This window comes from Tyto alba, unplaced genomic scaffold (genome assembly GCF_018691265.1).
Source record: "Tyto alba isolate M040663 unplaced genomic scaffold, T.alba_DEE_v4.0 Super-Scaffold_42, whole genome shotgun sequence".
Lineage (NCBI taxonomy): Eukaryota > Metazoa > Chordata > Aves > Strigiformes > Tytonidae > Tyto > Tyto alba.
In genome coordinates, this window is record NW_024881318.1 from 18,782,115 (window position 1) to 18,926,293 (window position 144,179).

General features: G+C 40.0%; 3 protein-coding genes across 4 annotated transcripts; 1 reads left to right on the top strand and 2 right to left on the bottom strand.

Moving 5' to 3' along the window:
- Positions 1-22,304: 22,304 nt before the first annotated feature.
- Positions 22,305-33,599, top strand: PTGER4 (prostaglandin E receptor 4). The gene is made up of 2 exons (XM_032992311.2): positions 22,305-23,248; positions 31,445-33,599. Exons 1-2 carry the CDS (start codon positions 22,418-22,420, stop codon positions 32,036-32,038), a joined length of 1,425 nt encoding a protein of 474 aa, XP_032848202.1. The 5' UTR covers positions 22,305-22,417; the 3' UTR covers positions 32,039-33,599.
- Positions 33,600-37,130: 3,531 nt separating this feature from the next.
- On the bottom strand, positions 37,131-87,432 carry TTC33 (tetratricopeptide repeat domain 33). 2 transcript variants are annotated; one of them, XM_042804737.1, is made up of 5 exons: positions 87,361-87,432; positions 86,644-86,872; positions 60,190-60,271; positions 48,658-48,789; positions 37,131-39,904 (listed from the first exon to the last, which is right to left on the bottom strand). In XM_042804737.1, the coding sequence occupies exons 2-5, from the start codon at positions 86,862-86,864 to the stop codon at positions 39,554-39,556; spliced, it is 786 nt and encodes a 261-aa protein (XP_042660671.1). In that variant the 5' UTR covers positions 86,865-86,872; positions 87,361-87,432; the 3' UTR covers positions 37,131-39,553. The 2 variants fall into 2 exon arrangements, with proteins under 2 accessions (XP_042660671.1, XP_042660670.1); XM_042804736.1 differs by having other exon boundaries at positions 87,365-87,419.
- Positions 87,433-88,215: 783 nt separating this feature from the next.
- PRKAA1 (protein kinase AMP-activated catalytic subunit alpha 1) lies at positions 88,216-112,966 on the bottom strand. Its single transcript, XM_042804676.1, has 9 exons — positions 112,815-112,966; positions 106,051-106,192; positions 102,919-103,012; positions 101,079-101,223; positions 99,240-99,327; positions 98,130-98,354; positions 94,293-94,779; positions 93,768-93,894; positions 88,216-91,414 (listed from the first exon to the last, which is right to left on the bottom strand). Exons 1-9 carry the CDS (start codon positions 112,942-112,944, stop codon positions 91,170-91,172), a joined length of 1,683 nt encoding a protein of 560 aa, XP_042660610.1. The 5' UTR covers positions 112,945-112,966; the 3' UTR covers positions 88,216-91,169.
- Between the last annotated feature and the right edge of the window lie 31,213 nt (positions 112,967-144,179).

The following is a 144,179-nucleotide window of genomic DNA, read 5'->3' on the forward strand; positions in this document are numbered from 1 at the left end:
GTATGAACTTTAATTTCATACACAGAAAATAAAAGTGTTTATTTATGGCAGTTAGTATGTAAAAGGCCTCAGGAAATCTGCCCACTCCAATATGACTCTACCTATGTTCATATTGTAAGAGATATTTTTAATTAATTTCCCATGTGTGATTCTGCTATTTTGAGAACAGTAAGTTAAGTGGTGATATTCAAAAGCAATCTACCTTTTGGGTGAAAAATCTTTCTTTAACAACACATAGGTCTTAGGTATGTTCTCTAAGCAGGAGGGAATTTTCTTCTTACATCATAATATAGATTTGTACAGACATAAAGAATTCTTAGTCCACCTTTCTGACAGTGATTAATTAAAAAACAAATCCAAAATTCCTTCTGATGTTATTTTGTTCTTTCCAACCTCTGAGGATGAAAAAAATCTTATTCTATGAATTAATTAGTCTGGTTCCTCTATACATTGTTTTCCATTCCCACGATCACATTTCCCTAAGTGCATAAAAAAATTCAACTACATCTGCAGGAAGACTAAGGCAAAGACTTCTTCCTGTGGGTGAGGGGACCAGAGGGAAGATTCAAGGCTAAAGTGCACTTCCTAAAATGTAGAATTACAGAAATTGTGTGATCTGATGTTCCAGTATATAAATGAAGGTGGGGAAGGGATGGAGAGGAAAGTCAGACTTATTTCTAGGGCTTCAACCTAGCAAAATCTATATGTACTGACTTCAAGTGATGCAACTCAAGTGATGCAAACACCAGCTGTGTTTGTTGAATCAAAGCCTACAAATGCAGACTGTCTTTTGTTTTGTTCAAAAGAAACATTTGCTATAAAAGGAAAATGGAACAAACAGCAAACTGGTCTGAGTCAAGCATAAGCTCTGTATACCTGATGCTTGTACAGGCTTTGTTTGGCAATCTTCTTTTCATAGTAGTTCTCCAAAATGAAACACCAATGGAACAATGCTAATTAGAAGTAGTTATCCAAATAAGTGAGACCATCAAAATACATTCACATTATTTAAGTTAAGCTAAATCATTCTTTATTGCATTTGTCTAACTCTTTTAGTATCGGGACACTTATGCTCAGTCCAAGCCATTAAAAGAGAAAAATTAAATCAACACAGCTGTCAAGTGGAAAAGTAATCTAGTAATACCACTTCATCTCAAAATAGCACTTTAAAAATGTAAAAAAAAAAAAAAAATAAAAATTAAAAAAAAAATCAGCCCTGCTGCATGTTCGATGATTTGTACACTTTTGTACCTCTGAGGCCCTAATAATGTTACGAGACACTAAAGGCATTTACCCACTATAGGAGATCAATGACCAACACCCTAATCATGACTGAGCCTATCAAAGGCAATCAAGGAAATTAATCATATAGTTTAAGCTAGAGGTGAATGTCAATAATATATTTCTAAAAAAAAACAAAAATTGTTTATTCTGTTCAGCATTTTCCATATTTATCATGTGCTAGAATAGTTTACAAACAGGAGAAGTACATATCAAGGATGTTGCCATACAGTTTAAAGAGGATGAAATATGTCTCTGGAATGTTCAGCTCCAGAGTCAGACTAAACTGTTATCTTCATGTTCCACTTAAGCCTTTGTGCTGATCCCTAGTAAAATTCATTCTGAAGAAGAATTTTAAGATGGTTTTGTTCTAAGTGGGAATCCTCTTCCAAGAGGATGTTAATGTCAAAAACTTGTTCTCACTACAGTTGACAACTGTAAAACCAGGTTTTCAAACAATTTTTTGTAAAGGTATTTCTACCTTTCATCAGAAATAGAAAGATAACACAGACAATGGCTGCTAACACATCATGGATAAAGAATAAGATAAAAGTTTCAAAATTAAGACTTTGAAAATGTAGTTGTAGCTTCATAGATGTACTGCAGCCAGAAAACATCCCCTTAACTATAAATGGGTTTGCATCTTGAGAGGAAAATACCAGTTGCTGGAATGACTATGTTACTTTTCAGTGACCACACAAACAAATGTCATAAGGCACAAAACACTAATACTCTCTGGGAATTAATGAATTTATCTTCTTGAAAGGCATAGAATAAAGCAGACAGATTTTCTGCTATCAAAGAAACAGCTAAGAAAATTCCTTTTCTTTCACAGAACATTCACACATATTTTAGTCCCATCTGAGTCAATGCCACTTCACATACATGAAGCAATTCAGCCTAAGTGGCAATAATAAATTGGCTCAAATAATTTATTTCAGCTGATATTGAACAAGATGAACAAGAGTTCAGCTCTTGTAGATAAGTTGCTGAACACATGATTTTTACAGGGCCAGTATAAGTTTGTGAAGAGTTTAGAAAAGAAAGATTTGAATCAACATTACCACATGCAGGACAGACATTAAGAATGTTGTCTTCTGATATTGAGATAATGTTTTGGTGAGATGTGTTTAATAACAGAGGACACTGGAAACAAAAACTAAGAACAAATCATCCCTTTGTGCCTTGGCATAGTCCTCACAGTATTGTATCACTACAACTATCTTAACCTCACAGACTCATTTTCCATTATTTCATTTTATTATCAGTGCTTCAATTAAGTCTCTTTGTTCTTTAGTACAGTAAAAATTGGAAGCTCTATAGTAGCTGTCTTCAGGTCAAAAGCATGTTTCTTTAAGCCTATTTTTTTCTTTATTTTGTTTCTCCAGAATAAGCAGTTGAAAACAAGAGACAAAGCACACAGAGAGTTTACTTCCATGGTAAAAAAACATCTGGCCAGAAGACATATCCATATGAAAAGTTGCCCAGTCTATTCCCTTTCCGTTCCTTCAGATAGGATTGCAAGCTACAGCTGAAACTCAGTCCCAGCCACTGATTAATGAGTAATATCTTTATAGTGCTTACAGTATAAAAAAGCCTGGTTTACTTGTAAAAGAAAACTGTGTAATGACGTTTTTTTTTCACAGTGCCTGAGGCACTGTCACCTTCCTACAGTGACCAAGAAAGTATTTTTTCTATCGAAAAAAAAAGATGAAGGTTCAACAACTCTTCTTGGAAAAACACACTGCAGAAAAACCCACAACTTCTCCTTCTATTTTCATTACATAACTTACAGATTTCCGAAAGCTGCGACGGAAAAGTTCAAAGAAATAACACCCAGCTGAGAAATTAAACCAAATTCAGTGGAGAAACAACAATAGAAACACAAAGAGGCTAAAGGAAAAACACGAGCTACAGGTATCTAAGCTAACTTAGTGTTTTCCCCATTAAACTCAAAGACAGTAATAATGAAGGCACTGGATTCAATATTAATAATTCAAAGACACAGACTATGGGCTCACTATGAAGTCTGACACAAATTTTCTAGCTGTTCATTTCACGATGTTATTCCTGTGGGTAGCAGTTTGCAGAATCAAAACCATTCTCCAGTTTCATTGGAAGACAAATTAAATTACAATAAAATCATAACTTCGTGCAACATAATTTTTAAAAGCTAAATCAAATTATATAAATTAAACAGTTAAATTAATTAAACATATTCCTACAAATATAGTACTTTCATTTGATTCAATTGAGTTTGTTGTTGCGATTAAGCGAAATCAGTAGCATTAGTTTATAGAACAAAGTTGCAAGCAACAAGTGATACTCATTAGTAGATAGGTCAGTAAAAGCAGATTCTTATTTCTCTCAAGTCCAACTACATTCCTTATCACTTCTTTGTATTGTGAATATTTTTCAGCCAAAAGAGACTGGCAGAATTTCTGTAGAACTGACTATAAAACAGAAACATTGCAACTACCCTTCACAAAAAACTCCAAATACAAAAAAATAACACTCCCCCCAAACCAGAGAATAAAAACATTTTCTTCTATACAGTTTATTCTAATGTCTTGTGATTCATGTAAAAACATCAAGTTTTGAAAATATCATGGAAATTGATTTTTAAATTAATGCTGTTCTCTTACAGATATCTGCCCATATCCTACCATAAGTCCTCTCTTACATAATACCATACATTAAAACACAGAATTTGGGAGCAGGATTGATCTCACTTTGTTTTACCATTTAAGAATAAAGCATACTGTTTCAGTAAGTTATCAAGATTACCCCTCTGGTCAGAGGAGACAGACAGGCACTCTCAGAGGACAATTCTATATGCTCTCAGTGTAGGTCTCTATGGCTGCACATTCCTACAGGCCTTTGTATGCTTACATTCAGCGATACCAGGAAACATATTAAGGTGAAAATTAACCTCCAAATTCAGATGAAAGCACTCCAGGCAACAGTTTTTTAGAAACACAAAACCCAGTATGAGTCAACAAACACCTACAGAAAAATATCTGTATGTGGAGAAAAGCAGCCTGCACCCAGTTTCATTTAAAATGGTGATAAAACTGTAGCTTTAAAATAGGACGCAGTTCCAGACTGCCCTTTCATTACAGAAGAAACCTAGACAACACTGTAAGACTAGTGAAATCATATGAAACCTACTTAAATATCTCTAATTTCCCTCCAGTATACAGAGCATAGTTGTGAGATTTTTCCCACAGTGCTTGTGGAGCAAGCTTGTTTCTTACATACTATTCAGTTGTTTGTGCAGAACTTCTTTCCAGTGAAGATGCAAACAAAGCAAGCCTTTCAAATGTAAGATGCTTTTGACTTTGCCTTTATGGCATTAGTGCAGCCAGATAGAGCCATCTTTAAAGTTTCAGAAACTAAAATCATAAACTCCTTCATGTGCAACTGAGTTCCAACTTAGAAAGTTTCTGGGTAATAATTTAAGAAGACTTTAGATTGCTTCTGCAGAACTGATAGTTATGGAACCTGAGAGCTGCAGAAAAAAGCACTTAATGACTACGGTATAGAATTTCTAAATCCCTGCTGAGTTGTTCCATGATTTTTTTTTTTATTAGAACTTTAATTATTTGTATTATTATTAGTTTATAAATTTGAAAACCCTGACAGCTGATTCTGCAGAGTTTCTAAGCACAATGAGGCAATCTCCATGGATTATTTTTAGCAATAACTCCATACCTTTGGAACAAACAAAAATATTATACATCAGAAAGTACTGAAATAATTTGGTACATATATTTTTGCAATTCCTATGCCACATCTTTTGAGATTTGATATTCCAGTTAATGTAAGACTTCTTAAAAGTTAAACTCTTCCCTTTAAAAAAAAAAAAAAAATGAAGTATGGATTTTTCTTCTACTTAGTACTACTTAATAATATAACTTCCCCAGGGGAAAAGAAAAAAAAAAATCTTCTTTTTAAACAGACTAAATTTGTTGTATTTCAGGTGAAAGCGTAGACTTTGTTTTTTTAAGACAGAGGATGCATAAATGTATATAGAATAAAACTTTATTTTAGAATGTTCCATTTCCATAATTTCTGTATCACCTGTGATTTTTGTAAGACTTCTCAGGCTGTTTATAAAGCTTGGGAAGACAGCATCAGACTTTCCAGATTTCCCACAAATGGTCAGTGTGCCTTGGTGCAAACCAAGTTATACACAGGATGCAGTTCCTCATGTGAATGTACCAGATAAACTGGTATGTGGCTCACTGCTGCAAGACCCATTGTTCACGTGGTTATAGCACTATTCTGAGCTATTTTCATGCCTCTCCAGCACCTACCTCACATTTTGTAGCCTATTCCTACCAGCCAGTGTAGCAACACAAACAAATTACTTCTGTGTCCTAGAGTCTTCCTGGGCTTACGCCATGCTGGTGCAATGATAGCAGACTCACAATATGCTCCCTGATCTCCTCACTCTTTGAAGAGAGACAAAGATCAAGAAATCCCCAAGAACTATAGACCAGTCTATTTGAGTAAATCAGCATGAAGGTGTCTGATAAAATACAGAAAACATGCTATATAAGGCCTTGTTAATATACATTATATAATATAAGGACAAACAGGTAGCCTTCCCAGAGGACAAAGTAAAAAACTTAGGCCTTCAAGCATACTAGATAACTATGAGATCACAGTCCATCAAGTCTGATGCTGGTACAAGGTTCTTTAAAGTCTTTATACGCAGATTTCAGCCCCTGCCCTCTACCCTCACTGCCCATTCTCCAGACCAAGAACTCCATAGCTGCCATAAAACAAATAAGGTATTGGTACTATCTCTTAAAACATGTATCTGAAACCTGTCTTTATTCTTGGGTCTCAATATTGCTGGTTTAGATAGCTGTGCTCTTTCCCAGTTGAATTAGCCCCAATTCACATGCTCAAAACAATATAGCCTCTGAAATAGCCTCTGATGTCCCTCTTCTTTTTCTCTCCTACTGACATATGTTCAATGTTATGCAATTAAAATAACAACCCCACCCTAGTCAATTTGTTTGCTTTCACTTCTGTTCCAGGATGTTGTCAATTGCCTTGATTACAGTGGCATGTCTAATCTGCTAACTATACTAGATTTTATAAGAAATACTTTATCCAAGAAATACGATTACTGAATGTTCTCCAGTTCTGTGGAAGTACCTGTCTCATTATTTTAATGCCAGAAATTAACTCATGACAAAAAAAAAAAAAAATCTTAGCAATCAATCTTTTTCATCTGCTCAAGTCCCATTTGGGAAGGTTTAACTTTGTAAAAAAACACAGCAGTACTGTTTTTCAGACAAAAGCTACTATAAGCAATGTTTACATAGAAACTGTTTACATTACCAAGTAGTATGGCAATAGGAACAGACCCGTATTTACAAACCTGGAAATGGAAAAACAAGCAAAAAGCACTAGGTATTTTTCCTGGTTTACAGTGTCCAGAAGAATGAAGAACCAGACCATCATGGATACCACAGACATGAGTCAAACCCAAGAGGAGCCAGTGTTCACAGAAGCCTCTGACAAATGAAGATATGTTGACACACAAAAAAAAAAAAAAAAAAAAAAAGAAAAAAAAAGGGAAGAAAAAGAGTGAGAGAGAAGGCTGTACTCAGAAGCAAAAGGACAGAGAAACTCATGGGAGAACCTTAATATTACCAAGGAAATGGTGACATGGGTAGTCCTCTGACTCAAAGAGGGAAATGCTGGACTTACCAGGGAAATATTCTTGGAAAGCAAAACTGAAGCTACCTAACAGAGGAGATAGTTCAAAGTGTGTCTCTTTCATTACATCATTGAAAGGCCATACGAAAAAGAAGCAATGAATTTCCTGTCAGACATTTCAGTCTGTCATGCTGAGCTAAGTATCATACAAAGTAGATTATCATTGCTATCGATCCCTACAGTATGTATCAACAAGTATAGATCCATAAAGATCTGCACAGAGTCATTATTTGGGTGGAAATCTCCATATTTTTGTGATCTAATCTCTATGAAGACCAAGGTCTGTCTTTCAACAATCTAAAGCTGAAAGGCTTAAATTGTTAGTCTAAATCAACTAGACAAAAGTTTCTGAAATGCAGATTTCAGCAGGACATCAAGTAAATTATTTGTTAAACTCTTCTTAAACTTCAAGTTATTTTTAGCAGAAAGAAAGCACTCAGACATCATGGCAAAGGATCAGGAACAAGTTGAGATCAAATAGCAAGTTGAAAAGCAAAGAGGAAAGGTAAGAGTATATACTGCTACTGAGAAGACAAATTCTCCTAAAGTTTGAGCTCCCTTCTTAAAACCTAGCATCATCACCTTTCAATATGCTTTTTAAACGCAGTTCATTAAGGCTTAAAACTGGCAAAAAATTACACACCTTAGTAGCCCTCCAATCCTGAAGATAAAATCTTTACAAGTAACCTGCTGAGTCTATTATGTCTACTGGAAACAGAGCTGCTCAGTTGTTCATTTCCCTAAACCATTCATCTGCTGTCAGTCTATAAATCTCTTGTGCAATATTTGAGCCTTCCAGATACTGTAACAGCAATTTCAGCTTTCAGAAGGCTTCCCCTTCCTCTTAAAGACTGAAATTTGTTTTGCAATTCAGTTCATTTTATTTATAAATATTTAATTTTCCTTTGCCTGCTTAAAATTTGTTTTGAGTGGATAGTAGCATGAATTTATTATGAAGTGTATTTATCTATCTGTACCTCATTATTGCTCAAGAGTTCTGTTGCCTCTACTAAGAATTCTGCTAAACAAACTTCTGGAGGCCAAATTCAAGTGCATGGAGGAAATGAAGCACAAATTTAGCATGCAGTTCTTCTTTAATGCCCCTCTGCAGTCTTCCTCAAAACCACATGCCCCACCATTCAGAAATGGCATTAAGGCTAGTGATCTGAAGACAAAAGACATGATCCAGATTAGTTTTAATTCCCCTGTTCCCTATACAAATTGCATGAACATTATTTCCAGGAATAGCCCAAAACGGTAGTTTCAGGGGTTATAAACACACACTCAACATCAAAAAAAAACGGTGGAAAAAGAGTCAATCTTTAAAATGAAACAAGAAACACTAAGTCAGGGCTTGTAGTTGTTATCCAATATTACTTTATACTAGTTCTTACCCAATATTACTTTATATTAGTTTTACTCACTGTTCATGTCTCTCTAAGACATGAATACAACTGAACAAATCAGATAGCTCAAACTGAATTTGAGGCTGCTTGAAAAAAACAGAAGTGAAGAATAAAATGAAGAACACACAAAACATTTTAAGATTTAAAAATAAAATAAAAAAAAAATCCCTAAAATGCAGCTTGACAGTGAAGGAATAACTAACAAAGAAATAAGGGAATTTTTAGCCCATCTGTGCATCTCATCATGATAATGGCTGATGACATTTTCAACATACCTTCAATTCAACTACAGTTAGCAAGTATTCTGATAACATAAATGTCCTTAAAACACCAGCCAGGAACAGCACAGCATGATTTCAATCTCTTTTGACTTAGGTGCATCTCTGCAGTTTCACAGAAACAGGTCACAACTAATGACATTTTATTTGTCATTTCAAAACATTTATGATGTAACTTTCTTGGCTGGTTATCAAAAACTCTGACCTCTTCCCTGTTAGGAGGAAATTAGAGAGAAGTTAGCAATTGGCAATTCCAAGCATATCTGCATAATTTTTCCCCTAAAACCAGCATCAAAACTGCTGTATGTTGTAATGATAAATTCACAAAGGGAATCAGATTTTCTCATTAAAATTAAATAATTTGGGAGCTGGAGAGTAAAAAACGTAAAAGCAGTTAATTCAGTTTTGAATTGTGATATCTGAAGTTATTGCAATGAGTACAGTAACTGAGTACATCAGTCTGAATGAAAACCATACATTATACTTACTATTGTGGGCTTAACGCAGCACAGAGGAAACAATAAAATAAAATAACGCTGCAAACATTTAACAGAAGTACTAAAAGAATTAAGTGCTTCTTACTCTGTCTCTGCACAGATAAAAGGGCTAGATAATGTATGTTGGGGCTGAATGGAAATGCACTATGCTTTTAAATCAGTGGAGAAGCATATAGTCAAACATATCTCTACTGGCACTCTTGAATGTCATGGTGATGCATTTTCTTTAAAATGGACTGATATTAAAATCTGTGTGTACTTCCAATAAAACAATGGTATTTTGAAAAGTTCATGCTGGTCTACTAAAATAGATACTACACGTCACCGTATCACCAAAATACTCATTAATCTGCCACACTGTGATATTTCAGACATATAAACAGGTTTCTGGTTACTATTATAATGGATTTTTGACTGTGTTTTATAGTTTACAAATTATTAGGTATTTCTCTAACACATTCTCTTCTTATTCCCAGACAAAACACAATGCTTAGAACGGCCAGTAAGGTCCTAAAACAACAGACACATTTTTTCAAAATACTGTTCACTGCAGATGCCTCTCGCATTTGAGTTTCCTGAATAGGAACTACTCCAAAAATTGATGTCTACAACATCATATTTTGTATTAACAGTTTCTAGGTATTAGACATTTACAGAAGTCACATATTTTATTTCCTTAACTACTGGGAGAGTCTCACCAAGCACACTATTTATTAGCAAAGCCTTGTGACAGTGAAAGCAAACTACCATAACCAGTTTAGCCTCACTGACTATTTCTGGATTCTGCTAAAAAATGTGGTCTGCAGTAAAGTGATAACTTTAACAGCCACCACAATTTTTAACATTGAAGTCACTACTGTATACTTAGTACATTACAACTAAAATCGTATCAGATTACAGCCTGAAAATGCAATTCAGTTATCATCACAGTTCCTTCTGAACCAGTAGTAAAACTGAAAAAACAGTGTATTATTTTCTTGATAGTCATAATCATTATTAAAGAAATAAAGTCCTATAATCTGCATGGTTCCCAAACATCAGAAGAGTTCAGATCACTGATAAAAATGTGACTGGTACAGATTATTTCTACTATTTAAATCTTTATACATTTCCATAAAATACTGGATGATCCATTAATCTCTCAAACGGTGACTAGTGATAATCAACAAATAATCAACAAAAATTAGGATAATAATTCAGATAAAATAGATTGATCTGTTCCTATTGTAAACAAAAAGTGAGCAGAAAGAACGTTGTTACTATCATTGTCATACATTAGTCAAGTTGGTTAATATGGTATCAGAAAGCATTCCAATCAGGAAGTGATGAAAGCTAAAAACAACCTACAGAAACTATTGGTAAGATAATCAGCTCTGAACAGATACTTGACATAGCATATTTGAAGGAGCAATTTTAGACACGGAATCTAGCAAAAAGGAACTAAGAGATTCTTGCTGGAATAAGTGGCAACATGTATAGAAATGGGAAGCCATGAAAATGGAAGACACAGAGAGGCGGTTTGATACACACACAACACAAAAAGGATCAAAGCAGTGATAGCAGCACAAGAGATTACACAGGACTTTAAAAACACCTTACATTTTCAGCATTGACATGCATGGTTTGATCAGTATAAGCATACTATATGTAGGATTTAGATGCTTGATTCGGTGCTTGAGTTCCAAAATTAGATTCTCAATATCATCACTGCTACTTAACCCTGAATATCAGCACACTCAGCTGCTATTGCTCAAGATAGCTGACATCTCTAGTACCATCTTAATTTTCATCAGTTTCACTTCTGTTCGTATCTATGGATAGTTCCACATTCCTCTGCTTCCCTCAGCTGTGACACCCTCATCAAGGACATCCTCAGAAAACCAGGCTGAAGACAGACAGCATGACAAATGACAAGCATTCCCTGGAGCTAGGGCTTAAAACCCATGTCTCTCTACTCCCAGATGTGTGAGTTAATCCATAAACTGATCTTCTTTTGCACTCTCAATTAATATTTAATTTTTCTACGCAAAGAAAAACACCTTCAAAAGGAGACACTGCAACCATCCCACCTCAGAGTATTTTATAGCCAGGATACTTTCCTGGAAGATAGGAGACACTGATTAGACCTCCCTCAGGCAGAGGAAGGAACCAAATGCAAGCCTGCTGCCTTTTAACTGCTGAGCTAGTGCATAGCATGTGTTGGGAGTGGCAGGCAAGGAACAGAACAGTAAGAGGTTTTGAACAAAAAAGGCTATATGGCTAATTCCAGGAAAGTGATCCTGTGCTGAAGGAAACTATGGTATCCCAGTCCCAGACGATGACACTGTTTAAGACACTCCCCTCACCTGAAGTTCTTTTCAAGATCCCTCCCAAGCCACTCTCCATTCACCTTGTTGGGATTTGCCACATAATTTTCCTTTTTGTAGAGGCTGCCTAAGCAGCTAACCTTAATGATGCTAATCCAGTAACACCAAGCACCTAGGTACTGCAAAACTCAACGCTGAAGAAACCTGTGCTTTTCTTTGTGAGTATGGCGTTCAGCGAGTAGAGGAGAGATCAAGAAGCAAGGTGTCACTGCCAGAGTGGGGAAATACACTTAGGCAGCAGTACAATTCTGGGTGGACACTAGGCAATAGTTTAAAAGTGAGCAGCCCAGACTGAGAGCTCTTATTGTAATTCAACAGCAAATCACGTGGAAATGGAGTGATGAAAATCTTTTGGATATGTAGACAATGAAGTTCAGAGAAAAAGAAGCGTACCTACAAAACAAGTCTTCTCCAACTCTACTTCTCCACATGCTCCACTTGTGTTCCTTTCTTCCATCATTTCCAGTCTTATCACCAAGCCTCCCATAATTTATACACCATACCAGCTGTCTTCTTGAAAGCTATCATCCCTTCACAGCCTTACAGATAATATCCCTTCTCTCATCACAATAATAAAATTAACATGATTTACTATTAATCATTAAAATAAAACATTCTATGTGTATCTCCCTCCCTGAACATATATAAAATTATCTTAAATTATTTGTAACACAGATTGTAATTTCCCCTAATTAGGGATACTAGGTTAGATTCTCAGTTGTGATATGAATCAGTATATTTCCAAGAAACTACCTGATTTACATCACACGGGTATCTCACTTGTCTAATTAATATGCATCAGGGCATTATGCAGGAATGCCTTCCACATGGCATACATGTCCATGAACTGAGTGATACATCACACACATTCCTTCTAGATCTGAGATGTCAGAGAGTGTGTTCCACAACACTGCTACACTTGCACCTGTTCAGGGAGGTGTGGCTGAAGCATTACTGCAATAAGCATATTACAGATATATGTGCAGGAAGAAATTACAAATGAGATGGCATAAACGTTTTAAATTTCCATGGGCCATCATCATCCAACAAGAAACACTGCTCCTTTGAGTTATCTTCCTTTTTCTTTCTCGTCAGCATGTCTCAAGGAGTCTCCCACAGCACAAAAATACTTGGTATAAAACTTAGTATGTCCTGAGTTATCATTTTTCTGAGAACTGCCCAATCATTTCCAGGATTAGACAACACATGTCATGCATGTGAAAGTTAATTTATCTAAGAAATGATGGGAAGCACACAAACACTTCATTTACCGTACTAAAACAAACAGTCCTAAAGTGCAGTCCTTCACATGACATACTGGCATCTTCAATCCTCTTTCTTTCTTCCTCCTCAGATTAGATAAGGACTGCATCCACTCCACTTCCTAAATCCAGCCTCAATTTCTTAAAATTTAATTTTTCCAACTGAAACCAGATAAGAACCCACAACAACAAAAAACACCTGTGAAGCACTGTAGAGCACTTGGATTTTTTTCATGCTAAATAACTAGGAAAGAATCATGTAGAGTTCCTTGAAATTGTTCAGATCTCAGCAACCAACAACCTTTCCAAAATTAATACAAGGCTCAGCAGCACTGCACGAGATATCACAGGCCTGTATGATCACAGGTAATTACTCATACTTAGTGTGATTTGAGCTTTCATCACAACACCAAAACTGTTACAGCTGCATACAGTAGCTGTAGCAACTGAATGTTTAGTCAGGAATACTTACATTATCTCAATGTCTCATCTGAAACCTGCACATGTGTAAAACTCAGCTACAATTTAGCGATATATGTACTAAAATTATATAGAAAATAGTAACAACAATGCCAAGGTACATAAACCAAGGTTTGTGCTGTGAAAAGTTACGATTCTTGTTGACATGTGGAAATTCAGGCTGTTGCAATCAAAAGGCGTGTTTGAAAGTCTAACATTTATAATTACACAAACATTCCCCCACCCTTAATGTCAAATACACTGAATGCCTTTCTGACAGTGAGAGGCTTTCCAGCTGGTGAAGAAAACAGCACCAGGAATTCAGTTTGTATATTACTTAAAACTATTCTCTATCTACATTTCTAAAGAGAATGGAGTTCATTTTTATCCCAGTCTGCTACTCTACCATGGCCAGATGCTGTAATAATGGATAGGATATACAAATACCAGATGTATATATGAAGATTCACTTATAAACTGCTCAAAAATATTATTAAGCTAATACATACCTGTAATAAACGGTGAACTGTGAACTATTTATTATAGAATTAAGTGGTTCAAAGCTTACATATGCGTATTTAAAGTATATTAATTGCTAACACATACATTCTCCATCTGTGGCAAGCTTACAGTCTCAATTAACCAGACATTAGCCCTTTGCAAACTGCTTACCAGTGAAACTGTATAAAGTTCAAACTAAATATATTAAATCAACTATAAATGGGTCTGGCTCCTCCAGACAAAGCTATATTCACTTTCAAAGGCAAGAGAGTCAACTGAAATTGCAAGGGACGGGCAAGTAACAATTCTGGCAGTAACCCTCTGCGTGACTTTGGAAAAGGTGTCCCAGGTCCCTCACCTTCCTTTGTCTGGCCGGTGTTTAGACAACAGCAACGTTGGATCGGTGCTCAGGCCTGGAATCATCCCACATTAGTAAGATAACTAACTAAATTGCCTGCCTTAAGAGATTAATTGCCTAGGCTTCTTCTATCATCAGTGAAGAGCAGGACATAGATCTGCTGATCCATTTAAAAGCTTTTCTGTATTCCTTTTATCATGTAGAATATGGGGTTTAAAATAGAATCAAGGTAATTGCTCCAAAATAAAGAATTTAGATACAGTATTCATCCCTGATATAGTCTGTTGGGGTTTTTTTTTCCAGTAAACAGAAAACAATAATGTGTCATTTCTGAAAGCAAATTCAAAACTAGAAGAGGGGTAAAAATGGTATAACATAGAGGGATACATCTGGATTTGACTTACAGGCCTACCTGACTCAGATATATATTTAAAAAAAAGAAATCACACATACCCCAGAGAAAACTCCAAGTATTACCAAGATCAAACTAGCCATGAAAGTATTTCCATGGACATGACTGACCCTAACCATATTCACAATACTGCCTTTTTTTTTTTCCAGAGCAAATTATACAGATGTTCAAAACTAAAATATGCAGCAGAATACAGATTATATTAGACTTCTAACTAAGATGAATGAAATGATAATTAGTTGCTGTTATTTTCTATTCAGTTAGGTGCTTTATCAGTAGCTGTGTGGAAAACTTCATGTGCCAGCTGCAAGATCCAGAGAGGCCCAAATCAGACTGAAGTACTGACCCATACTTAGTTTTCCTTGTGGGGCTCTCAGAGTACACCCTACCTTTTCTTTCCACAGTCAGTGGACCAAACTACTCTTTCTAGAATCAGGTAAAAAGGCTAACATCCATGAAGACCTGAAACACTGCTTTGAATAGAAACAGATTCTGAGTAATAGGGCTTCATTGAGCCATGGCAACAGTGTAACTGGATCCACACCTTACTTCTGTTATCCTTTCAAAGGTTCTGCAGTCACTGCCCTCCCTCGTGCTCTCACATCTAAAGAGCTTCTGCTGCACTTGAGGACTGACAGCCATGCAAGCTGATTGGCCGGACTACTCCCTGACAACTGATTTAAAATAAAATATCAAAGAGGGGAACTCAGAAGGAGTATTGCCCTAGTCACCACGCACTGTCTGCATGGTGTACCGGTGGGTACAGTGGCAGAAGGAAGGGTGGTAGATACCACCACTAGCAGAACCACTCCCAACTCTGTACCAGGCTTTAAGTGATGTGTGTCTCACTACCACAGCTAAGACACCCCTGCCCTAAAGAGCTAAAACCAGGCACAAGTGCATCAGTCCAGACCTCAAAGAGCTTTTAAGCAACTATAAACAAGGCGAATACTCTTCAACTAGAGTGATTCTATGCATTCAGCTTAAAAAAATGTTTCAAGTTGTATCTACTTTATAAGATAACAAATGAAAGTCAAGTAGCTCTTAAGCATCAGGCCGGTAATACAAATATTCTCAGCATAAGCAATCTGCAGTAATTCTTGAATGCCAAATGAAGGGCTTCGTAGCAGGACAGAAATGGACTACTGTTGAATTTGGCTGCCTTTTGCAGTTCCAGCCTAAGAACATACCGTAGCCTAACAGTATGTTTCTGCATTTGTTAATCTGATGAGGTCAGCCTGTTGAAGTTAATTTTTATTGCCCTATCTCAAATAAAAGGAAATTGGAATCATCAAGTTACCTTTCCTGATTGTTCCTTCAACACACCTAGCTTCCTAGAGGATAAACTACCCTCTGCTGGAATAACAGAGAATTTACAGGCAAGAGAACATTTCTTTAAAAACTTATTGCAGACCTTCTTAAAAGCATTCAGCTGCAAATACAGTTTATCATTTGATGCAGGCTTACTAAAGCTGGGGTTATTCCAACGATTTTGCAGCCACTGTTCTCTTAGCAAAAGATAACTGACTCACCTAATACATGAATCATTCCCACAGAATTAGCCCTTTTTCAGTGAGCTTAAGTAGATTTTTCTAAGAACCAAGCTGCTGATTTACAGAGTATTCAGCAGCTTATCAGTTTGTATTATTTTTCTTGGTCTTGGAATCTTTCAGAATTCAAAGCTGAATGTAATATAATTCACCCCATGCAAGATTTGATTACGTATAGTAATACATTGTGTACAAAAACTTTCCAAATAATTGCAATAGCAAGCATTTATAAAAGGAAAAAGTCTTTCCCAAGGAGCCCAGCCTCAGCATTTACTAGAATTCTTCCACCAGGTAATGAAAGAGCCATTGCATGGCACTGCTAATTGTTAATCCATCCTGACAGCTGGAAATGCTTTCAAGCCCAGCCCCACAGTGGGCAGGATGGTACAAGAAGAAACTTCTATTAAACTTTCAGCTGATTGTAAGTCACATCTAGCCTCAAATCACATGCTCAAGAGCAACCTTCGTGCTGCAGAGATAGCATTCAGCCTCAGCATATACTATAAAGGATTGTGCCCTCCTTCCAAAGATGGATCAGATACCTTCACAGAAGAAAACAAATTTCACCTCAAAATTACTGACAATCTTCTAGGAGTGCTTCACCAGGACAGAAACAGAAAACACAATTTGTACAGAGGTAGTGTATTTTCCGGAAAAACTTCAGTTTATTTCACAAGGAGGTGTTGAAAAAAAACACAGCCAATTATGACAACAGAGAAAGGAATGCTACAAAACCATATCATGAGTTAAACCACTTCCATGACTGTTAAACAGCCTGCAAAAATCACAGGTCCACCAATTTAATCACAGGTGCCTTTGGTACAGTTTTTAACACTTGATAACAAGTTTCAATTTTCAAACAGCAATGCACAACTCTAGGTCCTTCATCAAAGCTACAGAATACGGCCATTTAACACACTCCCATGTCCCGTTATCACAGCTCAAGAAAAAAAAGAAACAGAAGAAAGGCTGTCACTTTGTTGAAATTTCTGGCATACAGATACCATCACAGAATTAATATCAGGATCCTTGGAAAGAGTCGTCAGTCTTCAGATCTCTCATGGAAAATCTGCAGAATATCCAGGCTCAATTAAGACCTGCCAGATAACTCCCTCCTATGCAATGCTGGGTTGTTTCTTCTTCCACTTCAGCAATCAATTACCATACCTTGTCACATCGAAATGAACCACCACACATAGCCAACTGCAGAAAGCTAAAACAACACAAAATTTAGCTGTCTACTTGTAATTCATCAGGTAAGACTTGAAATATCCAAAATTACTGTAAGTGCTCTAAAATAATAAAATATGTTGACAGCTAAGTGTTAGTGCACTTCTATGAACTTCCCTTTAATGCTGTGGGCCTCTGAAAGGCAATTATGAACTGCCAAACTTTTAAAAGAAATCAGAAAAAAAAATACAAGTAACAGTTGAGGAAGAAGCTAATTTAATCTATACTGCTCCGAATAAATGGATTGAAAAAAGCAACTTAAAAGTATTTTAACTGCTAAGGCAGGCTTCATAACTGCTAAAATAGAACTAAGTACTGCTGCAGTGACAAATGTTATTACAGAGGAAAAAGTCATTCACTGTACTATAAAGATTAACAACGTCGTCTAAACAGGAAAAAAACCCCAAACTTCAGAAGCATGACTGACTAATACAGAACACATAACTGTGGAGTAAAATATAGAGCTGTGTTTTTTGGCACAATAGTGTCCTGATGAAGTGCAAAGGTGCCTTGCAAGCCTGTGCCCCATCTGATCCCCTGGCAGTGGCAGTTTGCAGCTCTCCTAGACAGTCATCCAGCAAGAAGAGCAGGGGAGGACGGGACTGACTGCTCTAACTCCCCAGAGAATTTCCCCACCCCAGGAAATCCCCCATTCATCAAGATGTTTTATCAGGTACAACGGAAATGTGCCAGAAGTGCTAGTCATACTAGTAATAACCAGAACTCCTCAAATAAATTTAATACTGTTACTATCTGTGATGATTGTATATGAAAATATGTGGGCAAGAAAATGTTACCTGCTTTAAAATATATTTTTTTTATCTACTTACAAGGCTATTTCTATTCAAACTACATCACAGAATTCGCCACTTCCTTTTAGACATTTTTTCAACTTATTCCTTGTATATTTTTTTCTTTTCTAATGATTAATTAAAGAATATTATGTAACATTTGGTTCAGTCTACCTCTATTGTCCATTAATAATGATTTTATTTTGGCATACAGAGTTTAATTTAATGGTTGTTTTTTTCCTGAAAAACTTTATCTGTCAAAAGCATGACAGCCAAACAAAAATTAAGCAAAAAAGCAAAGTGAAAGTTTTCCCGCTGCCAAATTTCACACCAAAGGAGAAAGGTTGACAAATGTTGAGTAAGTCCAGAATGTTACTGAACTTCAGATACTCCACAGGAGTTTAACATGCAGAATATTTTTTCAGACCTGCAGCATGTCAAGAGCAGTCTGAAGTTTTCAAAATTGGCCGTATATCCACTTTTACTGCCCGCTGAACGCATAGCTCCCTCCAGAAGCTGTTCTCATAGAATGATGTCCAGAAAATACCCATCAATTGGCATGTCTACATGGGCATTTTGGTATTAAAATCACAGTTACATATAGTAGGGGTACCTTTGTATTGTTTGTATTTCAGCTGTCCCTGAGCAACACAGGTAACCATCAGGTGGCTAAAGGAGCTTTATAAGGGATATCACTTGGCAGCTGAGACATGCTGAATAAGTATGAACCTCTTATCATACCATGAAGAAGAAAAAAAAAAAAAAAAAGTCAAGTAATCTAATTTAAATCTTTCACCAAGCTGAAAATATAACCACAGTTAGTTATACAGCTCAACTAATCAAGCTATAGTAGTTGATTCATGTATTTCAGAATTAATCTTCTAAAAATTGTAATGGAATTAAAATCAGAAGTTTACTCTGAGGCCAGTAAAAGCTTACCCTAATCATTTTCAGTGTCCATGTCTTCTAATCTACTATTTTTTAAATTAACTGTTTTGGGTTTTTTCTGTACATGATTATCATTCCAAATTTTTCATTTTTTCTTTGTGATATTTTGACTTCTCACCTAAGTGGTTTCCACACAAACAGAAGTTCTTTGCTGGTTACTCAATACTACAACGTGTGACACGGCTGCTATGACAGCATGACTACTCATGTTGCAAGTGGAATTTCTTCAGTTTTTCAGTTCCACTTTAAGCCTCTTCTTTGCTCTGAAGACTAAGGCTTTTGCGCGATTAAGCTTTTCATCTTGACTAGGAGTTCTGGATATCAGAACCATTAGTTCAAAAGGAAACTCCCAGATGTTACTGAATTCTTCTAGTAACTCTGAAAGTTTTACATAACGGGTAGATACAGTAAGCTCACATGCAAACTGTCCCACAATTCTGTGACTGATTTCTATCATATTCTCTAATTAAAGACCTAACCCTATTTCACAAAACTGATCTCACTATCCTTGCAGGCAAAACTATACTTTTGTTGTTTCTTCATCGATTTTCCTGGCTTCCCTGCATTTTTAATTAGTTCTTTAGGTGCATCCCTTATAAGGCAGACTTTATAGAATGAAAAATAGCATTCACTCTTTCACACACACAGTGAATACATACCTACAGAAGGATGTGAGCACCCTCTACTACGGACTGAGGCTTCTGAAGACACACAATCTGTTATGAGACAGTCAAAATGTCTCATAAGACTGGATCTGCAGGTAGGAAAAAAAGTGAAAAAAAGGCAGCAACACAGAAATACAAATAATTTCCTATGCCCTTAGTTATGAAAAACCTTTGCACCACTTCAGGGCAGCAAGGTAATTCTTTTCCCATACTAGTAATGACTGCTGCACCTGTGTTAACTTAATCCCACATTGTGGCCTCTAATAGCAGAGCACCAAAGTCTCAGTGTAGGACAGGACTATTGAGAAAGCACGTACAATTACACCAATTGAATTCAGAGTCTGCTCCTGTACTGGAGTCAGCTTTCTTGAAACAGCCGGAAAACTGTTTAAAAGATAAGCAAAAAACACCTTTGTGCTGTTTTCTTTTGAAAGTATTTTGAAGACCTTGTAATTTGCTTCTGCCAATTAGGTAAACCTAATTGAGCAACCTCTACTCCCACACATAGCTTTGTGCTATGTGTGACTGTCCAATTTTGTAAAAGATAAAGAGTTGTCAATACTAGCAAAAAATATTTTTAAAAGTTCTATTTTCTCTGAGCAGACCAGACTACCAACACTACTAACATTTATCTCTGTATATTATTTCAAAATCAACTATTTTTTCTAAAACTGGATTTTTGTTTTCGAGGCAGTTAGATAACACTAAAAAGCTGATCAAATAAAAAAAACTCATTTTTCTTCATGTTTGCTCATAGACCACTGAAAACTGAAACTTTGTCCTCGTTCTCACAGTACCCACTTGTTCTCTCTCATATATTTTGTTCTGCCAGTACTTTTGCTGTCCGTATGTTGTATTATTGTGACTTCACCGAATGCTAGTAAGTCCACAGGCATCACTTTCACAGGCTTAACAAAAGGTGTGTGGAGTGGGGAGAATAGTAAGACTAAAAAAAGATCGCTTTGATAACAGACATATTTTGCCTTTATGTCAAAGAAGAGGCTCATGTAAGGATATAAATGTGATGCTTCGGGGCACAGCTTTTGTGTCCTTTGTGGCAACTGATGTCACCTAACATACAAGAAAGGGCGTCAGATCAGCTGGATCTGGGTGTCCAATGCAGCATGACTGTGTGAAGCTGCAACCCTGTCCTGACAGCATCAGCACAGGTCACTGGTACTTTCCCCTCCAGCAGCAACACCCACGTGTGTCCCTGTTGCGGTGGCAAGTTTTGGTGGATATTTCTGGACGAGGGACTCCACCACCACCACTCTGGTGAAAGCCACCACATGGGCATCGTGTAAGTGACTGCTGTCCGGCCAGCAGCCCTGTTGGAGACTGAACCACAGCCGTGCAGCTCTGCTGGTCGGTGTAACCCGATTTCCAATTTGTATGTGATCGCCCCACAGTCAAGAAAAAAACCAAGCTCTTGAAACAACACACTGAAACACTTCCCTCGAACTTACACACACCCTTCCTGTGTTCAGTCACCTCGCAAGCCGAGAGGCCGGATACAGGCGGCACATCCGATCTTCCCGCCGGTAGCGGGAAACACCGGCCGCGCTCGCCCGATGGAGGAGCGCCCGCTGCCCGCCGCCGCGCTCCGCGGTACCGCCCGGCCGCACCTGAGCTCCTGCCTTCGTGACACAGGGCCCACCCGCAGCCCGGGCTGGGCGCTGGAAGATGGCGGACGGCTCCCTCAGGGCGCCCGTCCGACAGCAATGCCCTTCGGGGGGGAAGGTGAGGAGCCCCCCCCCGCTCCCACCCCCGACAGCCGAGGGGGCACACGGGGCCTCAAAGCTGCGGGCGAGGAGAGAGGGCGCGGCGCGGGCAGGTGCCCCCTCACACACCACGCGTCCCGCCGCCTCCGCCATGAACGGCCGCCTCGCCCCGCCTTGCCCCGCAGGCAACCCCGGGCGGAGGTGCCCGCGCCCGGCCCCGCTCAACCTGCCCTCCCCGCCGCGGCCAATGGGGCGAGAGGGCGGGGAGGAGCGGCGGGAGCTGCCCTCGCCGCCTCCGCCCTCCGCGGCGAAACTCGGCGGGAGAGCCGCGGGGAGTGAGACGGCGCCCGCACCCCGGCACCGCACTGCGCCGCGCCGCGCAGCCCCCCGCACCGCACCGCACCGCACCGCGCAGCCCCGCCGCGCCGGCCGGCGGGAGGGGATGAGTGGCGGCCACCGCGCTCCTGCACCGCACCGCGCCGCCCCCGGGGACACCTGGAGCCGCCGCCCCAGCGCCGCGCTCAGCCCTGCCCGCCGTCCGTGCGAGAGACGGTGAGGCGGCCCCGCTCCGCTCGGCCCGGCCCGGCTCCGCGCTCGGGCCGCCTCGGTCCCCTCCGGGCTGGGCGGCGGAGCGCTGCGGTCTGCGCGGGGCGCGCAGCGGCAGGAAGCGGCCGCCTCGGCTCCCCCGCCTGCTGCCGGACGGCACCGCGCTTCGGCTCCTTTTTAGGACTTTTTTTTCTTTCTTTTTTTTTTTTTTTTTTTTTCTAAAAAATTAATACGCACCACGCTTTTTTTTTTTTTCTTTTTTTTTTTTTCTTTACTCTTTTTTTTTAATTTTTATTTTAAGCTTCTCCCTCATTTGAATTTTTATTTTCACGGTAGAATATCCCCTCCCTTTCCTTTTTGGACCCGCTTTTGCCTTCGCTTGACTCCCCAGTGGCAGCGTGGGCATCATGTCCTTCGACCCCACCATCATGCCACCCGCAAACGGCTCTGCCAACGGGACTGCCAGTGGAGCTGAGGGCGGGAAGCCCCCCACCATCCCCACCATCATGTTCATCTTCGGCGTGGTGGGCAACCTCATAGCCATCGTGGTCCTCTGCAAGTCCAGGAAAGAGCAGAAGGAGACCACTTTCTACACACTGGTCTGCGGGCTGGCAGTCACCGATCTCTTGGGGACCTGCCTGGTGAGTCCAGTCACCATTGCCACTTACCTGCAGAACCGCTGGCCAGGAGGACCGGCACTGTGTGAGTACAGCTCCTTCATCCTCCTCTTCTTTGGACTCTCTGGCCTCAGCATTATCTGTGCCATGTCTATAGAAAGGTACCTGGCCATCAACCATGCCTATTTCTACAACCATTATGTGGACAAGAAGCTGGCAGGGCTCACGCTCTTCGCCATCTATGCTTCCAACGTGCTGTTCTGTGCCCTCCCCAGCATGGGGCTCGGTAAATCCACCTTGCAGTACCCTTACACTTGGTGTTTCATAGACTGGCGAGCAAAGGAGGCCACCCATGCAGCATATTCCTACATGTACGCCGGTTTCAGCTCCTTCCTAATCATGGTCACCGTGATCTGCAACATCCTGGTGTGCGTGGCCCTCATTCGCATGCACCGCCAGTTCATGCGACGCACGTCCTTGGGGACAGACACCACCTCCAGCCGTTTATCTGACTTTCGCAGACGCCGGAGTTTCCGTCGGATGGCTGGAGCAGAGATCCAGATGGTTATTCTGCTCATTGCCACTTCCCTGGTGGTGGTCATCTGCTCCATTCCGCTGGTGGTGAGTAACATTGTGCAACCCTTCTTTTCCATGACCTGCACCACTGGGTCTTCTCTCCTAGTCTGTGCTTGGAGGACAGACTCTTATTTAGCTGGTGCTGCAAACTGTTATAATAACTTAAAGGCTGTTAGCATGGTGAGAGACAGTTGGGTTGATTTATGTTTACAAGAAAAGAAACATGCTTATCCCAAGTCCTGGGCTCCTTTGATTGGTTAAAATACAGCGCCAAAAATTCTCAGTAATTTTTCCACTGTTCAACTGGAATCCACACAAGTCTTACTGAGAGCTAAAGGCACTTTAAAGTTCAGTTCCCAAATTAATTTGTGATGAGTGAGGTTTGGGTCTGGCCTGCATTTTTGCATGTTTATTGTGTTTTAAAAATGTGTACACTGTTGCCGAAGGGTACAGCAGTCCTTGATGTGCGTAAGGAGGACAGAGCTCTGTTCACTTGGCACCAGCAACACGCAGAGTGCTTTGCACCCAAAACCTGAGCCAAGCTTCCCCTCCTGAAGGATTCACTCACCATCTCTGGGGTAGATCCCAGAGAGACATCCCTCCAGCAGCTCCCCGCTGTGGGAGAGGTAAACTCAGTGGAACCAACCGTCAGCGCAATGCTCAGTTAAATGGGAGTTGGAGGAATCTGGCCCACATAAACCCGGAGATCATACCAAAATGTCAAACAACATTACCACTAACTGTTTGCTAATTTTCTGAAATGGCTGATACAATTAGCATCATTAAATTGAACATGCAGGATCCACGTATTTCTGTTCCTTCACCTTACCTCCAAGGAAGACGAAAAAAAAAGCTCAGTTCTTGCATGCCACCCACCATAATAAAGCTTGGCAAACTTCTCTTCTGGCTCAAAGACATTAAACAAATAGCTGGCTTGCCTTATTTGCCACCCTCCGAGTGGAAGCCAAGCAGTGGCTGTCAGACAGAAGTTGGGTTTAGGACTTTTTTAAGGGGGGTTACTGCCTGTGGGGTGATCCCTCTGCCGTAGAGAGGCTACAATGTGTGTGAAATACAGCTGGCCCGCTGGGGATGCGAAACAGATAACGCATACCACGGTAAGGAAGTTTAGAGAAATGCACGTGAAAAGGACTTGAGAGGTCAGCAAGTCCGTCCCCCCTGCTCCAGAGTAGCTGTAATCGCAAGGGTCGGGCCAGTTTTGCCACATTACTGACATAAACGGGAGCCGGTGAAGTGTGGCTGCGCTGGAGCACCAGCGCTCCGGCTGTCGCCGAAGGACGGGAGGTGGCCTCCGGCGTGGTCGCCTCGCCTTGCACGGCGGCACGGCTGAGCACTGTGCTGTGTGTTCCTTGCTTGACATCTGGAGGAAGTCGAGAGGTGCTGCCCGAGCAGCACTCAGGTTGTCTCTGGGACGTGCACGTGAGTTAGATGGAGGAACCGGGCACAACCTGCCGTGCAGTCCAGCTCCAGAAACTGCAGGGGTAAGCCAGCTTGCTGCACTGGGAGGCATCAGATCATGGAGTGGCCAAAACCCCAAGAGTACCGTGGGTTGACAGTACTTAATTTGATTAATCTAGTATTATAACAGCTACTTTGCAGAAGAACAATATTGCTTTCTCAAAAGAGATGCTGGTAAATGCAGAGAATGGGTTCTGGGAATTAAATATAGTGCCGTAACATGATACAGGGTATCAGCTGATGGACTTCAGCAGCTTCAGGAAAAAGCCAAACTTTATCCCATGGAGGAGTAGCCAGAGGAGAGCTGAGAAGCCTGAACGTAAAATGCAAAATTGAAATGTTCATATCCATTTGGAGCTAGGCAGTCTTTTACACAATATTTGAAAAAAAAAGGCAGGGGGGAAATCAAGAGGGAGGTGTTATCAGAAAGGGAACTGGATTGTTGGCAGTTAAAATTAATGAAACTGGGTGGGGAAAAAGGTTTATTATTTAAACAGTAGCTACTGAAAAACCTTTATATAGCAAAAGGTATGTGAAGGTGAAGGTGATGAAGATATGTAGCTCTCTCAGGCCTTGATTTCACTACTTAGAAAGGCACGGTGTTACCTCGGGAGCATTCACATAAGTTAGCTTTCCCCTGCTAAAGTAGCACATCTTTTCTACATCTAATACGAGGTGAGAGTCTGTCATTTCACTTAGATGGATGACTAAGAAAAAAAGGAAACTTTTGTTTTAAAAAAAAATAACAACCACACATATACACATCATCACAGTGTCCAGTGTGGTTAAATTTATTCCTTGTTAAGTTGCTTTCGTAAGTCATTTTCCTGCCCCTGCGGGAATCAGATATAGCTATATGTGCTTCTTTGTGCTATCATCTAGTGCAGCGTATGCTGCTGTATTAAGCCCTCTGGTTGCATACAGGCTGAGGTTAAGAATTCAGATGCAAACTCAGAGAAACAACACTTTAAGCTATAAATCCCTAGAAAGAGCCACTAGCAGAGATAGGTAAATCACAAATACAGATGCGTATTTTCATGACTCAGAGGAGTTTTAGGGAGCCCTCACCGAGCAAGAGGCTCATCTATAAGAGGACAGCCTGGCAGTCATCAAGGACATGCAAGTGGTAAGGTGGTGGTGGCAGCATGATTCAGATACACAAAGCAGGCTCAGAGGGTGCTTTGTGACTGAAGTTTTCTGATGAGCTGACCTCCTGCTGTTGATTTCAGCTGAGTAAACCATCACTTAAATCAAAGCAACTTCTGAAAGAGAGACATAAACCTCTAACAGTTTAGGATGAACACTTTCACAACACAATAAAATATCAGAGACAGGCAATCCAGCAGGCTACATTTATTAGGGTTTGACAAAAAATTTTCAAGTCTTAAAATATTAAATAGCATTGAAATAATAAGCAAAGGCTTGCCTTGATTTAAAAAGTGGTTAAAGAACAGCAAGCTGAGTCACAGAGAACAGCAGTTTTTGATAATGAGATGCTCCAGCACTCAGTTTACAAGTAGGGTTGTTTAGTGTCTTAATGATTTATTCATAAAATCGGCAGAATTTTACAGTGACAAGTGCTATAACAAAATTGTGGGGGATTGTGTAAAATGCTGAATGAACTTGACAGAACTGAAGATTGATCAACTTTATCAAGGAAAGAAAAGTTGAATGAAAAACTTAAGTGAAAAGAAACTTTTGGTATAACCTCATGTGCTCTCAACATGCAGAAAGCGATGTGAAAGACATGAAGAAGAATCTGACAATAGTTTAAAAATTAAATAAGGAAAGTACATAACTTTTGTGTTGATTCTTGTCTGCACTCCACACTGGTTATCCAATCTTTTAAAATATTGTGAGGTTTTGGAAAAAACAATTGGATAGAGCTAAAAGTAGGGAACAATTTGAATTAGGACAGATTTTGTCAGGAATAGAGTAGAAATTATTATCCAACCTTAAAAAAAAAAAAAAAAAAAAAAAAAAACCAACAAAAATCTAGAGTAACTGGGCACACTCTACTCAATATCTGTAATTCACTCCAGCAGTTTGTCAGATAGTCTTTAAGATATTTAAGTGCGTGATCTTTTTCTAATCCTGACCACTGAATATTGTTGTTAAATTACAGTGAGGTACAAAATAAAATAGAGTGGTTTAGGGTATACATCTGGTTAATTGCATGAAATAATCAGGAGTTTTTAACTTAATGTTTAATTAATTTAAAAGTTTGGATTTTCTTTTGGCTTGTTTGGTTTCAACTTTTCTCTTTAAATATCAGGGACTGTCTGCAGCCAACAGCAAGGTGGCAGACGTGATTTTTGAGCAATGGAGTAGACACCAAGCCCTTTAAGGGCAAAGGTTATTGGCTTGTAGAGCTGAAAAACTTGTTCCTGCTTAGTACTGTACGGTTTTTAAATTTATCCTATCAGTGTGTGGGGAGATTTTGAGGGCAGGTGGAAGCTGTGAAGACAATTACCAGTGTGACTGTAACTATACAAGTCACTTTATAGTACTTCATAGGATTATAAATCATGATTGGCATCTGTAGTTAGTAAAAAGGAAAAGCAGCAAGCAGCGCACAGGACTCTGATCCTACAAGTACCTATCACTTGAGCATAAGCTCAACATACCTTGGAGCTATGTGCTTTTTAACACAGTGGCAAACAAACTGCTAGTGCTTTAAGATGCGTTGCCTGAATTCTATAGCTACAAAGCTAACATACAAAATTCATTCTTTTGAGATTTGAATTGTTCCAGTTTGCTTCTTTCTTTAATTAGGATTTCAAACCGCACAAATTCAAGCATCAGATTAGCTAATTTATCTGAGAATTCCACTTACTCGTCACTTACTTAGAAGATGCAAGGCAATGTCCTTTATTATGCTACCTCCTGCAGCAGACGACTTGTAGCCAAAACAGGATACATCTCTTTCTGTTCTTGTAGATGATACATTAGCTACTGCTGTCTCACCAGTATGTAAAGAAAAGATAAAACTAACAGTATATTGATTAATTTTTACGTTATTGTGATTAAGATGTAATCCTAGCAATAGGTCTGAATTGATAAATCCATCTGACATTCAGCGGGCCTTCTAATAACAGACATGGAATCTTTCTGGGAAGTAGAAACAGTTTTGTACAGTCCAAAGTTTTAACTAAATAGGTCCATGTTATGAAACTTTCACCTATGTGTGTCGCATATCTGTCAAAACAAAAAAAAGCATACAGAGATAACGTAAAGCAAGCTGTGCTGTGCAATTAGTGATTGTCATTTTCAGCCACAGGGCCAGCACTTAAAGATGTTTTTGTCTTTACATAAAATCTGCCAGGTAGAGAGGAAGGTGAAATAGGTACTTCAATTTCATCTGTGGCTTATCAAAAGAACAATCCCACTATGAAATCACTGATGTGTAACAGCAGCTCCAAGTAGTTTTGTTTTGTTTTGTTTTGTTTTTTTTTAAGAAAGAGTCAGGTCTTCAAAGTTGGACTATGTGCTTCTTCAGCTGTCTTTGAAGTGTGTCTTCTGGTTCTGTGATCTGGATGAATACATCAGCAAATACCCCTCCCTGTCACACCTCTAATCTTCCCAGTAATGACTGTATTTAGTTATATGATGTGCTAGGAGGCCTCCACTCCCACACCACTGTCCTTTGGACTTCTAGCTCTCTGGGCAGGCACCTGTCCAACGATCAACAGGACAAATACATAAGCCGGCATTTACACACTTTCAGGGTGTATTCCCCCACATAAGGAAGTCTCAGTAGAGAAAAAGAACATTTGGAAAGAAACGTTGTTATGGCACAGGTTAAATCCCCTGGGGAAATGCGACCTTTGTATATTTATACATTTGACTTCCAATCATCTTGGAGAGGAAAAAAAATCTCACACAAATGGTCAAGTAGGTACGTCAAGAACTGGTGTTGGCCAATGCCAGACAAGGTCATGTCAACTTAATTTTAAGCCTTCCAGGTTCAGGAATCCCAACTGCTGCGTTTCGGGTTCGGCGCTGGCTTCTCCAATAACAGCTTGACTTGCGCAAGCTGATAGACGGGGTCCCACAACTTCTCCCCACCTGCAGAGTCAAACAGCGGTTGCCCATTTCCAGCCACCAGCCTCCTGCGGGGCGCGGCAGCCGCCCCTCGGCGCAGGGCTGTGGGGCGCCCGTGGGACACAGGTGGGATGCCCGTGGGACACACGTGGGACACACGCGAGACACCCGTGGGACACACGCATGAGACACCCATGGAACACATGCGGGATTCCCATGGGACGTGAGGGACACCTGTGGGACACATGCGGGATGCCCATGGGGTACACGCGGGATGCCTGTGGGACACATGTGAGACACCTCTGGGACATAAGCGGGACACCCGAGGGACACACATGAGACACCCGTGGGACACATGCCAGGCACCCGTGGGACACACGCAGGATGCCCATGGGGCACACATGAGGCACCCATGGGGGTACATGCGGGATGCCTGTGGGGCACATGTGAGACACCTCTGGGACACATGCAGGACACCCGTCGGACACACACGGGACACACGTGGGACGCCCGTGGGACACACGCGAGGCACCCGTGGGACACACGCGGGACACATGCGCCACCTAGCGGCGCGCTCGGGAACGGTGTCGCCAATTCGGGTGAGGGCCCGGCCTCCCTGCGGCACCCCCCCCGCCCCCCGCAAATGGCAAGAAATTTTAATTAAGGGCACTTTTAAGGAATCATCAATGAATAATACCAGCCAAACTGTCGGTATTTAAAAGTTTTGGCCTCTGGAGGGGCTGGTCTTCTCTCAGATGGTGATACACGGAATCATGGAGTATCAGATAAAAGACACAAATAAAAAATAAATAATGAAAAAATGTAAAGCAAGTAAAGCTTAATAAAAGAAAAAAAAAACATAAAAATAAGTTTAATATGCATAGGAATACTCTTTGAAGTACTTGAATGTTTGGCGTAACAGAAAAACAAGGTCAATAAATTAGTTGTCAGAAAGACATCTGCAGTGTTACAAATTAGGAAAGTAACTGAGAATAAAACTCAGATCATTATATTGCTGTATAAATTCAAGATTTTCCCATATTTTTAATTCAGCGGGCAGGTTTCGTTGCCCATAAACGCAGAGAAAAGTACTAAGAAATAAAATGTAGGCAGTCATCAATTTTGACAGTTGGTTTGAGAAAGACTGTGTGCATAGGACTTCCAAAGAAGGACTCCACATGATTTTAAACATACTTCATTGACAGCTTTGGAGCACACTCAATCTCTGAATTCTGACAAGCCAAATGCCACCACGTTGCCCTGCTGCAGGAAAATTTCTCCAAACAGAATTGTGAAACTTTTTACCAGACTTGGGACAGCTTCACATGCAGAATTTCTAATAAAAATTACTTAAGGGCTGTTCTAATTTGGCTCATTTATTGAAAAGCTTGTCTGCTTCCTTGTCTGTAACCTTCTAACTGGGCAAGACTTGACTGATTTCAGGAGTCAAGGGTGAGACTTTAAAAACCTCATAATTCTGCTACTAGATTATTACTGTATCAGATAAAAAGATAATTATGGGATTTAATTTTACTTACGTTAAGGAATCTGAAGCATCTTCCATTATCAGTTCTTTTCAGTGGCATTCCTAGGCCTTTCTGTAACTGGACACTGTGTAGGTCTTGCTAAAATGGAGAACAGCTATTTGAGACTGATCAACACAAAAACCTCATATGATGCCATCCTCCTCAGTGACACTGGACAGGTAGCAACTGATATCAAAGAATTGCACTGTGCCTTACTCACATTAGCATAAACAAAAGTGGCTTTTAAGCCAGGAGAGGGACCAGGTTACTGTGTTTTTTCCTTGGATTCAATGGAATAAGCAGAAGAAGACATTTCTGGGTAGAAGACAGGATCGTTTGGTCTTAAATTTTGTGCATGATAAAATAAAATTGCTGATTAAATAACCACTTCATGCAGCAGCTTCAACACCATAAATTCTTAATCACTTCATCACTGTTTTTGTGCTTGTGTAAGTAGAACCAAAATACTGGCTCCTGTAGGAGAGCAGAGCACTCCAGTCCAGTGTTGCAATCATCTCATCATCTTGTCCTATTAAAAATCTCCTACCTGGGGGACCTTTCCTTTTTTATTTTTTTTTTTTTTAATGTCTTTTTTCTAAACCCTGCTGCAACAAGCAAACAGTTGAGGGTACAAAAATAAGTCCAGTAAGGACAAGTGCCAGCAAAATGCATTTCTAAACTAGTTTCCAGAGTCTAGGGTACTAGGATTATAATCTGTGTTCCAGTTTGTTTCTAAACAAACAATTATTAGACCTTTGCTAGAGGAACTGATTGTCCAAGTCTCTTTAGTTAGGTACTTCTCTTCAGGTAGTGTAGGACTTGAGGTATACCAAAGAAGCAGGATACAGGTCTACATCTTTGCATCTCAGTTCTATGAGGAAAAACGGATTTTTAAAAGCCTGAGCCAGAAGTTGGAGGTTCAAGGATTAATTATGAGGGGAAGGAGAGAGAAAGAACCATTCCTTTCCTACCTGCCACAAAGAAAGCCAATTTACAGCATGATCATCTCCCTAATTTTTCTGTTATTTCCAAAAATAAACTCATGGCTGCCAATCTGAGATGCCTGGCTTTGCCAGTCTCTGCTATTGTCGTAGTTTGAAGTAGAAAATCTAGATCTCTGCTTTGAAATGTGAACACTGATTTCCCGGTGTAATGGTATAACCGTGTCTTTCTCTTCCCCCACCTCCTTGGGTAGGTCCGTGTCTTCGTGAACCAGTTGTACCAGCCGGAATCAGTGAAAGATGTGAGGCAAAACCCTGACCTGCAAGCCATCCGCATTGCCTCGGTGAACCCCATTTTGGACCCCTGGGTCTACATCCTCCTCCGCAAGACTGTGCTCAGCAAAGCCATCGAGAAGATCAAATGCCTCTTCTGCCGCATTGGAGGGGCTCGGAGGCAGCACTCCAGGGGAAATTTCAACTGTGTGGACGGCCGCCGGACCTCCTCTGCTATATCAAGCCAGTCACCCTCCTTCATCTCGCGTGAGCTGAGGGAGATCAGCAGCACCTCACAGACGCTGCTGTACCCTCCGGAGTTAAGCGAAAGCGGCGCTGGGGGTCGCGTGCTGCTGCCAGGCCCCAGTGCCAGCTTGGCTCAGTCTGACACCACGTCAGTAAGGACACTGCGTAGCTCGGAGACCTCGGACTCTTCACAGGGACAGGACTCTGAGAGCGTCTTCCTGGTGAATGAAATCAGGTCTGGTGGCAGGGCCAGCTCTACCTCCAAGGGCAGCCCTCTCCAGGTCACCTTCCCCACAGAGACATTGAATTTATCAGAAAAGTGTATATAGATAGCCATGAAAGGCATCGACCCTGGGGATACTTCCTGGTACATTGGAAAAACTGGTGCAATAGATAGGCATTCTGCCTGTTTGAGGGGAGAGGGGTTCAGCTGTGCTCCAAAGGGCTATTTTTCTCTTGCCACGATGGGTACATTTCTTTTAGACTACTGAGGACTGTGTGGAACAGACACTGCACTTGGCCCTGCCATCAGAAATGGTACAAGGCAGGTCCAATGGGACTGGAAACATGAACTGCCTTGTCGCGTTCTGGGACACAGGAAAGCTGCTGGGCCTCTGGAAATAGAAAGACCCATCACTTTCTTTTTTCTTTCTTTCCCTTTCCAAGTCTGGTAGAACTGTGTTTTCTCTCCCCATGGTTGCTCAGCAATCAAGAGTTTAAGCTTCTGGTACTAGAGCTGAATGTGAGGCAGCTGCTAGGAACTGGACACAGCTACTCTGAGAGCTGCCTGGGGCAGGATTTTAAAGTGTCTCACTAAAGCATGAAAATGTGAATTTTTACCGTTGCGTATGTATCAGGATTGAAAATATTTAAAAGTCTATTCTTCTCTATGAGAAGGTTTTTTATTAATACGAGGTATATAGAAACGATTGCCAGCCTTCTCTTCCCCCAGTATTTCCTGCTGATAAGTCATTCTTGATTTAGATTTGTTGTCCATGCTAGATTCACAGCTGATGAGGTAATTCTCTAGCTGAGAATACATAAGCACTTTCTGAGTGAAATGGGAATATATACGCTATTAAGAGAGAAAAACACATCCTTTCAGGTAAGAATATTATTTTCAGTATATGTACATACTAAAAAGCCAGATTTTATTTATGTGCTGAGAATGTTTCTCTGTGTAACACATCCGCACCTCTCCGAGTATTTTGGCCCACAGTCTGCACACACTTAAGACACACACTTAACATCACCCATCAGAGTAGTCCCTCTGCTGCCAGGGAGACTCCTTACATGTAAAGTTAAGGATGTATAGAAGTGCTTTCAGTATCAGGGCCTAAAACTTTCAACCTCCTGGTTAATAGTCTTAATATTCACTTTAGTTAAAGCATCACTGATGTAATAAAGGTATTTTTACATAACATTTATCATTTTACTTTAAATAGTAAATAGAATTTTATGACAGTGTAATCTGATACTCCATCAAATAAATGTACAAAACCATGGAAGCAGAATCTTCATTTAAAAGTATAGGTTATATAGAACCATATCCTGGTCTTGAACCCCTTGAAAATCGTTTGTTCCTAGAGTTTTAATGGCAAACACAGCACCAAAATCAGCTGTTAACCACTGACAAAGAGGAGTTTTGTGTTTTATGTTATAAGGGTTAGACCTTGTTTCAGAAACACTGTTTATCAGAACAATTCTGTACAGATATTTGGAGGATGTTTTGTCAAATACCAAGCATGTTATGCTGCTTAAAGTGTTTTTATGTGAATGCTTTATTGTAATGAAAATCTTGAGCCTTATGTTGATATGTTTAAGCAGTTGTACTGACCAAAGTAATTTTGGAGATCACAATTAAATGGAAATGTTCTGCTTGACCTCAAATGTTTATATGAGTCTGCCATTCCATGCCAACTCCTAACCTTCACAAGCCTCCCATCTTGGAACGCTTTGTGCCCAGCTACTGTCAAAACATACTTTGTCCTGTAAGTTTCCAAAACACCACAGCATGATCACCATCAGCAAGAGGCAGCCATCTTGAAAAAGGTCCCCAAGAGCACTGTCATAGAGCCACAAAAATTCTTTATGCAAACAAACAAAAATCAAAGACATTTGCCTTTAACAGGGGAGGAGTTGAGCTTACTTGCCTTGATACATGTGGAAAGTGAAGTTAAATCTCTATACAAATATTTGCAGCAGAAGCCACTCTTCCTCCAGTTTAGCTGGGGAACAGTATTAGTCAAGTTCCTACTGCAGCTACAGATAAAGATCTGCCTGAATTCTTTGCAATAAACCACATAACTATGGTCTGTTGCTTACTAGTGACCAACAAACAGAATACACTCATCGTACTTCCCAAGGCAGGAAGTAGTACTGGGCAGAGCGGGAAGGTGGGACTGCCACCTGCAGACACACCAGCCGCACCAATACTGGACCACACCTTTGCAGCTGGCCCAGAGCAGCACACCAGTGTTACTGGGACTGTATGTATGCAACGACAGAATTAAACCTCAGCAGTGTGTAACAAGTGTTCAAATCAGCAAGGGCTTATTAATTGTTTTTTGTTTTTTTTTTTACTTTATTGTTTTAATATTATTACTCATCATTACTGATGAGAAATACATGTGGTCTGGAAAGAGCTTTAAGCAAGAATAGATCATCTTAAGTAGCTGACCTTCTAGCTTCCCTTAGCAAACACATACGGTAAGCCTGAGGTGTTTCTCTTGCCCACAGCATTGCTGGTGTGTCAGTAGTGGGACTGGGCTCACAGCACACATCATCAACGCTAATTCCCTCAGTAATGAACTCAGGGATTCCCAACCAGCCCACAGATTACAAAGTCTCCTGAGCAATGCTGGAATTGCTTGGCACAACTCAGTGGCAGTGCACAATGACAAAACGGGAGCACTTCTGCTGCCCACCTGCAAACACAGATGGGTGTTCAGAAGCAGACTGGCTGAAAGGACTGGGCAAGTGTGCCTTTTTTAAAGGTGACAGACTATTACGTCTCCCTCACTTACCTGGCAGACCTGCTCAGCTTTGGCACTCTCCTCCATGCTGACCACAAACACCTTACTGAAGTATCTTCCTCAGCCTGCCTGAGCGTAACAAGTCTTGTAAAATAAAGCTATAGGTTCGTAGAGCTTAATTTGCCACATGGAAGTTAAAAAGTTTTTTTCCTGCTAGGCGTTAAAAGTAGTCTCCATAAGTTGAAAAGGGCTTCCATTCTCACACGTAATAGCTCCCTTCCACTCTCGTCCCCAGAGATCCAAATACCTCCAGAACAGCCTGTCTCTGCATCTGCCTTCCCCAGTCCTCTGTATTCACAGAAAATGCAGTAATTTGCCATTCAAAAATTTCTCGTACCAAAACTGTATCCTCCTGACTCCATGCTACTAGTCCTGCGACTGGCAGTCCTGCTCACTCACTTCCAGAATCTGTCCTGCCTACACGTCCCAGACCACTGTCTCACAGAACCCTTTCCATCCAGAGGTCCTGCAGGACCTCCCACCCCCATACCATGCCTCAAAGCCCACTGCTAACTCAATTTATGCCCTTGTCCCGTGGCACAGCTTGGAGGATCTACCCACCACAGACAGGATGACAGCCAGTATCTGCACAAGACAGTGGTTCCTAGGAAAATCTGTAATTAAATTACTGATCGGAGATTCAAATTAAATTATCATTACAATTGGAGCCAGGTTTAGGGTGTAGGATATACTGTCAGAGGGCTTGGACTATAAGGGTGGGCTGTAGGATCCTGTTTTAAATGAAGCTTGTATATCTCTGCTGTCTGCAACACTAGTGCTGCCTAACCAAAATTGGTGCTACAGGCACAATGCCAAGGCACTAACAAAATCAGTGTAATCCATCACCAGCCATCATCATAACCAAGAAGCTTTCTACAGTTTTCACTTCTGCTCCTAGACAACTGCAAGTCTATTCTACTTAAGGCATCTTTACTATTAGAGCTACTAAGTACCAGCAGACCTTTCTACTTCTAGGTCTTGTCCTAGGCCTGCTAGCTTTACTGGATCTGGAAACCAACTGAAGTCTAAATCAACTGCTTTTTGAACTCCAATAGTCAACTCATTCCCTACCTCTTATCTTTCCCCTTGATCATCTACCCTCTACAACCCTTAGAGCTCTTAGAAAATCAGCCCTCAAAACCAGGCCAGCACATTTGATAGGATGCAGCAATCATCCATGCTTCTAAGCTCCTCCGGCTTCTTAACTAGCCCTCTCTGGCGATACCACAGGCCAAGGACTCCAGTCCATTTAAGAACATGGTGTTAGCATGATACCAACCGATGATAAGCACACGGTGTCTGTAACCTGCCAATAAACCAAGCCCACGTGCTTCTGCTTTCCTGTGCCCCACTCCTAACTACACTTATTATGTTTTTATAGCTATCCTGACCGGAAAATAAATTAAGAGAGCATCTGCCCTGAACACAAGTTTTTACCTGCTTCCCCTTGGTTTTAGGATCTGGGGGGCACTTACCTTGTATGGCCAGTTAATTTGCCAATGCTACCTCTCTAATCTTGATCCCTAACACCAACAGGTGTTCAGGCAACTTTCAGGTACTGGAAGAGTAGAGGAAACTGTTACATTTGCTTTTTTCCCCTCCATAACTACTTTTAAAATCCAATCTCTTATGTTGCTATCAAATCAGTCACTGCTGTGTTATCTGATCCATACTTCTTGTACTCTCTAGTATTGGCAGAAAGGATTTACTCTGTCAGTATAATCTGTTTAAGTTTTTTAAAGATACTTATCTCTTATCTGTAAGAGTGTAATTCATCTGCCCTGTTTCAGCATTTGACATTAACCGCCAGTCACCTTCAGCTTCCTTTCTAGTCAATAAAAATAGGCATGTTGGAAGGCTGATACAACTAATTCTAAGATACTTATCTAACACAAGGCACGTGAATGGTCCTCTGGGGCTGTGCTTTTCTTTCCACTGGATAGAAAGGGATCCAAAGAGAAAAACTTATATTTAAATGTTTAACTGTAGATTTTAAATTAAGCAAAATTAATCCATGTAACCTACTGTTGAGACTTCCTCTTCAACAATGTTGCAATACTTTAGCATTTTAACATATGATTCATATGGAAGGCTAACACATGAAAGCTACTGCAGCCACCGCCACTAGTGATGAAAGAACAATAAAAATAAATACCTGATGGCAAAGTGGGAGTGTGCTTCAGAGATATCCTATGTTTGCTAACAAAGGCTTTCTCCACTGGGCCCCTCTCATTTGGATACTCCTGAGAAGTTTAAAAGCACTGAGCACTGCCTTTTATCAAACATTTTTCCTGGGATGTCTTTTTTCTTTTTTTTTTTACACTATAAAAAATGGTCAATGGTAGCCTTTATTCTTGTTATAACCAAAAGAATAAACAGGCATCACTAAGTAGCAGAGAAGTCACTATTTTATTCAAACAGATCAAAAAAATCCCATACATGCAAAACATGGCATGCTGTACAAAAAACAATGTTGAAATCATCAAGTTTCTAACTTCTTCCCAGTTTGAGAATAACAGTGTCACAAGAACTTACCTGCTCTACAAAACAATACTGTCCTCACAACACCTAGAATTCATAACCTAATCTAATCAGAAGGAAAACACATTTAGTACAGGGGATGGAAACAACCACCCCTCGCACCCAGCACAGCCACTCTCCCCAACAGTGTAGATGCACACCCCTCCATTAGTTTGGCCCAGCAGTACTGAAGTCAATAGGAATTTTGTGAATCATTTCAGTGGAAACAGATTCTATGATAACACGGACCTCTGAAAGGAAGGAGGCAGTCCTTCCTGTATGAGTAAATACGTAATGCTGACGCAAGTCTAAAGCGCAAAGAAAGAAAAGATGAGTTGGATTATAGCCGAGCTCCTGCAAAATGAAAACACACCTTACAGCTTCTTGCACATTTCCTTTACTAGCCAAAGTCTCTTCTTCAAAGGAATCTGTCCAAATCCTTCTCATACTAACTCTTTCTGTGGCTGAAGAGACTGTGCTATTTAAGTTTTCAGGAAAAATAAGATTAAGAAATTCTTCAACTGGGACAATTTAAACCGTCTATCGAACCATATCTTAATCAAATGCTTATTCAGTCAGCATTTAAGACCTTTTCTGATCTGAATGAACGAGTAAAAATGTAGCACGGTGATGTTTTACATTTCTTAATATATTTTAGTCGCTATAATTATTTTGAATACTTAGGAGATGTTAAAAAGCATAAATTTGTGTGTGTGTGCCTGTGCAAGCACAGATCTAAAAATCAACATATATACAAAAATATATTCAGGAAGAATCTTGCAAAAATTAATGAAAACTTAGTAAGTAAAACACGGCAATTAAGTATTTGAAAGGGCTAATTAATTCCTGCGAAGACTGCAAGTGTTCTCTTGAAGAGATTCAACTGAAAGTATGATCTGAGATAAATATTTCTGTAAGACATTTCTATTGCAAAACCACTATGCTTCTTGAGCAACATCATTTCCTTTTAAAATGTGTTATTTTGAAAATAGAAATCAGATATGAAAAATGCAAAGATAACTGATTTTAAAAAGTTTCACTTGTCTACAGAACTATTATTCACATGTTTTTATCATGCAAAATGTTATCAAAATCAAGTATAAATTATGTGTTCCCAATCCTGAATTCTCTGGGGATTACTCAGTTGACCATTTTTTCCAGTCCAGTTAGGAGGTGATCATCTCTAAGGTAATGAAAAGATAGCAGTCTCGGCAGAGAGCACATCAAAGACACAGCCTCACTCCATTCCTCTGAACTGACCATGTAAGAACCAACAGCCACCTTCCCCTAAAGAAAGATTAACATTAAACAAGTCTCCTACATTATGCCTCTAAGTTAACAAAATGTGAATACCCACCACAGCATCCAAAATCCAAAAAGAATAAAAAGGGAGACTCAAGCTACCCTGAAAATTAGGTTCACTAAAACTTACTTTAAATGGCTGGTCACAAGGATTAGGAAAACCAAATTTACTCCCTTTATCATATTAGCCTCAGTAGAAAAGAAAAGGCTAAATGTAATACACTTTCAGACATACCTACTTCCAGCTCCCACCATTTTTCTTTTGGTGATGCCTGTAGCACAACACTCCAGATAAGGAAAGGCCAGTTTCAGCCTCGGTTTCTTTCGGTGAAACATTTAGCAAGCACTCAAGGGCTTGTTTCATATAGCATTACCTTTCATCTCATCAGAATGATGATCCATCAACCTATGAAAGCAACATAAAGATTTCTACTGATTTCATTTGACTACAAATCAGATGTCAGATTTATCACACACACACTAGCAAAATAATAATCCACCTTTGCTTCACAGGAAATTTCCTTACAGAAAAAGTAATTGTAATGAAAATAGGCTTCTGATAACAGAGAACAGTTCTCATTTTAACTGGAAGAAAAATGTTAATGAATAAGGATAGAAATAGATTTTTTCAAAAATCCCCTTCTCTTTTACAGTTTAAATAAAAGCCTTCTAATTACTGGGAACATTTAGACATTAACTTGTAAAATTATGAAATACATAAAGATGAAAGCAGTTGTTAGAATGTAGTTAAGCATATTAACATTACATCTGTTCATTAAGATTTTTAGAATCAACTCTTGGCTTTCTTCTCCAAAAATATGGATGGAATAACAATTCAGGTCATTTCTTTTTCAATTTACAGAAGAAAAAACTTAAATTCTTTAACTTTTTTAGGCTCTCCCACTGCTCAAAAAACAAAACCAAAGCAAGCCCGATACCATAAATAACACTAGTTCTTAAAACAGTATGGCAACCCACAAGGCTGCCCTATCGGGCTTTGATGAAAAGGGTTTCATCAGGAGTTGTAGGACAATTCTCCTTCTCAGTAACAGTCTCTACTGTGCCTGAAGCAGATACAATCACTACTGTTTTAGCTGCTGAAAGAGCTTTCTCCTTCTCTGCGATGGCAGCACAGACTGCCACAATTTCATCACTTTCAAAGTCATAGTCTGGAATTGATTCTTGTGCAACATCTTTCTCTTTTGCCAGTGTTTGCACTGCCTCGCTCTTTGTTGCCTTCTGCTGTTCAAGTAGTTTTCTTGCCCAGGAAAGGTCCTCTTTCCATACTTCAGGGTTCATTGGAAAGATGTGTAAGGACACTTGGAAACTTCGGATTGCCTATAAACAGAACAGGGGAAAAGAAAAAGGATTTGAGATTTTAAAGCCTACATATTTCATCATAGTAATTAACAAAAAGAAAAAAATTATGTACATCATTCAAGCAAAGACAAAAGTGATTGTAGTCCAGCCTGTCTTTAGTGGAACAATCTTTCTTCAGCTGTAAGTTCAAGAGCAGAGCTACCCCCAAACAACTGTGCATACAAGTGTCTGAAAATACCAAGAATGCACAAACAAATCAAGTACTTGGCAACAAGGACACAAATAAGAGTTCACATGTCAAAAATAATATTGTGATTAGAAATATAAAAGCAAAAATAATTTTTGTTTTGATTATTTTCTATTCCACTTTTCTCCTATCATCAGATATGTGGGAAGGCAAAAGCAGACAGATATGGTTTAAAGAAATACAGAAAAGGGATGACTGGGATTTGAAGCATCACTAATACTGCTAGTTGTAAATTAGTCTTTTCACATACAGACCTAATACTACAGCAATCCTAGTCCTATGATAAGCATTTTCTGTAAGATGCTCGTGCTTGCAAACTCAGTTACCCTAAACAGGCAAAAGTAGACAAATAAACTCGCAACTTGGAAAGTTGATCTAAGAAAGAACTCCTATAATCTTACAAACCTTGTAATATTAAAACAAGTAAGTATAGTTGATGCTGTTTCTCCTGGCTTTCAGTTCAATTGGGAAAAGTCTCAGAAATACAAATACTCAACACAGAAGTTATTAAATACAAAAAAACTGTGAGCATCTAATTCAGTAGATGTGATATTTGGCAAAAAGAAGAGACTGTTACAACACTGGAAAAATGCTAGGCAAAGAATTACAACTGTATTATATTTATAGTTATATTAACAGTTAAAAGGTCAAGACTAACCTTACCTACTCAGACTTATGTGTATATACAAACAGGCATGTGTGTATTTCACATTTATGACTGTATGGTCAGTCATGGAAATGGCCACCTGAATGACCAAACTCTTGTGTGATGATGTATAGAAGTCTTCCTGTAAGGTGGGAAACAGTGATGGTATGGATTTGGATTATATTTGGGAATAGTTCTGGAAACTTGCATCTAAAGACTACAAAGACACATGAACAATCATTGAACTCCACATTCTGTTGTAATTTATAAATACCTAAAGCACGTAAATTAACCTGAAAAATCACTTTTCATCTTTACTGACAGAAACTGACAATTCATCCTTCTCCTGGCATAGATTAATACACAAACTCCGTATGACGTGAACTCAGATGACAAGAGAAACAAATCAGATTTCAGAAATTATGATTATGCTATCAATATTACTGCTGTTGTAATAGGCAGCCTTTCAGTTCCAGGAAAAAAAAAAACAACAAATACTTTATTGTTGGTCCACAGCCAATTCTGAAGTGTAGGAGCATGCTGAACTTTAAATAGAAGGAAGAGTGCAATTTAATTCTTGCAAAACAGTGTCATTTTATTCAACCTTGATAGCTTTTCATTTCCAGGGCTAGATGAGCTACAAGTAAACATTAAATGTTATTTTTTTGTATTTCTGTTGAAAACAAAATATAAATAAACACCATCTGCTTTTAAGCTTTCCATGAAAGAGGCCCTCTAATTAAAGCCTGTCTATATAGTTATGTTCATGCACAATAAACAACATTAAACACAGTAATCAAATATAAGGTAACATTTGATAAGCTTAGAAGCTGCCTCAATGGTTCATACAATACAGGATAAAATTATCATCTATGTAAATCTATTCGAAAAAAGATTTTGTGTGACATTTTTATAAATAAATCACAAAATATTATTAATAATAACAACCATAATGTGAATTTTAAGTGCTGCAAAAGATCAAAGGGATTAATTTTAAAGCAGCAATGTAATACTGAAAAACACAGAATTGTCATCCACATAAAATTTTATGTACTACTGTAACTGTACAGCTGTACTGTAACTGTACTGTACTGTACAGCTATTAATTTCTGTTAAGGCAGAAGAAAATAACAGTGTTACTTTTGATTCTCACCTGATGGAATTGTAAATCTCCTCCAACTGTCTGTCTGGCATTACAGGAAAATGTGGTGGCACTAGGTAAGCTTAGTACTTCTAGCCTCATTTTAAAGAGCAACTGTGATATTATAGACCCTGCTTGTAAGGACTGTGGGATTTTAAATCAGTATGCAGTGACATACATGCTTTTGCTTCTGTAGGGAAGAGTACTATAAAATCTACTGCAAGACGTTCCCGTTTGCTGAATTACAATACTTGAAGAATTTATACTTTTAAAATATTTTACATTTCATCTTACTATAGGGTATTCTGTAGCAAACAATCTTTCATTTGTCCCATAAGCAGAATCTTTTCTGTTGGTTTGCAGTCTTTAAACATGATGGGCAGTTTTGATGAGTCTAATTTTTATAACGCATTTTTGTAACACATGGACCTAGTAATTGTCACTATACAGTGACCCCCCCAAAAAGGTAAGGAAGCATTTTAAGAGGTTATGCAGTTCACATTTGTCCCCAAGGTTTGTATTAGGCCTTTATGCTACATCTAACAGACACTATCTGACCTATTTCAAAGGATGTCCATCAGTGAAGATATGTATACATCTATAAGTAATACTTTTCTGTGTTTAATGATCATTAAATACGAATTATTTTTTACAGCGTCCAACATAATACTTGGGGATACTGATGGATGGGAAACTGACCATGAGCCAGCAAGGTGTGCTTGTCGCCCAGAAATCCAACCGTGTCCTGGGCTGCATCAAGAGCAGTGTGGGCAGCAGGTCCAGGGAGGGGATTCTGCCCCTCTACTCCACTCTGGTGAGACCCCCCTGCAGTGCTGTGTCCAGCTCTGGGGGCCCCAACACAAGAAGCACATGGACCTCCTCAGGGGGGTCCAGAGGAGGCCACAAAGATGGTCAGGGGCTGGAGCAGCTCCCCTGTGAGGACAGGCTGAGAGAGCTGGGGTTGTTCAGCCTGGAGAAGAGAAGGCTTCCGGGAGATCTTAGAGCGGCCTTCCAGTGCTTAAAGGGGGCTACAGGAAAGGTGGGGAGGGACTCTTTATCAGGGAGTGCAGGGATAGAACAAGGGGTAACGGTTTTAAACTGAAAGAGAACAGATTCAGATTAGAGATAAGGAAGAAATTCTTTCCTGTGAGGGTGGTGAGGCCCTGGCCCAGGGTGCCCAGAGCAGCTGTGGCTGCCCCCTCCCTGGAAGGGTTCCAGGCCAGGCTGGACGGGGCTGTGAGTGACCTGGTCTGGTGGAAGGTGTCCCTGCCCGTGGCAGAGGGGTTGGAACTGGATGATCTCTAAGGTCCCTTCCAAATCAAACCATTTTACGAGTCTATGATAATATTTTATTGGAATTTAAGTCTTATTTCTTGTACTACTCACCGTGTACATAAATAACTGATTTTTACAGAAACCTTTAGCACAGAGACACTTATTTTAGTGTATTCGAAGACTTCTTATTACATTTCTCTTCTTTAAACAAAAAACAAACAAAGAAACCAATGTGTTTAAATATTTTCTTTATATGATATACTCTGAATGGTAAATGTCTTACCTATCTTAACTTTAACCTGTCAAGCTGAACTTTTCTGTGCAACTTTTCTGTTCAATTTTTTTCTTTTTAATAAAAATTTTCTCTCTGGAAATTTTTTTTCAGCAAAAATAATTCTTCTGTCTTCAAAAATTAGGTGAACACTTAGTATTTTGCAGTTCTTATGTTTACTAAAGCATTTTATTCACAGGTTCTGGTGATTTAATATTTTGGAGAAAATACTTGAAATGTAGTTGACAGTCTTCCAGATGTGAAGGGCTATTGAAATCTTTCAGATGTGAAAGGCTATTTTTGTCTTATACCTATTAGAATCTGGCCAAGTTATAAACCCGGAGAAGTCTTTGTTCCCATTTGGTAGACATCTGTGAGACAGTGCTAGCTTAACTATCCTTTGCTGGAGGTTCTCCGCTGCAGAGGATTTATGCAGTGCAAATGAAGATGCATCAGCATCAACTCAGCAGTCCTCCCTGGGGCCCAGTGCCGGGTGGCTGGCAAAACAGGCCAAGGCTGAGGATGTGTGCCTGAGCCTGGGGGTGTAAGACAACAGGAATGTAATGTCCTGTGGCAACTGATAGAAAAAGATCTCCTCAGTTTCTTTAGCACCAGGCACACATCTCTGGACAGACTAGTTTCAGAAAATTTCTCCTCAGCCACTGTGCCCACTTCCAGTTTCTCTTCAGAGTGCCTCTTCCACAGCTTCCCTCTTCCCCCTCTTTTGATGAAGCTTCTATCCTCCTCTTGTATTTTCTTTTGCAGGAGGTGGCCAGCTAAGTCAGTGGGGAACACTCACAAGAATTGAGTACCCTTGCCAGAAATGGCATTTAAACGTCTGGAGACTTCTGCTTTCTTGATTGAAAATAAAAATCACCTCTGAGTAGAAAACATTTTCATGCATTAAAAAAAAAAAAATCATTAGATGGGTTATTTATGACTTCCAACAGTGGTTTTAAGAAAAAAAAAAAAAAAAAAAAAGTGATGACACAACAATAGCTGGAGACTGCAGGACTAAGATAGGACATCTGGGGATGCTAGTATTACTGGGTATTACCTGGTATTACCTATAACAGGGTAGGACTGTTTAAAGCTGTTGAAAATAATTTAACAGAGCCTCACTTTAATTGACAAAGCATTTTATTTTCCTCTCAAACTTAATAATTCCCAAATACTATGCACTAGAATGTGTTATGTGGCTGGAGTATAGTTCAAGATGGAGTCAGCAGGACACAAATATGCCCTGTCACATATTTTGTTTTTCAAAGAAATATCTTTTATCAAGTCCTGATAAGGAAAGCAATACCATTTAGAGTGTGACACAAAACCAAGAAATTCTAGGCCAAACTTATAAAACAAATAGCAATTTTAAAAATTGCATTGTCTCTTTCTCATTTATGCACATAAAAAGAGTAAGTATCAACAATATTAACATAAAGTTAAATATTTCATCACTATAAATTAATCCACACATTTTGTTGTGCTTAGAAGATTACCACAGCAGCAGTGTAATTAAATATTTTAATCTTTTATAAACCTACAAAAATAAAGTCTGAGTTATTTATCCCCTCAAGTTGATATGAACACAATTTGAAGCACAGACTTGATTGCTTTTCAATGTAAAGCCAACCATCATTTTCCTTTTGATTACCAAAATCTTTGTTTCTACGTGCTTACATTAGTAACATTTTGAAAAATTCTCTCAAATTCATGATTAGTTATGTTAATTAGCTGGATTCCATGAAAATGCAGTAATTCCTCTCTTTGCTAGTATATCACTCCCATCATTACATAAAAGACCTAAAACTATTTCTTTCAAAAGAAATAAAAGGACTAATGTGAGCATTCATGTTGTCAAGGCTTGATTGCTTTTACAAAACAGTATCACAATTAAAGACTGCTAAACCACTTAGTAACAATACTGCAAACCACATCCTTCAAAATATACAACAAAAAGCACGCACAACTGGTACATATTTACACATCTGACCAGTTAACTCTGTAATCCTCAGAACTCCAGACCTGACACAGAGGCCCCAACCTAAAACAGGGTAACTCTGAGTCACAGAATCACAGAATGGTTGAGGTTGGCCAGGACCTTACAAGGTCCTCTGGGCCAATCCCCTGCTCAAGCAGGATCACCTGGAGCTGGTTACCCATGACCATGTCCAGATGGCTTATGAATTTCTCCAAGGTGGGAGACTCAGTCACTTTCAGTTAAGACGTTGGTTTGTTTCAATGCTGCTTTTGGTTATTTGTTTGATTGTTTAATCAATGTGTGGGGCTCACTTTGCCTCATGGGAAGAACTGTTCTAATGAAGATTATCAGTGTGAAACTGTTACTGCTTAAATTATCATCACCAATACAGTAATTATCATTTGTAAAAACAAACATTTACAATTAAATGAGAGAAATATTGCAAGCCCAACTACATTTCTACAGTTTCTACATTCACATTGCAAAGTTTACTTGGGTGTGCTCTTGCAAGCTGATTTGTAGTATTTAAAAAATTTCTGTCTTTACAGAAATAATGTTCTGCATGCTCACTTTTAAGTATTACTGTTGAACTACCCCATTTAGTAAATTCACAAAAAAGATCAAACAGCTTTTGTAAAAGCTAAATAGAAAGGGGCTAATTTATCTCACTCTTTCTGTCACAAGTTTGACAAAACCAAACCAAAACAAATCTTCCTTTGTTTGCAAGAAATGAATATGTTATACAGCTCATAATATAAATTAGATTTGTTTGGAAGCTGTATTTTAGACCTAGGAAACTTGAAATTAAAATACCTTACATTTTTTCCCAAGAAAAAGTACATCATTCATTGTGAAGAAATAAAAATATTTACAACAGACCATTTGGCAGGATGTGGGTAGTGAAGACAGACACCGAGGGGGGAGAAAACAAACAAAGAAACAGCAGAAGCTGCTCTTGAGAAGGGTGGTAATTCCCAAATCTCAAACATTACTAAAAAGCCCTGACATTTATGCTTTATTAAATGTTCTTTGTAAAAACTACAATGCAGTGAAAAATTAGAAATCATGGTAATGAAAAGCTAATGGGAAAAGAATAATTATGACTTAGATCACCTGGTCAAGAAGCCTCCACAGGTTCGATAATTATGAAATTATTTAACCTCCTAAGATTCCTCCAGTCTTAGCCTTTTAAGATTCTTTAAAAATTCAAAGATTCCTTAAAAAAACACTGGTTCAAAAAACAAATAGCGAACATTATCTGCATTTTAGAATAACTGCATATGTTCTGCTCTGTGTGTGAGAGCATATTCATCAGAATTCAATATGCCTTAAAGACAGAAAGGCAAAAAAGTAGAAACACCCAGTATTAAAGCACTGATAACAACAACAGGAGCTTACCCACCTCTGGGCTGCCTACAGTATGGTCAATATAACAATTACATGAGCACCTATATTAGTGTTTTGTTTCAGATGAATAATGTGCTTTGATGCAAATCTCTGATTGTTCACACATAAAATGATTTGATTTGCACCATGGAATAGTCTCAGACTACATAAACTGATTAAACTCAACAATGCACTCCAGGAGAGCAGATGAAGTAAAACAAAATTAATGTAACATGAACACTGGGTCTACAGCACTAACTCAAGATATCCACTCCTGTTGGTGTGGTGTGACTTGCCAACGTAGAGAAAGCTTATAGGATTTGGTGACCAGACCTGGTGGTATAACCAGTATGGGTTTTTATATTATATCAATATGTGTAATTCACATTACAGTAACTGCAGGACTTTTAACAAAATAAGGACCAACAGATACATAGGCTCCTTGCAGGAAATAAACCTTTGAATTTCCTGAGGCTAATGCATTTAAAAATCTCAGACATAATATACAGCAACAATTTCAGACACTTAAAAGGAAAAAAAAAAAATATAGATTGTAGATCCAGACAGGACAGACCACCTACTCTTACCTTCTACACCACAAAAGCCATGGAATGTGACTAGATATGTGATGCAGATATACATGTACTTACATTAAATATTTCACATTATGTTACTGCAACGTAAGATAGCACACCACACATCTGCAACACACAGCTTTGTCTTACATTATTCTCATAGTTTGTTTGTTTGTTTGGGGTTTTTTGTTTTTTTGTTTTTTTTTTTTTTTTAAACACTGCTCCCTGCTACATTAAAAAAAAAAAAAAAGGGTTTCCATGATCTGTTTAGCCTCTCTCTAAAAAATAGGGGTTTTTTTTATTCTTGAGAATTTTCCATCCAAACACTGTAACTTTGCAAAACCTCCTAAATTAATGACAAATTTATTTGTATCAAAACCAGCACACAGATACTTCTTTTTTTACCAGAAATAAAACTATTATTTTTTTTTATCTGAGAGCTCACGATGATTTATTTTTCTAAAGGACTTCTGAATTAAAGACACATTCATAAAACATTCACTCACTATATTTCCGCACTCACTAGCAGAAAACTATTAACACCAAATGTTATTTACAGGTGTATAGTCTATAGTCAGAGGGTGATCTGACATGGGGTAAGTCTCTATCTGCATCTTATTATGTATCCAACACAGCACCATGGCATACAGCTGCAGCTAGAGTAAAGATGCACTTCAACTACTGCAGAGCATCCCAGCCTTTTTGCTGTCTTATTAAGAAAAGAAGCAAATTCAGCCACCATTTGGGGTCAAGGAGCTACAAGAAAGCATAAGCACACATGATTTGCTACACCTGAAGCAGGGGAGTACAAACCAGAGAAAACAAGACCCTAGATTTTTATTAGCAGGCACATATATAACTGAGCCTGAATACCAACTGGGACTTCACAATACTTTCATCTTTATGGTGAGCTGTGCTGTAGCAGTACAGTACCCAGAATGTAGTATGTGTAGTTATGTGAACATAATTATTCTATTGCATAAAGCCACTATGTAAATATAGTATACAACACAAAAGCCTTTGAGCTAGGCAGGTCTTCCACAAGCCCAGCAACAAAACCACACAGGAAGTATCTGTGAAAAAAACCAAAGTAGAGTGAATACCGGAGATAAATAACAACCTTTTGCCTTGCCTGCTTTCAGGTTACATAAGGATATTCAGCTACCTTGATATTTTTCTACTTTCATTCTCTCACACAACTCTGATGATGTGGTTTACAAAGTTAGCATATTAATGTTGTTTGTTTTCCTACCAGTGCTATCTCTCCTAATCCAAGCTGGGCACGTCCCAAAGTCTGCCAGGCATCCCAGGAACGTGGGTTTCTCTGGACAGCCATTTCTGCTGCATGCACTGCTGGGAACATTTCATGTAAAGACATCAGGACCTATGACAGAAAAAGAAAAGTAAGAGGAAAAAGAATAAACAAAATTGAAAACATAATTATAAATTTTCTGGGATTACCAAGGCAGCCATCATTGTTTCAATAACTAAGGACAGGTTCATTTTACCTAGCTTTTTCTTGTTTAAATGTTAGTTGTCTAATCTCAGATGGTCACCTAGACACATTTCATAGCCCACAGAGAGAAACAGGCATGCTAGAGGATGATTCATCTGAATTATTTAAGCAACTCTCTTAGAAGTAGATTAATTGCTTCGGAAGGTGTGCCTCCCTCTCCCTTCCTCCCTACGAACCCCACACTGTGTAAAAGCATAACAGAATACACTGAAGGTCAAACACATTCAGAGTTAAACACAAGAAATAATCAAGTATTGTTGAAAATTTTCTAGGTTGTATTTTTATTTTTTAATAGAAGACTGAAATCTACCAAATACAGTTGCAGTGCACATGATATAATTATAGAAAAAATCCCTGTAATTCAGCATGGAAACAGACCTTAACAGTGACTCTTGTATTTGGAGACTAAGCATTCTGCAACAGCAAAGCCTAACTTAGACATGAAGTCACCTACACTAAAAAAAAAAAAAAAAAAAAAAGAGTAGTTTCTGAATGTGGCAATCTCTTTTACTCAGCAGTACAGGTTAGTGTCATCCTGTTACCATAGTATTCTACTCCTTGCATTGAATCTCCATAACTAGGCCTATAAACCAGTTAACAATACATAACATGGCTCAAAGCTTGCCTTATTTTTCCAAGACCACCATGAGATTGGCACATTACCTGAAAACCTGCATCATTCTGAGATCATGATTTCAGACACCCACATGCTATGGTAATAGATACCAATATAAGAAACAAATGACAACTGCATTCCTCCAGTATGATGAGAATGTCAACCACAAGAGTAAGACTCATGTCTGGGCAACCACTTTCATCCCAACTGACCCACAAGTATGATGAATAATACTAGAACATATTAGGACTATTGCTGAAGTGTAAAAAGCATTTATTTAACCTTACTGTTCTATGATATATTAAATAGATAAATATATAAGTGTGGAATAGAGGAGAATTCAAATGAAATAATCTTGAATATGTACTTTAATCAACATACAGTATTTGCACCACACTAGGGTGAGTACAGTAAAAAAAAAAAATAGCTTTACTACAGAAGGTAATCCTGTACACAAGAAACACAGCAAGTATAGCTTCCAATAAAACCTTCGGATCCATACTTATGCTGTTTTAGTAAGCCTAAATTTTTCTGAAGACTAGTCCTATGGGTTCTCTTTAATTCCATTTAAAAGGCTGTACACTGTAATTTAGAAGTACCTAAAAATCTTTTTTTTAAAAAAAAAAAGTTGTATGTCATGTCATTTTCCCTTTTTTCCTTATCAGTTCTCAATGACTGTGCTTTGTAAATAAAGTTTGTAATTAATACTATTTTTCCAAAACTTTCAGTTCAACTGCATTTTTGTGTGCAGTTTCTCTTATCTGCAGCATACCTATGAACTGAATCAAACTGTTACTACTGGATAGGTGTATATCCTACCAAGATTAAGTGATTCTGCATCTATCAGCTAGCTTTTACATTAAACACTTAACATATTTATTCTCATAAGAGAATACAAATCCAAGTATACACTGACCTGAACATTTTTATGCATCAGTACTTCCTACCAGTACTTTCTACTGCAACACAATTCCAAAACATCTATGTAAGTATTTAGGAAATCTTCTGTAGTTTTTAATGACTTTCTTCTGCTTTGTTTACTGAATTGTGACCTCACTAATAAAAGACATACTTCCACTTTCATCTATATATGACTGTTGTGTGTACTAATTTAGACAGTTGCTTTAAAAATGCTCTTCCAGATCATGTTGGTAATTACTGTGCTTCTAGTAATTGGCATCAGTTTCTCAAGGTACATTCATAGAAATACAAATTTCAATGTATATGCATTTTGTCCAGCACAGGTGTTTTTTCCAGTTATTAATAAAATGACTCAGCTAAACTTGTCAGTCATCATAAAATAATAAATTCATTAATGCATACCATTTTCCTGCACTTTTGTTTTCAAGTGAAGAATTCATCAAAATGAACATATGATGGCAGACTTGATTGTGTGCAGCCTTGTCTTGTGTTAATCTACTTGTGATATTATTATCACTTTAATGAAAAACCTCTGTATGCCAGATACCACTGCTACTTGAAAACTTAACCAGCAAACACTCACGTTATTCCATGCCTGGAAAGTCATGCTGAAAAAAGAATGAAAAACCACTGCTAGCATAAAGTTTTCTTCTGCACAGATTTGACAAGAGTTCTTCAGTCCTTTCACTGGGGCAGGCGACATGGCCAAGACAAAGCCTGACAGGAACCACGTGTGCTGTAGCTCCTTTGTCATACACCATGCCTGTCACAGTTCAACATGCAGTCACATCAAGCACCAAATCTATGTGTATATACATCATCCCCCAATAAGAGACCAGTGTGGTCTCCATTTCACTAATATGGTAAGTACCTAAAAGGTTATTGTCACCCCTTACACATCGGCCCCTTAGACAGTGTGTGTCCAAAAACGGGGAAACCAGGTGGTAGATCATAAGAATTATCAGGCTACCAAAAACCCACAATCATACTTCTAATTCCTTAGATAGCATTTCATGCACAACATATACTTCAGTATTCATACATACTTTAATAATGTAATGTAATGTAATTAATATAATATAATAATCTTGACTTCTGCATGACAATACAAGATGTGAGGCTTATCTTAAAGGATGCAGATACTCTGAAATACTGTTTTCATGGCATTTCAGATCTTGCCTCCTTCCCCAATCATCTTAGTTTCTTTTACCTGTAGTGCTGTCATTACCATGCCAGTGTAATTTTTCATTTTCCTTCACATAAACTCAGGCTACATTTATGCCTTGTATAAGAGCAAGGTTATTTTGCTATCTGCAAAACTCTCTTCTTTCTCTTGATTACATTCTCTTTACTGTTGGTTTCCTTGTTCCCTACATACCACACTATAATGGACCAAAGTCCAACTGACTTAATAAAAAACTAGACACTCAATGTCTTGTTCAAAGTCTTGCTCTCATTTTCTCCCTATAAACTTTACCTTATCCTCTCGAGAATCCATATTATGTGTTTCCTTTCATTTACCTCTTTTTGAGTAAGTTATTTTATTTGCTCCAACGTGGTATCATCAGCATAATGGTCTATTTTTATGCTTCTTACAAAGATGCCCCCAGGTCTTCTTTCATTTCAGCCCATATGCTTGAAATACTTGAGCAGATGAGAAAACTATTACCTTTTAATTCAGATGTGTGACTGAAACATGAATCTGGAACCCAGTAGCAGTCCCTATACCCAGTTTGAGCAGAACACTTGCTGCTACTCTTACCTGTGTTCAATTTTATCTCATAATCACAGTAACTTATTACCTGTGTAAGTTTGTTTACATTTAGACATTTAACTTCAGTAACTGTTTTAAAATAGTTATTCTGTAGAAAAAATAATAAATAGAACACGCACCCGGTGGCTCCCTCCAAATTAAGCATGTTCTTTGATTTGGTTGAATTCCTTTCAAGAATGAACTCGGAGTTCTATGCGGGGAATGTTTCTTGTTGGGAGCTCTACTGTACTTACAAACTCTTGACACCCTTTTAATCCTTTATGGACTACCTCAGTACAATTGATTCTAAACTGCTAGGCATCATCAGCATTAATCCAGACATGCATCCAATTATACAATTTCATCAGTAACTTTGTGCAATCTCTTTTGATTCAAGTTACATTTACACTGATTTCAATGTGGTTTTGGTGGGGCTTTTTGACAGCAGAGACCATTGTCACCCTTTGCTAGTTACTTCCTGCAAAACATTCAGATTACTAGTAAAAACAGGAACAAGCAAGCATTATTCTAAAAAGGTCACAAACATTGTAATAGAGTACTCAGACATAACATTTCTTTCTTAAACAGATGTTTACTTTTTAGAGAAACTAATTCAGTTGCATTCGGGTATTCTTCGATGATCAGACAAACAGCAACATGCTTTACAGAGGAAACAGGTATCACTGAAAACTCCATCTAAACCCTTCTTCCTCAATGTTTTAGCATCAACTTAAGAGTCTTTGGATGGCCATGCATTCAGAAAAAATGCATGAATATAACCTTGTCATTTGAGAACATGAAGATATTAAGCTTTTACTTACCAAAATTGTGACAGGGAAAACCTTCATAAAAGAGACAATCCTATCAGCAAAACAGGTTTTTCATCTATTTTGAAGAAAGCTATGACATAAAAGGGCTATTTTGCCAGAATCACCTAAGGTAAAGATGAGGATGTGTGTGTTTTTTTATGAACATTCATTTAAGAGCTGACACACTAAGATTCTATTCCTTTCCTGTTGCTCTCAAACTAATTTCTCAGATGAATTTTGTTTTGCAAACTTCATTAGCAGAATGGCACTCAGGTTTCACAGTTAAGTAATCTCATTGCGTATTTGATTTATTTTCCAATTATACTGACGACACTTCATTAGAAAACGTTCTTAAAGCTAATCAAACAATTAGAAAAAAATACTCTTACAAAGCAGAAAAAACATCTCAAGACTCTCACGCGCATACATATTAAAAAATGACTAGAGGGAAACGTCTTATAAAGATGTTCAGTAGGTGGAATTTCAGAATTTACTTTATTCCAACATAGACTTACCGTTATCACATGCACTAAAACAAAGAACACCCATGACACTACAATGACTTAGTTTAATAGATCTAGCTTAAAAAAAAAAAAAAATATGAGGCAGATTAGAAGAATTATAAGAACTCAGTGGCAAAATCCTAATTAAACATAGCAACTGGGAGACTGACCAAGTATTAAAAATCCAGTCAGTAGAATGACCAATCCTGTCCTACCCACAATATTTTGGCAGTGTTATGAATCTGAGTAAGTCCTGATTTTAGATGAGCTCACTCACTAGTCTGAAGCTGAATCACTGTATATAGCTACATTCCAAGTCCAGTGAAACTGACCCAAATCCTTCTTCCATCCAGAAACCCATTTCAAAACACTTATGAATAAAATTCTTCCTACCCATAAGTAGTTTACATATATCCATGCTGTAAAGAATTACTGCTGCACCACACAGCAATGCTTTTTGCTACGTAGCTTTCTGGAGTTTACATCAATGTTTTGATGGTAAAGTCTTCTCACTACACCACAGTTTAAAACAAACAAACAAACATTTAAAAATAATCAGCAATTGTTAGCTGATCTGTTATAATCTAAATTTGAGATTGTGAGTCTGGTCACATCTTAGGAACCTTATAATTTCTTCAGCAGGAAAAAGGATGGGTGGAAGATGATACTACTTCTTCACTGAGTTCAAGATTAAGGAAACATTTAGAAGAGGGGAAATTGAATGATTTGAATATGAGTATGATGGGTTTGGCCTATTAAAATAAAAAAAAAAAGAAAGACCTATATCTGAAATCACAGTCCTGTTCAATGAATGCAAATTGAGGGTGCAGGGTTGTAGAGAAACTAGATCCTCAGACAGCTGATGACAAATATCCAAAAAGCTTTTTAAATGGGGATAAACCTGACTGTTTAAATTTTTATTTACTATTTTCTATAAATATGTTGTATTGTGTACCTTAGGAATCCTGTCACAGTTGTACAGCGTGTTTGACAATGTTATCTGAGATCTGATGTGGAAGTATCATTGGATGAGCAACATGAATCAGGTAAATTCTCAGGAGTGGTATAGAATGCAGACTGATTCCTAATACAGTTCGTTTGATATATATATATATATATATATCTCAAAATCTAGTAAATCCTTTGATATCTCTCTTCACCTAAGAAAGAGTCTCATGTGGTCCAGCATATAAATGTTCAGACCCAAATTCAAAGGATTTCTCAAAGCCTGTTCCTCCATCTTTGTAATTCAAAGCAGCAATAAAATAATCCAGTCAATGTTTAAGAAACTTAGTCCATAACAAATTTCAAGCAGCCTTAGTGACTGCATTAGTATAGGTAGTCTTCATACATTCCTTTCAATATACTTATGATACTACTTACCTAATACTAGAATCAACACTCAGCTGTTGTTGTTTGTGGGTGTTTTTGTTTTTTTTTTTAAGATTTTATTTTTTGAAACAAAAATATAGAAATTAATTGCTTGCATAAATATTTACTTGCACTCATTGCTCTTGCAATAGGTGAGCAGTTTAGGCTGGTAACAGAATATCAAGTATATACACTGAAAGATCTCACATCCAAAGAACAGTTTAAGTGCATCCCTAACTTCGCCACAGACCATATTAATCTGTCTTTAAATGGATCACAGAGAGCTGACAGGATTGGAAAAAATCTCATCAACATTTATGGGGTTTTAAAGCAGTTGAGCAATTCCACAATTCCCATATGTTTTTCTGGAAACACACTTACTGCAAGTGTCAGTGACAACTGGGAACTTTAGAAACTATTTCCGCTCTTCAGAAATACTGAAAGACGTTTGTCCTACATCTGTTAAAATACAGATCTTTAAAAACTTACCATAAATATTTACAGATTCCTACTGTGTCATTAGCATATTTATCTGAGCTGCACATTAAACAATAGGGTATTTAAAATGTTAAATTTGCTGCTGAGAAAGGAAATACCGATGAACTGGGAAGCTGCTGTATAACCGAACATAAGATTGTCTTAATAAATCTAACAGGATATAGATATCCAAGCCCATGCAAAACACTCCATTCAATATTAATTCTCAAAAGAAATTACCTCATGAGGAGATTTCTCCTCATTGAAACAACATTAGCAAAGACCATAAAGAATCTCTGCATATCGCACAAAGTCATTCTTAAAATGAATCACCTCCTGTAGTATGTGACTCACATACCAAGACAGACAGATTTTCATAGGCCCAATGATGGTCAAGCCCTTGCTGACGCTGGTGTACAGTTCTTCCAAATCTGGAGCTACTAAAACTTTCTCATTTAGCTACACAATAATTGCTGCAGTATTTGTGCTGGTATGCTGGATTGGAATAACAGAGTCAGCTCTAAAACAGTATCGTTTAAATATTAACCACAGTATTTTTTGAATTAATTACATATTCCTATTTTGGCAAAAACAGATTTTCACAGCTCACATTAGTGACTTTAAAAGCAGAAAGGTATCAAATTAAGCGTTCTACTAATCAGCTTCCAGTAAGCATAAGTCATACTGTAAAAAACATCTGTAATAATTACTTGCACGTACAAAAGAGATGTTACCAATGTAGAGGTTTTGTTAAAAAGATTCAATAAATCATTTTATAAATGCATATTTTGTACATAAACTTTTCTTGTGTTCTCATTCACAGTATAACAGAAGTGTTATGCAATATCAGAAAGTGAAATCAAAGAGAAACAGTGCAGCTGCCTAGCACTGCTCTCCCTTTCAGAAAGGAAGCAAAGGCATAGTGAAAGCAAGAGGCCTGGTTTCCTTTATTCTTTCAACTTTCATTACTTGCCAATGGTTTCATTAGACAGACAAAGATATTTTACAAGAAAAATCAGAGTCACGCAGCTCGTTTCTCAGCTCCTTCTGGTCAGCACGAAAGCTGTGTGTCTGTTCCTCCAACTCACATTTGCCATCTAGCTGAAACACAGGGACTGAGATGCCGAGTAAGCAACCACTCCTTAGTATTAGGTACTGAAGCTGCAGCACTGATAGAAGGATGTTGTAGTAAGCATTTGTCTGTGTAAGTCACTACATTATATTCTGATCCTGGTAAATTAACATAATTCCCCATTTCCACTGTGAAATTCTTTAATATTAGTGTAATTTCAATTAAATAGAGTACTTTTGGAGAGCTAGCTGAATTCCTGCATTCATGTAAGATCGTAATAGAAAACAGTTACAAAAGATCCATCCACTGATTTGTCCCATTGAGCATAACTGTCCTTTTCAACAGCTTTCTCTTGATATTAAGTAAAAAAAAAAAACAAAAACAATTCTAATTGAAAAATAAAGGCTACTTCAAAAACCCCCTGTGTTAAGCAGCCAGCATCAGAGCACATGAACTATTTCTTTCCAACCTAGAATAATTTCTACTAGGTAGTCTGTTTTATTAAACACAGTTAAATTTTTAAACTACATTAAAAAAAAAAATTACAGGAACAATATCATTTTCACATCTCAAAAGAATTTCTTTGCTACTGGAGTAAAAAATTAAATGTACAAATTAATAGCTACATAAAAGTTAACAACCTTTACAGCAACCTGGAAAGCTGCTAATTAAGATAGAATTGTATTATTCTGTCTCTTCCAATAGTGCATAATTAGTATTTGGAACTCCTTGGCATACAGCTCTGCAGATGCTAAAATTTTACACAACAGCAGAAAGCAATTAGACAGATTTGTTGAAGAAAAATCTTTCAAGCACTTCTAAACACAGAGGAGTCCCAGGGCTAAAGCTTGCTGGAGGCTGGGAGAAGTAACATGGCGGAAGTAGTGCTACACGCTTGTACCATTTGTACGACTCTTTCCCAGCCAACCACTGCTGGAAGTTGTCAGGATACTAGGCTAAACAGATCTTTTATTTAAGCTAGCATAGACGTAAAGGCATCCAAATACAAGTAAATATTCAATGGAGGTTTATATGTTAAAGATATTTTCTTACCACAGAACTCAAGAAGTATGTAGGAGTCAAGCACCTTAAATCATATAGGAGATCTGTAAATACTAATATGCTATCTAAATAACATAGAGATCTGATCCTAAGCATGCCCAAGTTAAGAGACCACTGCAGAATTTCCCCAAGGTTTGAACACCACGCATTAAAAGATTTTAATTTTTTTTTTTTTTAAAGATATATGTTTCCTGTTTGAGAAGTTAGGAAAAAATAACTGACTATAAATCTAGCCTGATGAGAAAGTGGGGAGAACAAAAGCCCACATTTCAGCATCATCTAGGATACAGAATGAGACAACTGCACCAGAAAAGCTCAGTGATTTAAAGTAAAAACAATACCATGTCTTATTACCAATACCATTCAAATTCACAAAACAAGTGAGAAATCAATCCTTCCTACGTATCCCTCCCCGAGTTCTTCCTAACACAGTCTATCTGGATCCATTATAGGAATATGATATGTTGACAAAGCAACCCACTTCCCCCAAAATAATTCAGGAAGAAAAATCTTTAAAGACATAAAGTATTTCTCAAACCAAATGCAAAACCAAGTAAGATCTAAACCTTCTGCAGATACATAAAACAAAAGCCTCCTTCAGCATTACTGTACTGAAATGAGCTTCTGATTATTCAGTTGATTCTTTTGAAGAATCAAACTTTCACTTCACAGACTGTGAAGCGGAGATATGATAGCAACCTGGAAAAAAAGACCCATCACCACACCTTGAAAAATACTCAGCTTTGCTTCTTCAGTTCTGTTGGGGGGTTTGGGGATTTTTTTTGATTGGTTGGTTTGGGGGGAGGGGGAGTGTTGTTTTTTTGGGTTTTGTTTTTTTTTTAATACAAAAAATGGATTACAGGAACAATGAAGATTTAAAAACTAAACAATATATTGATATTCCTAAAAGTTACATAATACATTCACTGAGGAACCATGGTATCACTTGCTTTTTACTTTCTCTTTTCTTTCTCCTAACTTTAAACAATATATTTTTCAGCCACATTTTGAGTAGCTACATTCCTAAAAATAATTTTTCCCATTCCAATTTGTCCAGCTAGTTGAATGTAGCCATACATTTCTTGTTCCCATCCTCAATCCAAACTATTTTTGCAGAAGAGCATTATTTAATACAGAAAAAAAAAAAAAAAAAGTATTTTTGTACCTCAGCATACAGATGGAGACAAAAGCTTCCCAACCCAAAATGGATCCTGGCACTTTTGCCATCTAAGTCGTACAAAGACACAATAAAATTACAAGCTGATCTTATTTTAGTGAGGCATTAATGGCTGCAAGCCTTTTTCCTTAAAACAGCTTAAAAATAAAGCCTCAGATGAACTGACATCATAAGTATACTCTGCTAATGCTCTTTTCCAAGACTAATCAATCTATGTAACACTTAATATGAAAACAGACTGAAGCATACCTTTTGCATACAATACCCCTGTTTAATGTGGGTAGAATCATACCATAAAATTACAGAATGGTTTGGGTTGGAAGGGACCTTAAAGACCATCCAGTTCCAACCCCCCTGCCACGGGCAGGGCCACCTTCCCCCAGACCAGGTCACTCAAAGCCCCGTCCAGCCTGGCCTGGAACCCTTCCAGGGAGGGGGCAGCCACAGCTGCTCTGGGCACCCTGGGCCAGGGCCTCACCACCCTCACAGGAAAGAATTTCTTCCTTATCTCTAATCTGAATCTGTTCTCTTTCAGTTTAAAACCGTTACCCCTTGTTCTATCCCTGCACTCCCTGACAAAGAGTCCCTCCCCACCTTTCCTGTAGCCCCCTTTAAGCACTGGAAGGCCGCTCTAAGGTCTCTCCGGAGCCCTCTCTTCTCCAGGCTGAACAAAAAAGTCATTGAATACCTTGGTCTTTTCTACGTTCTGGATAATCAGGTCTCCCATTTCCTTCTGGACAAGGTCCACATTTTCCATAGTTTCCTTTATCACCAACATACCTACAAAAGCTTTTTTTGCTGCCCTTGATGTGCCTGGCGAGATTTCATTCTGTCAGGGCTCTGGCCTTCCTAACCTGATCCCTGGCTGCTCAGACAGTTTCTCTGAATTCCTCCCAGGCTTCCTGTCCTTCCTTCCACCCTCTGTAGGCTTCCTTGTTGTGTTGTGCAGGAGCTTGTGCAGGAGCTCCTTGTCCAACCCCGCAGGCCTCCTGGCATTCTTGCCTGACTTCCTCTTTGTTGGGATGCATCACTCCTGAGCTAGGAGGCAGTGACCCTTGAATATTAACCAGCTTTCTTGGGCCCCTCTCCCAGCCAGGGTTTTGTCCTAGGCTACTCTGCTAAGCAGATCCCTAATAGCGTTAATAGTATTAAGCCAAATATTTAGAAAGAGCAGAGAGATTTTTAATGGTCAAACTTGCTAATCTACCATAGTAAGGCTCTCCTTGCTCCTCCCAACGCAATTTTTAAATATTTCAGTTGCTTTTTCCACACTGTAACATCCTAATCCATGTCCTAACAAAGACGTTGCTTATTGTGGTTGGTTGAGATAAGAGCATTATTTTAATTCCTATTAAAAGAAACTCTGTTGTGTTGGGAAAAATGAAAAACCCAAATCCTGCTGTAGCTTATGCTTACAATCAACTATACAATGTTGCAAAGCATCTGACTGCAAGGACAACGGTTTCTTTTTTAATTTCTAAACTGATAAAGAATTGTCACGATTTACCTGCGATTTCATCTCATAGAGCGTAGCATCCTCTGGAGTTAACTGAAGTGCTTCATCCCACTTGTGAATGGCCTCTCGATACCTGTAGTTAAAACAATATTACAGTGTCATTACATTTAAAGACAGTACATATTTCTCTTTATATCCTGACGTCCTAAATACAGTGCCACAGCATCTCATTAGTATTAATGATTTTTGGAAACACTTCCCTGTAAGACATGCTGAACTCTTTTGCAGGAACTGACTATTTGTTTTTCTGATAAAATGGGTGTTAAGTACTACTGTACAACTGGCCTCAAATAAATTTACAACTCAGCATTACAAAACCTGTATCAAAGCAATAAATTAAAACTAAAAATCTTGAACTGAGTCCAATTTCCCTCATTGTCAAAATCATCCTTAGTCAGGCATAAAGAAATATAATCTGAACCCCGTATTTCTTGTTACAGTCATAATTTAAAACTTCTTTTCCATCTAAAAAGGCTGAAACACAGAAATTGCCCTCCTGCATTTCGGTAGTGTAAGATACTAAAAACATCTGAGTAACTTTGGTATATTTATATAAGAAGGAAGTTGAAAGTAAGCAGCTATACTGAAATCACTCAACTTTGAGAGGGTATACAGTAGCTCCATAATATGTTGCCCTCCTCTTGAAAACAGAACAAAACAGAAGAGTTGATCAAAGCCAGTAATAAGTAGGTCTTCGTCTTGAATAACGTGGTAAAACTTGGACAAATGAAAACTAGGGTTTTGAACTGTACTGAAGAACTGTAACAGCACAAGATGACTCAGTTACACAGGTGCAGTCTTTCAGCCCTAAAAGTGGCCTCAGATTAACATTACCTAGTCTGCGGTGGGTCACAAGTTCTCTGAATCTCTTTCAAAATCCACCTTCATTATGGAACTGTGTAGGAACTCCTATATTTATATTAATTTCACTGTAAACACATGAAATCTTGATAGATACACACACATTGACACTTTAATATAATACAGATAAAATTAAAGTAATTTTCACACATACTTCATAGGTAAACAGTTTTTATTCTCCCCTAAGCCCCATTTTTCCTTCCCCTTCTCTTCCCCTGGCATGTATTACACCTCCAGGTTTTTCAGAGCAGTCACGTAAGACTTCAGAAAGTTCTGAACCAACTGGGAATAGAAGAATAGATTGGAAAAGCAATGCAGCTGCAGTCAAACTCTCATTATGAATCAGGTATCATTAGCCTGTAAATGACACTGATAGGTATGATGTTAATTTGAGTGCTAAGCAAAGGATGTTTCAATAAATTTCCGTATTTCCTGAAAATTCAGCCACCATCTGTGCATTTGTCATCTCAGTTCATTTCCCATGGGCAGGTGTTCACACCAAAGGGAACCTCATCATATTTTCTACTTATGTCAGTAGAAGCCTTAAGCTGTCATTTAGTTAGCAAGAACTACTTTTTGAATAGAAGATTACAGTTTTGTTCAAGAACTAGCACAGACACAGCACAATAAAACCTACATTAGTAAGGGGAGTCCTCAGCTCAGTTAGGTGGTGTCCTGGCCATGTATCAGTGCACAATACTGTGAGTGTAGCAAAAAAATCTAGAAACAGATGATTTGGAAAACAGAGCAAATACAGTAACGAAATCAGTAACCAGAAAGGAAGGGACAACAATGGCATTCTGCAAATAGAAAGATATAATATAAAAACTGCATTTCAGGAAACTTCCATTTTTACTTCTATAGAGAGAACACCACTGCTCAAAGTGTCAACCTCAATGAGCTAAAAACTCATAGCAAGAACATGCTACCTCTGAAAGGAGCACCAAATATAAGCAAATATTCCCTCAAATCCTGTTTGGTTTTGCTGTCAACAGTCTGCCAGCAGAATAAAGGTGGGCAAGGGAAAAGAGTTCGTCCATTCACAGAAATGTGCTACTTGTTTTCTGTGACTGGCCTCATGAAAGGCCTGTGAGCCTCAGAAAGCGTGATCCAAGAGAACTGGTGACAGAGTGTTGGAATCACTTCCCAGGACTCAGAAGACAATGTAAGAGGGCTGCAGGAACATGCTGAACCACCTCCTCAAAGAGACTGACTGCTGATTACCAGTTTACATTGTGGAGATATCCACGTGGCTGTGAAATATTGATCCTTTCAGTGCACATATCTCCTTAAAAAGTCTAATAAAACATGACTGTTCTGTTCTTTTAAATACTCAGGAAAAAATATGCTTCCATCATTGTTCCAGGAAAAACTAAGGACACCATTCTTGTTAAAAGGAATTGAGCCACGTTGCTTACTCTAGTAATGCAAATTTAGGAAAAAATTCCTTTCTATAAAGATAGTCAATTAATCAAAGAATTTTCTACCTCACTCTTTTGAACAAAAGATTATAAACAGAATTAAATATCAAACACCTTACTGAAAAAGTTGCTTGGGGATATAAGATACAGTTGTAAAGCCAATGTTCCAGTAAATGTTTTATAAAAAACATAAACCTTGGCTGAAATAAGAAGTGAGCTAACACAGAGGTAGTGCCATAAAATAAATAATTAAAACACAATCATTCTACTGTCTCTCAGTATCTTTTTTCAGCTGAACTATAAGGGACCTTTACCATTATAAGGAGGGAGAACTAGTTTAGAAAAGGAAAACTTCAATATAAGTATGGTATCTGCTTTGAGTTTAATTAACACAAATTTAATGCGTATTTAATTTGCTATTCCCATTTCTTTTCTTAGCAGGTAAATAAGCTCACATACAGTCAAGTGACTAACAGCTAACAAGCTTGTATGCATCAGCTGAGCTGCAAGAACTGCTATGTCATGGCTGACAAAAGAGAAGTAATGAATTTTAGCTTAATGCTGTTCCACTGCAGTCTACCTGAACTCCTTCCCATATGCCTGACATGGAAAGAAAGCACACATGTTCAGAACACATGCTATGGCACAGCTGATGCACAGTAACATGCATTCGAATCTTATGTCACTTCAGAAAAAGGGATATGAAACACAGCACTTAAAAAATTAAAACAACTTGTATCAAAAATAACATCTCAGAAACAAGAATGAGACTCAAAAATCACAGATCCACCCACTGGTGATGCTATGAACCTTCAGTAACCTCTCATATTTATCAAAGTGGAGATTAATCCCAAGCACCAGTTGGCTGGGACCTACTGACTGGAAAGCAGCTTTGCAGATAAAATACCTGGGGGTCCTGGGGGAAAAGAAGTTGAGTATGAGCCAAAAGTCGATCAGCATGCTGGGCTGCCTTAGCATCACCAACAGACAGAGAGGTGATCCACATCAGCTCTGGTGAGACCACATGTGAAGTGCCAGGTCCAGTTCTGGGCTACCCAGTATGAGACACATGGACATACTGAAGTGAGTCCAGAAATGGGCCAGGAAGATGATTAAGTCCCTGAAGCATCTGTCATATAAGGATAGGCTGATGGGACTATGCAGCCTGGAGAAGGGAAGGCTCAAGGCAGATCTTATCAAAGTGTAAAAATACCGAATTTGGAAGGGGGGCAGGGAGTAAAGAAGATGGAACCAGACTCTTCTTAGTCATGTCCAACAACAACACAAGAAGCAACAGGCACACACTGAAGCACAGGAAATTCTCTTTAACCCTACCTCTATTGCTGGAGATATCCAAAACCCAGCTGGACAACATCCTGAGCTACTTGCTGTAGTTGACCTTTCTTTGAGCAGGAGTTGGAGTAGAAGATCTCCTAGGGTTCTTCAGGATTATATAATACTAAAATACCAACACCTCAGTGACACATGACTTAAGATGAAGTATGACTATCTGTTCACTAAATGAAAACAAATTTTAAGCAAAATATAACCTTACCACAAATAAACCCATGAATTTTTAGATGTCTGGAATTACTATAACAATTTACCTAATGTCACAGTAAAGAAGTTACAGGATATTTTTACAGGGTATCAAATTAGTATTTTCAGCAATAGTAAATTCCTAATCTGTACATACATTGCAACTAAGCATCTAAATTCCAGTGATATAAAGCATTTTTAAGAAAAGACTATCATATCTTGAAGTACTGAATTACTATTTATGTGAGTACAGAGATACAATATACTTAATTTTATCTACCCACAGTGATTCCAGTAAAACAGTATACCTCGCTACACAAAAAATATACAATTATAACCAGAACTTAATTGTAATTTTCTTTTCTTTATTGCAGTGCTATAAAAATGAATAAATTATTGAGAACTGGATGCATCTGGGATGGCTTTAGTGTAGAAGATATATGGATCTTGCCAATTTTTGTTTAACAGCATATGAAATCTCATAGCTCCCCTAAAGTACTATAAGTGCTATCTTCAGATGTGCTACTGACCATCTGGCAGCTACACAGACTTGGCACGTTTTACTACAGCTTGCTAAGCTTTTGAAACAAACATCTCAGGCTTACACTTCACCTTTTCAACATCACTTCTGGGAAAACAGGATCTCTTGAACTCTTAAAACAAAATCATTAAAACAAATCCATATTTCCATAAAAAATATTTCATTGAAGGCTTCTGGGTTTTTTAAAACAAAACAAAACAAAACAAAACAAAAGCCCTTTTCAAGTTACAAAGAGATCAGGCTTTGAGTATACATATATATATGTGTGTGTATACATACATATACACATATACATGTATACAGATAAATATATAATGTTAAAAAACATCACTGCAGCTTAATTCCAATAAGCTTGCTACAGTTGATGCTTCAGGGACAGATAGAGATGGGGCATGCTCAGAGTAACGCTGAAAATATATGAAGATATACTGAAAAGATGAGATGATATCAAATTCAGACAAAATGAGATAGTCCTTTAGGAGAGAGGCAGATCAGATGGGGCAACATAAATCCTGGGAATTCTTAGAGACTTGGAGGGACACTCTTACAATCATATGTTACAGGAGGATGAGGAAAAACATGGTTAGACAGGGCTAAGGGAAGCAAGAGGAAAAAAACATTTTTAAAAGATTGTCAAACACTCATATCATATCGTAGAGGATGAACATGAATGGTCTGGCCACCACAAACACCAGCTAGAACAATTTTAGTCTAATGTAAGGCCAAATTCGTACTTGGAGGGAAGCTAGAGAAAAACACTAGCCAGTAATTACACAGAGTACATGAAAAGCAAAGAGAAATTAAAAGCAAAGCAGAAGCTGATTATAGGAATAAACTTCCCTTTTTAAGCTGGGAGATGATGCAGGGCTGGACTGTGGGAGAAAAGAGTCAAAGAACTCATGAAGGAGGAAAACAAAAAAAAAGTAAAGGAGGATGAACTTAACAGAACTTTTTTGTGTTTAACAACTTCAGAGTCCTCTAACCCAGCTAAGTTTTTACAGTAAAATGCTTCCTCTGCTGGGGGTAGAGAGGGAGGTGTATGGCACTTCACAGAAGCAACTAGAGAAGAACAGTGAGTAGGAATAGGCAAAAGGAAATTGTTTCCTTAAGTGTGCACAGAAAATTCTTGTCCATAGTTAGTTCCATAGAGCACCTTTAGACACACTGGTAACCTTCACAAGGTCGGTAGGTCTTTAAATGCATGAAGTACCATAGTAAATGTTCTTTTGAAGTCTTAGCAACTCTACAAATCCTATTTTTCTTGATTGCAGACAATTCTGGAACTACTGATGAATCATCATTACTGCAGCTCAAAAGCATAGCTATTATATGGTAAATAAAAAGTTATATGTTACTTCTGATTATGCATGGAGAAAGTTAAAACCAGCTTTACTACATACTAAAACTTCCAATGAAACATTTTCATTTAATGGGCTGATTTAGATATGACCGCACTAATCAGAACAGTTAAAGAGGTACATGACAATTCTTCAATGGGACCTGCCCATACACAAACTTGTAACTGCCCTTCGAGTAGGTAAACTACACTGAATTGAACATGGGGTAAAATGGCATGCACATAGCTAATGCACATTATTTCAAAGCATAAATATTCATCAGAGTTACTATTCTTGCACATATTAGATCCCTCAATATCAGGTCATCAACATCTGGACTAGTGGTGCAGATAGTGAAAATAATTCCAGTTTATACAGCTGAACCTTTTCCTGCACAGCAAATACAAAGTTCTGTTACAAGTAAATCTGTTGAATATACAACAAAATTAAATAGCTACACAAATAATTCAAAAAGACTTACTTCACTTAAGAACTTCCACAGAAGAACAGATGGGAAATACCATTTCATCACAGGCCAAAAACAATTGCAACCTATCATCACACTAAACTACAAGATCAAGTTTTTAACATAAATTCCACAGACCATTTTCCTAATGTTTATTTCAGCCACACCTGTAAATATGGGCACTTTTTTATCATTGTATCTATTAGGCAAATACAGTTTTTGAAACTACCTTTGTCAAAGAAAAGGCATGGAATCCAATACTGAAAAAAGATGATCTTGTGACTAATATCGAGAAGTGAAAGTCACAAAACGAGGATTCTGGTATTGTCTTTGACATTCTCCCTCACATGGGAATAACATTTAATTTCTTCACATACAAGATGAAAAAGTAATCTCATAAAAAATCACTCACTACTACTTCACAATTATTTTACCGAGACCCAAGAATGGAATATACTGCAGTAAATAATTTTAATGACAAATGACAGATGAGTTAATGCTACAGAGTACTAGGTAACGATGGGCAGTGAACAGTGCCTACACTTGACAGTCTGCCATAGGTTGTCTTTCACAAATACATTTTATGTTCAGTTGTGATACACTTCTTTATAGTCTGATGAATCACTGATGATTCACGGCCCACCCCATTCAGATACTGCACTCATCTGTAAGGAGACAAGAAAATTTGCAACACAGATGCAACACATCTATATGCTAATCAATTCCCTCACTACTGACTGAAGATCACTTTCGTTCCTGTGCCTTGTATACTGGTGCTATCAGAGTGCACAATTTCAGGGCTTTTGTCCTCCAGGAGAGCTTTGGCAAGCATGTATATGCATACGCTTGTGTTCATTCTTCAAAGATTAAATAATTACTCTGATGAATACAGAGTTATACAGTTGACTGACAAGCACTGGTTGAAGCAAGACTAAAGCACATATTTTTCTTTTAAAAAAAAAATATGTTATGGAAAAAAACAAGCAAGTTGCATACTACTAAATATAACCTTAGTTAAACATGTCAATCACATGTAAAATTCCAGAAATTGGGTGGCCTACAGTTTTGTTTCTAGCCTTGCTGCAGAACCTACCTGGCCTTGGCACTCTTGTTTCCTATTTTTTCCCTAGAAATACAGATTTGATATAAAACTTATAGGATATGACACTGAGCAATTTACTTACCTGTAATAAGATTACATCATGAAGACTGTCAGAAGCTCAAAGAAATACACTGTAATCACAAAAACTTCCTTATTTTTGCAAACGACCCTAGAAAAATGCCCAAAATAATCAAAATAACTGTAATTTTATTTGACAAGTTCAAGCCAATTTTAATTATTTGTGGTGGTATTAAGAACTTTGTAGTGTAATTTTTAAGTGAGACTGGTTAATAGCATTAGTAGCAAAGTTCTCTCTACAGGCTCTTAACTTAGACACCAGGCAGGATATTATTCAGAGTGGAGGAACAGAATTGGAAGAATTTATTATGCTTCCTTCAATTAAGTGGTGGTTTTGCTGGTTTAGTTGTGTCATGAAAACCACAAGACCCTACTGCCTCCAACTGTATACTTGATTAACTATAGAAATATTAACAAACTGCAGTGCCATGTGAAAGTTAAAAACTATAGTACGGATAAATGTTTGACCTTAAGGAGGAGTCAAAAGAAATAAGCTATTTCTATCTGTAATCTATTAACATGAAACTGTCAGGTAATTACAAAACAGAACATAGAGGTGTGTAAATATAAACCATGAAGATCTGAATTCACCAGTGTGTACTATTTCTTTACAAACAGACAAACCTTTTACCTGTATTTCTCCATCATCTATAGTTCTAAGTTATATAATGTAACTTTTTGTCTTAAACGCATAGTAGAACAATCATTTTTCTAGTTAAAAAGGCAGTGCTAACAACAGTTGTTGATACAGAGGAAATAACAGTTACACTCACATATACCCTAAGTCATATTAGAGTGCTTAAGAACAGAACTTGTCAAGACCTTTCACACCAAGAATTATTCTCACGCAAGAGAACATTTAGTATGTCATACAACTACCGAGTTCATTTAAGAGCATTTAAAACAATAAATGTGAATTATATACATATAACTAAAAAAACCCTCCATTTTCAAACACTTTAATGTTCAATGTTAGTCTCAGGTATGATGATAAGTGGTAAAAAAGAAAACATCAAAGGAACCCTCTACAGGGTCTAGAAGCTTCTCTGCAACAATCTATAAACACATAGAGTACTTTGTTAAATCCCAGCCTTATAATTTAACATAACAATTAAAATTGCGTATTGACTATAATTTTATGAGAAGAAGCTCTGTAGGAAGCCAAAACATTGGTAAATAGGAGCAGAACTGAGATTTACACATGGAAATTCAAATAAAAAAAAAGAGGAATCCAAGTTTTATTACTCCTGAACAAGTGATTTCATTATTTAAGCAATAAGAACAGACTGTCATAACTTTACGAGCTTTGAGTAGCAATTGTACAGTTTTGGTAAAATCAATTCATTATTTCAGTATAATAAACAAAAGCTGAAAATTAATATAAATCATGTATCAGATATTGCAATAGTTATAATTTTCTAAGTATTCACAGAGAAGTAATGTATTTTTATCGCTGAAATTAAGTTTTAATTGAATACAAAATTTACTTCATGACATTAAATAAATACAAAGATTTAATTCCTCAAAATAGTTTCAACAATATTTCCTCTGAAAGCAGCAGAAAGAAAAATGTAGAAGAAAAACTGTTATTCTGCATTTGAAGCAATTTTGAGGTTGTATTCTGGTCTTGAGAATTATTTGTTTAGATAGCCTTTAGAAATACAATAGTAGAGCTACAATGATGAGTACCATCTGTTTTCTTCTTAGTTAAGCAGGCATTTAATCCTTTAACCTTTTAATTATTTGTCCACAGATGGCTGACCATTCTGTCTCTTACCTCATATTATGATCCTAGTGATTCTCAGAAATCAGACATAGAAACTAGGGCAAGAAGTTAAAAGCTGTCAACAGCACCAAAAAAAAAGCACCAAAAAAAGTTTGGGGGATTTAAATGCCAGAATTTCTTTCTCAAAATTACTTATTGCCAAAATATGATGCTCAAGGGTAGGGCATTAACAGGGCAAAACATTTTCAGAGAGATGATACACAAAAAGCAGTAGTCTGCTCACATTCTGTTCTGGGCAGTTCCATTTCACCTAGCTGATATATTCTTGTTATCCGTACTAAATAATTTAATTCCCTGTCGCTGTCTTTCCATTATTTCTGGCCTCTTTATAATATTTCCTGATGTTAACATCACAGAGTAATAGTGACAAGTTATATACAAAAACATAGAGAAAGAGATAAAGACAGAGGAAATGTAATTTTCTATGACATTTTGAGACTTAAAGGACAATTTTCATTTATTTTTCATGAAACTACCAGTAAGTTAAGTAGGCAGGTATCCTATAAACCTCCCCACATAGCTGAAGCTATTAGAAAGTATTGATGTAAACCAGCTATAAAGTATCAATGTAAATACTAGTCAGCAAAACCCATGAAGTCTCCTGAAGGAAGTGAAATATAAATTTGTAATAAGCAGTACGATCTACCTACAAGGACGTTATATACACGTATACAGATGGTATAGAGACTGAATGTCACCATCCAGAACTAAAGGAATGTATCAGACACTTCTAAAATTACTAACATGCAAATTATACACATAAAAGTGGCAAGAAGAGTGGGAACTCTCACTACCAGCACTGCAGAGACAAGGACTGGTGAGTGTTCACTAGGCAAAAATGTTCTGTAAAGGGCCAGATGAGGCAAGTTTGTGCTCCAATTTCCATGACAGAGTTAGCTAGTCACTTACAATGCTTTTATGTTTCTACTGATAAGCAACCTTACAAGAATCAATAGATTCAGACTGATGATTTTTTTTGGCAGTGTAATTTTGCATACACATAATAGTGCCTATTGAAAGAGAGTAACAGCAAGAACTGTTCAAACTATCTCCTTCAATTCCTTCCATAGCACAGCATGAGATGCAAAATAAAACATTAAAAATGCAACAGATTAATATTTCAGATGGTTTTATCTACATTAATTATTGGATATGAACACTTAAGTCATTCAGTCCTCAGTAACCTATGCTTCTGAATTTTAACTTCTGTAATTAATTCTTCCTCCTCCTCTTCTTTTATAACTCAAATCCTATGCTCTACCTAGCAGGGAACATCTACAAAGAATATTGTGAGTACTGGAAGGACTCTCTTTCCATTAAACTACCCACAGATTTACAACACACTTTCAGAAAAGTAAACAGGACAACAGACACTAGTTTGTTGCAATAATGTACACAGCTGTAATGCAACTATGAACTGGAAGATCCCATCTGTAGAAAAAAAAGGGGAAGCAATCAAAGCTTTATAGCTTCAGTGTTGCATCTGGAGAAAGGATCTGTCTCAATGAACTACAGAAATATGCTCTTTCACATATATTCCTTACTACCTTCTCTCTTAAAACATTAGGTTGATTCCACTGATTAGACAATTAAGTCTGACTCTCAAAAGTCTTCTCTCTCTACAAATCCTTTTCATGGATTTAACAAAAGCTACCATCCATAAACTCTAAAAGTGTCAATGATTTTTTCTGTAGACTGAGAAATATACTCAACCTTGTTGGCTTTCTTCCAGTTTTGCTCAATTTTTAAAATTTCTCTCTCTCAATCTCAATGTATTATCAGAATACGATGACCAAAACTAAATAACTTGGGCACCCTTACAATCAGTTAAAATATCTTCAAAAACTATAAATTACCCAGAAAAAAAAAAAAAAAGCCAGGTTAAAGATTTCTCCCATACTTAGCCAATGCTCCATGTAAAAGTTGTTTATACTAGTAACTTACATAAAACTTCCTTAGGTTTTATGACAGCAATTTATTCTGTAAATTAACCAGGACATTTTAGTATTTATGATTCTGATTTTAGTATTCATGTCTTTCATTCTCTATGTCAACAGTATTTCTAAAATTTTTTTCAGTATTGCTTGGGATTCCTTTCTCACTTTGCATCTCACAAAAGAAATCAGCTACTATAATTTCTGAAACCTCATTCATTCAATTCCACCCATAATACAGAAGTACTGGAATTCTGCCATATTTCTGAAAGTCAAATACAAATACCTTAAAGTTGTAGAGTCATTCTAAATGAGTCCTCAAAAGTAATTCTGCACTCACCTCAGTCTACTTTCTTGGCCTTGCTTTATACCAGTATAAAAGCTTTTGCTTCTTAAACCAAGTCAGTCGTCTTATGTCCTGTCCAAACATTAGTTTGTGTAAAAACACCAAGCAGCACCCCAGTGTAATTCTCCACTCAGCTCCATAAACACAATGAGAGCTTTATTTAGACACCAGTGACACTGCTATATTGTAATGCTTTCACATGATAGCTAAACTTTAACATCTCAAGTATACGTTTAGATGTTGGAGAAGTTCACAATCCATACTTCACTAATTAAGACAAATATTGTGATAGTCATGAAACTGAATGCATTAGAAAAAAATGGCATCCTTAGGAAATAGCTTCCTACCACCTTCATACTGAGAGCTCTACAAAATTAAATTTCTATATTGAAAATTTTTATTTCATTTTCAACATGTAATCCTAACTCCCCAGAACGCTTTATACAAATCTTTTCTTTATTCAGCCTCTATTTAAGTCCTTTTTGAAGTCTCAGTGTATATTAATCAAATTTGGATCAGAAATGCTCTCAGAAGACTGAAAGTTGAAATACTTCACTGAACTACCCTTCTATTTTCAAACATACGAAACTCAAAAAAATATGTCCAGGAAAATAAGTTATGTGTGAGCAATAACAGGGAAAGTTAACCTTCTGACAAACAGAAGAGCTTCACTGACAGACTAAAGACAATTAAAAACATCTATGTCAACATCCAAATACACTGAGGGTAAATTTTTCATTGCAAGATCCAATTGCCAGGAAAAGAAAAGCTTGTATTAAAGCTTCCAGACAAATACAACTTCCTACAGAAAAGCCTAGCTGGCAGAACCCCTGTCAGTAAATTTATGCTATTTCACATATTTAACAGGTGCCTTCCTTTCTTAACAGTAAAATTGGATTGTGGAGCCAGCTGAATAATAAACCATTATTCATCACCAACATCTTTTATCCTAAGAACCTAGTTTGAAAAACATCTACAGCTATCATTTTCTCTTAACTGTAATTTCTTAATTTTTGCAGAAGACAAAAAGCTTAAGCCACAGTCTTCTACATCACATTTCTATTACCAGCTGGCAGGTCAAAGACAAAAAAACAATTTTTTTTTAAGACTTGTCATTTAGTTGATAGAGCCAGTAAAACTCTAGAGACCAGTGTGAAAATATGTCCTATATACACTACGAACAGTAGCCTGTAAAAATGATCAGTTTCAACTGGCTTCAGAAGATCAAACTTCACCTCTTAATGAAAATAAAATTTCTATAATTGTTCTTCAGAAAGTAAGAACGAGGGGAAAGATGCATTATCTCTGTGAATATATATGGTATTAGTGTATTGGGCACCACCCAGATGTAGAAAGGTATGGTTCAGCAGCACATAGGCAATTCAGGAGGATCCTGGCATGCGTTGATGATAACTTCCTTCTCTGAGTGACAGAGGAGCCAAGGAGGAGAGGTGCTGTGCTGGAACTTGTTCTCACCATCAAGGAGGGGCTGGTGGGGAGCGTGAAGCTCAAGGGCAGCCTTGTCTGCAGTGACCATGAAATGGGGGAGTTCAAGATCCTTTAGGCAGCGAGGAGGGTGCACAGCAAGCTCACTACTGGAGTTCAGGAGAGCAGACTTTGGCCTCTTCAGGGATCTGCTTGGCAGAGTAGCCTGGGACAAAACACTGGCTGGGAGAGGGGCCCAAGAAAGCTGGTTAATATTCAAGGGTCACTGCCTCCTAGCTCAGGAGTGATGCATCCCAACAAAGAGGAAGTCAGGCAAGAATGCCAGGAGGCCTGCGGGGTTGGACAAGGAGCTCCTGCACAAGCTCCTGCACAACACAACAAGGAAGCCTACAGAGGGTGGAAGGAAGGACAGGAAGCCTGGGAGGAATTCAGAGAAACTGTCTGAGCAGCCAGGGATCAGGTTAGGAAGGCCAGAGCCCTGACAGAATGAAATCTCGCCAGGCACATCAAGGGCAGCAAAAAAAGCTTTTGTAGGTATGTTGGTGATAAAGGAAACTATGGAAAATGTGGACCTTGTCCAGAAGGAAATGGGAGACCTGATTATCCAGAACGTAGAAAAGACCAAGGTATTCAATGACTTTTTTGTCTCAGTCTTCACCTGCAATTGCTCCAGCCACACTGCCTAAGACACAGAAGGCAAAGGCAAGGACTGAGAGAATGAAGAAGCAGCCATTGTAGGAGAAAATCAGGTTTGGGACCATCTAAGGAACCTGAAGATGCAGAAGTCCATGGAACCTGTGAGATGCATCCGTGGACCCTGAGGGAACTGGTGGATGAAGTGGCTAAGCCACCATCCATCTTATTTGAGAGGTCATGGCAGACCAGACCCTTTGCCATTGATTGGAAAAGGGGAAACATAACCCACATTTTCAAAAAAGGGAAAAAAAGAGACTCAGGAAACTACAGGCCAGCCAGTCTCACCTCCATGCCCAGCGGGATCTTGGAGTGGATCCTCCTGGAAACTATGCTAGGGCACATGGAAAATAAGGAGCTGACTGGTGACAGCCAACATGGCTTCACTAAGGGCAAACTGTGTCTGAGAAATGTGGTGGCCTTCTACACAGCATTACGGTGTCAGTGGACAAGGGAAGAGCAACTGACATCATCTACCTGGACTTGCGCAAAGCATTTGACATTGTCCCACACGACATCCTTGTCGCTAAATTGAAGACACATGGATTTGATGAATGGACCACTCAGTGAATAAGGAGTTAGCTGGTGATCAAACCCAAAGAGTTGCAGTCAACGACACAATGTCCAGGTGAAGAGCAGTGATGAGTGGCACTCCTCTGGGGTCAGCGTTGGGACCAACACTGTTTAACATCTTTGTTGACGTCATGGATAGTGGGACTGAGCGCACCCTCAGCAAGTTTGCTCACGACAGAAAGCTGTGTGGTGCGGTCAACACGCTGGAGGGCAGGGATGCCATCCAGAGGGACCTGGACAGGCTGGAGAGGGGGGCCCGTGTGAACATCATGAAGTTCAACAAGGCCAAGTGCAGGGTCCTGCACATGGGTCGGGGCAATCCCAAGAACAAATACAGGCTGGGCGAGGAGTGGATTGAGAGCAGCCCTGTAGAGAAGGACTTGGGGGTATTAGTAGGTGGAAAACTGACCATGAGCCAGCAATGTGCACTCACCGCGCAGAAATCCAACCGTGTCCTGGGCTGCATCAAGAGCAGTGTGGGCAGCAGGTCAAGGGAGGGGATTCTGCCCCCCTGCTCTGCTCTCGTGAGACCCCCCTGCAGTGCTGTGTCCAGCTGTGGGGCTCCAACACAAGAAGCACATGGACCTGCTCAAGGGGGTCCAGAGGAGGCCACAAAGATGATCAGGGGCTGGAGCAGCTCCCCTGTGAGGACAGGCTGAGAGAGTTGGGGTTGTTCAGCCTGGAGAAGAGAAGGCTCCGGAGAGACCTTAGAGCGGCCTTCCAGTGCTTAAAGGGGGCTACAGGAAAGGTGGGGAGGGACTCTTTGTCAGGGAGTGCAGGGATAGAACAAGGGGTAACGGTTTTAAACCGAAAGAGGACAGATTCAGATTAGAGATAAGGAAGAAGTTCTTTCCTGTGAGAGCGGTGAGGCACTGGCACAGGGTGCCCAGAGCAGCTGTGGCTGCCCCCTCCCTGGAAGGGTTCATGGCCAGGTTGGACGGGGCTGGGAGCAACCTGCTCTAGGGCAAGTTCTCCCTGCCTGTGGCAGAGGGGTTGGAACTAGATGATCCTGAAAGTCTCTTCCAACCCAAATCATTCTATGACTCTTTGTCCAAAACATTTGACTTACGCTATTTAAACACTGTATTAGAAATTTGAGATGATATTATAAATACCACGATTCCTCCCTTGAGATTTGGATGGATGCACTGGTCACCCAAATGACTGTAATAAGAAAAATATATGAAATAGGTGATAGCCATTGTACATGTCGCACAATTTACCACAAATACTTGGCAATATATGTTAATAATTTTATCATGTTATGACTCTCTGCACCTATATGCCTTAAAAAATTGTCTGTTATATACTGCTAAAATTAAGTTATTGCCCTGCGTATGACATATTATTCCAGTCTCTTACAAGCAAGGAGTCATTTTTTCAAGGTTCAATTATAAAATGAGAGAAGAATTAGACTCATTCTGAAGGAGATGAACATTTTAAAAGTGTAAAAACTGAGATGTTGGCCTGTGAGTGAGAATACATTCATAGACATCCATTTTAATTTATAAGTTCAATACAGTAGCAATTACAGACAGGGAACAACTAGACAACAATACCACATAAATGAAAGAACTTCTCTCCCCTTGCTTTTTGGCCACTTATTCTAATATCCCTTTTCCCTCCTGTTTTGGCAAAAGCATTTGTGAACCAGATCAGAGCCATAAACCAGAATGAGGCTATCTTCCAGCTAGGTTTCTTCTCCAGTCCAGTGACAAACTGGTACTCTGAGTTGTCTCCCCTCAGGGTAAAAGTGAAAAATGGGACCACTGCAAAGGGTTGGAAATAGGTCACACTGACCATGACTGAAATGGGCTTAATCAGTGATGGAAATGCAACCCTTCACTAGACACTTGAATTGTAAACAAAGCTAGATAGCATGTATACCAGCCCTTGCTTTCAATTAACTCGAACGTGATATAATTTAAAAATTGCCTACAAAATGACTAGTTAACTCCCATGCAAATAAATGACTAGGACAAAAAGCAGTAAAGAAAGTCAAGATCCACTTTAAATTTTTATTAATTTGATGACCACATGTTAGTGTACAAGACCCTTGCAAGTAATTTTTCTTGTGGCAGTACATTACATTGTAATGTCAACTCTTAAACAATTAGCAGTCCTGTAACATCAAATATTTCCACAAATAAAAAAAGACAATGTACTGTTCTTGATTTTCCCCATCTGCTATCTGAACTATTCCTTCAGATGACTTGACTGAACAAGACATTGCTCCTAAAGAGTTTTTATTCTGAGCCTTTACTGTAAAGCATTCTTTTCAGTTTAAGGATACTCTCATAATATGCGTAAGATGTGGAGGACACCATTTACGTAACTAGAAAAAAAGTTGACATATGTACAGAAACAAGGATTTTTGTTACAAAACGCATTGCTGTATCCTACTTCTTTAGAACAGTCCTGAAACAAATGTTGATGGGCAATTATGATCCCTTAAATTCAGTACATTCATTTTAGAAGATAAGGACAGCAGATACACATCATGTTCAATGAAGATCATGCAAGGGATACTGAATTACAGTTTCAAAATTAAATTCCATGAATCATAAAGATAGTTAAAACAAAGTGGGTGGAGGGGAATATTATCTTTGTCAGCAACACTAACCAAGCTTTAAGAGCAGCTGGACAAATGTATTAAATTAGGAAACCACTTTATTTTTTTCCCCTGCAGCTTCCATTATGAAGAAAAATAATATCATGAAAAAATAATTTCTAAATACAGATGCTTTAGTAGTCAAATAAAAGAAACTAGGTATATTTAACAGTAGATCTGGACAATAAGCAAAACCATAAAACTGCAACTTTAAAAAAATTAAATACAATCATATTTTACAGTATCCACATCGCTATACATAATGTCATTAATACAGGGAATCCTGGACACTGTGACCACAGCACTTCAGCAGAGCAACTCTTGCCAGTGTCTGCCAAGCAAAGGATGCGGAAAAGGCCCCAGGTTGTATTTCTCTATAAAAACTGCTTAGATTATTAATGTAAATTACTAGATTTTTCTAAATTGTATTATACTATGTAAATAAATAATAAAATTCTCTACATTTAAAAGCTGCATTATTAGACTATCTAGCGGAAGTTATGGGCAAAATCTCTTAGCTCAAGTCATAAACATGTCCTTTAACTTGCTAGATAGACTTTTGCACTTAAGTATTTACATGAATCTGTAGCAGCCACATACCAGCACAAACCTGCTAGTAGAAATTGGTTTCTGCTGGATGGCAATAGTGCTAGTTCTGCTGCCAACATGTCTTCTATTTTAAAAGATGGCCCCTGTCCCAGCTAGTTTGTAACAGCAATATGCAACAAGAGAAAAGGAATGAAGACAGTTTCAGAGATCAACTCCGAAAACAAACAAGCCAGCTCTGAGAGAAACTCCCAGTGGAGCACTTAAACTCAACACACTTGGAGGAAATGAAAATGCACCAGGTGCACCCTGCTGTATACACTTACTATCTTCCATATGCAGCAAAAGGTTGTTAACTGTTGCTGAAGAAAAATACCTCAAAGACTGCATGACATACATCAGATTCAAAGAAAATCACAGACTGTCAAAAGAATAAAATAAAAAAAGGCAAAAGGAGTAATTAACTGTACTTGTGTATAATTTACAAGGCTAAAAATATGCCAGCACATGTGCTTTCACACATTTTTAATTAATTTTTCAAGCACAGCTATGATAATGAGTAATAAAAGATAAATGTAAAGTATTGACATAATAAGTAACAAAAATAAAATAATAAAGTAAAAATATTTATGTTTTTACATTTTTTATTTAATGTCCATTATGTCAGGTAGTTCCTTATAGGTCCTTAAGTAGTACTACAGAGTTATTCTGGAATTAGATGCAAATATTCTATTCAATCATAAACAAAAGCTGTCTGAAAAAAGTGCTAGGAATTAAACAGAAACAACTACCAATATAAAAATTCTGAAGCCATTAATTCCTGTCTTACTGATTACTAAGAAAAAAATCCAGATTTCTTTTTTAAAGAAATGTGAAAATCAGAAGAAAGTATTCATTATTTTCCAGTAACTTCACATGCATTAGAAGAATAGAAGAAAGTAATTGTCAGGCACAACTCCTCTATATATATTACTATATGCATAGAAATTAATATACACTGATGAAACTTTTGCTTAAGAACCCATTTTTTTTCATGCTTCTTCAGTTGCAGTAATTACACTCTACATATTTAGATATAAGGGTGTTTTTAACAGACACATTTTCAATGAGTTCTTATAAAACAAACACTACACAGCACATGTCCAGTGAATACAACAGCTTTTCACTTAAGAATTGCTGCAAATCGTATTTCATGCATAGAAGGAATAGACCCTCTCAACTTAAATCCAAAGACATCGGATAACACACAGATTACCCTTCAGGTATTAGCAGTTAGGCCCAATTCATCCCACTGAAGTTTAGGCACCTAACCTCAAGCATTTATACAAAGACCTGTCACCCACGCTCACTGTGCTGGGCAGCGCTCCTGCACACTGCCACCAGAGCAGCGTTACTTCAGTTGCTCCATGAATATTCCATTTGTATTTACAGATATGTACCAACAAATATGCACACATTCAAATACAGATAGATAGTACAATGTCACAATTCAGTATCCTCAAGTGACAATGATTCTAACAAAAATACTCTCAAACTAATTCAAACTGTGTACAGTCAAAATAATCTACAATTATTCTTGCACACACTCTCAGAAAAATCTGCCCTAAACCAGTAACAATTTCAAAACTGAACTCCTGCTTTGCCAAAAAGTAACCAGTTGTTGGAAAATAACATTTGCCAGAACATAAGCAATATAGCTAAATTAAAGTTAAATTGAAACTTAAAGAAACTACTTAAAACAAACATTCTGTAAGAACTTCCTCCTCAATGAGAGGAATCAGCTAGATGCATCACCAGGAAGCAACGACTATCAGTGAGGAAAAACAATAAAGCTAGCAATAAAAATAAACATGTTACTTCACATGGCAGTTTACAGGAAAATGTTAAGCACCATAAAACACTTTCTGTGGTTTTTTTTTTTAATTCTGTAGAAAGGTTATGAGGGCTGCAAAACAAACCGTATGTTCTAATAAGAACTAATATGACAGAAATGGCAACACATGCTTTTCCCAAAAAATTTAAGTATGAAGTCCGTACTTGCTCAGCCTTTTCTGTTTCAGCTCATGTGTTCTGCACTCAGGAGTTACCATTTACACAGCCTTAGTCTCATTTTAGTGAGCGTATTATGTGTGAGGCATTCTCAAGGAAGCTAGCAACAAGGAAGTTTTTTATGTATGTTTATATATACACAATAGGCAGTAACATTAAATACTGAAAAACATTAAAAATTGATCAGGTATTTTGATTAGAAGTCATGATCAATTTAATCAGGCCCCTACTCATACTATACAATTTTACTTACAGTGATAAGCCTTTTTTCTCTGCTTTTTTGCATGACTGTCCTTAGAAAACACTCAACCTAATCACAGCTAGTAATTACTAAAATTAAAAAATTTTTTTGGGGGGAGAACATTGATATTGGTCATTCACTCTGAAAGAGGTAAGCACTATATGGAATAGCTAATTATACCTGGCACGCATATTGCATCCAAGACCAACATTGAACAGTTATTTTCAGCCTACAATGAACAGTAGTACTTACTACATTCTCCTAGTTTCATAAGCATTTTCCAGTGATTTCATCTGCACTTAATTACAAAATCCAACTGCATAAGGCTTTCAGAACACTCTTATGGAAGATCAACATTCCTGATGCAATATACCAGCAGTCTAACACAATTTTAGACTTTCTTCTAAGAGCCAGAAATAAAAGCTAAGTTTGTAGACTCACAGATTATCTACTGAATCAATCCTTTTAATTTTCTAACTTCTAAAATACAATTTTACTTTAAATTAGGTCAGTGAGAGGACAGAAATGGTAAGATGGCAGAGCAAAGACTACCCGTTTCTTGCACTTCTCTGCATAAAAAGCATTCCAAAGATAGACTAGTGAAACAAAACAAAAAAATAAAGAAGTAGAAAGTTTCCCACCCACCAAGAAACATTCCACATGAAGAACCTGTACAGGCAAATTCAAGTCTGAGGAGCAACCTTCTGTATTCTAAATATGTCTGTGTGATATAATTACAAAATGGCCAAGATTGGAATGAACCTCTGGAGATCACCCAGTCCAAAGACCCTGCTCAAAGCAGGGTCAGCTAAAGCAGGTTGCTCAGGTTACTGTCCAGTTGGGTTCTGAGTATCAGCAAGGATCACCAAGGTCCACACCATTCTCTGGTTAATCTGTCACCTATCAGTTTGGCCAAGCATGATTTCCCCTTTGCTAATCGATTCCAGCTATTCCAAATAACCTTCTTGTGCTTCCTGTGTTTCAAAATGGTTTCCGGAATTATTTCCTCAATCACTTTCCCAGGGACAGATCTGAGGTTGATTGGCCTATGAGTCCCTGAATCTTCCCTTCTTGACCCTCATAAAGATGACATTTGCTGTCTAGCTGCCCTCAGGAACCACTCTGTTGTCATGACCTTTCAAATACAGTTGAAGAGTCTTTAAAGTGACATCAACCAGCTCCCTCAGCTCTCACCAATGCACCCCCATCAGGTCCCGTGAACCTGTATATGTCAGCTTTCTCTAAACATTGATCCTCCTACACCAAGAGCAAGTCTTTCTTGTTCCAGACCTTCCCTCTGGTCTCATGGACCTGCGGTTCCTGAAGGCAAGTCTTATCAGTAAAGATCCATATTGAGTACCCTGGCCTGTTCTGCATCCTTTCTCTACCCCATTTAGCAGAGGACCCACATTTTTCCCAGTCTTTCTTATCCTGCCAATACACCTGTAGAAGCTCATCTCATTGCCCTTCACATCCCTCACCAGATTCAACTCCAGGTGGGTTCTGGCTTTCCGGATCTTAACCCTGCATACTCAGACAGGGTCTTCCATGGTCTTCCCAGGTCACATGACCCCTTGTACATTTTATATTTGGATTTTGTCATGAGCTCTATGTACATCCACACAGAACTCCTATCACATCTTCTTGATTTCTTCCTCATCAGGAGGAACCATCCATGAGCTTGGAGGAGATAACTTGAAAAAAATGCAACCAGCTCTCCCGAACCTCTCTTCTCTCTAACATACCCCACTTCTCCTAGGCCACTCCATAATGTGAGTCAGCCTATTAAACTGCTGAAATGTTTCTGCCAAAGATAGCTGTACAATCTTCTGGGAAACCTCTTTATTAACACTATATTATTTAAGTAACATCAGTTTAATTGACTGAAAATTGAAACGCAATTTCAACACAATGATCTTTGCCCCCTGCCACATTAGTTGCATCAAAATGAATTACCAAGATAATCTGAAAGCAATTTTACTACTGTAGCACTTTTATAACTCATTAATAATCAAACGCTTATCATAATCTAAACCTGCAAGACACAGGTAAATTAAACAAATACAAACGTTCTAAGAACATGACAGAAAGGCATTTCAAGTTTATTTAAATAGATACTACTCTTCTACTCCATCTGCTAAATATACTATTTTCTTGATAACACTTTACTTACCAGAGTAAACACACTTTTTAAAAGAGTGTGCCTCATCATCTGACACAGTGTCTAATGAGAAAGACAAATTCAGTTACAGTTTATATAACCAAGCAATCACAAACTAGATGTTGAAATGGTGCTAATATATTATCATCAGAAGAAAAAAGTCTCAGCTGCTAAAACGTGTAAATAGCATTTCACAGAGGTTCAACTTTTTTTTTAATAGATTATAAAATCAAATTAGGTCATGCTCAAAGATTAATTCCTCTAGAAAAGTAAACAGTTTCATGAAAATTGATCTATTATCCATTCTGCTCATAACATTTTGAAATGTCCTTATTTAATTAATTGCTGTAAAACCTAAAGAAGAGTAAAGACTTATTAATCAGTCTAGTTTACACACCAAGTGACAAAGTGACACCACTATTTATTTTATCACAGGTGAATCTCTAAACTCAGCCAAAATATGTGTTCCAGTTGGAAACATGATCTTCATAAACCAGTACTAGCTTTAGAGATAGAGAATTTTTTAATGCAATATGGAATAATAAATAAAAATCAGAAGTGAGAGCAGTATTAAGTTTTATTTATCAAAATTTAAAAGATAAATGCAAATCAGTATGAATTTAAACCCAGTAGTGTCTCTTTGAAAAAGAAAATGAAGTCTTCATTCAGATGAGCATTTTTTGCACATCTTCAGAGTACACTGAGAAGAACTCTATCTCCACCTACTGGACCAGCTACAAAAACGTTCACAATTTGAAAACGATAGGGGGATTGTAAAGCTACCTATGTGAATATGTAAGTGAACTATATTGAAGATACTAGTCTGACAGAAGTTTTTCTTCTCCTTGCTGTTAGCTCTCCACATGCCATACATTTGAGGACATACTTCACTATTTAAACTCTCCTAAACACATTCTTAAACTCACGTCCATAGCCAAAAACTACCTACCTACCAGGCAAAATACATTGTAATTGCAAACTGCTGTGTTCAAACTACTGGGGCTGAGCACATGAACTGTTATCCTTTCCAATTATGTTGGATTTAAAACAGTGTAGGACCATCAATATAAAAACCATAATCTAGATTATGGCTGTTGGGGATTTTTTGTTTGTGGGTTATTATTATTATTATTATTATTATTATTAGTTCCAATGTATGTGGGCACATCCATACTCATGTCTCAACCGGATAATCTGTCATCTTTGTAAGTTCCATATAATAAAAAACAATTTCTCCTCTGGAACATTCTCTATTCTTTCCACCACCAGACAAAATTCTGTTTCCCTAAAGACTGTGTGTGTCTGTACATGTTTCCCACACATCAGAAGAACACACAAATGTGACACTTCTTCCACATATGTGACTTTTCTTTCTGTTCTGACAGCAAGATCGCTCACATTCACAAGTCACTTTAAAAACTGTCTACTGATCAAGTTTCTAAGTCAGAATTCCCTAAACCATGTCTTCCACTATAACAGACACACTGGGATAATCAATCCAGTTCCACACCTGTTTCAGGTAGTCTCCCTGTCTTTGTTCTCAATCCACAGAAAGACTAAAATACATACCAAAAACTGTTCTCTTCAGTGCCATTTTTCCTGTGTGTGTGTGTGTCTCAATCTCATCTTAAGAGGTTCATGCACACACATTACACCCAGTAGAAATACTCCTCAAGCAGCTCCTACAGAAGCTGAAAACCCATAGAGGGCTCCAAAACCCATCTCCAAAATAATTCACCCATGACACTCCTGAGTTTGCCAATAGGCAAAGAAAGTAGGCTGTACAAATTCTAACCCCCAAGAAGCCCATTCATTATTCCTTCCCCCCAAGAAGCACTGAGACTCACTTTACAAGCATAAGTCAATCAGATCTTACTCATCCACAGAAACAGACTTACTGCATACACAGAGACTAGCAAAACCATGGTGGGGGTGTGACACCATCACTGTCTTCCCCTGTCAGAAAAATAAACTAATGGACTAAGAAAGCATAAGGGTGGTAATCACTATTCAAGCTAAGTAACAGTGGATCCACTTATAAAATTCATCTTTTATATTAATTTTGCCATCACGTTACCTCTGAGTCTCTTCCATAAGGGGTGAAGTTGAATTCATTATTTTCCATTCTTCCCTTTATTTAACATCTTGCAAGTTCTTCTCAAGTCTGTTTTTTTTCAGGATTCCTTTCTTCTCCCCACTCCACAAGTAACACCAAGTAAGGTACCGCCTTAATTACCCTCTAGTGCCTAGTCTGCATTTCTTCTGAGTTTCTTCAGTGGAAGAGATGCCATCCTTTTACCTAAATGCCACACAATCCAACTCAAATCTTTCTTTAACTGTTATTATGCTTTGATATTTCAGGAAACAATCTACATTAAGTATTTATGTGAGTTTGCTTACATTGTACAAATGTATATTCAAGAAACAGACCACGTAAGTCTGAAACACAATTACAGCAACCACTTTTCACCAGAAAGAATAAACATTCCTTTCAGTCTGCTTCTTCAAGTCTCCTGTATCGGTGTGTCAATTATTTCAGCTGTTTAAGTAACAAAAGCCTCCCACTGTGAGCTTAGACTCTAATTGAGATGAAATCTTTTTTTCCCAGAGAAAGACCTGCCTGAAAGTTACGTACCCTGGCAGCACCATACTCCCATAACTGCCCAATCTGTAGTGTGCTAGAATAATTGATGGACACTATAATTTCAAATTAGAACTTCTGTTAAGCCTCAGATATACCAGTGGTAACACAAAAGAGTCTGACAAGCCTCCCAAGAGCTGCATTTTAATTTCTTGTTACTTCTTTCTCATACCTGTTACAAGCCATTCAGTGTTTCTCAGTCGCTCTTAGAAGTACTTCTGATGAGATATAGTTCTCACTAAACTCACAAAAAGCCTTTATGTTGCTACTCATTGATGGATTAAGCTTTTGCATTGTTTTCTAACCAACAGATAAACAAAAACTCAATCTCTAAAACCATCTTAAAATATTAAAAGTACCAAAAATTACTTACTGCCCAAAATAAATATGCAGCAGTCTGTATCTCCCTGCCCTACACCACATATACAACACATTATTTGCTGCTGTTCAAGAGATTTATTGCACTTCACATAATACACAAAAACAAATAATTAAAAAAGAACACCAAAATCCACAGAGAAAAGAGATACAACATCCAAAGCAAAACTCAAGAAAGGCAAAGGTAGAACAGAAGACAGAGATAAAAATCAATCGTTGCTTAACATATGTAAGTACAGTAAATATTAGTGATTACCAGATGTAGAATGAAAACATTGAGAAATACTTCTGTTTTCTCAAGCTTAAAACCACAAACTCTATATCCTGACAAGGACAGAACAAAACTTTCAGTAGACCGCTGTATGATTTCTTTCCAGTATTAAAAACAAGGATGTTAATAAACTTGTGTATTCTGTGTTTTCAGCTATTAACATTAATGTAACTGACATATGCAGCTACTACATTAAAGGTATTAAAACAATGACAGCGTGCTTAAAACTAAATTTAAACCAACTTAAAATAAATCAAAGTCAACTTTAAAAGGCTTAAAAATTGTATTCAGTAGTTACAGAACTCGGGAACACAAAAAGGGTGCACAGAAGTGAATCATTGCCCTCTTGAACAGTGTTACCATTTGAGTGAACAGTGAAAAGAGGCAACTGTATTTAAATATTTAAAAACAAGCCTCTCTCACATGCATTTTTTATTTATTTATTATTTTTTAAATCAGACCAGACCACAGACACTCAGTGGTTTATTATCATATATAAACTCTCCTGCTTTTAACTTCTAAATTGCTCTCTCTTCCATATTGTCCAGGGAACCCTTTTTTAGGATGAAATTTCTTAAATTTTAACAGCACGGGAGTGCATACTGAGTTACTATGGAATTCTTTCTACCAGGAAAATAATGTTATCTCTGATATAGGACAATGAATAAAGTGGAGATGTTTATACAAGGAAATTCAGGATCTAGATATAGATTTAGATGTCAAGCATTCTGAAGGTCTTTAAGGGGACTATCCTTGGAACAGTTTTTCCCCCCACTCCAGAGATCTAGACAAATTATGTAGGTAATACGTAGTTTATAGTCTGCCTTTCCTTCCCCTACTCCAAAGGTACTTTCTGCTTGAAGCACAATAGAACAATGGAACCATATTTGTAATATCCTTCCAAAACTGCCGAAATCTCAAAATAGTACTACTATCAGAAGATGTTCAGAGCAGCTACCTGAACCTGACTTTCAAAAAGCATTAGACAGATTAGCAGTGCATTAACTGCTTTGCAGTATTTTCGTAGGCACTATACACAAGCAAACAAGCTTACTCTTAGAGAAAAGACACATTTACAAGAGAGGAGAAAGCTACCAGGGCAGCTAAAGCATTACTTACCATGTATTTACCCTTTCAACTTTCAGATCCAAATAGTTTATCATCTATCTCCCATCATTTTTTGGTTAAGTGAACACAGGCAAATGAGACTGAATACAGACTTTATTTCACAGCTGCCAACACCACCAAAGGAAATAACTTATTTTGTACCGGGCAATAAATGTAGAACAAAAGAAATGATCACTTTTTCATATATGAAAAATGTGAATGCAGGGGCTAGCAAATTACCTAATGTTTACCAAAGGGATTAAAATATCATTTAGCACTCAAACAATTAGAGAAAAAGAGTAAAATAACATTAGTACCTCCTATTTTCAGCCAAATTTGCACCTTCATCCTTCAGCTCCTTACTTTTCTTTACACAGTCCTCTAAGAGAATTTCCTTTCTTCTCTTGGTTGCATGCACCCAGTTAGCATCATCATCATCAGCCAGATCCTCATCATCTGCAGCTTCTGCTTCAAATTGCTGAGAAGTAGCTTTTGAAACTTTCTCACCAATCTTTCTCTTCCACCCAAAAGAAGCCATTCGGAGAACTGGAGAAAAACGTATTTTCAGCAGTTAGGTAATTTAGCTTTTCAGTACATAGAGGAAAAAATTTACCTCGCTCATCTTGGTTCTACAACAGTAACATGTAACTGACTGCCGCTCCCCCACACCAATTCTGCCCGTCGGCTTCCCCAGAGGCGCTGGTCAGACAACTACAATCCTGAGCCCAGATTAAATATGTTCTCTAGCAGACGAAAACTGAAAACAGAACAAAACAAAACGCCAGAGCTCCGACACGCCAGAAAGCCTTAAATCGTCGAAGCCGGCACACCAGAACGCAGACACCGGACAAAAGCCGACAGGACCGCGACGAACGACGCGGGCCACGCAGCACCCGGCGGCCCGCGGGGAAGCCCTCCCGGCGCGGCCGCTCCTCAGCCGGCGAGGCACCACGCCACGGAGGGCTGGGGAACTCCGTCCCGTCCCGTCCCGTCCCGTCCCGTCCCGTCCCGTCCCCCCTGCAGACCGCCGTTACCTGCCGCCCGCCTCCGCCTGGAAGGCCCGCGCCACCCTTGACGCCCAGCCGGCAGGAAGCGGAAGGGCACGCCGGGAGCTGTAGTCCCGGGGCGCCGCTGGGCACGCCGGGAGCTGTAGTTCCCGCCGTCCCGTCGCCGGGGCAGCCCGCCGGTGGCGCCCGGCCTTGCTGAGGCGGCCCGGGGCACCGCAAGCCCTGCTGCCCGCCACGCCGCGGGCGGGGATACGCGGCTGTGGGGATTTTAGCGACAGCAGCCCTGAGCGGGTGACGCAGCCAAGCCCAAACGTGCCGTCCGGGCGCCCGTGAGGGACCGACAGGGAAGCGCAGGAACGGCCCCGTCGTGTCACCCCCGGCTCCGCCCGGCGGGGAACGCCACCAGGAAAATGAACGTGGCAGAAAAGCAGGGTTTTTTTGTTTGTTTTGTTTTTCCCCTAAAAAGAATAAAAAAATCTAAGACAGGCTATTGCTCCCTAGTTACAGGGGCACATACCAAGACAGAAGACTCACCCACGGTGCACGAAAAGGGCAGAGTGTGAGAGGAGGTACATCGAGTCGCCACGGGGCAGGGCAAAAGGGGGCTTTGACACCGAGTCCTCAGCATCCCTTCCCTCTCAAATTCCTTTTTGCAGCAAGAGTTTTTACAGGATCTAGGGGAAAACAGGTAGTCGGGGGCCAGGCTGGTGCCCTGCTTGCCTAGCTGGGAATGCTACAGTAACTTGCTGGCATATTGCTGCTTACACTAATTTTAAAAAAAAAAAAAAAAAAAAAAAAAAAAAAACACACCACCTTTTAGAATAACAGTCCTGGTCTGTAAATTTATAATACACATATGAACAGAAGACAGCGTACACACAGTTTCAGACAATATGGTTTAGTATTTCACGTTTTACATAAGTTTTAAGTTTTGAAAGTTTAAAAAGTATACAGTTACAAACAAGCATTTTTGCCATTCAGCTTTGTCAAAAGAAATTAACATCGAAGTAGGCACATCTTTGTTAAACAGGACTTCATACCTTAAAATGGTAATCAACAGGTAAAATAAAATTGATTTCCAAGTTTGTATTAAACACTCGTATCAAGACAAACATGAAAGTTGGGTTTGATTTGGGTGTTTTGGTTTGGTTTTTTTAAATATTGCACCACCAAGATGAATATTTATCCATTACCTAACAAGTTACATCGCACATGGACAACTGGGTTCATCCATGTTTTTGAGAAAATGAGAACACAAACGCAAGATAATTCAATATACTCCAACAGGAGTAAGTTTGGGAATACAGAGTAACATACTTGACCAATTTGTGTATTTGCATAAGCTGCACCCTTATAACTCTGGCAGCTTTCTTTGTGAAGTTTTGTTTCACAGCTTATTGGCAGATATTAGCATAATTTTCAAAAAAGGTCTGCAAGATCAGCAGGAACACATGAAGAAAGCAGTTTCAACAGCAAGATCTACAAAGCATAGGAAAGTCACACAACAGACATCTGTTCTGGGTTCAACTAGGTTATCAGTCCCCCTTTCTCCCCCACCCCCTATAAAAATCTCAGTTCAATCAGAAAACTTTTGGCCATCAAAAGTGATTTTTCATACCGATAAAATTTACTTTATTTAAAACTACTCAGACAGAACACTTCTGCCAGAAACTTACTTTGTCCTCCAGCTACCAAGACAAAGGAAAAACCATGGTTGTCTTAATGCACAAGAGTGCCAAAAAGGTATATAAAAATCAGGAGTTATTTGCACCTTAACACCTTGCATTTGTGGTCACCATTACAAGGAGCAGATACCATTTATAAATATTGTTAGACGTATGCAAGAGTGATCCCAAACCAATTCCAGATGAGGAGTTACTAGAATTCAAAACCTGTGCGTCCATTATATTTGTACAAGTGCAGTATTTAACAATTTCAAAATAAAAGGGTAACAAAAATTAACACAGACTTATTCAGTACATCAGAACCAATTCTTACAAGACTGAAAACAGGACTTAAAAGTAGGATTTGCAGCTGGTCCCTCATGTTGACATCTCAGTCTCAGGAGTTTAAACCCAAAGCTTTATCTAAGGAAAAATCTGTTTCGAGATACAGTAATACAACCTTGCATTACAGGGACCTTGTGTGACACTTGAGGATAAAGAACTGAAGTTATACCTTGTACCTACACACTAGACAAAGACCACACAGTTGCCCAGTTCAGAATGCAATTATAGCAGTTCTAGGGCTTAAAGCAGCTTTATGTTTCTTCAGATTCTGTGCATGTTCATCACATTTCTAGACTGAAGCCAGCTGGCCTGAATTAAACCATTCTTGTATATGTAGCTAGTGATTTTCCATGGATGAAATCTCAGTCCCTGGCAAGAATCCCCATTCACTTTAAGAGTCCAGGTTTCCCTGTTCATAGTAATGCCTTTATTTCCAGTCTCTCCCTGGGAGAGCAAGCTTTAAAGCTGAGTAGGTCATGAAGTTTATTTTGAAGATAACATTAATTCTTAAATGCAAAAAATAATCATTTTATGACGTATATATTACTGCTTGTGTCTATTATCTCTAGATGAAAATGGAACTATGGCTAATTATATCCAGTTTACAAGACACTAAAAGTTTTTGTGCAAGTACTAGCAGTGATTTTAACTTAGAAGGTTAAATTTTCTTCCTGAAATATTGCAAAAAACATAAATGCAGAGGAATTTATGTTATCGATAATTGCAATCTACTGTTGAAAACTTTTTGATTAGCACTCAAGTTGTCATGATCAGTTTTCAATGTTCAACTGAAAAGCTGAATGATTTAATTTCACCATTAATTTTAAAAGCGGAGTTTGCTACAAAGGTGGCCTATATAGGCAGTTTCAACTGCAAAGTGAATTCTATATAGTATAAGCTAAGTTAATGTGATAAACAGTTGTATCAAAGTATTAACATATATTTTAAAAAAACTTAATTTCAGATGCTGGAATAGCATGCAACAACCCTTAGGCTGCACTCTTAACTACATGCATATGTTTCTAAGGAAAATGATTCCTTAGCTGCTGTGCTGCTACTACACTAAGGTATATGCACAGATCAGGAGCTTGCTGACAGAGCAACATTTTGGTTTAGCCCATGAGGTGCCAAGTCTTCTCAGCATTAAGTCTCTCACCACTTTTGTGAACTCAGTTGTTCTACCCACAGCCCACATAATTTCACACTTAGTGCATTAGAGAGCACCTACATGCATTTCCAGCTAGTTGGATTTGCATGCATGTAATCAAATTTATCAGTTAAAAGTCAGAAATCGTAACGCATTAAGCTATTCTTTATCATTTACTGTCAAACAGGGGTGAAGAAACACATCAGTTTTAACACATTACTGTTCGATGATGTTGACAGTTTTGACCAACTGAGGCACAACTGTAGATAGTGACCAACAAATCATACTTGGGTCACTCAACTAATAAGCATACATTTACTCATAGTGCATCAGACGTATGTATTATCAGTAAAAAAAAAAAAAAACAAGAAGGTCTAACTTAAGAGTTATATGCAGCCTAATGTGCACTCAATGTAAAATGTTTTGAACACTGCCCCAATGGCATGTTATGTCCTGTACCTGTGTTACACTACTGGACAGCAGACAATCAGAATTCACTCCAGCTTCATAATAATATACATCAACTGCCCATAATCATTTCAATCCCTGTCCAAATTGCATTCTGTAGCTAGCTTTTTCAGTGCCTCGCCTTAGTTAATTTAACTTGATTATAATTGGAAGCATCTGACTATGATTTAGGCATGCTTATTGCTGTGAAAGAAATAAGCCCATATTCAAAATTACTGTGCAAGTATTTTAATAAGATTTGCACACATCTCAAAAAATTCTATTGTATGACTCCCTGGTCTTGGAGTTAAGTCAGCTGTAGAAGAGTCAAGCGAAGAGCTCACTGATGAGGTAAGGGATGTATCAGCCGATTTTCCTTGCACATCAGCATCTGAATCTTTTTGACAGGATCTATAGTTGCTCACAGAACCTGATCTCTGTGGAGTTGCAGTCCCAGACTTCACTTCAGTAATCTCATCTGGAGGGCAAGGGGAAAGAGAAGGAAAATGAAGTATCAGTAACAAATCAATTACAGGAACAGCAAATATCTTCCCCTTCTCACACTTCTAAATCTTGTTTTTTAAAATCTTGATTAATACGTAAACAGCTTTTACAAACTGTATATATTTGATACAAAATAAGCGCTTATACATATAGTAATACAGAAGCAAGTGTCCTCGTGAGAGTTCTCCCTGTACTCTGAACTTTGTTTCAGAACTGTTTACACCTACTTTAGACCAACACTTGCCATATTTTTCATGAACTAATTTCAGCAGCTAATAGTTCAATCTGGGTTACTTAAAACCAAACCAGGATAGCATCATAATAGCATCATATGGTTAAGTCCAAAAATATTTCAAACATTTTGTAGATGCTTCTTGCTAGCATCTATTTTTATGCTATTTTTGTTCACTTTATATTTGGTTATTTATACCTTGTTATTTGTGTTTTCATTTTAAATCACTGATACATTAATTGCTAGCATCCACATTACTTTATCTATCAGTTTTGGAAGTTTTTCCCCCTAGTATGTTGCACATTTGGGCTGCAGCTGCTTAAGTTTACCTTCCATATCAGGAGGAAACACCTTCATCTTAGAAGTAATGTTCTGCTGAAGTATCTCTATTCTTACCTTAAATACTGAACATAAGTGTGACTCTTGCCTGACACCAGGAAGTTACTTCCAGGAGCAATTAGTGAACACAGGGAAGACTGCCTTTTCACATCAAAGCTACTTTAAACTACAGTTTGGTAAGAGGAACAGAGAACAGTTAACTGGTGGAGAGAAAGGAAAGTCAATCAGCTTCACTGTTGGAAGAGAGGTGGCAAATCCATGCCCTTGGGTTCTGTTTCCTCAAGAGTGGAAGCCAGGACTGCAGCAGGCTGCCCTCCCCCACTTGCAAGGTTGTAAGCAGTCATCTCCCCTCCAACAGGCATGTCATTTGTCCTACACTGCAGTAGGTCTGTACAGGAAAGAGATTAGTCCCCTGTATCAAGTACCACTGAACCTAAGCAAGGACCTATATTGTTGGAAGGAATGAGACAAGAACTGCACTGCCAAGCCAGATCAGATTAAACTGTCATGAGACACAGCCTTAGCCACCCTATACCGTAAATCCAGCCACTCTAGTAAATCCTTTTTCCATGCCACCTGTTTTCCTAGGCATGTCATTCACACCACTGACTGTAGGTATTTCTGCTTTAGTCTACTACACCCATGAACAAGCATTGTGGCCAGTCTCTGTGAGCTACTCCATTTTCAGGAAGGTACCCAACCAGGATTTGTATGCTGTGTTACTATCACTCTATAAAATATATCTTTCTACAGGTTAGACCAACTGCTTTCAAGACTTCAGTTACTTCAAGCATACAACTCTTATCTCAAATTTTGTCTACTACTAGCAGTGGTGGGTTTATTCAGCCTGGCAGCTAATACCTCAGTGCAATAGGGAAGAAAATTGGACTGGCAAACGTGAGAAAACTCACATGTAGAAATAAAGATAGTTTAAGAAGAAGGAAGAAAAAGGCGTGTGTGTGTGAAGTGATGCAAAGGCAACTACCCACCACCTCTCCAAAGCAGACTGATACCCAGTCTCAAGGCTACCTTCCCCAAACCCCCATCACATAACATTATATGGCATGGAATAGACCTTTGGTCAATCTGGCTCAGCGCTCCAGGCTGTGTCCCTTCCCAAATTCTTGCTCATCCCTGGCCTATTCATTGGGTGCAACAGCAACACAGTGGAGGAAAGAAGTCTAGATCCTATGCAAGTACTGCTAAGCAACAGCGAAAATAATGGTGTTATCCACACTAGTTTAGTCACAGATCCAAAATGTAGCACCATATAGGCTGCTGTGAAGAAAGTGAACTCCATCTCAGACAGATCCAGTACAGCAATGTACATATTCAAGTCAAATTTAAGTGTCTAGATGACAAGCTCTATCTTCACTAGGAAATCTTACTCACATGCTTACTTGAGATCTAAATTAATGTTTAAATTTGGTGGTGAGGCTCCAAAGGCAGTTTAGGTTGATCGAAATCTCACCTCTCGCAGCTCTGTCCCCTTCTGCACTAGTGTTATTTGTGCTGGTGCAGATACAAAATAGAGCAGTTCAGGATTTGTTACAGCTAAAAAGATATTATTTAAGGGATGAAGCAGCTAACCATTTGATCACAGGAACACTAGATCAGTAGGGGATAAAGAAACATTAATACAGATCTAGATTGGCTTAAGGGGCAACACTTACTTCACATCTGAACAATTAAGACATGTTTGAGTTTAGAATTATTTCCCATACAACTCCATTAACTTATGTAATACTTCACATACCATCAATACTACGAAAGTCCAGTAAGTACGTCCTGCTGTCCACCTGATACAACTGTAGACTCATTTTGGAATATGCACTCGTTACTGGATTCTTCCTTCGAACACGCAGATAGTATGGATTTACAACCTAATACAAAAGAGATTTGAGTTAGTTACCAGAACTGCTTGAAAAGCACTGCATATTGGTTTGTCATTTTAACCCACTGGTACTATCCAGTTATTTCAGACTTACCTGCTGGAGTTGTAGGTTTGGGTTTGTTTTTTGTTGGGTTTGGTTTTTTTTTTTTTAGCCAACAGAGAAACATTCTAACAGCCCCAATAGAAAAGTTAGACATGTTATCAAGACCTTCCCTTTAGCATGAATAGCCTCCCCAGAAACTCTTCCTGCAGAGCAAGCACAAGCAGTCAGCACAAGCACATGAGATTATTTTCCAGCACCGAAGTTTTGGACTTCTAGGCTACGTAACTACTCAGCTCAAACAAAAATTTACTGTTGTCTGCTATAAAGATCCTTTATTCTTTTACCTTCCATTCATAATCCAGTTGTTTAATTGCTCGACATACTTCAGCCATGATATCATTTGGTCGACTCTGACTCCGTATTCCCAAGTGCCACTTGGCTCTTCTCACACCTTGGTGTTTTGACTTCTGTGGATTCAGCTCATCAAGAGTATGGCGAGGACGTGGTGCTTCAGCTACTAAGAATGGCACTCTTTCAGGATGAGGGCGAGACAGATGGTGATCATCAAGAAAAGAATCTGGTGGGCTTGTAGCCAAGTAGAAGTCTTTGGCCTCATTCATTATTCTTCTGTTATCTATAATGAGGTGATAAGCAACCGCTAAAGGGTCCTGATGATTTCTGCTGTATAGACAACTTAGCACTTCCTCTTCAGTGCATTCAAACTTCTCACACACTTCTTTTAAGGCTTCATCATCAATCATGGTAGAGCTATATGATGGGTCTTCAGGAAACAAGTATTTCGGAAGGTCCTGCTTAAACCATTCATGTTCCCTAGATTTAAAATTTTAAAAAGTGAGTATGTATATAAAGCAAGCCTTTTTAATATTAAATTATTTTTTAAAATAAAAGTAGTTTTAGTCTGTACAAAAAGAATCAGTTGTCAGTCCAAATTATCTTCTATGCAGCATAGACAATAAAACAGTACATAAAGGATAACAATAGCATTCACAAGATTTCGCTAGACATTTTGCAGATTGAAAAAAAATCTCCTTTCCTGTAAGTTTTTCAACTACCTGAGCTCCAAAAATACCTCTGTATAACTCAACCAGCTTTTTATATAAATGGTGTATTTTTTATTGCCACTATGTTAGCTTTGAGATATTTTCAGCTGAAATCCTTATACTACCCCCTTGAGTTGTTCCTCTCTGAGTACACATGTAACAATATTAAGAAATGTTGATGACGAATAATTTTTTGGTAGATGTTTAGACACAGATTTTTGAACACTGAAGTCACACGCTCCCCACCCTAAACAAGCTATCATTTTTTCATTCAGAACACCCCCAGATGTCTCTTCCAGATTTAGAAGAGTTGGGGGAAGCTACGAAAGGATCAATTTGTACCTCTTTACTACTGTACACATAGGCTAGTATTCATAAGAGGAAAAGGAAAGATACAGAAGGAACCCAGTATCTACACTGCCCAATCATACAGAAAAAATAAGACTGTGTGCCTAGAGCAAGCTGCTTAAGTAGCCAAAGAGCACAACACCAATTTTCAAAGTATCCCAGTGTGATAAATAATAGAAGAATTTTGCTTTCGCTAAAAGTAATTAAACAACTACTTTTATTGAGTTAGGCTAAAGCTATTATTAGTACAATGATCCAAATTTTAAGAAAAGAATTTACTACTGGGAAAAGGGGGGAATTGATCTGAGGAAACACCAACCCAACAGCCCCCCCTTTCTTGGGATGCTCACCAGATGGCCCATATCAAAGGGCGGTAACTCCTTTGCAATGGAATGAGAAAGAACAGAATGGGCCATCTCTGGTATCCCTTGTCCTTGAGATAAGAGAGGAGCTGAAACCACTGACCCATAAAGACAGATGAGCTGCAAATTAGCCCAGACTTGAAGGACAAGGTGTATGTGACCACAGGACTGAGTTGGCGCAGAAGTAAGGGTCAGCTAGCGAACACCGTGAAGACTATGAGCCTTCATCTGAACCCCTGCCCACAACCACCAGGGAGCACTGCGCAAGCGTGACGGGAGGCTGGAGCGAGGAGAAGAAAGAAGGTAAGATTGCAGAAGAAGCCAGGAGGCATGGCGAAGGTGTTGAAACTGGCAGCTGTGTAGATAAAAGGGGGCTTGAAACTTAAACAATTTGGTGAGCCTGGATGGAGCTGCGACTTCTCGGCCACCCCAGCGCTGCATTTGCTCTCTTACCTTAATAAAGATTCATTAATCCATATTTGGATGTTGTTTGCCTTAATCTACCTATAACACCAGCCTACAGCGTAAAGACTTGATACAGATTTACAGATGTCCTGGTTTACCCGCAGCTGGCAACTAAGCACCACACAGACACTCACTCCTCACCAGTGGGATGAGGGGCAGAAGAATAAAAAGTGAGAAAGAAACTTGTGGGTTGAGATAAAAAACAGTTTAATAAAATATCTTTTTTTTTAATTGTAAGGAAAAGAAAAAAAAAAAGGGGGGGAAAATTAAATCAAACCCAAGAACTACAAATAATGCAAATGCATTACTGTTCAACTGACCAATGCCCAGCCAGTCCCTGAGCAGCAGCCAACCCCCATCAATGTCTCTGTTTTATTGCTGAGCACAATGTCATAGGGTATGGAATAACCCTGATCAGTTGGGAGCAGTTGTCACAACTATGTCCCCCTCCCAACTTTTTCTGCACCTTCAATCTTCTCACTGTCAGTGCAGCGTAAGGAGCAGAAAAGGCCTTGACACTGTGTAAGGACTGTTCAGCAGTAACTAAAATGTCCCTGTGTTATCAACACTATTTTCAGTATAAACCCAAAACACAGCCCTACATAAGCTACTGTGAATAAATTTAAGTCTATCCCAGTCAAAACCAGTACAACGGACCAAGCTCTAATCAGCACAAATGTTCTGAGTCAAGTGCACTTTAATCAGAAGCAACCAGTTAATCTGGAAGCAGAAAAGGCTTTTCCTATACCACTGCAAAGCACAGTGCTAGCTGGACTACTGAACCTAGAGGAATATTTTGTTACTATTCATTGCTGCAGGTCTCACCCCTTGCATGCACACACACTCACTGCCCTAGAATAATTAAGGTATTCAATTAAACTCGGTTTGTCCTTTACACACTGTGAGGTGACGTCTTATGGCTAATAGGACGGCACTGTTTAGGATTCAAAATCCACCCATGATCTGTAACCAACATTTTTCGACATCTTTTTCACACCACTTCTCTTGCAGATTTAACATGACTGAGATAAGCTAAATTCCTATCCACTCAAGTTTTACAATGCTTAGTCTCACCGTGCTACTTCCCATTGTAATACAGTAGCAAGGGATAAACACATCACCTTTCTTGTTCTACTGAAACATGAACACTGCCAACTTCCTTAACTTCTAACCTTAGAAGCAGCAGCATGTTCACTAAGGTTGTATACCAGAGCTCTCTCCTTCGAGCTTCTTACAAAGGGAACAGGTAACTAAACTACCATATGAAGCATAGATCTATCAGCAACATTTTTTTTTTTTCATTCAGCCCACTGCACACTTGTCAAAGCAGTCACCATCTCCACAATCTCCTCTTGCAACCTGGAGTCCATGATGGCTATCTGTACCTACAAGCTTTAATTTAGCAGTATTTGATGCAGTAAGTATCACTCATAACACAAATTCATGCCAGGGTTTTGAAGCTAGAAAGTGCTATCTTGCTTGTGGAATATTCAGTCTTAACAGATGATTTTTCAGAAGTTGAAGTAATATGAATAAAAGTAGTAGTTATCACATTAAAGAACTATAACTTCCTCTCAGACACTTACAATACAAAATAGTAGGTCTCAACAGCAAAGACATTTTTTTGCCCAGAGAAGTCAACACAGTGTGGTTTTTGCAAACCATTCTGCAGGTTAATAGCTTCACTATAACAGTCTTAAACCTAGTTTCTCAGAATTTCTATATGTAATGTATAAAATTTGTTTTACTGTAACCTCCAACAGATATTTCATTGGCCACTAGAGATCAGAACCATCAGAGCTAAAGCCGAGCCACCAGAAGTCAAATTTTTCATCTCAGTCTATAAAACGTGGACAAGCTGTACGAATTATTTCTTTGGTCTGCATATTTGCACTGAAATTACTGTTCCAGCATCCTGTGATCAGACATCAGTTAGTGTTTTTACCTAATGTCTCTGATTGTTGCTCTCTTCATTGGATCCACCTGCAGCATGTGCTTCAAAAGACTAATTACAGATGGATTCAGGTACTGAGGGGTATAAAAGATACCATCACATATCTTCTTGAAAAGGGTTGGCACATGATCATCATCAAATGGAAGTGTTCCACATAACAAAGCGTAGAGAATAACCCCACTGCTCCAAATGTCTACTTCTGGACCTGCATATAATCTAGGAAAAAGTTAATTATTAGTCATTTGTGTTTAATACATTCTAGTATTTTTTTCCCTCTACTTTCTTACATTGTATAACAATAATTAAACGTGTATGAACTTGGCACAACTCATCTCCAAGTACTATGCCATTTCAGTCCTATACCATGCCTCCCTTGAACTTCAGTGTCCTTCCCCTTCAAATATATAACCAGGCACAAGTACGTAGTTTTCCTCTAGTAACAATAATCCACAAACACAATTTAAAATGGCAAACTGAAAGAAACTTGCAGCTATTACTAAGAAAGCCCATGTTAGACATTGTAATCACTGTTTTAGCAGAATCTGTGCAAAGTCATCCATCCCCCAAATCTGAGAGGCTGAAAAGTTTAAGACCAGTCCATATAGCAGAACTTGTCACATATTCTGTGCTACTGCCCAAATAAAACAGACATTTGGCCTCCAATGAGCAAGAGGCAACATTAAGATGAGTAGCTGAAAGCCACAGATTTGACAATCAAGTACAAAAAAGGGGAAGTTCTTTTCAGACTGAGTATCTACTCTGCAGCAGATATTTCACTGCTACTCAACTTCAGAGCAGACTTTGCCTGTAATTCTATCCGTGCCTCTACTTCCAAGATCTGAGCTGTGAGATTTTTAGACCAATTCAGGCACACTGTACACACTGGATTTGGAGCATTAGCCATGACCTCCACCTTACAGGAACTATTTAAAGCTGATTCACAGAATCCTTAAATATGGATGAAAAATTATCATGACAAGTAAGAGTTCAGCTCACTGTTTCACAGCATCAAGCTTGTCAATTTAGTTTTGTAGCCTTTAGAATCAAGCAGCAAAATGACTAAAGTACAAGCACATAGGTATCCAATATAAAAGAAACTACCTTCCTGAAATTACTTCTGGTGCAGCATAGTTAGGGGACCCACAGCTTGTTCTTAAAAATTCTCCATCTGACATCATATTTGATAGACCTGAAAGTGTATAAGAGTAAACACTTAAAATTCAGAGCAAAATGATTTCACACTGCATACACTACCTAGAACAAGTCACTAGTAATTAAAATTAGGAAATTAACAAATCTATCTCAGTAAAGAAGTAATGTTGTTTGGAAGTGCTGAAAATTTTATATGAGCAAGCCACATAATCCTCCATGTAATTTACCAGAAATTTGAGTAATATCAATCCATTATGGCACAGGATCTAGAAATATTTGAGAATATTAATTCCAAAACAAAAACTAGTCCAATTTGGATGACACAGGCATGATAGAGAACAAAGTTGCTCTAAGGGAGATGGAATAGCAACGTAGGATTTTGGTCATTAACAAGAAAGTCTTAAAATCACATTATTGCTGAATGCCAAAGTGGAAGATGTTACCACAGAATTGCTTAAAATTCTGTAACAGGTTATACAGAACAAGGAAACTGATGAGTATACATGACCACCACAATTTAGAAACTAAAATTGCATAGCTGGTTCCTGAATCACTGCAGTTCAGTAGTTTGATTTTTAGATATTCTGTTAGTAATTAAAGTGTACTTTAGAAGCCTGCCATCTTCATTCACCAGCCCTCAGTATAGTCTAGTATCCGTAAAAACTCATATTCCAAGTAGAGTCTAGTATCTGTAAAAACTCATATTCCAAGAAGGAATGATGCCCTTTTACTGAGGGGTGAAGGAAGATTAAAGAGTACAGTTTGGCTAGCTTTCATATTCTAATACGTAAAAGCTTTTAAGCTCTTGTTTAATACACTAGTCATAATTAACTGAGTGCTACAGCTTTACTGATATTTAAGTTACAGGAAGTTATTTTTATAAATTACTGTACTTCATTTCTTCACCACATAAGTCATTTCATCCAAAGCATTTTCTACACACAAGAAACCAGTACGATTCCCAGTGCCCACATACATGAACAATGTACTTTAAAAATATACTTAGAACACTCAGCATTACTTAGCACCTTTCATCAGAGAACTCAAAGTGCTTTACAAGCCAGGTATTATCCATTATGTCTACAAGAGATATATAATGATGATACAGCAGTATGGATACCTTATTATGCTTATATGGGGAGGTTTCCTGATTTGGACGGTTCCAAGAACTAGCTGCTAGTCTTCTCAGCAGCTGTGTCACAAATAGCTAGTACAAACAATTAGGCCTTCTGATTAGTTAGGCAAGTATATAGCAAAAAAGCACAGGAGTTTGTAAGATTAACTGTTTTTATTTTACCTTTTACGCTTTAATTATATTTTTTCAATCACATCTTCAGATTTTTTTTACAGTTAGTTTAATAGGAGGACTAATGTTTTTTTTTTTACTACAGCAATGTGGTTCTTAAACATGAACTTCCCTTGCACTGTACTTCCAAGAGAGCTGAGCATTTACATCTTCCAGATGGTGAAACAGGCAACAGGAGTGGAAAGGTCAGGAACTATGTTTACTTAGCATTTCAGAGAAAATAGTTAAGCAGAACCAAAAAAATCGGTTCACAATTCTACCCAGTCACAGAAAATATCCAAAAAGAAAACTTGAGAGGAAAACAAGTTCTACATATGTGCAATAACATAATTTTGCTTTACATCCATGCTCTTCAGATTCCTGTTTTATGTCCCACCACCGGGATATTAAAGTATACACATTTTATTAAATATTTCCTGTCGTAATTAACAGGATCTAAATAACACCAGAAATGCGATCAGATATAAAATAGAAATGCTTACCAAAGTCAGCTATCTTAGCATTCATGTGTGCATCGAGCAGCACATTTTCAGGCTTCAGATCTCTATGTACTACCATATGCCTGTGACAGTAATCCACACCAGAAAGGATTTGCTGGAACAGACGTCTACTTTCCTTTTCATCAAGCTAAGACAGACAAAGGTTTCAAACAATTATGACGAGACAGTGAAAGATAATTTGTTTTTCACTTATATGAACTAAAGGAAATTTTCCCTTAACCTGAAGTTATCATTTACAGTTTTGATACTTTATGCAGCAGATTATCAGAACATGTAGTAGAAAGCTTCATAGTTTACATAATTTTGTTTGTACCACAGGCCTAAAGTGGCTACAACAAAACATACACACCAACTCAGAAAGTCACTGAAATTTCTCAATCATGCTTTTGAAATTGGTTGAGCAGATGATACATTCTCAGTAACTAGAAACATCAGCAATCAAGCATTAACTTTGTCTAACTGGAGTATCGATTAACTTTGATACTAAAGCACAGTGTAAGATTTAAGTTGGCAAAACCTGCTGACACATAGCACAGAAGTGATAGATTTTTAGATGCTATTTATGCTATTAGCAGCTGTCCCCAGACAGCAGACTGAGCTGGGCATTTCCTATGAACATGCCCTAATCCATGTCAAAGCTTGTTCTAACAACTAAAAGTATCCTGGCTACCTAGATGGTTTGTCAGAAGTGCCTTCAGAGCTTTCACAGAACCTGTTCTACTAGAAGAGGGTAATAAGGGTGCAATCGTAGCTTTCCAATAATGGATTATACTGAACAAATAATTTTTCAGCTACTCCAGTAGGATACGTACCCATCTAGTTTGTACCCAGTGACTGTAAATTAACTTATCAGTAGAGAAGAAAAATGCTATGACAAAGTCATGCATAAACATCTGAAACACGTTAACATATAACCATTTTTACTTTCAGAACAAGGTGTAGCCATAAAGTATATTTTAGTTGCTAACAGCAATTTAAAAGACATAAAAACAAGCCTTCATTTAACACGGTGTGACTGGTAGCCCCTGATCTCAGCCCCTGGTAATGTGGTTAGCATCAGTAACGCCATTTTATGAGGCAAACAGCCATTTTGTGACCAAGCGAGTCACATATTTGTGCCCTTTCCCTCATTATCTTGTGAACCAAGTAGACAAACCAAACATCTTTCTTCTTGCCCTCCCTGCCAGCCTCGAGATTCCTCCGCACCAGGCTGATTCCTTCCTTCCTCAGCAGCCTTGGAGGTCCCTGGCATCCAGCCAGCCTGGTGGTGGTGATCCCGCCACAGAACAGGGCAGTGTAACAGCACCCAGAGCACGGTCTGTAAAATCAGTTATAAGTCCTAAGCGGAAAACTTGGACCAGAGCTGCTGCTGGACAGTGAGATCTGTGATCCCCCAGTCAACAGGGACTCCTCCACCATCCTCTGCCTCCTCTGAGGACTGAGTGACTTGTATTCCTTCATATGATTTTTGAGTCTAGACTGTGACTGTTATATTAATACAGCAAACCATGTATTAAGATTTGAACCACACTGCAGAGGGTCTAGGTGATTAGAAATCATAGGTTAAGTTCTATTATAAATTCTGTATTATGCTACTTATAAATGGTACTATATTGATTCTACTTGTAGAAATCGGGTGTCATCCTAATCATAAATTCTGTGCTACACTAATCATAACATCCCGTTAAGAAAATAAAGCTTGAAATATATCATTCTGCCGAGGAACCCCAAAAAGAACCTGTATGTCCCCCACTGTTGGGAATGTTGCAAAAGCAATTACAGAACGCAAGTCATCGATTTGTAAAGTTGGACTACTTCTTACCCTTCCATTTTTACAGATATAATCAAACAGTTCTCCTCCTGAAACATATTCCATCACCATGAAAATGTCAGTTGGTGTACTGATGACCTGGTACCTGAGAAGAGAAGGTATCTTGTCAGTCTACACACTCAGTAAAAGACACTAGTTACATTTAGTTAAATCCAAATTTGTGCAAAGAGTCAGACAAAAGTATTAAAAGTATTTTAAATATTTTTCAGCCACTTTACAGCTACTGGAATGACAGTATTTTTCAGAAGCTATTTCTTCTCCTTTCACTATGTGATGCCATCATTGCAAAGACTAGCAGGAAGTCTGTATTCCCCACCAGAGTGTCAGTCTTTGTACTTTCAGAGGATTAAGCTTAGTTCAAATGATTTCTATGAAAATATATACAGTGCTGCCTCACAGACAGCATGGTGCAGTGAAGAAGGAATTCAAAAGGACTTTGTTAATGTCTCAGAAATACACACTTTTCAACCTTAACATTCATAAAACCTCACTTACCATAAAAAGTGTACATCAAGACAAGAAAAAAATTGCTCTTAGTAATCATGAATATCATCTTTTACAAAAGAGATCTAAATTTGTCATTACCATTTAAGAGTATCAACGCTCTGGTTATTTTAAGCACTCTACTTCAATTAAGTTAAAAAAAAAAAAAAAGACAAAACCAAAAAACCTAACCTTTAAAGTTTTGTAATAACTAGTTTATGGACAAATTTCCCATTTAATAGATTTTGATTTTCTTCTATATATCCTTACCTAAAAGTTCTTTCATTTTTTCCCCTTACATCATTCAGAAGTGATTGATTTTTAATGAAACAAGAAAATGAACACTGATAACACTTCAGTCAAAAATCAAATATTATATTAAGAAGACAGGAGATAGCAATTGGATGAAAATGAACATTTGAGGTACTACACTTTGGCATGCAAATATCTGAATTGTAATAAATAACTGAATTCATATATACATTATAGAACTTCAACATTCTTTAAAATGCCAATTCCAAGACAAGCGGGTAAACAGACATGCTTCACCTAACCAAAAATTTATTATCAAACTACATAAACAGCAATGAGTTCAGAATATTCAGGTGAACATGTGTGTGCACATATATGTATTTGTATCTATTTTAAGAGCTTAATATTATAGTGTAACAGCACAATAACTTCAATGCCGTTCTGAGGCAGTTACTAACAAGAGATCTTCAAAGTCAGTTTAACCTAAAATCCAAGATGCTTTACCTTGACCAATTTTCCTCCAATACCTTCGTTGATACCTCATCTATCAACAACATTCTGAAGCCATGGCTAAGACACTACTACAGAAACAGTATTTTAATCCTTTTAATCCAGAAGTTACAGCCGTGCTTCTCTAGTCAGCTCATTTTGCTGGTTATGGAAAATGAAGTTGTAGAATAGTTACATATCTATAATATAAATAAGGTTATCAAACCACACAGCACAGATGATCAGAATGCAAAGAGAGGCAATTTTATGTATGAAAACAAGATGCATTCTATTGCTAGAGGTCAAAAACCACAAAAGGATATGATATGCTTCCACAGATTTTTATTTAAAGCATGGTATAGAAATAAAATCTTATTGCAACAGTCTTGCAATTGTGGATACTGCTAAAGCCATGTATGAATTTTTTTATAAAGCTCAGAAATGTTCCAAATTAGTTATTATCCAATTTGTAATATTAAGCTGAAGAAATCTGTTTACCTTCATCCCAAGTATCTTAAGCTATCTAGCAGTTCCCAAATACAGTTTCTAATAGCAAAAGCATCACGAGCCTAAGCTACCAGCAAGTCTACCTGCATAACAGTATCAATTATCTCAAATGCTATTTATGCATAGGCTAATAATCCTTCTGCTTTAGAAATACAGGCTGATCAACTGAATAACTGGGGATCTATCAATTTTTCCATTATCTCCTACATCTTGTCCCTTCTCTCCACATGCACGAGAAAAAAATTTTGCCCGTAATTCTCTGAGAAATAAACTGTTACCTGAAACCTGTTAAACTGATTTAACAGTTTAGCAACACCAGAAGTACACATTCCTGTTCCACCCCCATATCTCACTCAGTTAATACACTGACACTTCCTATTTTGTTTTGGCTGCAGGTATGTCCTTTGGACTCATTCATGAACTCTGTCAGCACTAGCAATTTTGCAGCCAAATCAGCTCAATAGTCTTCCAAAAACTAACACACTGAAGAAGTTAGTGTGTTGATCTTACACAATCCAATTTAGCTTCACTGTAAGAGCTGTTGCCAAATTAAAGGGAGTGTACAGCGCTAGCATTTGTCAGTGGCAGCAGGGTCTTAAGACGAGACTCTCCCAATAAAAAAAACCTAACACAAATACCATGACTAAGACAGTGAAAGTCACCTACATCCTGGAAGTGCAGGTTAACTTTACAGGAAATTAAAGTTAAAAAAATTTAAAAATAAAAAAATAATATCATTTATAATGTGTTTCCTCATACCAGACATGAAGGGTCTACTCTGGAACATATTTCATTGTAATCTGAACTTCACTGATGAACTATTAATTAATAACACATGTAAACAGGCACACTGTAAATACCACATTTAGACAAGTGGTAGCAGTTACATTGAAGAATTCTGAAATAAAAATCATGTTTAACAAACTGCAAATCCTGAATTCGAAAAATCTCACAAAGGACAACCTACAGCAGAAAACCATAGATCACTGACCAGGATATCACTAAAACCATATTTCAAGTAAGAAAACACAATAAAGCTACTAAAGAAATGCCCTTTACAATCTCGTCCTTAACTCATTTTCTAAGCTGAAAAAAGATAAAACATAACCAGAAAAAGAAAACTGAAGTAGCAGCTAAAGACAGAGATGGATGCTACTAGAAATACTTATCATGCCTTTAACTTTTATATACCCATCCAAAGAATTTGTAAGCAAAAATCTAATGGAAGATCTCTGGCCTGCATTACAGAGGACACTGAAAATGGCTGCATACTTGGAAGCTGGTTACTTTCTTGACAAGATACCACTTGTAGTACTGCCCTTTAAACATGTCTCAGAGAAAAAAAAAAAAATTACTGCTTAAATATGTTTGATTACAGCAAGCAAAACTTACAGTTTAATTATATGAGGATGCCTGAAGAGTTTGAGGTTCTGAATCTCTCTGCGGATTTTTCCTACAACATCAAGACTGCGAATCTTCTGTCGATTCAGGATCTTCACTGCAACTTTATGTCCAGTTAACTCATGTTTGCCAACTGCAAGGAACAGGGAAGGATTTAGTCAGGATTTTCAGTTGCTCCATAAAGACATCAATTTGCCCATTTCAACTGTAGCCAAGAAATACAAGTTAAGGTCTTACCATTCCACATATACCTGTTATCTTTGGGGAGGTTGAAAACCAGATGGCGTGTCGTTTCTTCTGCCCTACTCCAATTTCTCCCCGAATTTGATCATCAGAATGTGAACAGGATATGTAAGAAAAACCTGAAACCTAACCCAGAAGTCCTGCAGCATGACTACATTTTTGCACTACCGCAAATAAACAAAGCATATCCAAAACACTGCCATCCTTGCTAATTAGGCAGACCATTTTCTCTCCCTAAGTCACTCCATGATTTTGGCTCACCTGGTAATCTACTCAGACACGTCTTCCTGCAGCTCTTCTACTTTATCTGCAAGGACAGCTCTTACCAAAGAAATTACTGCTATCTTTCCCTCAAGAAGCCTGTTTCAGCAATTACTCTGAATTACCACTAAGGGCATCTGATCAGTTTACTTGAAAAATAATTATTTAACTGTTCTTGAAGCAGTCCGGTTCTATACAAGCTCCACATTTTGTGCAATAAACACTGAAGCTTTATTATATAAAATAAGTGGCAAAAGCTACAAGAAATACACAAAATAAATTCCAACAGTAACTATGAGAAGCAGTGCAAACATACAACCTCATACATTCTTCAGCATCTTTCCTACTTCTAGGAGAATTTCATTTTTCTTTCAGAGGGACCCAAAACTGTAGAATACTTTCTAGACAGTTACCCTTCTTCAAGTCCTTAATTTTACCGGTGCTATTGTAAGTAGCCACAACAGCATTGCTAAGAATATTTTTCTTAAACCCAGTGCTGGATCGCAGGTAAACCACAGAAGTTAAATAACTCTTCCACTAGAAGGCTGCTCTATCTGCACTGGTATCTGCATGCTGTAACTATATCACTTTATACCCGATTCCTACCTTTTGAAGATAAGACAGACTCCAGGGACACCTACATGGTTCATCCATGTCCACTTCAGTGGACATTGCTAACAGACCTGTGCTGAACAAATTACTCACTCAACTGGCTGTCTCTCCTTACTTGAGAATTTAACTAAGCCCCAGGCTTTTTGCTTTACTTAAACATATCTATGGGAAAGTCTGGCAAACAGCAATAATCCACAAAAATCTTTCTGCATTCAACAGATAATTTGGATACAGTAAGCAAACACTTATCAACCTGTAAATCTCATTCCCAGCATAGATTGTTCTGCTGCCTTTTGCCTCTATTGAGCTAAAAGACAATAGAACTGAGAAGAAATTCTTTGCAGAGAGACAGACGTAATAATAAGCATGTGAGTGATTATTCTTACAACAAAAAAAGATAGTCATTTGTGTAAAATAAAGCAGTTTGTCTAAGTTACTATAGGGAAGTAACTTAGTGGATTACCCAAAACTCTGAAACATCGCGGTGGTGTGGTGAGATGCCTTTTGTACCTGAAATACAGAAAGGCGAGGACTGCAAGGTGAAAAAAACATTCCCCTCCTTCAGGAGTCCTTACCTAAAAATGGCCACAATGACCAAAACACTGCACAAGCACATTTGCACTGCTGAGGAATCACAACAAAGCCCACTTTCATTCCAAGTTCCACACAGATCACAAAGCATTATTAGGTGAGTGCCTAGAACTGTAAAATCATGTCACCTATAAGAATTATTTGCTTTCAACCACTTCTACAATTAAAGCAATCACAAACTCTTCATTTTCTTCAGTTCAAATGTGACTGAAGTTTTAAAAGAACCCAATGAATTATATCACTTATGTTCAAACCCTGAGGAGTAATGAATCATTAACATAAAATATTAGAAAAGCAACTATTTCATTTGAATTACAAAGTCTTTACCTATCAATAATGTGAACTAAAGTAAGCCACAGGTATTTAAAAAAAAACTTTAATAAGTTAAAATTTAACATTAATTTTGGTTAGTAAGAAACCTCTCCTTAGAAACTAACAAAAAATCAGACACATGAATTTGCATCTTCCTTTGCTTTACAAAGTACATTTACGAATGTGTTTAATTTAGTAAGACCATGTATATTTGAGCAATTTTACAGCTTAGTGTATAAATATTCAGTTCTGACATGCACTGTGTTATAAAGTCTCATTTATCAGCCAATTTGTTTCATTTCTTATTTGTCAGTCTACCTTAGACAAAAACTGGAATTTCATTAGAACTCAGAAAAACAGCAGAATGTAATTTATTAGCTACAACAATCAATGTTCAATAGGCAAGGCACATAAGAAATGTTTTTCAAAACACATTTTTCATTCAAAGTAATTAAACAGTAACATTTGCAGTTAGCTGAAACCAATTCTAGCTGTCACAGCCTTCAAGATTGTGTGCCTCAAGCCTTGATTTAATTCACTGGTGAGAAAACAAGATTTTCTGCTTCTTCAACTTTGTTCGCCAACTTTAAATGAATTATTGTAATGAAAACATACTGTGGTTTTGTGCAGGTGCAAGAAGATCCTAAAAGGCCTGTTCGCTTGGTTAGGACATTTCAAGTAGGATCACTGTATTCTTCAGTAATTTTTGCCTCGCTTTTTAAATTCAGTTCAAGATTACAACAAATCTAGCTTTTTAAGGTGCAAGTTTCCAATAACCACTTACCTCATGAAATGTACCTTTTCTTGGATATGGTTCAAAGTATGTTACCAGTAAAATGGCAGACACTAACTGGTAAAATACTACACCAAATTCAAAAATAGTCAAAGGCAGAACAAAAAGCAAGACTTTAGAAAACATAATGTAGAAAAGTAAGCAGCCAGTGTTATCTTTCAGAAAGCTACTTTGTACTACCTCTTGACAGAAGTTTTACCTGTAGAAGGGAAGGCTCACAAATTAGAAGTAATCAAAATGTTAGTCACCCTGAACTTCAACCAGCTATCAGTCCTTCAAAAGAATCACCTGATAAAGAAGTTCATTTTACAGACGTAATATTTCCCTATATTTCTTTATTTTCTGATAATAACAATTGCCTTCAAGCTTCACTATGGCTATGCATAGCACCAAGATTTCCATAAAAGTAACAGTCTAAAAGGAGCCGTAACTTCTTTTAGCTGTTGAAATGCAGCAGAAACAGCCTTTAAACTCAGTTCAGCAGATCTTCAACAGGAAAAGCAAACTGATTATGAGGCCATCCAGTGTTAACACAACATTCTTATGAAATACAGGTACCAGTCATGAAGTTTGTAGAAAAAAAAAAAAAGAGCTGAGCAGGCATATAAAATGTACGTTAATGAAACAGGCCAAAAAGCCAACCCGAGGCTCAGAGGAAAGCAGTCTTTAGAAGTACGAGCTAAACAGAGGTTTTCACTGTCAAAAAAGCCCATGAGTTAATGCTGTACAGAAGCATATTGCTCCACAACACGAGACAGTAAACTAATCTTTGCTGTCCATTTCCAGGTCTCTTATCGTTACCTTGACCAAGAAGACCTCTTCACATCAGTTTTGCAGTCCATACAGACCAGGGTTTTTAACCTAGTTCTACAGACAGGAATGGTTATTGTGCATTTACAAACGTTAAGTAGTATCCTTCGTTTTCTCAGTAGAAATCACTGGAAGCCTGACTATTCTTCCTTTTATGAAAGCTAACCTTATTTCCAAAAATAAAAGTCTGCATTTGGTTTCGGCAAGAAACCTCAGCAGTGTGGTTTCGTTTTAGAAAACAAAAAAAAAAAAAAAGAACCACATAAAAAATTGACAAAAATAGGGATACGTGTTTTATACTGAATCCTGGTAAAGTTTAAATAAGAATGTGTCTCACATAATTGATACAGATTCAGCACTCTTCTATGCCACAGCTTTTCACTCCTGTGGCATTTTAGCTTTGCCTAGATATTGGCTAGAAACAGATGTCTCCTGCATGACTGTCCATCTGAGGCAGCCAAGTGATTTGAGTCAGTCAGCAGTAGTCGGTCAGTAGTTAATTCGGGCTAATACAGCCAGATGAACAGTTAAACTGGAAAAACATCACACCAGTAACAGTTATCTGTGAGGGTAAAAGCATAAGCAGCAGGGTGAAGCCATCTGACAACTACCTTAACAGCAGCAGCTCTTTAACAATTACTACCAACTGTACTTGCTGGTTTTCCAGTTCAATCTTTTCAGGCTGCCACTGCTGTTAAAATTAAAGATCCACTTTCAAGAAGACATATCTCTGACCCCTCTACATCATATGAGCTCAAGGAAAACTCTTAACTGCATTTTTTAAATGAACACATTTATTACAGTTCTTCACTTTGTTTTCCTGTGATCCTCATAATTTTCCTTCTCTGGTGACTCTGATATGGTTTCATCAATTGACAACAATCACAGATCTAGTATTAAGTGAAGGAAATGTGCACTCAGGAGGAAAACCAGTGCATCACAGATAAAATTAAGTCCTTTATTAAGTACAGATGAAGTAAGACAAAACTAACACAATACATCATCTAGGGACAAGAAAAAACCCACAAAACTTATATATGGAAATATAGCATTAGTCCATGAACAGTAATACTTGCTTCCAGTTCCGAAATAAATTATCAAGAGACTTAAGGAAGGTGTTTAGGATGCAGAATGACGCTGCATCTCACCACAAGGTGATTTCTCCCCCATCTTTAACAAAAAAAAATATGTTCATGTATGCATGTGTGTACTCTTCACATAATCACTATTTACAAAGCAGCCTAAAAGAACACTTAACATTAATCTATGGCAAACAGAGAGGTATTATGGAAATAGAATAAGAGAACAGGCAACTCTTTTTTTCAATTATATGTTTCAAACTAACTGTATTTCATGAAATATAAATAGCAGTGATGTTCAATAATATAGTAAAATTATAACAGGTCTACAAATTGACCATCTTTCATGGTTTCCACTTCAGACATGCTTTTGCCAACATAGATACGATCAGAAACAGCAGTGCAACAGTGCTCTCTGAAATTTAAAAGCATATTAGAGCATTTATCGGTATGCCAACCTTAGTTTTGTGCAGTGAACCAGAGGAAAAAAAAAAAAAAAACAACACATCTTTGACTCCCCTTCTCTCCTCCATCATGTAGTCATTCCAGGAGGAAAGAGAACCTGATGCCTGTCTTCTGCCTTATCTCATTTCCTCTCTATTTAAAGAGGTGCCAAATTCCCAAGGAAAGGTATTCCAGCTGCCAGTTAGGGGTCACTGCTGACAAGAAGCTGGGGGTGTCGCTTTATAAACTGGCCTTAAAAAAAGGAGACTCAAAGGGCTCTACTCTCAAAATATTTTCCGCTGCTCTCCTAGATATTAAGTCACATATACTCCTCCTTTCTATACATTAGTAATTTCTTCAGAAGTTGTCAATAGTTGAAGGATCTTGTGCAGAAAACATATAATAGGGACATTATCCTGAAAAAAGGTATCATGTTAAAAGTCAGCTAGCACATTAAAATACAACAGGATGAACTGTGTTTTTTACTGGCTATAACGATGAGCATTCCATTATGTTAACCATTAAAAAATCCTTATGAAGAATACAACCTCAGTCTAGCCTAAGTTATTTGTGGAACCATGTTTTCAATTTGCCTACCCCAACCTTTGGACAATTCTCTCAAACAACATAGCAGGAACAGTGTAATCTAATTTTTCCACTTGTGGTGGACGTCACCAAGGAGTTCAATTTCTTTTTTGTTTCTACCAGGCTTCAATTTTACAGCACGGCATTTGCACCCCCGCTGCAAAAAGCTCTTAAAGTCCGAGCTGAAAAAAAACTTTGATAACCACCAGTCAACTACATTTAACACTAAGTCTTTCTATACCGTGCATCTGTCACAGTGTTTTTCAACTGTGCTGCAGCTAATCCAGTAACACCAAACCCACCTTTTTGTGCTTATTTGTCTGCAGAGGGAGAAACCTTGCCGTCCTTAGAAGGGCAGTAAGCGTTTGTCCCTGGGCAGCAAAACACAATGCACAGGTAGCTCAATAATTAAGACTCCCTTACGTATCCGGTGCTACTTTAAATAAACGCAGCACCATTAGCGCCCACTAATTATTTCCGTGGATGCGGCGGAGAAAGCCGTTTCTCACCCGGCCGTTGCTTCCCGCTGCGGGACCTGAGCCCCGCGCCCCGCGCACACAACCCCGCTGTGCCAGGGGCGCTCGCCCCGCACCCGGCCCACCTCCCACCTCCCGCCGCCCGCCCCCGCAGCGCCCGCCGGCGGCCGCCCCGGCCAGCCCCGCCGCCCCCCGTCGGGGCCGCGCCGCCGCAGCGCGGCGGCTCACCCGGCCCGCCGGGAACGACCGGGCAGCGCCCAGCCGCTCGGGTTTCCCGGAGAAACTCAGCCCGCCGCGGGGGGAAGGCGGAGCGGGGCCAAGCCCGGGATGGGGCGGCCCGTGCCCCCAGCCGCCCCCACACACACCACCTCCCGCGCCCCAGCCAGACCCGCGCGGCCGCCCAGCCCCCGCGGATCGGCCGCCATGAGGTGACCACAGGCGACAGCGGCGGACAAGAAAGACCCCGCTGCCCGCTCGGCGCGCTGTGCCCCCCCCCCCCCGCCGGGCCGCGCCGCTCCGCAGGGGCAGGCAGGCAGCCGCGCCGCTCACCCTTGACTTTGCCGAAGGTGCCGACACCGAGCGTGTCGCCCAAAATGTAATGCCCGATCTTCACCCGCCCGTGCTCGTGCTTCTGTTTATCCGCCGCCGCCATCTTGAGCCAAGAGCCGAGTCTGCGCATAATGCCCGGCCGGGCCGGGGCGGAGCGCTGGCTGGGGAGGAGCAACCACACAGCGCCCGCCCGCACCCGAACCCCGGAGCGAGCTCCGCAGTTGCCGGCTTCCCGCTCTCCCCGAGGACAAACCATTGCGGCTGGGGGGGAGGGCTGGGTCGGCCCAGCGGCGCCCCGTGGGTTGCGGGTCCTGCGCCGTGGGGTGCGGGTCCTGCGCCGTGGGGTGTGGGGCGAGGCGGTGGGATGGGAGAGGCAGCCCTCGAAAGCTGCAGGGCGGAGTGGCGGGCCGGGTGGGAGCTCGGTTTTTGCACCCACCCACCCGAGGAGCAGAGAGGGTTCACCCGGGACCGGGAGGGAAGGAGGCAGCAGCGGCGGCTCCGCGGCGGCGGCGGAGAGACGGCACCTGGAAGCCGAAGCTACGCCGCGGGGAGCCCGCAGCGGCTCTGGCCGGGGCGGCAGCTGGGTGCGGGCCGCGGGCAGGGCTTCGGGCGCCCGGGGCGCGGCGTGTGGGGCGCCACGGCCTTCGGGCCCATTCCAGATGGCAGCTGTTTGCTGGTACTCTGCCGGCGATGCTGAGGCGGCTGACGGCCAGCAAACCAGTTTGCACAGGGAATGTACCGTGTTTCCAAACCACCCGTGCTAAGCAGTGATGAAAGTTCTGTGACTGTCCAAGATGAAGCAGGCTACTGTAGTCATGTTACCACCTCCCTGACACATAAGCAAACACCAGTCCAATCCTTCATTACGGGTGATTGCACTCAGAGTTGCTGTCAAGGGATCCATGTCCAAGTGGAGTGCAGTAACAGGTGGCATTCCTCAGGGGTCTGTGTTGGGACTGGCACTGTTTTAACATTTTTGTTGGCAACTTGGACAGTGGGACTGAGCGCATCCTCAGCAAGTTTGCTACTGACACCGAGCTGTGTGGTGCGGTGTCACGCTGGAGGGCAGGGATGGCATCCCGAGGGACCTGGACAGGCCGGAGAGGGGGGCCCATGTGAACACCATGAAGTGCAACAAGGCCAAGTGCAGGGTCCTGCACATGGGTCGGGGCAATCCCAAGCACAAACACAGGCTGGGCAAGGAGTGGATTGAGAGCAGCCCTGCAGAAGACTTGGGCTTAGTAGTGGATTGAAAGCTGACCATGAGCCAGCAAGATGTGCTTGTCGCCCAGAAATCCAACCGTGTCCTGGGCTGCATCAAGAGCAGTGTGGGCAGCAGGTCGAGGGAGGGGATTCTGCCCCTCTGCTCTGCTCTCGTGAGACCCCCCTGCAGTGCTGTGTCCAGCTGTGGGGCCCCAACACAAGAAGGACATGGACCTGCTCGAGTGGGTCCAGAGGAGGCCACAAAGATGGTCAGGGGCTGGAGGAGCTCCCCTGTGAGGACAAGCTGAGAGAGTTGGGGTTGTTCAGCCTGGAGAAGAGAAGGCTCTGGGGAGACCTTAACATTGGCCTTCCAGTGCTTAAAGGGGGCTACAGGAAAGGTGGGGAGGGACTGTTATCAGGGAGTGCAGGGACAGGAGGAGGGGTAATAGTTTTAAACTGAATGAGGGCAGACTTAGATTAGAGATAAGGAATAAATTCTTCCCTGTGCAGGGGGTGAGGCCCTGGCCCAGGGTGCCCAGAGCAGCTGTGGCTGCCCCCTCCCTGGAAGGGTTCCAGGCCAGGTTGGACGGGGCTTTGAGTGACCTGTCTGGTGGAAGGTGGCCCTGCCCATGGCAGGGGGGGTGGAACTAGATGGTCTCTAATGTCCCTTCCAACCCAAACCATTCTGTGATTCTATGATTATAATTGCAGTAATTCAGGAGCATAAGCTGCCAGAAGATCAATTCTACTGAAAAATGAGTATTTGGATCCTATGACAGAAAACATAGCCACCCTCAAAAAATAGACTGTATTTCCAGTCAACCTTGTAAATTAAATATGTTGATTCTTCTCTGCCTTCCTTCCTCTTCCCTGGTCCATAATCCAAACCCTAATATGGCAATATGAAGAGCAGTAGGACCCGCTTAACTCCTAATACCTTGACCAGGTAACCTGTCCTCCAATTTGTCTTGCCAACTCATGTATTCACATTGCATTTACGCCAGTAGCCTTCCTTCCATTCATGCACTGCGTATTTTCTACATACCAAAGACTGTATTCTTTTATTGTTAACTATAACAAGATTATTTTTTAATCATTTTCCAACCCTGCCTTCAAAGAAACAGATGAACCTGGAGAAGGAGTGACAACTGGATGGGTATGTTTTCAGGGCGAGATCATTGACTGAAGAGGAAGGTTACAAGCAGCTCCCATCCCTTTGCATTCTTTCCCCAGTTCTCCAGACTATGTGAATGATACCATCTAAAATGCTTTTTCTTGCCTATGCTAAGCACAGCCCCTGAGTGTGTTTGCAAATAGATAGATATATTACAGAAGCAATATAAAGTTTTTAAAATATGCAGATATCAGGAAGTTAAGCATTTTTTGCTAGTAACAGTCCTCAATCTGATTGAAAGAACATTCAGTATTACTTATGTTACAATCATTAATTTAATAGAAAGTTGGAAAGCAAATTCTTGTCTGATTCTGATGGAAAATCAGAATCATCCAAATTCTGATGGAAAATCTAGTTTTAAACATACATCTACCCTCATGGGGTAGAAAATTAAAACGCATCTGTTCATTACCATGGAAGAAAAATTCTGAAAGATTTCATGGGAAATAAAAAGAATCCTTTCTTTTTGTAAAAAAAAAAAAAAATTATAAAACCAAGTAATTTGTTCAGCCAGTGCCAAAACATAGGCCAGTAAGTAATGTAGGGACTACTTCTAATATATACTGTGATAAAATTTGTGTGACATGAAAGAAGATAACAAATGGTAAAATAGTCAAAACAAGGAAATTAAAACATAATTGTTATTTGTTATTTGTAAAACAAATACGTAATTGTTAATTGAGTAACTTAGAATTTTAATTTCAAACATTTGCTTGAGGATCGTCTTTGAGTGGAAAATCGGAGAAGCCTTCAGCCTGCACTAACTGACCAGTATAAAGCTTTAACAGAAATGTAATAAATTCACGTTAAAAAATAGTGTATAATGCAGGAAAAGCAGGTTTTTCACTTCCTGAATTCTGAATTCAGATATGATAATTATGCCCTTTCTGGACATCATCTAAAGAGAAGTATTGAATCACAATTTATGATCAGCTTTTGCTCTTTGTGTTCCAGTTTTGGTAGTGCTGGGGCGTAACATAAAGAAAATACTGCCATTTCCCTCGATACGGAACCTAAATCCAACAACTCTATCCAAAGGTTGTCTTCTTTCTGGACAGAGAGTTTAATGGGAAAATGCAAACATATATATTTCTTTCATCCAATATATGCAATTGCACAATTTTTGTGTTTTTTCCCTGTGGAAAAAAATGAGTTAAACAATACTAAGACATTTCATCCAGATTTACTCCTGGGAAGCCACATATTTAACAAAAATAATAAGTTGGCCAAGCTAAGGTCTTGTGTAATGCAAAACAGACTTAATTAACCAACTTCTGCCAAAACAAATTTTGAATGCTTTCTTTTCCACCTCATTGTGGTTTATCCTTACAGACTCTGGCCATTCTCATGGATTTAGCCAGAACTACCGTACTGCTGGAATATACGCTGACTTCAAATATAAGACCACCCTAATTTTTCAAAGGATACATAGAAAAATCAGCAATATGTATTTAAAAAAAAAAAATACCCCCCCTCCGGCACTCCTCAGACCATTTCCTCCAGCCACAACCTCCAAAGCCCTTACTATCCATGGTCTGCCAGTAACTAACTCTTCTTGCTTTCAGCATTTGATAAAATAACAAATAATAATCAAGAAGGCTCCATTAAAAACAGCCAAAACCCAGTGGAAGAAGGAATCAGAAAAGCACTGAATTACTCTGGAAATTACTAGAAATTACTGGAAGTCCTTTTAACAAAAGTAGAAATTAAAAAATCAAGCAGAAGCTTCCATACTGTAAAACACTGTAAGATACCATAAATAAAAAATACTTCCATATATATACAAAATATTTAATGAGTTTAACATATATTTAAGGTATTTTTCTAAACTGCTTATTACATTTTTCGAATAGACAAAACATTTACAAATATGTGTAAGTATGATGGAGAGTTCAGTCCTTACAAACATTTCTGAAACAAATGAAAAATTCCATGTTGATTTAAGCAAGGGCTTCCCCTCCTTTCCATATCTGATTTCAGTACATATTAAAACAAGAGCAACCTCAGTCATAATGATCATACAATGATATAGGTGAGAAGGAACCTTTGGAGGTCATCTGGTTCAATCCCCTGCTGACACCAGCGCCAACGAGTTGCACACTGGGCCCTGTACCATCTCTCAACTGTACTGACCGTATAATGTGAACAAGCATACCATTGGATAAAGATGAAAATAACAGAGCACTGTAGTAGCTTTTGTTAGTACTGCATACAGTTCTGATGTACATTTCTAGTGTGCACAAAAAGTCCCCCACACTGTGTACCCTCTTGCTACCAGCAGGTATCTACATCAGCAAGGCAATGTATCATCCCACCACATGCAGCTCATACCAACATCACTTTGTTTTTGTGAAGTATAAATCACTGAAGCAATGGTGCTTAAATGTTCAAAGGCAATTTAAAGTTCTCCATTATTTGTGGTATATGGTACACCTTTCATGATCAAATCACCTTTGTCTTTATAATTTTGATGAGATTTCTCTCAAATGCACCTGGACAAAATGCTGCATCTTCAGGCTTACTTTATTTTTTGACTCCCAGAGCCCAAAGGCAGATCTCCCAGATTAGATTACTTTGATACTTGGGTGATACTTGATTACTCTGAGGAATTCTGTGCAAGTTACTCAGTCATCCTGACAGTGATGATGGAATAACTTGCACAAAATGACTGCTGACCCAGTGCCTAGGCCTCTCTTCCAACACTGGTTTCACCATTTATGCTTGTCTATCTGAAATTATCAACAGCTGTTACTTAGAGTCTCAGGGATATTATAAACCTTCATTAACCCATGTTTTCAAAGAACATGGAGGTCCTTTGTAAATAGTGAAAACCAAACACAATGCAGTAAGTATGACCATGTCATGTAAAATGGTCACTGCCAGAGTTGCAGAATAAGGAAACTGTCACTAATGCTATTATTCTCATTATTATTGTTGTAATTGGTTGTACTAACTAATTTGCATTAATTTATGTCAAAATGGTATTCTTAGGTTCAATGCAAATTTTTAAAACTCCTACGTGAGATGACAAGAGATTATCATCAATGTGAAGTCCTTTCCTTGTCTTCTATGTCTGAAGTAAACCAGCCATATTCACTCCATATATATACTACCCAGTAGCAAGATCTGTCATGGCTACTCCTGGTCTAACTGGCTCACCATCCTAAAACAAAATAACACTCAAAACCAAACCAACCAAGAAAACAAACAAATAAAAAAGAAAACAAGAAGCAACACATTTCTTTTTGTTATAGTACATTCTACACAAGACTCATCTGAAAAAGTGTTTACACATTTCTGCATTGCAAACGCCAATAAATAAGAGCATCAGTGAGTGAACTGAAGCATAAAAACTGCCACTGAAAACCAGATATTCTTGCAGTATCTATACAGTTCTGTACCTTCGTGATACTGCAGACTGAAAATTGTGATTGATTTATTATGCTACTTTTTGCCATATTAACATAATGTTTTGTCGTGGTTTGGGCCTGGTCGGCAACCAACCCCCGCAGCTGGTCACCCTCCCTTCCCCCTCCCCACCTGGGAATGGGGGAGGGGATTAGAGGGGTGAAGGGAGACTCACAGACTGAGATAGGAACAGTTTAATAATGGCAATAAAATGAAAACAATAACGATGATAGGGGGAAAAACAAAAAGAAATATATAAACAGGCAATGTACAGCGTAATTGCTCACCACCCGCTGACCAATCCCCAGCCCGTTCCCGGCCAGCGACCCCGAAATACCAAGATCCCACAGTCGCAATCCCGGAAGCGAGAAAGAGAGAGAGAGAGAGAGAGAGAGCCCCTTCCCAACCCCCCTCCTCTATATAGTGAGCATGACGTGCCATGATAGGGAATATTTCACAGGCCAGTTTGGGTCAGGTGCTGTGGCCGTGCTCCCTCCCTGCTCCCTGTGCCCTGGCGCACGGGCAGGACATGGGGAGTCGGGGAGTCCTTGAAGTCTCAGCAGCAGCTGAAAACATCAGTGTGCTGTCAGCATTCTTCCCATACCAAACCCAAAGCTAAATCCAAAACACATCACTCATCTAGTCCCTGAAAAGGAATATTAACTCTATTTCAGCCCAAACCAAGACATGTTTCAACTCACCACTTCAAAAAGCAAAGAGATACTGTTAGAGACAAGGGAATCCAGTGAAAACTGAACTTAATTTTGCCGGGAAGCCAAAGGTCTAAAGGATTCCCACAGTACACTGACCCAGGATGCATGACTGTTTGAAAGGCAAAACCATATTGCTTTGCTTTTCTCACTCTCTTATTCTCCCATCTCTCCTGGCCCTCCCCCAGCCAGATCTCGGGTTTATATTTTCCAGTCCATGCACTCCAGGCTTCTAGTGGGAAAACAAAAAAAACTCTGCTTTGTTCACACATTTACACATTACACATGTAAATAGATGCAAATTCCTGACCTTGTGAAACAAAATCACTGGAAAGCTGGTTCAGATATCCTTTTTCAATGTGTCATTCCATTTTCTGGCATCAAGGGAAGAATCTTCATTTTACATGACGTGTTTCTGAACTCCCCTAATTGTTAGCACAAAATATGGCTGCTCTGCAATCAATGGCAGAATGGCCTTCTAATTTCAATGAACATAGGCTTTTACAATAGTAGCTTAAAAGTGCTTCTCCTGAGATGTTGTCCCACTTCCTACACTGAAAAGTTTGTGGTTGGATGCTCAAATTCTGACAGCCACTGCTTGTCCTGAAGTACAATCCACAAATAGCACCACTAAAGCTAATGGGACAGTTTCACAGTTTCAGCACCAAAGTCTATCATAAGACAACTTAAAATCAGTATAATTGATAAACAGTAACTGTTTGCTTATGTAAGGAAAAACTGAATGTGGCCTGAAGTACTGCTTTCATTCAAAATAGGTTTGTGGTACAGATTTACACAAAACAGATCACAGAACCATAGAATATCTCAAGTTGGAAAGGATCCATCAGGATCGTCAAGTCCAACTCCCTGCTCCTGGCAGGACCACCTGAAACTAAACCACAGGGCTCCGAGCGCTGTGCAGACACTCCCTGAACTCTGCCAGGCTTGGTGCCGTGCCCACTTCCCTGGGGAGCCCGTTCCAGTGACCGACCACCCTCTCAGTGAAGAGCCTTTTCCTAATGTCCAACCTGAACTTCCCCCGACACAGCTTCATTCCGTTTCCTCACATCCCATCGCTCGTCACCAGAGAGAGGAGATCAGCACCTCCCTCTCCACTGCCCCCCGTGAGGAAGGTGTAGGCCGCCATGAGGGCACCCCTCAGCCTTTTCTTCTCCGAGTTGGACAAGCCAAGTGATCTCGGCTGCTCCTCCTAAGTCCTGCCCTCGTGGCCTTCCATCATCTTGGTCACCCTCCTCTGGACACACTCAAATAGTTTGATGACCTCCTTACACTAAGCTGCCCAAACCTGCACACAGCACTCGAGGTGGGGCCGCACCAGCTCAGTGTAGAGTGGGACAATCACCTGCCTCGACCAGCTAGCCATGCTGTGCCTGATGCACCCCAGGGCATGGTTGGCCCTTATGGCTACCAGGGCACACTGCTGACTCCTCTTCAGCTTGTCGCCAACCCAAACCCCCGGATCTCTTTCTGCAGGGCTGCTCTCCAGCCCATTGTCTCCCAGTTTGTATGTACTACCAGGATCACGCTGTTCCAAGTGGAGAATCCTGCACTTGCTCTTAAGTGTCATACAGTTGGTGATTTCCCAGCTCTCTCCTCTATCCAAATAGAATCAGAGAATCATATAATCACTAGGTTGGAAAGGACCTTTAAGATCATTGAGTCTAACCACTAACCTACATAAAACTGTAAGGCCTCTCTACTCTCAAGGGAGTCCACAGCTCCTCCTAGTTAAGTATAATCAACAGACTTAATGTACATTCAATTTCTGCATTCAGATCATTTATAAAAACATTAAAGAGCACTGGTCCTAAAATTGAGCCCTCTGAAACCCACTGGTGACTGGCCACAAGACTGATGTAATTCCATTTACTATAACTCTTTGAGCTTGACACACTAGCCAATTGCTCACCCAACATATTACAGATTTCTCTAGCTGTGTGCTGGACATTTTGTCCAGAAGCATATTGTGAGAGACAGTATCAAAAGCTTTGCTAAAACCCTAGTACAGTGAAGGAATGATGGCTTAAGATCGTTCAGGTATGTGCAGAGCAGTTTTAAGGGAACTATTCTGAAGAGGCTTCTCACTATTTCTCAGAAGAAAGTGACTAAAAAAATTCCTGTAAATGACAGATTCTGGAGTGCTGAGTATTTTCAGCCACTGGTATGGTGCAGCAGGTAGGATGGACATCAGCAACAACAATGTGAATATTTTGAATGCCTGGTCTGTGTCCCTGGAGTCAGAGCCAATGTTAGCAGCTTCAGGTTCCCATATATGTTGATTTCTGAGCAAACGATAAACTGATGGTGGATTTAAAGGAGTGACATCCAAAAATGCCAGATTACCAGGCAGACAGCAGGTTCTTCCTGTCCCTTGAAAGATGTACCCTTTCATGGCATAAGAAGAAATTCGTCATTCTTCTTAAACAAAAGACCCCAATAATGTTATCCATGACATTTCAACGATGACTATGTGTTTAGCATTAACTGGGGGATCCCAAACAGCTTTGGGGTTGCCTGAATACAGCCTGTAGTACCTGTGAAGAGGAAATCAGCTTCGTTCCTTTCCCCTTATTCTTTTTCTCCCAGTCATATATGCACAACAATTTCTAGACTACATTGGAAATGGATTAAGTTCTTCATGAATAATGGGTGTCACCAAATGATGACTGCATTACGTGAAAGCATCTCAAAATCGTAGTGTTGAGCCCAGTCAACTAGTACAGGTATTTTGGAATAAAATAATTTAATCTGCAACTCTTCCCAGTCTCTTGCACATGGAAATAGATATGGCAGCTCTCCACAATCTCTTTGCTCCCTTCTCCCCACCTTCCTTCCCCAAGCAGAAAATAGTTCCTTTTTATATAAGTGCTGGCAGTTACAACAAGATCTTCCTGCCGAGACATTTAAAAAGAAGTCTTTCTCAACTTTTCACCTGTTGGGATTTCCTACAACATGGAAATTTTGTTTTCTAGATACTTAGGAAAAGAGATCTCAGCATCCCAATTCCAACCTAATACATAATCAGACAAATCCTTGCATTTATCATTTTAGAACCTACCTTTTATGTGAATTACTTCCTTGAAGGAAATGAAGGGAGACTGGTGGAGCTCATTCAGGAAGTCCCAGAAGCACTCCTTCCCATCCCATCATTGCTTGTAAGAGCAAAGATGGATAAGAGTACTCTTTCGTCTGCAGTAGTAGATTAGGTCAGTAGTTTTACATCTTAGCATTAAAAATCATAGAATCATAGAATCACAAAATCATTTAGGTTGGAAAAGACCTTTAAGATCATCAAGTCCAACCACTAGCCTAACACTGCCAAGGCCACCACTAAACCATGTCCCTAAGTGCCACCTCTACACATCTTTGAAATACCTCCAAGGATGGTGACACTACCAGTTCCCTGGGCAGCTTGTTCCAGTGCTTGATAACCCTTTCAGTGAAGAAATTTTTCTGAATATCCAATCTAAACCCGCCCCGGCACAACTTGAGACCTTTTCCTCATGTCCTATCTCTTGTTACAGAGACTGACCCCCACCTCGCTACAGCGTCCTTTCAGGTGGTTGGGAATCAGGGTGCATGTGCCCTGATGTCAGGCTGGAACTTCCTCCGGAACCTGCAGGACTAGTGGTCTGATGAATTCTTTCATGGACATCTGTCTTGGTTTGGGCTGAAATAGAGTTAATATTCCTTTTCAGGGACTAGATGAGTGATGTGTTTTGGACTTAGCTTTGGGTTTGGTATGGGAAGAATGCTGACAGCACACTGATGTTTTCAGCTGCTGCCGAGACTTCAAGGACTCTCCGACTCCCCGTGTCCTGCCCGTGCGCCAGGGCACAGGGAGCAGGGAGGGAGCACGGCCACAGCACCTGACCCAAACTGGCCCGTGAAATATTCCGTATCATGGCACGTCATGCTCACTGTATAGAGGAGGGGGGGTTGGGAAGGGGCTCTCTCTCTCTCTCTCTCTCTCTCGCTTCCGGGATTGTGACTGTGGGATCTTGGTATTTCGGGGTCACTGGCCGGGAACGGGCTGGGGATTGGTCAGCGGGTGGTGAGCAATTACGCTGTACATTGCCTGTTTATATATTTCTTTTTGTTTTCCCCCTATGATCGTCATTGTTCTCGTTTTATTGTCATTATTAAACTGTTCCTATCTCAGTCTGCGAGTCTCCCTTCACCCCTCTAATCCCCTCCCCCATTCCCAGGTGGGGAGGGGGAAGGGAGGGTGACCAGCTGCGGGGGTTGGTTGCCGACCAGGCCCAAACCACGACAGCTTCTCCATCTGAAATATCCCAATGACCAGCGTACATTTAGAGTCACAGAGAGTGCCATAACAGATTTGTCTGTACCTTCTTTGGCCTGAAGTGCAAGACTAGTTGAAAATGGAGCTGTCCATAATGGGATTACAGCAGCTGTTCCCTGCTTCCCATGGTTTCCAGCCATTTTATATAGAGCAACTGGAAAGGCTGCTCTGGGTATGGCTGGTATCAGCATTCCTGGTGCAACATTTCAGATGGGAAGAAATCAGCAGTAAAACTTGCAAATATACTCCTGAAAGGAGTCAAAATTTGTCTTCCAAGCTTGTTTGTTCTCCTCTGGAGACTTCTCTTTATTTTTGGTTTGCTTGTACCAGGATCATGTCAAGCAAACAGGTGAAGCTTCAGTGACTTAGAACCTCTCCTTCCAAGTCAAGTTTAAACAAATTATTTACCTGTTGCAGCCGAGTCACAGTTTTTTTCTGGCCTTGACAATATAACCAAATGGTAGGAGCATGGGGGGGGGTGTTGAATTTCTTTTTAAATTTTCTTTTTTGTTTTCTTCAAACAGCTCTGTTGCAATGGAAAAAAAAAGGATCACTCTTGTTTTTTGAACTTTGCTAAATCTTGCAGAGGGCTGTCTCCAAGGAAAAAGGCAATGGAGAGTTAAATCTGAATCCTTTGCAGGTCTTGAGGAATGGAAGGATCTTCTACACCTTTAAGTATTAATTACTTCTTTCTTCTGGGAAATCAACACACAATCTGTGGTAGGGAGCAAAATTAAGACTTGTCTCCTCACATTAGTCTGCTCCATTTTCATTATGGAAATGCTGGATTCTTATTTTCTCTATACACTATTAGGCATTCCATTTCTCTCCAGGGTCTTCATTAGTGTTTTCAGTGCCATCATTTCTGGGCATAAAGAAGAAACCAATAAAATGGGAGGGTGTGGCTGGGAGTTGGAAACACAGAAAGTCCAAAGATGCTGAAGTGTTTTGTAGCTGGGGTTGAAACCCCTCTGTTCTTTGCATTTTGCAATGTGACAGTCTCAGAACTGCAGATGCTGCAATCTCCTCAGAAGGAAAATGTGTTTCAGACTCAGCTTCTCTGCACACCATTGCCTTTGTTTCCAAGGTGAAGATTAAAAATCAGTTGTCCTGTCTTTTGGTACAAAGCTACGTGAACTAAGGAGACTAAGTGTGCCTGAGACCTTGGCCTTAATTGCCCAATGACCACTGAGAAGCACCTGCACAGAGAGAAGGAAAACTGGTAGCTAGACCAAGTCTACCTACCAAGACCAAAGCCACATGTAGGCCGGTGTTGTGTCTGATAACAGCACATGGGAAAAGACCAGATGAACACAGCAAGCAGTTGGCAGTCTTTCTTCCATTGAGTCTTAGCTTCTGGGTGTAATGGGTTCAGATCTCCTCAATCAGAGAAAGTATATTCCTACCTAATGATCCTTAGACTTTTAATCCCCAAGTATGTTCTTAAAGAATAAGTTTTAAACAGGTTCAAAATACCCTGTGCCAGTCATTATAACTCCATGAAATGACATTTTCTTATGGCTGGAACCTGGCCCTGATTGCCTTGAGCACTGTACATCATACTGAGCACACACAGAGACCTATTGCCCTCTCTAAGTGCTTTCCTTTGAATTCAACATTGAAATCATGTTTTGTTCTTTGAGCTCAGCTCTGCACTGAGACCTGCAAACAACTCAGCAGTTTTGACCTCCACAATTGCTGTGAATCTGCTTTTGGCAATCAGTGATGCATCAGCTGCAGCTACAAAGTGACATTTTTCTAGTACCCAGAGAGGCAGATGTTTTCCAGTCCCTTGGTTAAGACTGGGTTCATGTCTACCCACACACAACTCAGACAAGAGGGGGATAGGATCCATGCTGCCAGTGAACTGAAGATTTACCTTAAGTATTCTGAGCTCACCAGGAGGCTGCTGTCATCACCATCAAGAGAAGTTGAGCCAGTGCTGAAGGCTTAGGCAGAGCTGAGGCAGAGTGTATTCACAAATTGCTACACATCACCATATCTTCTCCTTTTCCGAGGTGGGATGATGTTCTTGTAGCTTACCTTGATTAGTTCTCAAATAGTCAAGGGCTTTGAAGTAGGATGAGATGTCTGGGGAGAAATCACAGACATCAAGAGAATGGCATTTGGCATAACTTTAAACAGTGAGGCTTAGGTTTAATGGGCTTAGGAAAATTAGGTCCTGGTTGCTTCCCTGTAATTTCCACATAACCAAAAAAGCTGTTTCCTCCCCTGCCTCAGGTTCTTCATCTATTGAGACTGGCCCAAATTAGTGATCTTCATTGGCTCCTTCCAACCAAGAATCATGGTATTTTCCTACAGTAATCTCTTAGAGTGGTATTTTTAGGGGAGCCTGAACTACTTCAGTTCTGCTCCTGTTGCAGTCAGTCAGCATTTCACTGGTAGAAATGTTAGCAGTTAGTCAAATAAGAATTTGATTGCAGCTGTCAGTGCAGTTATGCCAGTGCTGGGAATGTTTGGAAATCCAACCCATGATGTCATTAAGAAAAGATGAAAGGAAAAAAAAAAAATAAAGCAAATAAGCAATCCAGCTGCATGTCTCTTCCCCTACATGGAGTTCATAACGTTGGCAGCAGCAAAATAATTAACTGATTATGCGGATGTCACCAGCAGGAATAGGATTAATATGATGAATTTAATAGTGGACCTTCACCACTTCCTCTCTTTTTCCTGTTCTGAGTCCCTGCCATACATAAGCACTCTTGTTAGGAGAGCTATCTTCAGGCTACAGTTTCTGACCCTTGTATTGCCCCTGGAAGGCAGTGAGAGTCACATCTGCAACCACTTGCCAGCAGGAGAGGAAAAAGCTTGAGGTTTTGTTAGTTAAATCAGACTTCCTCTCTAGAATCTTCTAATCTGATTATTGAGACCAGCAGTCACCTCTTCCCTTCTCTGCCTAGGCTGGAGGAATCTGCCCTGACTCAGGAAAGTTTTGGATCCACGAGCAGGACTCGTGCTGTGGCAGTAGTGGATCCCCATTGAGACATCTCCACTGCAGTCTCTGCACATGAGACTGAAGAAATAGAAATAGGTCCCTGGATGCTCCAGTGAAGACAGAGCCCTGTAAAATCTGTCTCTAGCCCTGAGAAGCACAGGGGATCCATATACAAAGCTTAGAATTTAAACTGAACAAAAGCAATGGTTGGAGGAGGAGTAACAAACACTTGAAGGGAAATATGTACAAGAACCTGATGTTGAGTCTATGGTGGAGGTAAGTCTCAGTCCTGCTGGCATTTAAGGTTATGCTAGCTTCTTTCATAGCTTCAGAATTGAAAATATACAAGTCCACGTGTGCTGGAAATTAGTTCTGCCAAGGTGTCACACCTTGCTCAGTCATAAAAGACCAGAGAGGCCCTAGAGGGGGCCAAAGAACCAGAAGCATGATTCTATCGGGACTACAACTCTGCTTTTCTAATGGTCAGTTAAGCCCTGGTCCCTCAGGAAGCTCTGACAGGTCACCATAGCTGAAGTGCAGCCTTCTGGCAATGCATGTGGAGGTACATTTTCCCTCATCTACTGCTTCTCGGGAAGCATTCTTGTGCTCCAGGCAGATACTGGAGACATCTCTAAAAAAGCTGATGTGAAACTGTGATACAGTTTCTCAGCACTAGACTAAGATCTCCAGATCTTTTATGGTTTTGAACTGCTAGCAGTTTGCACCTTAGTCCAGCTGAATCCTTCAGAAAGATTTCTTATTTTCTATGTGTATGTATGAATGTTAATCTGAAACAAAGGCTTCCTTGTAAAATGTAATAGATCTATTGTTCTCTGGAGCAGAAAACACTATTTTCAGCCCAAGGAACAATATGACTGAGTGTTTTATTTAGTTTAATACATTACTTTTTGCACTGCATTCATTGATGCACTGAGTCTACCAGCAGACTCTAATTGCCATGCTTAGCCTACAGCTGCCTTTTTCTGCAGCTTTCTCATCTTTAACAGGGGCGTGGGAGTCCTCATACTCACTGCCAGGTGATGCATCTGTGAGACAGCTGTTACATGGATGAACTGAAGCTGTGGTACAGAAGTGATGCAGATGTCCACAGAGTTGCATAGCAAGAGGTCTCTGATGCAGTGCTTACTGATCCTTCTGAGCAATGTAACTAGACCAACACACCATTTTATCCCACTGAGATGCTGTAGAATTGTTTTGACATGTACAGTTATATACCTGACTTTGCTGCTCAAGTTTTCTGCAGAAAATACACAGGGTTTCATACAGAAGACTTAATATTCACTCTAACAGCTACAGTGACCATTTAGTGAATTCATTCATTTATTCATTCATACATTGAGTTAATAACTGATTATCTTTGCCAGATATTTAATACCAGTGCCACACAAATCATTACACAAATAACAATGTAGGGACTTAAAAATACTTAACAGAACAGCTCAGGTAGATTGTCTTTAAAGTAAAACAGTAAGTGAGAACTCACAGTGCACTTAGTACTACCTTGGCACGAAAACAAGGGTCCCATGTTCTTCACAGTTTCTTATGGCACCCTGCCAAAGAGTCATTTGCAGCCGCCTTCTCTTGCTGTGTGGGAGCAAGACAGCATGCAGAAGAGAGATAGAGACTAAAGCACTATCCACTTCCAGCTCAGTTATACTAGTCACCCAACTTTTCTGTAATGAGATGGTGTACATGTGTGTCTGACACATTATTGCTCATTTGTCTGTTCTTCAGTTAGCTTAATGCAGACCAGTTCCTGCATCAGGTATCCTTTTTCTTGGACTAACATGACTGAGAGCCACAGGAAACATGGGGGACATTAGGGTCCACTATCATGTTACTGCAAACACTAAAAGTAAAAATCATCTTTCAGCCAGGTTCAAAGTAAAGTTACATATCAATTAACAAAACTGAAGTAAATGTTAACAGGCTTTGCCAAAACGCCTACCACAATTAGCCATCTGAAATGGAGTCTGGCAGTATCTTGTCAGTAATATCGAAGTGCAGGGTTTCTTTTGTTAATTAAGCAATTAGAGCACCATGCAGCTCCTGCAAATTAATGGAAAAATGGGAAATCTGATAACATTTTTACCTGGGGCCATTAACCCTAGCAGCTCCTAGTCATCTTTTTCTGGAGTTACTGTGTAACCAACTTATTTTTAAACATTAAAAGCCTATCTTATGTGTGCAAAAGCACAAATTCCCTTTTGAATTGCAAAGCTTTTCATTTGCTCATGCTCCCATCACACACTAGATACTCTTCAGAGCACCAGATTGGTCCAGAGATTTCCCAGACTTCTCCTAATCCTATTTGCTTTAGTGACTTACACGATGTATCAGCTCTATGGGTGACTGCATGGGTACTGCTTAAACAGGGATGCTAACAGGATGTCTTCTGTTGTCATCTCCCTGCAGAACACTGTGGCAGGTGCTCCTCAGGGCTTGCAGTGCACTGTCTCCAGGCTCCACGGCATCCCCTTCTCCAGCCCGCCTCGCACACGGCTCCAGGAGAGAAGAGCCCCAGTGGTGGCTGATGATTGTCAGTCCCTCCTTTGCCTGCAAAGTGCTGATGATGGTGCATTTGGGGAGATGAAAGCAGGCCGCGGGGAGGCTGTGCAGGCTCAGAAGCCTCAGACTTTCTGCCAGCTCAGGGTTTTGGCCTTGGGTTTTTTTTTGTGTTTTTTTTGTTTGTTTGTTTGGGGTTTTGTTTGTTTTGTTGTTTTTTTTTTTTTTTTTTTCTCTTTCCCAGAGCTACAGGCACTGTCTTCCAACGCTGTCTGCCTTCCCCCACCCTCCCAGAATGAAAAGACATCCATCCATGGGCAGAGCCCTGGAGAGCAGGGCAGGGAGGCAGGCACCAAGCGCACTGCCAGGTCAGTTGCTGGTCTCCCACGAGTCTCCAGAGCTCAGTCTTCACCATGTAAATGTATAGGCAACCAGGTCCTGCCCGTGTCTTTTGGATGCTCCTTCTCATGGGTAACCTGAAGACCTGGAGGCCCCTGGGGCAGAGAGCACCCAATGAGAGGCAGAAGGACATGGCTTTCTCTCAGGGGAAGCAGCAGCTCGTGGTTCTCAGTCGCAGCTGCATGGGAGAGAACAGAGATGACAGAGCCAGGCCACCCATGTCTGCTTTCCCCCACTCTCCCAGACACAGACCTGCATCACACAGCAGGCATGGGCAGAGCTGCCCAGAGTGGGAAGAAGGGCTGGCACTGACGGCAGCTGAGGGCCTGATGAAGCCGTCTGCCATTGCAGGCCCATGGCTGCCTGTGGCGCTCGAGTGGCACCTGGCACAGGCTGTGGAGACACCAAGCCCCAGCATTTTACCAAGTGCTCTCCCAAATGCGATAAATAATAGAAGAATTTTTCTTTCGCTAAAAGTAATTAAACAATTACTTTTATTGAGTTAGGCTGAAGGTATTATTAGCACAACGATCCAAATTTTAAGAAAAGTAAAAGAATTTACTACTGGGAAAGGAGAAGGGGGGGAATTGATCAGAGGAAACACCAACTCAACAGTCCCCCCCTTTCTTGGGATGCTCACCAGATGGCCCATATCAAAGGGCGGTAACTCCTTTGCAATGGAATGAGAAAGAACAGAATGGGCCATCTCTGGTATCCCTTGTCCTTGAGATAAGAGAGGAGCTGAAACCACTGAGCCATAAAGACAGAGGAGCTGCAGATTAGCCCAGACTTGAAGGACAAGGTGTACGTGACCACAGGACTGAGCTGGCGCATAAGTAAGGGTCAGCTAGCGAACACCGTGAAGAAGACTATGAGCCTTCATCTGAACCCCTGCCCACAACCACCAGGGAGCACTGCGCAAGCGCGACGGGAGGAATTTGGGGTGGGGGGATATGTTAATGATTTATCTGAACTAATTGTAATATTCCCTCCCTATCCTTAGAGTAGTGATGCATATGTATTAGGGTAGATGAATATGTAACCATTTATACAATAAAAGGGAGCCCCTTTTGGCTCCAGGGCGCGCCATTGCGCCCAGCGCTGTATTCTTTGCTCCACTGGCTTTGCCAATAAAACTTTTTTTATATATACGTGGGCTTGTTTCTCACACAAAGTACACCAAAGAAGCGCCCGGGAGGATGCCAAGGTCCCTTCTCCTGCTGGGCCACGCTATGTTCGGGAGGGAGCCGGACGCAGCCCCGGGGGGAAAACGGGCGAGTCCCCCTCAGGGCACTGCCCCGCCTGGGACTCGCCAGACGTGAAACGACTGGGTGCCACGGACGGTCCCGAGCCGGGAGAGCGGCCCAGGGCCCGCCGGCAGCCCTGCTGGGCCGCGGATGGGAAGCCGGGGGGTGGTGTCTCGCGCCGGCACGGCCGCCCCCTGCCGGCCCGCCTCGGGCCTGCGCACTCGCGAGCCCCTCCTGAGGCGCTGCGCACAGCGGCCATTTTGTTTCCTCTCCCGGCGCGGCGAGGCAGGCGCGGCGCCGAGCCGCCTGCTTCACAGATCTGGCTGTGATGGCTCACGGCAGGCAGAGGCGCCGGGACTGTTTGGCGTGGTGTATTTCCCCACCCGTCACCCTGCGGACACTGAGTGATGGGTTCGGAAGTCACCAAGGGATGGACTGCGACATTTCCCAGTGATGGATTGTGACCACGCGTCCGTCACTGCTCATATCTGGGCGCCAAGTCTCACCCAGCTGGCTTGTGCCTCTTCTTCAGCTGAGCGAGTACGCCAGGTTGGAGTGTTGAGTGAGGCTTTTGCTGCTGCTGGGGTCCTGCTCAGAAAATTCACTGCAATTCTCTGTGCCCAACCGCAGAGCCATTGAAGGATTTTTCATGGCCCTCCCTGGTTCAAGCAACCACAGCACCCAGGACGTGTGCTCGCAGCAGGAGAGGTGAGGTGTGCAGGGAAATCCTCACCCTCAGGAGCTGGGAGGGTTTCCTTCTTGAGGGTCCTGGACATTTGTGCCACCCTTCCCTGGATCCGGGAAAGACTGTGGCCTGTCTTCTGTCATGGCACCCACTACTGCAGCTCCGGTGAGAGGGACCAGCTCGACATCCTCAGCTCCTCCAGCCCAGTGAAGCACATGGAAAGCGTGGCCACGGAGCTGGTGAACCACTGTCCAGTATGCCTGGACAGCTGAGAGACGGCCAGGTATGTACTGCCATGCCTCCACCAATTCTACCACCCAGGCATTGTGGTTCACTGAGAGCAAGCCCAAGTGCCCCTCTGCAAGAGGAGGGTGAGATCGATCTTGCACTCGGTGTGGGCAGACAACAACTTTGAGGAGTATGTTGTCACACCACCTACAGCGCTATTGCTTGTTGTCCACCTGGCCGGAGTTGCTCCTGGACACCCAGCTGCCCACAGCCTCCATCACCCTGCAACACCACCAGCCACAGAGCCACTGCACATGACTCCAGTGGGCAGCTTCCATGTCTATGCTGGGGCATCCATCTTCTGCAACTAGCCCGCTGTCCTCTGTCCCCTGCTGCCCTGACTGCATCAGGAGCTGGGGCAGCTCTTCAGGGGTGCCCAGGAAGCAGCAATGGCGCAGAGTCTTATCTTACCCAGCCTGCCCTATTTTGGCCTGGATGAGGAGGCTCTGATCCAGCTGCTGCGGGACACCCTGGACAGGCACACGAGGAGTTTTGTCCACCAGCTTGTGGACACACTGCACCAGTGCAGTGGGGAGGCCCATTACCAGATAGGCCTCAGGGACACCCATGCTGCCAGGGGACAGGAGGGTAGACCCAAGGCTGGTCCCTCACCACTGCTTCCTGAGGGCGGTCCACTTCCCCTAGCCCAGCCTTTCGGGGGGATCCCTGCAGCCCCCCCCCGCAACACCCCTGTTCCCACCCATGGGGAGCAAGAAAAGCCGCAAGAGGACCCAGAGGAGGCTGTGCCCAGGCCCTCCACTCACAGCTGGAGCAGCCAGTGCTCCCCTGGGAGGCCCTGGCAAGCCCCAAAGAAGAGGGCCGACAGCCCTGATGATGCTTCCCAGCCTCGCAAGAAGGCATCATGCCACCATCAGTGATACTGGGAGGATGCATCAGGGGCCAGCCAAACCTGTTGGGCCAGCACTGGGGCTCAGGCCAGTCCCCAGGATATCCCAGCCTCCCTAACTCTAATTATTGTACAGTAAATAAAGTAATGAAAACTGCAGAAGTCTCAGTGTTACTAACAATGCAGGGGGCACTGCCTTCCACGTGTGGGTGGGTTGTTTTGGGAAGAAATCTGCGGTCTATTCTTGTCTTTGGTTTTCAAAACCAAGGCCTGCAGCCATAACCAACGTGCTGGAGGGGCTTGTTGGGACCTGGGAGTGGGAAAGCTGTACAGTTCAAAGCCAGCAAGGAGACCAGTAGTCTCTTGGTAGTAATCCAGGTCTAATTATTAGGCAGTACAAGAAAATAAAGTATTGCAGACAACAGAAAAAAAAGTTCCTAGTTTAACTAACAATACAAACAATCCCAACTCAGCATTTATCTGTAGGAGAGGTGTTGGATCCCTCTGATCATTTTTGTGGCCTCTTCTGGACCCACTCCAACAGGTCCATGACTTTCCTGTGCTGAGGACCCCAGAGCTGGACACAGCACTGCAGGGGGGTCTCACCAGAGCAGAGGGGCAGAATCCCCTCCCTCTACCTGTTGGCCATGCTTCTCTTCATGCAGCCCAGAACATTGGCTTTCTGGGCTGCAAGCGCACGTTGCTGGGTCATGTCCAGCTTTTCATCCGCCAATACCCCCAAGTCTTTCTCTGCAGGGCTGCTCTCAATCCCGTCATCTGCCAGCCTGTACTGATGTGAGGGGAGCCCTGACTTAGGGCAGGACCTTGCACTTGGCCTTATTGAACCTCATGAGGTTCACATCGGCCCACTTCTCCAGTTCCTTTTGAATGGCATTCCATCCCTCAGGCATGTCAACTGCACCTGTCAGCTTGGTGTCATCTGCAAACTCGCTGAGGGTGCACTCGATCTCACTCTCTGTGTCACTGATGAAAACATTAAACAGTGATCGTCCCAGTATAGAACCCTGAGGGACACCACTCATCACTGATCTCCGTATGGACATTGAGCCATTGACCACTACTCTCTCGATGCAGCCATCCAGCCAATTCCTTATCCACTGAACAGTCCATCCATCAAATCCATCTTTCTCCAGTTCAGGGAGAAGGATGTTGTGGGAGACTGTGTCAAAGACCTTACAGAAGTCCAGATAGATGACATCTATAGCTCTTTAGTCCACTGATGTAGTCACTCCATCAGAGAAGGCCACGAGGTTGGTCAGGCAGGACTTGCCTTGGTGAAGCCATGCAGGCTGTCTCGGTTCAACTCCCTGTCCTCCATGAGCCTGCACATAGCTTCTAGGAGGATCTGTCCCATGACCTTGCCAGGCGCAGAGGGGAGGCTGACAGGTTGGTTGTTCCCAAGGTTCTCCTTTGTAATGCTTGTGAGAATGGGTTCCCTTTTTCCAGTCACTGGGGACTTCACCTGACTGTTGTGACTTTTCAAATACAATGGGGGGGTGGTTTGGCCACTACATCAGTCAATTCCCTCAGGGCTCTGGGATGCCTCTCATCAGGTCCTATAGACTTCTGTATATTCAGGTTACTCCGTGGGTCTCAAACCTGATCTTCTCTTACAGTGGGAGGGAATTTTCTCCTCCAGTCCCTACTGAAGGTCCTTCCACTCAAGAGGTATGGGAAGAGAGATTGCCAGTGAAAACTGAGGCAAAATTGTACTGACTACCTCAGCCTTCTTGTCTATTGTTACCAGTTTCCCAGTCATGTTCATTGGCAGGGTGTTCACTTTCTTTGCCCTTCCTCTTCTGGCTGACATGTCTACAGAAGCTTTTATTATTTGTGGCATCTTCTGCCAAGTTCAGCTCCCACTGTGCCTTGGCCTTCCTGACTCTACCCCTACACAACTGGGCAAAGTCCGTGTGCTCTTCGCAGGATACCTGTCTCTGCTTCCATTGTCCATGCTTTTCCTTCTTGCCCTTTGGTTTGACCAGCAGGTCTTGACTCAGCCATGCTGGTCTCTTGCCTTTCTTTCCTGATTTCTTAGTCATGGTGATCAAGAGCTCTTGTGCTCTATGGAAAGCACCTCTAAAGATGTGCCAGCTCTGTTCTGCTCCCTCATCCTGGAGGGTAGTTTCCCAGGGGTCCTATTGACCAATGCCTTCAACAGCTGGAAGTTTGCTTTCCTAAAATTCAGGGTCTAAACTTTATTCTTCACCAGATTCATATCCCTGGGGACTGCAAAGTCCACCACTGCATGATCGCTGCAGCCCAGGCTGCCTCCAACCTTGACATCTCTGATTAGCTCCCTTGCACTGGTGACCAACAAGTCCAGTAATGCATCCTCTCTGGTAGAGCTGTTTATTGTCTGGCTTAAGCAGTTATCCTCAGTACAATCCAGGAGTCTCCTGGATTGCCCACAGCTCGCCATGCTACTTTTCCAGCAGATGCCAGGGTGCTTGAAGCCCCCCAGCAGGATGACAGCCTGTGAGCGCAGTGCCTCCTGCAGCTGGGGTAAGAAGGCTTTGGAAATGGGGTCTCCTTGATTGGGCGGCCTGTAGTAAACACCAGCCATAAGGTTCCCTTTGTTGCCTTGGTCTCAACTTCCTACCCATAAGTTTTCAACCTGATGTGGCTATTCTTCAGAGACAGCTTTTTATAATCTAACCATTTCTTGACCCAGAGAGCAACCAGTGCTTTTGCAGATCCTTTGAAATTACTCTCTAGGCAGTGGCATGCTCTAGGGATTAATACAAGAACGAAGGCTATTCAGCATCTTTACTCAACTCACCAAAGTGATGGGACAGCATGCACTCTCAGCAGGTTTGAGGATCCATACACAACTGTGTGGAGATTTCCAACAAGCATTTACTGTTAGCTGTAAGTGCTCCCAAAGCAGGAGGAAAAAAAAAAAAAAAAGTTTCTGTGAGGGGAGAAGCATTGTTTGAGCTACAAGAGCTGAGGCAACCAACCTCACGCTTGTACAAAGAACCCAGATTCACTGCCCCATACAGTTTTTCAGTACACCTAAAATCGAAGTGTGAGGTTTGTTAGAATGTGTTTGTGAGCACGACAGTAGCCTTAGTGCCATCCAGTGGCTGCTGAATGTCAGAGAAGAGGAAAACTGCACAAAGCCCAAAGGGCTGATCAAGAATAAGTTCAGATTTCTGTCCAGTCTTACTCAAATACTCACCTTTAGTGTTCAGGGGTATTTCTGTCTGGTGATCCACTGAAATGGAATCAAGACAGAGTTTTATCAGCCATTATGGCTGTTTTCAGAAAAAAACTATGAGGAAGGCAGGAGAAATAGTTTATCCAGTTGCAAAATAAGAGTTCAGTAAAATACAATTACTCAAAGTAATGACAAAATAAATTGCTCAGAAATTGTGTTTGACAAACAATTATAAGCTTAGCAAAGTGTTCACAGGAGAGCCACAGCATGTCAAGCCCTTTCATCTGCCCTGCAACTCAAGGGAGCCATGCTGGCAACTTCCCTGCCTCCTGTACCTTGGCATGGGCTGCTCAGGGAGGTTCCCCAAAACCACACTGTGACAGCTGTACCAACAGGAGCTCCCTGGCAGTCTTCATTTAGCATTCCCCACCAGGACATCCACCTCAGCACTTCAGACAACCAAGACACAATCAAAAGAGAGCTGGTAACATCTTACACGATGCACCCCTGAAAAGCCTCTATTAAAGGTGCAGGTACACTGTGTGGTAGCATATATGGGTATTACATATCTGCATACGGCTTACTGACTTTTCTGGCCTAGAAGGCTGCTTTAATAATGCTTCTTTTTAAAGAGTATGCTTTAGCTGTCATTTGTTATGACATTCCAACTTAATTAAAATGACCTTTTGGGTCAAAAGAAAGTGAACTGTGGCCAATATTTCATTTAATCTAGTTTTGCTATGATTTCTTTCCCATGTAGTGTCAGAACTACTGTCAAAACCTCTTAAACTATATGTACGTAATGCACCAGTCCAGACCAGATCCCGTACAGCCTCTTTTCCTGTGGGTTCTGGGACTAGTTCTCTTAGGAAGCAGTAATTTATTACACCCAGAGATGTTGTCTCTGCATTTCATTCTTGAGAAGTAATTGACCCAGTAGTAAAAATTCCCCTGTTACTAACTGTCCAAAACTTGTAGCTTCACTAATCCTACTTACCATTTCTTCATCACTCCCTCCTTCCTGATCAGGGAGGTCAGTGGTATAATTTGAGAAGACATTTTGATTTCCACCCACATGTCCTGTGATGCTTTTATTTTCTGTAATGGTTTTATGCTGTTTCTGCTTTCAGAATCTTTCATGCAGAGTGATGCTGTCCCCTGAACACCTTATCTCATTATTCCTATGAAACTGGTAGCCAGGTAACATTGAATCCTATTGATCCTCCACATCCCAGCTCTCTGAGATGTCCATTGTATCAGGGTTGTCCTTGAAGGAAACCACTTCCACTCCCCTAACTTATTTTTCAGGCTTAGTGCATGGATGTGCCAGCACCTGTAAGTTTTGACCTCACTTTATCACTTAATTTTGCACGTAACAGTCAACTGACATTAGCAGCTTAATTTGCTTTCCTTATTTATTGCAATTGTTCTTATTTCCCTTCTGGTACTTCCCGAGGTACATTGAATCCTAGCTGTATCCACTTTCTAGATCACATCAGTCTGAACTGGGTGCTGTTCTGCACATCTGCTTCTAAGTCTTTCCTCTTTACATCTCCTTTGGGCACTCAGAGTTTAGACTTCTGTGTATCACTGGCTTCACACGTGGAATTGACAGCGTTTCAAGGAATGAAAGGTCTTGATCCTCAGCCACCTGCCTGACAGCCAAAACCCAGCCTCTTCCATTTGCCGACATCAATGGCATGAAGATGGACAAAAATAACAAGCTCTGACCCTGGATCCTCACATCTAGATGTTGCATGATGCCCGCTGCCTTTGTGCCCAGCAGCAGGTTTTAATTTCATTTCACAGGCACAGTTACCAAGGTCTTAATAACAGAATCTCCTGCCAGCACCAACTATTGCTTGCTGTCTTTTACACGCTCTGCTGCCTCCAAGGTGCACCATGATCCCAGCTGAAGAATAGGTCTCACCTGGGAAAGTTGAACGGTCTGAGGAGGGCATAATTTGCAGAGGACCGCCACAAGAGAAAGACATTTCAGTTACAAGGCACTGAGGGATTTGGCCTTGCATTTTTGGCAGGGCTCAGATCAAAATCATCCACTTTCCCTGGAAATAAGATGAGCTAGAATCATACTACAAGTTCTCAGCCTTGTAAAAAATGCCGAGGAGCGGTATAGCCACACCATCTGGCAACCACAGGCTGTTAATAGGTTGAACAGGAAAAGAGAAGGATCTCTCTGTAATTAAGTCTGAATGCATAGCATTGTGCTAAACACACTCTCTACCATGCATCCTGAAGGAGAAGGTGCTGCCATACAAGACAGCTGAGGGGAAGGGAATATAGGTTCAGCCTCTGTTCAGCCACTGTTCCCCTCTGTGCACTTGGAGTTATGATAACCACAAGACTTCAGTGGAAGATGATGCTGATTTTCATTCATGAAAATGAAGCCCCTGAATAACTGTGTGGGTTCATTTCTTAAATGCTGCATTTTTTTTTCCTGCCTGCACAGTGGGTGTGTGCCTTCTCCAAGTCCTTTATTTTATCCCAGTTAGGCTGCAGGCTCTTAAGACTGGGTTTCTCTTTCCTTCTCCATCCATATATAGAAAGAAGGGCAAAGCAATAATCTCTTACCAGAAGTCTTACTGCCCAGCCACAGGGCAAACAAAAGCAAGGGCACTGTACTTTTGAAACACCCAAGATAGCATATACATCAACATACACATCAGTTCTGAGGGGGAAGGGTAAGGGAGTACATGAGAAGCTTGAAGTCAGGTACATATAATCTATGGTATCCTTTCTTTGCTCACAGTGCCTTGTAGAGCACAGTAAGCATTATTTATTGGTCTACAAAGTATAAAGGTATCCCTGAAGTACCCAGCTACTCAGCCTCAGGAGCTTGCTATTGCACTGTGTGATCTGAAAAATCTAGGTGCACAAGTCATTCAGTAACCATTTTTGTTTTTGCAAGTCTATCAATGTTGGTAGAAAAATCAATAAATCACTCTTTGCATCTACTTGCTGTACTGTATTAGCAATGTTAGAGACCAAAAATTTGGGGTTTCTTTCATCCCTAAAAAGAACTTTCTGTTGTCAAGCACATGTGTCAGGATTTATAGTAAGAAGGTTCAGTCCTAACAGAGATGAACTGAAGGTAGGTGGCACTGTCTCTATCTTGGCATTTCCACTTGCTGAATGTGCCATTCATCCTACTTTTTTAGCTCTGTGCATTCAATATACTTCTTCCTTCACACTTTTGTCCAAGCAAGTGCATCAGTAAGACCAATGCTTACAGGCAAGTGCTCAGAAGCAATACTATTTTATAGCAGTCCTGTGTGCTCATAAGGTCATGAGAAAATGTTATGGAAAAGAAATAGATATCCCAGGCCCAACCTTACAGAGTGCTGTGGACTTATAGGACAGCAATAAGTGTTTTTATTTTCTATTGTCTGCAGTGGATGTAGGACTTTTAGCTGCATACAGACTCAACTTTCAACTCCTGGGGTTTTACAGTATAACTAAGGGGAGGTTTCTTTTTTTGATTACTCTTATGTGTTGAGTATAGTATTCTATAGGAATATGTTTTAACAAAGGAAATTCTGGCAAAATAAAGCTACATTTCAGTATTCTCTTTCAGATGTCATTTGTTCTGTTACAATACACTATAGATAATAACAGTTTATAACAAACTAATTTGTGATATTTTGACTGACATAGACTTTTACTAAAAGCATTATTTTCCTGTTATTTTCCACAATCATGATTGTATTTTGAAATGCAAGAGGATTTCTTTTTAGGGTGGATTGTGTAAGAGGGTGGAAGTTCCCCTTGCTGCACAATTCACTGGAGATGTAACCCACTAAGGGCTTGCCTCAGGGATCTGTAAAAGTGAGGAAATACAGCTTCATTTTATGTCTTGTGAGTTTTCAGACTTTTGAGGCTTTTGTTCTAGAGAAAAGCAAGAGTGGTGTGGTAGTGAGGCTTTTAATGTCTTACATATCTTTGTAAATGAAAGGGCCATGCAGAATCAGTAGGCAGCTGACCATTTTACATCAGTTTAAGACAAGCAATGACACTGAGAACTGCAAAGTCATTCTGGGTTTGTATCAGTGGAATTAAAGGCCAGTTTTATGTGAGGCAGAGTATTTCACAGGTCACAGCAGCTCCTGATAGTTACATATTCAGTTCTTCACGTTCCCTTTCCATAACAGCCTACAGTTCTTTTAACCTCCATCCACCCTTTGACAAATGCTTCTTCTAATTTCCCCTGTGGCAATTTTCAATGAATTTGTAATTACAAGCGTACCAATATGCATTAGAGAGTGGATTCTCATGTGAATTATATATATTTCCAGATTGCGCTGCCAACTCTTTTGGGGGTAGCAGCCACCAAATGCCACACACACACCAGCAGAGGGAACACCTCTTCTCCATGGGAAGCAAGCTGGACACTTCTCAAGCCCCCAAAGCCAGCACACGGGCTCCTCTCCCCACTCTGTCCCTTCTGCCCTCTCTTCCTTCCTCCCTGCCTGCCTGCCTTCCTGCCTGCCCTCCTTCCATCCTTCTCTCCTTCCCTTTTTTCCTCTCTCACTTTTCCTTTTTTTCTTCCCCCTTCTCTCTTCTTCCCCTCATTCCCATTCTTTCTGTCCCTATTGAGATACTTCCTTGACACCTAGTGGTATTATATTCTCTGAACACCAGAGTGAAAGGGAGTGCCTTGCCAAAAAAGCTCTTGTCTGATATCAATACTTTTCATGTTTGATTTCCTCAAGAAAGAAGATGCAGTTCTTCAGTTCTTGGTATCCTATATGATATCAAAAGCATCAAAATTCTGGGTGGGGCCAGGAACAACAGTGTGAGATTCTTACACAGCATAACCAAAACTAGCACCCAGTCACGGAGTTGAGCAGCTCCGGCAGTATCACCATTTGCAGTGGGCTGCTCCAGCACAGTGCACAGGGATGTTCCTGAACCAGAGGAACCTCTGGAGAGCCAGGAGACCTGCCAGGAGCCCACAGCTTGCAGGACAGTGGCTAACGGGACCTGGGCAGAGCCAGGAGCAACCACAGCCAAACACCCTGCCTAAGAAACAACCCCCTGGGGAGCACTAGTGAGCAGGACGTAGCATGGCAGCTCATGCAGGACGGGTGCTGTAACTCTGCCAGCTCCATCAGGAAGCAGCACCAGCATCAGCCAGCTGCTCTTACACCAGCACCAGCCAGCTGCAGTAAGCACCACTGTGGGGGATGCACCCAGGGAGGGGAACTCCCCTGCTTAGTGACAGAGCTCCCGGTGGAGATGAGGAAGTTGAGGAGCATCAGGGAGTCTGAGGAGATTGACTACTGGAACTGCACCCTACCATCCTCCGGACAGGCCTGTCAGGCAGATATGACATGTAATATGGAGAATTCTCTATCTTCTCTCCACCTGGCGTAACACAATGACTTAAGGGATGGGGAACAGTGGGGACAAGTTTCTGCCTGGTGCAGCAGGCTTGTCCTCTGTGACTGCCCCACTTTCCCAGGTGTCCTTGTACAATCGGTGCAAGGGTCTGCAAGTGGAACCAAACAGTAATGAGGGTGATGGTCCATCTAGGTTGGAGGAGTTACCAAGGTTAAGTCAACCTACACCTTGCGTCCAAATCACTTCCATAAATTAAAAAACATGGGTTATTGTCATAGGAGACTATCTTCTGAGGGGAATAGAAAGCCCAATACATCTGCTGCCTCCCTGGGGCCCAGGTTAAAGATGTTACAAGAAAACTTCCTACCCTGGTACAGCCCTTGGAGTATTCTCCATTATTGCTTTTTCATGTAGGTAGCAATGAAGTTGCAATAAGAAGTCCAAGGGCAATCGAGAGAGGCTCTAGGGTATTGGGACAACTTGTTAAGGGATCAGGAGCACAAGTGGTTTTTTACTCTATCTTGCCAGTTGCAGGGAGTGATGTTGAAAGAAACAGGAAGACCCAGATATCTTGGACTTCTGGAGGGCAGACTTTGGCCTGTTTAGGACCCTGGTGGACAGAGTCCCTTGGGAAGCAGTCCTTAAGGGCAAAGGAAGGCTGGACATTCTTCAAGAAGGAAATCTTAAAGATGCAGGAGAAGGCTGTCCCCATGGGCCAAAAGATGAGCCAGCAGGGAAGAAAACTGGCCTGATTGAACACAGAGCTTTGGCTGGAACTCAGGGAAAAACAAGAGAATTTATGACCTTTGGAAGGAGGGGCAGGCAATTCAGGATGACTACAAGGAAGTTGTGCAGTTATGCAGGGAGAAAATTAGAAGGGTCAAAGCCCAACTAGAGCTTAATCTCTCCACTGCCATAAAAGATAATTTAAAATGTTTCTGTAAATACATTAACAACAAAAGGAGGGCTAAGGACAATCTCCATCCTTTAGTGGATGCAGGGGAAACATTGTGACAAAGGATGAGGAAAAGGCTGTGGTACTTAATGCCTTCTTTGCCTCAGTTTTTAATAGTAAGACCAGTTGTTCTCTGGGTATCCAGCCCCCTGAGCTGGAAGGCAGGGATGGGGAGCAGAATGAAGTCCCTGTAATCCAAGGGGAAATGGTTAGTGACCTGCTACACCATTAGACACACACAGGTCTATGCGGCCGGGTGGGATCCACCAAAGTGTACTGAAGGAGCTGGTGGACATGCTCACCAAGCCACTTTCAATCATTTATCAGAAGTCCTGGCTAATGGAGGAGCTTGTGGTTGACTGGAGGTTAACAAATGTGACATCTATCTACAAGAAGGACCAAAAGAAGGATCTAGGGAACTACAGGACTGTCAGTCTGACGTTGGTGCCGGGGAAGGTTATGGAGCAGATCATCCTGAGTGCCATCATATGGCATATACAGGACAGCCAAGTGATCAGGCCCAGTAAGCATGGGCTTATGAAAGGCAGATCCTACTTGACTGACCTGATCTGCTTCTATGACAAGGTGACTCGCTTAGTGGATGAGGGAAAGGCTGTGGATGTTGTTTACCTGGACTTTAGTAAATCCTTTGACACACTTTCCAACAGGATTCTCCTGGAGAAACTGGCTTCTCATGGCTTAGATGGGTGTACACTTCGCTGTGTAAAAAACTGGCTGGATGGCCAGGCCCAAAGAGTGGTGATGGATGGAGCTAAATCCAGTTGGCAGCTGGTCACAAGTGGTGTTCCCTAGGGCTCATTACTGGGGCCAGTTCTGTTTAATACCTTTATCAGTGATCTGGATGAAGGGGATTGAGTACACCCTTAGTGAATTTGCAGGGGACACCAAGCTGGGCAGAAGTGTTGATCTACTTGAGGGTAGGAGGGCTCCATAGAGGGATCTGAACAGGCTGGGTCAATAGGCCAAGGCCAATTGTATAAGATTCAACAAGGCTCAGTGCCATGTCCTACACTTGGGTCGCAACTACCCCAGCAACGCTACAGGCTTGGGGAAGAGTGGCTGGAAAGCTGCTCAGCAGAAATGGACCTGAGGGTGTTGGTCAACAGCCGGCTGAATATGAGCCAGCAGTGTGCCCAGGTGGCCAAGAAGGCCAACAGAATCCTGGCTTGTGTCAGAAATAGTGTGGCCAGCTGGACTAGTGATCGTCCCCCTGTACCTGGCACTGGTGAGGCCGCACCTCCAATACTGTCTTTGGTTTTGGGTCCCCCACTGCAGGAAAGACACTGAGGTGCTGGAGCATGTCCAGAGAAGGGCAACAAAGGTGGTGAAGGGTCTAGAGAATAAGTCTTACGAGAAGCAGCTGAGGCAACTGGGGTTGTTTAGTCTGGAAAGAAGGAGGCTGAGGGGAGACCTTATTGCTCTTTACAACTACTTGAATGAAAGTTGTAGCAAGGTGGGTGTTGGGTCTCTTTTCCCCAAAACCAAGTGATAGTACTAGAGGAAATGGCCAGGGGAGCTTTAGATAGGATATTAAGGAAAATTTCTTCACGGAAAGTGTTGTCGACCATTGGAACAGGCTTCTTAGGGAAGTAGTTGAGTCACTGTCCCTGGAGGTATTTAGAAGACATGTAGACATGGCACTTCAGGACACGGTTTAGTGGTGGATTTGGTAGCATTAATGGTTAGACTTTATTATCTTAAAGGTCTTTTCCAGCCTAAATAATTCTATGATTGTATGATTCTGTTTATTTACCATTTTCTTGTTGGAGCATCACCCAGTAGGCAACACGCTTTCTGTTTTAACAGGTCCATTCCCTTTTGTTTCATCAGGATTCTCCTGTTCATACTTTCTAGAAGGTGCTTATGGATTCTCACAAGTTTTCATTCATTGTTCTGTTGCAGAGTGTATGAGCTTTCAAGAGCTAATGTGTTCGTATTGTGTTCATTTTATGATCTTTCTTTATTGTAGGTGAAAGAGGGAGAATATTCATACAGGGATTTCAGAAGATGTGTTTTCAAATTCCTGTCTCGTTCTTGAAGATGTGGCATCTCAAAAATCTTAGCCTCAATCCTT

Excerpts from the sequence above, each read along its gene's own strand:
- PTGER4 (XM_032992311.2), top strand. The coding sequence starts at position 22,418 with ATGTCCTTCGACCCCACCATCATGCCACCCGCAAACGGCTCTGCCAAC. Across the intron at positions 23,249-31,444 it reads TCTGCTCCATTCCGCTGGTG|GTCCGTGTCTTCGTGAACCA; the intron begins GTGAGTAACATT and ends CTCCTTGGGTAG.
- TTC33 (XM_042804737.1), bottom strand. The coding sequence starts at position 86,864 with ATGGCTTCTTTTGGGTGGAAGAGAAAGATTGGTGAGAAAGTTTCAAAA. Across the intron at positions 60,272-86,643 it reads AATTTGGCTGAAAATAGGAG|GTATCGAGAGGCCATTCACA; the intron begins GTACTAATGTTA and ends TTTTAACTACAG. Across the intron at positions 48,790-60,189 it reads TCTATGAGATGAAATCGCAG|GTCCTGATGTCTTTACATGA; the intron begins GTAAATCGTGAC and ends TTTCTGTCATAG.
- PRKAA1 (XM_042804676.1), bottom strand. The coding sequence starts at position 112,944 with ATGCGCAGACTCGGCTCTTGGCTCAAGATGGCGGCGGCGGATAAACAG. Across the intron at positions 94,780-98,129 it reads GCAACAATCAGAGACATTAG|GGAACATGAATGGTTTAAGC; the intron begins GTAAAAACACTA and ends TTTTAAATCTAG. Across the intron at positions 93,895-94,292 it reads AACTGGATTATGAATGGAAG|GTTGTAAATCCATACTATCT; the intron begins GTAAAAGAATAA and ends CTTTTGTATTAG.